Below are 144,179 nucleotides of genomic sequence, written 5' to 3'. Positions count from 1 at the left end.
AGTGAATGTAAATGTTTAATTTGTTTACACATTATTACGTATTCCAGTTTTGGGGTTTAAATGCTGTTTACCTTCTGTACCAGAACTAAACTGTCTGCATCAGTGTTCCCTGCTAAAATCTGTTTTGGATGTGAATCCACCCTGTAATTTTATTTTATTTTTTTTTCATTATTTCAAGCCCAAACTGACCTATACCCAACGGTTAGATCCTGTCGAGTTCACTAGCATGGGCTGATGGTGCTCTGGTTTCCTTGCAAGGCTTCTTAACTAGCTTAACCAGCAAGACTTCTTTAGTAAACCAACTTCAGAAGAACCATGCTGGTCGTCAGGTTGTGCTACAGAGCAGCATGGATATGTTGACCATGAAAATTGCCCTAATTTACTCACCCTCATGTTGTTCCACACCCATATGCTGTTTTATTTATGCCAGAGAATTTTAAAACCCTAACCACATCAGTGAATCTCAAAAAGGGCAAAATGCACCATTAAACCACTGTAAGACTCATATTTCTTTTAAAGTCATATTACAGCTTTGAGAAGAACAGGTGGAAATATATAAAAATAAAAAAAAATCAGAAAAGCTCTCCTTTCTGCAGCTCTCAGATAAAATGTCACCAAAAATGAGGCATGATTTTCCATTTGCGCACAAAAAGTATTCTTGTAGCTTCCGAAAATTACAGATGAACCACTCATGTCAAATGGGCTATTTTACCAATGTCTTTGCTTCCTTTTGGGGCTTTAACATGTCAGTTGCATTGCTGTCTATACAGGGTCAGAAAGCTCTCGGATTTCATCAAAAATATCTTAATTTGTGTTCCAAACCTGAACAAAGGTCTTATGGGTTTGGAACAACACGAGGGAGAATTTAAATTTTTGGGTGAACTATCCCTTTAAATGTCCTTCATACTATCGTCGCATTTCCACTGAATTTACCTGGAACAATTGTACCAGGAAACATTTTAACATATAGATAAATTGAATACAGACCAAAGATTACCTGTTAGATTTACCAAAACAAATGATATTTTGTTTAACCACTAAAGATACATCAGAGCCAGTGGCACACATCAGAAGGTCTAGCCGAGGTGAGGCTGCTTCTCGGCGGATACATAAGCACTGAGTTCCCACTGATCATGTGGAGCTCACCGTCTCCGAATTCGGTGAAACACATTTTTATATAGGCGATTTCTTTATAAATAAATCGCACATTTCTGTTTTAAACAACTACATTCTTGCCTGAAATACTTTTAAAATTACATTTCATAACACAATAACAGTAATATTTTGAAAATGATCCGAATAAATGCTGCGTGAAATCAACCAATCAGGATGTTTAACGCCCAAGTCCCGCCCCCGAAAGTTCCAGAACTTTGAAAAAGTACTACCTCGCCAGCAGAGACTTTCTGAGGGGCATTTTTTTTTACCCAGAATTTTATTTCGATCCTGATTCCTGCAGTGGAAACACTCAAGAGTACCAGCCTAGTCCCTAGTTCCTGGGAAAAATTCCAGTGGTGGAAACGTGGCTTAAGAGAAAATGGTTCTTTTAAGAACTGTCCACTGAAAAGTTCTTTGTTGAACCAGAAATGGTTCTTCTATGGCATTACTGTGAAACCCCTTATTTAGAATCTTCATCTTTAAGAGTGTATGGAACAACACAGTGGGTAAATAATGAAAGATTTATTATATTTGACTGAACTACTCCTAGCCTTACTAGATCCTTCATTATCTGTGGTATTGGTTTTCCAGGAGGATGCCAGTGGAGGACTACTCGAACCAGAACTGGGCCAACCAGAGGGACCCCGTCCATTACCCCAACCCCATCTACGAGACCCATCAAGACAACTATCCTCCACGATCTGCCCGGTTGCCTGTGCCTAGACCCGCGGAGGTCACAGGAGGTTACTATCCCTCATCTCAAGCTCAACAGAGGGGTCCCGTGAGGCAGGACGTCCCTCCCCCATCAAACCCTGGTGCCAGAGCACCACCGCGATACGAAACGCTGAACCAGGGGAACTATCGGACGGCCAGTCCTGATCGCTACGGCCCATACGGAGATGAACAATACCAAGATCCCCGGCAGAAAAAGTCAATGATCGGAGCCGTCTAGACGAGGAGGAAGTAGGTTGGTGCTGGTTATGTAATTGTGTCCATTTACAAGAACAATCTAATTAGTTTTCCTAGACTTATGTGAAGAAAAAGCATTTGACACAGCCATCGATTACTCCAAATTGAAGTTACGTTTTTTTTTTCTAAAGTGATTTGTTTCGGATATCCCCCATTTTTCCTCTTAATTAGCATCAGTTCTGAACATCAAGTCGATTTTACACAAGCGTCCGTTAGGTTTAAAAGTTACAGCTTACAGAAGCACATAGAGTTTGTATGTATGTACGTATGTTTAGCATGTATTTAATTCACTATACCACACAAATGTGTTTAATATGATGATCTGCTGTGGATAGTATGGCCGTTTCTTCCCCTCATGAGTATGCATTCATTTTTTTGAGGATGTGATTGATAGTCTCTTATTACCCTAAAACATCTCTGATGTTCTCAGAACGCTGTTGGGTGCCTTCTTTTTTTTTTGTTTTTTTTTTTCTCAGTGAATCAATCCTAAAGTGTGTTTTCATGCTATGTTTTGAGGGTAATATTCTATTTCAACTACCTCCCTCCATGATTGATTTTAGTAAAGTCCCAAAAACACCAAAACGGACGAGGTTACACAAGAAGCTGATCCGATATCACCATCTCAAACTGTTTTGACTTTTGATGTCACATTTCTTTTTTACATTAGGTTGAGGTTTTTACATTCCTTGTATTTGTTTGCCCTTTCAGCCTTTTTATGGTAGTTGTGCGATGGTAAATTCTGCCTCGTAGGTGCAAACGCTGTATACACAGGGCTCGTGTAGTGAACAATCATTGTTGTTGGATCACTGCTTTAAAAACAATACTTCCTGATATCCTTAAAATGATCCGTTTATTGTAGATAGGAGATATATTGCCAGTCAAAACAGGATCTTACAAGAACCAATAAACAATGAACTTTGGGTTGAGTTTTTTTGCACATCTAAGGGCTGAATGAAGTGGTTTACAGGAAAATGGCTGGATAGATACTGAGAATACATGAAGTTTTGTGTGTTTTACTTTTAAGATTTGACCTTTTACACACATGCTACTCTATCAACTTTTAAATGGTGTGTATGAAAAATCAGTTGCTGTTATCTTGTGTTTGTCTCGTCTTTGAAAAGTTGATTTTAATTTCTGTATTTTTATACCACATTTTTCATCCAATGTTTATGGAAAATCTACTATCTTTGTGTTTATTTTGCTTGGATTTTGTTTTTATATTTCATATTTAATATTTTTACGTTTGTTTTCTTTATTAGCAGCTGTGTTTTTTGTCAATTTATTTTAAAACTTAACAATAGAGACAAGAAACTGTGTAATTTTCTTTATTTTGCCATTTTTGATTGTTTATTTGTTTTTGGTTTTTGCTATTATATATTTTTATGAAAATCAAAATGCTGATCGGCATAATTTGTGAAAATCAAATTACATGGATGACTATTATTTTGTTGTTGTTGTTTTGATACCTTATTCTTTTTTTTCTTTTCTTTTTTAAAGTTAGGCAAATGTTGTATGTAATAACCAAAAATTAATAGGCCTGCATTTTGGAGTGAATAAAATGTTAATGAAATTAATTCTTATTAACTAAGACACTTTGGTACCTTTTTTATTTGAAGTGAAACTGTAAGTTTTTGTGTAAATAAAGTGGTGTGTTGGTTCAGACTGATGATGACTTGAGTCATGTGAAGCTGTTCATTGTGTCTTATACAGTCTTATAGCTTCATATTCATAATGATGACTGAGAGAACATACTTATCTAACATTACTGATAATTACTCCTGATGATTAGTGCTAATTCATCCTCTACCACTGAATCTACAGAGGGCTGTGCTGAAGTTATTAGGGCCTAATGGACCTATTTGTGGAATCTTGCTGATTAGGAAATTTGCCATTAAAGTGTTTGCATATGTCTGGACAGAATTTCAGTTTAATTAACCCGTGGATGACAAGAGCGAGAGATGTTAGGTGGGGATAAATGAATTGTGAGAGCACTGTCGAACAAAAGGTTGATCAAATTTGAAAAGAGAGATAATAACTCTGTGATGATGTCAGTTTAATCTTCATTATTTAGGAGAGGACCACCAGCCACGGATATCAATGAACGTTGAGCGTTTTCTTGCTCCAACTGCATTTACCTGCTCTTCAAAATTTTGATCTCCAAAATAAAATGTTTTTTGTTTTGCTATGTATATTGTGTGTATATACACACACATGTTAATTTATATTAATTTAATTGATATTATATACAAATATTTTAAATATATAAACATAAAATCTTTTTTTAAATATACATGCATGTGTGTGTAGATAGATAGACAGATAAATAGATACACAGATACACATTGTTTTAGTTCTTTTTATTATTTTGTATTGTATCTCATTGAAGGTAAATCTCATTGATATTTAGTTACATATGATTATAGTTCAAATATTATTTAGATGTTTTGTAGATTTTCTGTTCATTTTAAATGTAATGTTTTTATTTATTTATTTATTTATTTTATTTGTGTGTGTGTGTGTGTGTGTGTGTGTGTGTGTGTGTCTTCACATATAAACTTTAGTTATTTTAGTACTTAATAACTACATAAAAATCTAAAATATAATCACAATATACAATATGTAGACTGTTAAAAAATTCATTTTAATATTAAATAATTATTATTTAATTGTTTTTGGTGTGTATAATGTACGATTGTAGCTTATGAACCCTTTATTCAAGTTATTCAGTACATTAAAGTGTTGAATATGATGCCGAGTCTATTATTTTTTCGAATACAACAAATGAATTGAATATACTAATGATGATGTGCCATTCCCTACAGGAATATGGTAATGGCCTCAAAGCTCCCGATGACCTCACTGTGAAAATGAAATGCACATTTCATCCCTCTGTCATCTTGTCCTTCACAGTCATCACTCGTTTATTTCAATTATGTCCCCTCCTTTCATTGGCAAGTCTCGTACCCGAGCTAATCTTGCCAGTTGAGTGGATTTTGCTCATTTCATTATACTGCCATTATAAGAGACTCCAGTGAGACGTTATCAGCAGAGCCTCAGAAGAGAGTGTTTGGAAGAGGAAAGCACTGACCTGCCCTTCACCTGAAAGTGCCTTCAGTTACGACTGCATCATGTAATTGCTAAGAGCACACCTGTTTTATAGCGAAAAAACAAAGACATCTGGCCTGCTTTAGTTTTGACCCATAAATCCTGTAGTTTTCTCCATTCCTTCTGCAATTCTGCCATTGTCCAAGTACTGTTCAATCATGAGTATCATACAGTATAAACAGGCTCAAATGAGTAACTGTCCTTGCATCCTTTTCCCACAGACACACAGAATTCACTGGAATTTTCCTGCAGATTCATACAGTAGGTTCAACACGTACATATATAAGTGTATAAATTGTATTTTTTTGTAACTGGCCAAGCAGAAAATATATGAAGACTGTGTGTACATACAGCACTCAACGTTTGAAGTGGATCAAAACAGTTAGACAAGAACGCATTTAGATTTTCGCACAACTTTGATGAAAGATTATAGTATAGTTAAAAATTATAAGTCTTATAAATATAGTTATAATGGAACTGCAAATATATGAATTACAATTATATATATATATATATATATATATATATATATATATAGATAGATAGATAGATAGATAGATAGATAGATAGATATATATAGATGTAAACGTGAGTATATAATTTTGATCATTGGTGATGAAGAAGCTGTAGTTCACATTATGAATGAACACGTGTTCATGAAGAAGCATGGTGTGGGATCAGAAGTAAAGTCAGTACTCCTTTAGCATGACATGAAGCTTCATTTCGATCTATATTACTCCATACACACACACACACAGCTAATGACCTTCCTCAGCTGACCGGCTGGCATGGGCCGCTCAAGGGTGATGCCAGGTGTTTTGGTTGACAGAGAAGCGCAGGCTGCTCGTGCCCCACATTTCATCCGCAGTATCGGGTTCCTGCATCATGATAAAAGGAACGCTCCTATTAGCTTAGTGCTAAGAGCCGCGGCCGACAGCCAAGAGATGTGTATCTAAGACTCACTGTATTGGCACTGGGCTTGGGAATGCTGTTCTGCTATTTTTCCTTGCACAAGAAGTACCATGGTAATATCAGTTGCTTTCGACATGGTACTGTGGTAATATCATGATATTCTAAGTTCATTCAGTGCCGTGATACATCTCAGATTACCCAAAGCTAACATGCTACTAATATGTTGTTTGGACATTTACTGTCCAAAGCTGTAGGACCATGATATTACTGTTTTGGATATCGTTCTGTGGCAATACCATTTTTTTATTATCAATATGTACCCTGATATTTTTTAAGGTATAATTTCAGTACTATGGGATATGAATGTGGTAATCATTCAGTTGCATGGTATTACCATTTACCCAAAATTACCATGGTGCTAACATGGTTTTTGGACATGTACAATGGTAATACTGTGATATTATTAGAAGTAGTTGGTTTGAAGTACTATGGAAATATCATGGTATTGTCATCGGATACCATAACTGTACCATGGTACCGCCACAGCTAATCTTGTAGGGTAAATTTAAGTACAATAATTAAATAAAAAATAAAATAATAAGTACTTTTGCAATCGCTGTTCCTGTAGCTCAAGTGGTAGAGCATTGCGGTAGCAAGCGCAAGGTTGGGTGTTCGAAGTCGCTTTGGATAAAAGTGTTTAGTAAATGCATACATAAATTCCAATTTTAAGGTTAAAATATTTATTTAACAAGTACCATTGTACTACCATGTTTTTTTGGATACGTTACCATTACATAATTTATTTTCAGTATGTACCATCATGATATTCTCTGAAGTATAGTGTGCTATGATTTCAATAGCATTTTTATATGTGACTGTGTTAGTCATTCAGTACCATACCAGTACCATGTGTTATAACTAAGTCATTGTGTTAGGGCCCGTGCACCGTGGTGCCAGGACCCTCTTGGAATTACTCTATTTATTATTGTTATTTATTATTTTACTGGTTTAAACATGATCTTTGTGCTTTTTTCCAAATTGAATGACCTATACATTTCCATAAGCCTAACAAAACGAAAGCTAAATGAATTGACATTACAATATCACCCTTATATTGTACAGTGCCGGGGTAGAGCTTTGATAAAAATGGCACAAATTCAAATTAGAAACTGAAAATGTCCTGGGTAAGAGATTGATGATCACTGCCCAGACTCATATAACATTGTTAGCAGTCTAAATTATGCTAACTTCATCAGTTGATATATTTCTGCAGACTCGCTCAGGATGGATAACCACCCAACAACAACCAGTTCAGAAAATATTGATTAATGTGGGCACTGAACTTGCAGCTTTTTCTTCTGACTCATTCGGTGGATAACCAGGAATGGACATTTCTGAAAATGAAGCGATACAGGCTTGTGTGTGTGTGTGTGCCTTCAATTAAATCATAGTTCTTGGACAAGACCTCTGCAGCCCCTCATGAATCACACTGATGGATCTCTCTCTCTCTCTCTCTCTCTCTCTCGCTCTGTGTTTTTGCATTCCAGAATTATCCGTCGCCGCATATACAGTTACTGTAGAAACCGACACGCTGATCCAATGAGAGATTCCAGCTGGAGAATTCCAAACGGCCTGGTACCGAGTCAAAGCACTGCCGGGAATGGAGCACCAAAGCTGCACAGCCGCAGATGACCGAAGAATTCGTTAACAGCTGAGAAATGTCTCTTTCTCGTTAAGACGTGCAATTACTGTCTAATTGGGACTGGCAGAGCGTAAATAAACTCTGAGGTCACACTTGCTACTGTGATCTTGACCGATTTCACAAGTTTGATTTCACGTTGCGCGCTCGTTTTCTTCTCCAGCTGGCAGACGATTGGCCGGTCAGGAGTGGAATTGTGTGATTTCAGGGCTCATTTCCCAAACAATTCCTGAAAGAGACTTTAAAAACAGCCTGAAACACTTCCTGTAACAAAACGCCAGCCTTTGCTAACAGATACGGGCTGTATCGGGCGAATCATTTCATGTTTGAAAGCTCTGGTGACTGTCTCAGATGGTTCTCATCAAGGTCCAGCCAGGTGAAATAAAAATGAATACTAAACAAAATAGTCTTTTTTCCCAGGAGAAAAATCTGAGAACCAGGAGACATAAAGAAACTTTCAAGATTCAATACAAGCTTAATAAGATGTATCTTAATAATAAGAAGATCTGTGTCACTTCTAATGATATCAAGCCAACATGTTTTCTGCCGGCCTCTTTTCCTTTTCCCGCTAACTATGCTAAGCATTATTGCATCATGTCTGAAAAATGTAAGATGCAGTTTTGTAATTTTGTCTCTGGTTTTATAAACTTCAGGACGGCTCTATTGGAAACCCTTGCTGTCCATGGTATTCTCAAAAGTCTTCTCCAACACGAAAACTCAAAGGTGTCTATCCTCCTTCAATCGTTTTTTTTTTCCCCAGTGCAGCTTTCACATCTGTATATTTGTATAGGAAATATAATATAAGTCTGCCTTTGGTTGTAAGATTGATGTCTTTACTCTTCCAGATTTGCTGCATGCTTAGCATTGCATTACGTCCTAATGATATTCAATGCTTTATTTCAGGTGCACATAGTCACCAGTTTTGGTCAATCATAGATCCTAAGAAGCATAACTCCTTAACACATTTAATTTCCTCTCTGTTGATGGTTATGGTAATTGTTCCAATTCCAGCTGTAGACATGATTTTACTCTTTATGATGGTCAGGTGAAGTCCCACCTTTCACTTTCCCTATGAATTGTTTTTAGAAGTTGTTTAGGAACATCCTCGGTTGCTGCTAACAAATGATGCAACCATCATTAGCATAACGATTTATACAATCATTTATTGATATTTCTGCCTCCAATCTTCACTCCTTTCTCAGAATCTTCCAGACATGAATTCCTCATGATCACTTCAGCATAAAGATTAAAAAGAAAGGGGGAGAGAATACACCCTTGCCTCACACCCCTTTGCATTCTGAAACTGAACAACAGCTTCTTGATCTGTGTAAAGTGATTTTATAAACCGTGCTTAATCATAATTCATGCAAGTTAAGTTTGATCGAAACAGTGTTTTGGAGACAGAACCTAGTGAAGATCAAGTCGATTCTGATATGCTTGCACAGGTTATCATGACAATGAAAGAACGCGTCTGGATGTGACTCTGCAAGGTTAGTAAGTGTTTATTTTTATTTTATATCTCACTTCTCTCATGCTGTAATTTATAATGTTAATGCCTGGTGCCGATTCTTACCAAAAAAAAAAAAAAAAAAAACATTCATCTTATTGATCATTCATCTGCCATTTTTTTTTATTTTTAAGGTAAAGTGAGTGCAAGAAAAACGCAGATGATTATTCTTCAAATTCATGTAAATGCAATTCATTATAGCTTACAAATGAACATGTTTCAAGCTAAATTATTCTATTTTGCATTCCATAGATCATACAGACATAACAAGCTTGAGTGATATTCCTCCTTCTCCTTCACACACGCTCACTGACCCCGATCAACCGCGAACCTCGTGACCACCAACTGCTTGCCCTTCTCACTCACTCCTCTCTTCCTGCACAAACTTTCCATCCCTCTCTCATTCCTCTGGTTTGGGTTACCACCTCGCTGGGCTCTGCCTGGCATGACATACTGTATTCTGAGTCCCACCCGTGTGGATCCTTTTCAGCTTTTTCCACAGTCATCATCCATTCCAAGTGTGAAATAGCCGATTTTTCCTTTTAACTGACTTGTGTACGTACATAAGTATTTAGTCCTGATGTTTTACACTTCAGCACAATTCTTTACTTTCATGATGTGTGTTCCTGGTTTCATTGCGAACAATGTATTGGTGTTTCAATAAGTTTATCTGAAACATCTTTACATTTTCATTGGACAGCCTGTTGGAAAATGTTGACCAATGGCCATTATTATGCTTTTTTATTTTTTATTTTTGTTAGCAACTCACTCCACATCCATGTTACACCCATGTTTAAAAATGCAATCAGTTCTGTAGTCCTACTTCTGGTTTAGTTTTCTCTTTAAAGATAGATCTTTTATTTAGATAGTTGTGACATTATGGGAAGAAATAAGAAATAAGTAAATATAATTAGAAATTAAACCCAGCAGTTTTATCAACAGTACTAGAGAAAGTAATTTAGATTTGTCCTTTAGTTTGGAAAACAAGGAAAAATTGTGTGTACAGTGATGCATGTAAAAAATGTTAATTAATTACATTTGAAAGGTGCATGCAACATGCAGCTTGAATTCTTGTTTAAGCCCTTATATTAATTCTACCATAAAATAATGTTGTATAAATCCCTTTTTAGTCGTACAAATACTGTTTTAGAAATAACTTCTGATATTGTAAATAATATGAGTTTTTGCATTTCAAAAAAATAGGTTCATTAAGATTTTTAAACTTTTTAAAGTCTCTTTGGCTCACCAAGGCTGCATGTCTTTGATTGAAAATACAGTAAAACAGCAATATTATCAAATAATATCATTTAAAATAGCTGCGTTCCATTTTAATATATTTTAAACTGTAATTTATTTCTGTGATGCAAAGCTGTATTTCCAGCATTATTACTCAAGTCTTCAGTGTCACATGATGCTTCGGAAATCATTCTTATACGATGGTTTTCTGCTCAAGAAACATTTATTTTTATTATTATTATTATTAATGATGAAAACAGAATTTTTGATGAAAGAAAGAATAGCATGTACAGTCACTTATGATCAATTTAATGCATCCGTGCTGAATACATTTATTAACTAAAAAAAAATAAAAATGGTAGTTACTGGCTTTATATGGTCATGAGAGGAGTTAAAAGATTGGACAACCCTGCTGGTTATGCTTTATAATCTGTTTTTGTGTATTTAAGTATTTTTCCTATGCAATATCTTGCACTTTGGACTTTAATTCTAAGTACATTACTGTAATCTCAATTTTAGTTGATTTCTTTTTTTTTTTTTTTTTTTTTTTTTTATTATTAAGCAATTGTATTGTTGAGCATTGAATTCAATGATTCCATTAAATTTAATGGAAATTAAATTAATAATTCCACAACATTAACATATTTAGCCTGAAAAAATAAGAGCTAGTGCTAAGCTTTTGACATTAAGTAATATTTTTCACTCTTTTGATACCTTGCAAGTGTTGTAAATAATGATTGTGAATATTACACCACGATCTGTCTCACTGAAATACAGCCAACAAGGCTGAAGGAAGTGTGAAGGACAAGGTAACAGCAGAGAGCTATGGTTTCGTTCAGAGCAACAACTGATAACACTGTTGACATGAGAAAACAGAGGCCCACACCACACTTGATTTTGTTCCTCACACACACACACACACACACACACACACCTCTCGCTGCGAGTGCCACCGCTGCTCTGTGCTTAACCTGCACGCTCTGCCAGGGTCACGCCAAATCAACTGTGCCGGGATCCGTTGGTTTTTAACAGGTCAGGGCTCATTGGTGCTGGTCTGTGAGCGCTGGGAATACAGTGAAGGATGATATATGTCTTCTTACAGCAACACACACACACACACACGTTCTCATTGGATCTCAGTCGAGGAGGGGCGAACATGTAAGCAGGACTGGTTGCACACTCTCACTTAGACTAAATAGGTCTGTAGTGCACTTGTGTGTGCGGTGGTGGGATGTGTGTGGAGGCGGTCAAAGGTGGATCTCTGGTCACTGAACCACATCTCAAATCTTCACCAGGGGAACCTCGGGTCATAAATCACACAATATGCTGACAGAAATAAAAAAAATAAAAAGACACTTCAATATATTTGGCACAATGGCTATATTTTTGATGCAAAAGTTGTGACAAGCACACAGCAAAAATATAAAACCTAAATTAACATGAAAACAGCTAAAAAATAAATAAATAAAACACATAATATTTGAATCATCTACTATCTATTAGGATAAATGCTTTACAAATTATAGTGCACAGAAAATAGTATGACATAACTGTTGATTTGTGAAATTAGCATGCATGCATATATCACCCACTAACAAACTTTATTAAAATTTCTGTATTAACAATATAAAATAAAACGTTTCTGATTTGTGCATTCCTCATTTATAATGTACCGGTATATAAAATATTTGGGGAAGTTGTATTAGTGTATAACCATGCATGTGTTTTGGGTTAACATTGCAAACCCTAGCTACTGCAGCAAAGTACCTAACTGTACTGCAAGTATGAGTTTGTGAATTGTGTTTTATTAAGCTTACAGTGCTGAATGTGACTCTGAGACATACTGATAGAAGCCTCAGAATCTGTCTCTGACAAAGAAGAGCTGTTCTTATGTGTGTCTGATGACTCAATAAAACGTGATGCTAGCTCAGCAATCTCAATTTAGCATCTCTGAGCAGGGTCAAGTTAAAGTAAGCTAGCCTTATTGCTAATTTTGTTCTGAGGAAAGGTGCTAATGCTCTGACCTGAATGCTATATGAGATTTAGTTGCCTGAATCAGCAAGATCTCCAACAAGGGCCTTCATCATCTCGTTCAGTATATATCAAGCTTTGATAGGTATACAGATAGACGGATGTATTTTATTTTAATATTTCATGTAATACTGAAAAAAAAAAACATTATATGAATTTTTATTTAATTTTTTTTACATAGTATTTTTTATGTAATAATAATAATAATAATAATACAGTTATTATAGTATTAACAAATGTGTAATTACATTTTTATTTGTAATATTTTTGGTTTGTCATATCATTGGTTATTAGTTTGTTTATTGATTGTTTTATGGTAATTGATTTTTACCATATTTTATTATGTTTTACTGTTTATTATATTATTTATTATACATTTGATTTATTAAAAACAAACTTGTGGATCATGTGAATGAATGAATGAATGAATTAATTACCCTCTTATTTTGTTTGATTAACAATTAATTCCATATTGAATTTGTTACTACTACTACTACTACTACTACTACTATAATAATAATAATTGTATTTTTAATCATAATGATATGTATTTCAATCATTCCAGTCCAATGTGTGTGTGCACTGGTGCAGTGTTGGGGGGATTTTGATGCAGTTGATCTGTATTAAGACCTTGTTTCAGAGCCCATACTGTCGTGACATTTCAACATGAGAGTCACGTCTCTCTCTCTTCTCTCTCTCTCTCTCTTCTCTCTCTCTCTTCTCTCTCTCTCTCTCTCTCTCTCTCTCTCTCTCTCTCTCTCTCTGGTAGTCTTATTGCGGTTCACCTGTTCATTACATGTCAACAGAAAGTGACAGTCTTCCTCAAGCCACAGGTATTTCTCAACATTCTCTCTCTCCTTTCTCTTTGACTAGTCTTCTGTCGCTGTGCTCTGTAGACATGCTTTTGATATAGTCTAAGTCTAAAGCCTCTACTCACGTACATAATGTGCACTACTGTGCCGATTTCAAGTCTTAAAAATCAATGTGAAATCAAATTATTTTTCATCATGCACAGCCATCTTATAAACTATTCATCAGTGCATATTAATGTTAAAAGGTTTGTCTTTATAATTCTTCATCAATGGATCAAGTTGAAAATGAGCTGAATTGCTATTCAGGCAGTGCTTTAGCAAACTTGCCTTCAGTGTGTTTGGTAACACTTTTCAGTATCCAAATTAATTCCCAATTGAGAAAACCAAGTTATATTCTACAGCTCATTTTCCAGTATACTTTTCCTCTCAGAAATCTGTCACATTGCAAAAGAAAAGTCTGATTTATAGATCACTTTTCCAAAAATAAATGAAAAATCGGGATGCAAGTCTTGTGTATAAAAACAAAGCGTATAGTCTTTACACATGTTGGACTACTGAGCAGAGTTAACTTTCAAAGGACTGCAGTCCAGCAAAGCAAAACACACACACACACACACACACACACGAGTCTCCTAATGGCCAGTTTGGCAGTGCGTGTCTCCGCAATTATTTGCCTGGCTTTTACCCAACTCCACACACACTCACTCTCATGGTTTCACTCACCCACAGACACAGATAAAAAAAAAAACAGACACAGCATGTAAAATACAGACACAGGAGCGCCTTAACGAAGGGTGCAACATCTTTATTAAAAGTCGCTTGTAGATTGCGTTACGTTGAGTGAGTAACTGTGTGCTGACCTGAAGTGCGACACAGACAAGAAAACATTTGAGATCAGACCCCTAAAAGAGCGTCTCTCACAGGCTGCACGAACACACACACACACAAAAGCAATCTCCAAATGGATCTTAAATGATGCCCAGTATCTTTTCTTTTTATACCATCCCACATCCAAATGCACACACACACACACATAAGTGATAAATAGAGCCCATTAATGCTCACAAGCTTTGGATTTAGATGGATAGCAGGCCGTGTGCTCGCAGTAGCACTTTAAAATAAGCTGAGCTTCTGTATTATAAGACAAAGGACATCGTGCTTAAATAAAGATCCTGTGAGGAAGCGAGAGAGAGAGATTGTAGGAAAGTGAAGGCAAAGAAAGAATCTTATAAGAGACAAAAAGGCTGCATCGAACAATAGCTTCCTGTAATATCGAAATGAACTCATCATTTTGTAGCCATTGTCAAAGTAATTGCTTGTTATTGTGGGATTATTGGGTCATAATGAGTCGGGCATATACTAAGTAAAGGTTTATGGAACTCAATTTGTGGCACGTTTGAAGCATTAGCAATGTAGTTAGCAAACACAGCGCATGCGGCCATGTCTATTATTGTGTTAATGTGATTGGCAGAAGAATAAAGTGAGAGCAAACTTATTTTTAAATGATTTTTAATTGGTTTAAAATATGATTGGTTTAAATTGGTTTTTAATCTGTTTAAAATAATGATATCATAAATGCTTATTTTAGCATGTCTAACGTCCATAAAACTATTATTGTAGAAGAAAATGTTATTTATCTGAGCTTTCTGTTTCATTTGCATGTTGACGTTTTTCCTCGGCTATGTTTAATAAAAAAAAAAATCTCAAAATGAGCTAAAACAGGATAGATCTAATACTGATCGCATTAACTGGTCTTGGATGACAATTAGATGGGAAAGGCTCAGGTTTGTGTTTAGATTTATGACTTTTGATTACACACTTTGAAGAAGAAACTGAGATGTGATATGATTGGCATCTATCAGGAGAAATGTCTGAGAAGCGAAACCGTTCACATATTTGAAACAGCCTATTTATGATTTTGTGTTGAATATATGCAATGTAAAAATATCCCATCCGTGTAGCCATTAGCAAGCAGATGGGGTAAATGAAATATTCAGTTGTGTTTGTGTTTACATGCTTGTATTTATAACTGCATGGGTAGTTTTCCACACAGCAGACATGTGCACAAATAAAAATTGATTTGCATGTTATGTTGTCACAAAGGCTATTTGTGTACATTAGAACTCCCCTCATTATCTGAGACAAAACATGAGCACAGACTCGACTCATTTCCATAGCAACTCCAATCAGCAGTGCACACGCTTACAAGCCCCTCCTTAAAACCCCTCATTTAACCCCTGCAATTCCACACACACAAACTCAGATTTACAGATGCTTTTTATATTTCCAGAACGCTCTCCCAGCATTTTATATTCATGGCCATAAAATGACATAAAACCCTCACATCAACTTCATCAGTACTGACTGACTTTTGATTGATTTTCCATGCACAACTTACCACTTCAGTAACAATGTGCTATGTGTTTTGGTTGTTAGTTTGTTTTTTTAATCCTTTTCATCAGCCATCAGATAATGTTTTTTTAAAGCGGGTAGGTGTAATTGCTTAGAAAAGCAATCGCACACCTGTCCTCAACATGGCAAGCAAATGAATGAACAGTTGCACATGCATTCAATTCATGAGTTACATGCCAATGTTTAATAGCTTCTCAGCACTTGAGGTTTGTTGGAATTTCTTACTAGCAATAGTAAACATAACTAATATGCTTTTTTAAACAATGCATCTTCAGAAAAACTAAACAGATAGGGATTTACAGTATTTAACAGATTGATCTTAGTACCAATTCTTATTCTATTTGAACAGTTATCTGTATTTGTGATCTATGTGTGTTCTCTTTATCCTTTAGAATTAGCCGTGAATTCTCTTAACACCCATTGTTAACACCTCCTTGAGAAACCCTTCCCTGATAACGGCAGCCAATGAGAGTGTGTTCATGAGTGTTTGGATGGCTCAGCAAACGGCTCTGGCTGACAGGAGGAGTGACGACTTCCTGTGACGGAGATGGATAGAGAGCTGAAGGAGAACTCCAACATTTCCAGAGGTCCACGTTGTTTGGTGCTGAGGAATGGCAGAATGTTCTGGTTGAAGAGCAGTTTTTAAAAGGTGCATGGAATAGTAAAACATATCTTTCTTTTCTGTGCTATCCCAAATTAACCCCTCAAAAGTTTGGGGTCTGTAAAATGTATTTTCATCTATCAAGGATGCATGACATTGATCAAAAGCTACAGTAAAGATTTGTACACCGTTGCAAACAATTTCTGTTTATTCATCAAAGGATATTAAACAAGTATCACAATTTCAACAAAACTATTAAGCAGCAAAACTGTTTTTAACATTGAAAATAATGAGAAATATTTTTGAGCAGCGAATCAGCATATTAGAATGATTTCTGACTGAAGTAATGATGCTGGAAATTCAGCTTTGCCATATAAATAACATTTTTATATTCACATACATTTACAAGCATTTTACTCCAAGTGAACATTAAAAAAAGACAAAACCTGCTTCTGAAGTTACAGATGATGAGCATTTTACACTGTAAAGCGTACTACATTGCAACAGTGTATTCACAATGTTAGCAATGTCCCATGATGCATCTGAGAAGCGTATTGTTTTGATCATAATGCCCTTCATATGGGGTCAGTCATGGTGTTTGTTTTCTGCCCTCAGCTTCAGCGTGAGCACAGCTTTACCTTCACATCTTATATAATCAGCTGGCGTCTGATGAGAATGCTGTCATGTCACCAGCAAAAAGCACGTCCATCATCTCATCTCCAGCCAATAGCCTGAGGAGAGGTGGGTCACGGGGCGCTGTGATTGGCTGAGAGGTCTCTGGTCTGCCTTCAGGCTAGAAGTATGTCTGTCTGAGCCTGTCCAGCTGCTCAAATTTGTCTGTATGTTCATATCTGTGTGAAGAACAAAGAAACATTTACACCACAACAAAAGCATTGCTTTTTCTACCAGTTTTTCTACCAGTGTAGTATTACCAGTATAGTATTATCATTTTAGTAACATGTTATTTTAGGAAATGCCTTGGGATACCGTATAAATATAATTTTTACATATTGAAAAAAAAAAAATTCAATATCATTGTATTGCTACATAATATTTGTGGTATGGACATATTACCAGGTCCAAAAGAACATTGTATTACCAGGGTACCGATTTATTGTTATTTATTTATTTATTTTTGACAACTGGTCTGCAGATCCAATTTGCTCTAAAACTAAGTAATTATAATTGAGAAATGAAGTATAATGTCATCTCTGGCACTTTCTCTGGCTGCTGGCAGTCAACAGCCATTACTAAATGAATCTACTAATGAATCTTTTATCATCCTCTTAAGGTAAACTGTCTACTTTAATTATTGTCTTCATACTCTTTCCACAAATGGTCAGAGTGCTTCTATATACACTCAAGGGCCCGTGTGATATCTACTATGCTAGGCTCTCTTCCAAACCCCAGTAAGCTGCCTCTCTTATCTGCATTAACCACTAACATGCTAACATAAAATCTTATACACTTAAAAAAAATATTTAAGCAATTACAAAGAAACAGCAAGTAACGTCAAAATAAAAGAATTTTAAAGTAGAAAAAAAAATCCTTTTCTTATAAAACATTCTTCAATAAGCCTTGTTTTATTTACAACTTAAATGCGCACACACACGTGTCTACTGTGTATATTTATTATGTTTATATCTTCTTTCTTTATTGCCATATCTCCATGCAACCATTGCGCTTCAACATGGGCTCTCTCTCATGAGTCAACACTAAAGGCCACTTGTTTCTATCTTGCACAATTCTCATTAGAACTTGTGGTCCAACATCATATCCCACCAGCACTGATGACATCCACTTTGTTCTTGGGTGTCCTCTTTTTGCGGTACCTCATACTCATCCATTTAATGCAATGTTGGCTATCCTATTTTTATCCATATGAAGAACATGATCAATTCTATTTGATTAAGAGCATTTCTGATGTCATTGTTTCTCATCTTATCTATGATGCAAACTCCAAGTATTTTTCTAAGTGCTGCCATCTCAAATACAAGTAGTTGTTTATTTTCAGCAGTCCTAAGTGTCCATGCTTTGCAACCATACAAGGCAATCGGGAGTATGAGGGATCTGTACAATCTCATTTTGGTCTCATTCTTGATGTTTTTGTTTTTCCAGATGTTGTTCAGATCACTCATCACTTTCAAGGCCATGGCTGTTCTTATTCTGATGTCTGTAGAGCAGTCACAGTCTGTCGTTCCAGAGTACTTGAATCTTTCCACGTGTTGCAGTTCCTTCCCTCTGAGCAACATTCCTTCCTTTATTAAATTTTTCACTGTTTGCTCCCATTTTCTAATTTGCAGCATCCACTCAGTTTTGTGGTCACTTATCTCTTGCCTACGCTTTTAGCTTACCTGACTGACTCTGTCCAAAAGGACCTGAACATGTTTAAGTACTTGTGTCAAGAGAACAATATCATGGGCAAAACAGAAGTTGTTAATAATTCTGCCATTTACACATGCTATATTGCTCTCGCATTAATGTGCTCCAGATAGATGTTGAAAGGATCTGGAGACAACATTTTTCTGTACTCTACTATCAATCTGAGTGAGAAAATCTGTTTGATAGTGTCTTTAACTGGTTTGAAATTGGCTTGTTCCTCTGGCTTCTGCTATTCATTGTTCTTTTTCATCCGGCTTCTGGTTATTTCAGAACTTACTTACTTGAGTTGCAAATGAGGCTAATTGTACAGTGGTTTTCACATTTAGTTGTAACCCCTTTTTGGGGGATGTTGACCACAAGGTCCATAACAAAGGAAACTCACCAGTGACCCAAATTTTATTGTAAATCTTGGGCATAATATGGACTATGGCTTCACTGACACTTTTGCTTAGCTCGCCTTCAATACCCCATCAATACCAGAAGCTTTCCTCAGTTTGATTTTGGAGATGGCTGTTCTAATTTCAATCTCAAGGATGTCTGGTTTAAGCACATATCTCTTGCAATTTGGCCAGAGTTGCTCCAGAACATCCTCATCTGCCTCGATAGGTGCATTTTAAAGACCACTGACATATTCATACCATCTATTAAGTACATCAGTATCCTTGGAGAGCAAGTTGCCATCTTTGTTTCTGATGTTACCGCATCTTTCATTTATTTTAACTCCTTTCTTAAGAATTTTGACCCTTTTTGAAAAGATTGCGCACATCGTTCTTTCGTCTTGCGTTTTATGCTTTGCAATATTGTTTGCTGAACCAGTCATCATGGCATTTCACAACCTTGTTCAGCTGAGAGTATCGTTGTTTTAAAATCATGTCATCTGGGCAGTTGTTATTTTTATTTTTTACCCACATCTCAACATTCATCATCCAGCGCAAGGACTTCATCGGTGATCCACAGAGCTTTTTTCTAAAGCCAATTACCTCTTCAGCTGTTTTTATCGGGCCATTGATAATGTGGAGTGCATCATCCAAGCTGAATTCTTCTATTGTGTTGCCAAGCACCTCAAAATGGCTTTTGAGCTAGGTCTCATAGAGCTCTATGACTTTCAGTATTGCACAGTCTTTCAGTGCTCAGCTTCCTGGTGTGTGTCCTCTTTATAACCTTAAATTTGCCCATTACTAGATTATAGTAATTGAACATGTTTGGTACTATTGCACTTGGAAAGCTGTGTGCATTGCTGGGGAAGATTTTCCATCTCTGATCAATCATAATGTAATCGAGTAATCGAGTAATCTGTTGTATGCTGTAACCTGGCGAACTCCAAGTCCATATCTGTGATGGATTGTGTCTGAACCAGGTGTTCACAATGCACAGCTTGTTGAACCTACAAAACTGTAGAAGTCGCTCACCTGTATTATTCATTGATCCATATCCAAAGTGCCTTAAAACACCTTTCCATACAGCATTGTCCATGTCGACCTGTGCACTGAAGTCTCCCCTCAAGATCTTAATGTCCCCTCTTGGTACATTATCGATGGTGTGTTGTAACATCTTATAAAAATCGTCCACAGTGTTGTTACTATGGCTCGTAGTTGGTGCATATGCTTGGATAATAGTGATGCTATAACCCTGACCAGTGAATCTCGCACTGATTAGCCTTGAAGACACCGGGTTCCAAGCGATTAGACTCATGGGTGCCTTCTTTGAAAGTAGACTTTTCTTCACCTGAACACAAGCGCTTGTGTCCAATGTGTTCTACAGTGCCTTGTTTAGTTCTACATACCTCAGAAAGCCCAATGACATCCCATCTAAAGCACTTGTTAAGTTGGTCGACAAGTAATTCAAGACCTTCTTCCTGCCAAAGTGTCCTTATATTCCATGTGCCGATTGACACCAAATGTTTGGCATCAATTAGCCTTAGCAAGTCTTTGTTCCTTCCTTGTAACCAATTTTTTGAAGTAGGTCCCATGGTTGCCCTAGACCTCTGACAGGGCGCTTGTTTGTCCATGGACCACCCAGCTGTCATTTTTCTTTATTTAGTCATCTACTCATGGTTGTTTCTTGTGGGTTATTTCACGAGGCGGTTCTACACTCCTCTCCTCGCTAGCTAGTTCTCTAGCCTTGGTAACACTGTTGATCTCATTGTTAGGTTCATACGCTGTTTTAGCTTTTATCTATCAAGGGTATTACATACCCTAGAATTCAAAGGTACAGCACATCCTAAACCTTAAAACTGGGTGCAGGGCAGACAAGTAGTTGCAAAGGTAAACAATGAGTCCGCACACCAGAAAATGCTCCTTAGCAATTTTAATGATTGCTCACCATGTGTAACGTTTCGGGTCCAAGCCCTTCATCACACTTGTCTGATGAAGGGCTTGGACCCGAAACGTTACACGTGGTGAGCAATCATTAAAATTGCTAAGGAGCATTTTCTGGTGTGCGGACTCATTATTACCATACCCTACTCACAACTAGTGAGCTAGATTAAAGCTAGCACTGGTCACTTGCCATTCAGGATTTGGCACATCTCTTTGACTCTTCGTGGCGCTCACGACATCATGAGGTGGATAATTATATTCTAAATATAAATATTATTTAATATAAATGTATAAATAAATATATTAATACATCTTATTTAAACACTATAAGAGGGATAATTAATATTTGAATTAGCTTATATTTATATATTTTCATATTCTTTTCATTTTAACTTTAAGTTTTAGTAATTGTGTGCTAAAGTCATTTTATTATTTTGTTTTAAATTTCCATTTAAGATTTTTTTTTGTTATTGTAGACTTACTCCATTTCAGTTCTCATTTTATTTAAGTTTTAAAGTTTGTTTTCATGTAATATTTTAAAAAAATTATTTCAGTTTTCAGTTTACTAATACAGTTTTAGTTTGATTTAACAATAACAACACTGACATGTAAATATTATTTATGTGAAGGAAATCTACTAGTAGAGTCTAATGCTAGCATGTTCTTAAGACAGCGAATCAATAGTTAATATATATTCAGTGAATAGTGCTAATATATTTTTTATTATTACAAAGTTTGAATATCCACCATACTGAATGAATGTTTTATCCAGTTCATTTGCATTTATGACAAGAAAATATTTAGCTTTGGTTGACATTATCTGAACATTGCATGATTGTTTAACGTATATTTTCAGTCTTTCCCCACAGAATTAATTTGAGTACATATAATAATTGATGAAGAAAGACTTCTGATGAGCCTCTGTTTACTGAAATAGAATTTGTTTAATAAGTGATGACTTTTACAACATCAACACTTGTTATTTTCCTGTTTATTATCAAGAAGCTGCTTTGAAACAATCTGTGCTGTATAAAGTGCTGTTCGGAAATGTGACTTGACTTGAAATATTGCAAATACAACTTTGTTCCTCATCTCTGCAGCACATGATGAACTTTTAAATTGTCCAGCTCCATGTGAGGCTGAATGTCTGATCATGAAGATGTCATTGCTAATTAGACGGCATTGTAATGTTTTCCCACTGTGTAAAAAATAAGGTGTGATCTAAACTCAAGTGAGCGAGTATGTGTGGTGCACTGTAAGGGTGGTTCTCCAGCAGGATAGGTAGATTAAAGGATACATGCATAAATTACAGTGTGATGGAAGAACAGTGGGTGGGCTGGGACGCTCTGAAATGAACTGTGCATATTTTTAGAGGAAAGACAGGCTTCAGTCGACGCTCCACTGTGTCTCGCCACTTGTGGAAGACAAATTATCGTTCACTGTTCGTAAACTATCTTAGAGGAGTTCTCATGAATAATAAACCATGCTGTTATTAATGGCAGTGCAGGGGCGTATTTTCTGCTTCTTCATGCTTGTGTGTGTCATGGACGTTTAGACGTCATAGTCTTATCTCTTTGTGTACTAAAATACCTCAGAAGGAGATTTATAGGGGTGAGTGTGTTCACAAATGAGCACTGTAACATTTAGCGCTATGATTTTCTCCATTTATATTTGTTTGAGTTGCCCATCTCTGTTATAAAGTCTTTGGGATATAATATGTAATATAAACAGTTGAGACAGGTTTATTCAAGATCTGAATCCTGACATTTAAGTCTATAGTCCAGCAGAGAGAGAGAGAGAGAGAGAGAGAGTGATGGTTGGAGTTGTGTGTTTTTTGCTGCTAAACTCTAATAAAGATTACAGACTCTATTATTTGTATTCTTAATGTGACAGCACCAATGCCAACCAGGCCTTTAGCACACATCTGTTCCTCATCACTTTTCAATTATCCCCGTGAAAGTGACCCAGTCCTGACGCTGTCGCCCCATCACGTTCTCAGTTTGTGCCATTCGAATAAAAAGCAAACCTGAACTAAGTCTGTTTTCTTACTTCTCCATTCCTTATTGATTGATTAACATTCTCAGCACACTGTTGTTTGGTGACACTCAATGAAAACTCCATTGAAATCCATGAAGCTGAAATGTCACATTTGTTGTGGAAGCCACAAAAAAAAAAAAAAAATGACCATTTCATGTACCATTGTACATTGAAAAACCTTGCTCTTTTCTGAACCTTAAAAAGCAGAATGAAAGCATAAAATAGGATTTAATGCTGCCGTCTAGTGAGACTATTTAGCAAAAATCAAGGTTGTTTCTAAATGAACTCTTTTGTTGCATGCAAAATATTATCTGTGTATCATCCTGTAGAATCAGAGGTGAAATCGCTTAAATATCTCAGCTGTTTCCACTTAAAAATCATTAAAATTGAATAGAGAGCAAATACTGACTTTTCTCAGATGCCTCCTAAATTACTTCTCATATAAAGATCGTATTTTTTTTTCCTTTAGAGTTGAACTGTGCTCAGATTTGCCAAGATTCTAAGTTTGGAATCACAAGTCAGCAATGTAAATGAATTCAATCATTTCTAATCTAATAGTCATTCCAAACCAGTCTATGCTATCAACGTTGGTCTGTGTCAACAATTATTTTAAGTATTATTTTCCAAGATCAAATGATTTAACGTTACCCACATTAGTCTGCATTATGTCTATACTCTTACTTTGTGTCAGCAACTGTCTCACTTGGTGTCTATTTTAATTTTCCACATGAATTTTAGAAGAAAGTTAAAGGGGTCATGATGCTTTTTTAAAGATCATTATGTTTATTTGGTGTAACCGAATATGTTGGCATTTTTTAATGTTCAAAAAACACATTCTTTTTCAAATAATGTACATTATTGTTGGTTCTTTATCCCCCGCGTCTTCCAAACATTTTTTTGAAGTCCCTCCTTCCAACAAGTGCAGTCTCCTCCGATTGGCCAGCTGACCCAGTGCATTGTGATTGGCTGAACACCACAAGCACTCGTTGAAAATGTAATGCCCTTTCCATTATCTCGAGCCTCTTCTTTCAAAACAAATGTAAAGACAGTTAATAATGTCCTTAGTTTTACCATCTGTTCAAGCTGAAAGAGGAACAGAGTCATGTGACAGACACAGTGATGATGCTTTTATGTGTTTGCAGTACACAAGTCACAGACGGTTAAGACAGCTGACTCCACTGTGTGACCATTCTCTCTCTCTCTCTCTCTCTCTCTCTCTCTCTCTCTCTCTCTCTCTCTCACTCACACACACACACATGTGCGATGTGCAAAACTCAGCATTTGAACATTTAATAGCAAATGCTTAACCTAATATGAAAACATACTTACAGTAGCTGATTCAGAAGCACCAGATTGTTGTAGCAAAGTCAGAATTATCTCCTCTCCTAGGTTCACGAAAAAGGTCATCCATAAAATGCGTTGCTGTTCTTTTTTAAGTAATCTTAAAGATTCCTAAATGCATCTACTTTCGGAGGGACAAATAAAGTGCTTTTGCTTTCTCCTAGATACACACAGCATCTCGCTGACATGACTGCTTCAACACTAACTGTGTTACTGAAACCACGGCTTCTTTCTTTGTGTGAACATTTGGGCAGCATTACGGAAATATGTCCACATAGTGATGTAGACATGTGGGGGAGTGTTTGAATGAGCCATTTTAGGGGGGCGTGGCAGAGTCTTAACTTTGATAAAGAATATCTCTCTGGATTTGAGACTTTAGTCTTTGTAACTTCACAGATCTTCTTTATGCACCAAGAGCTTGTTACACTCCAAAGAGAAAGGAAAAATTGAAATTGCATCATATGACCCCTTTAATGAAATTTTAAAAGTAATGCCTTTAATGAAACACAAGTGATCTCCATTACGTCTCAAAATAGAAAAGACAAAGCTATGAGAATCAAATGTTTTTTTAATGATGGCATCTCCGCTTGTTTGACGCATGTTTTCCACATTCCATGCATGGATGAGGAAATGCGATGTGTATTACTGTAGCAGAGGGCGGTACGAATGGATATTTAATGTGGACCTCTTATGAAGTAGCTATGACTCATATGCTTATGTAAATACTGAAGTTCCTCTGAGTCTCTGCAATGCCACACATTGAGTGTACGTGTGTTTATGCAGTTGTGCAACACAAGGGAAGGAAGTGCACAAAGAACCACCGGGAAAATGAAGGATCTTATTCACTGAATCAAACGTACTTTCATGTGAACTGAATCACACAGGATGCATCTTACCTTCTATCTTGGCTATTTTCAAGCAGTTTTTTTTTTGTCCATATGTGTCAGATCAATGTCTTGGACTGTTGTGTTAACAGATTTTTTCTTACAAATTCAAGGAGGTCTTGAAGTTGAAAACAGCCCCTTCTCAAGTCTCAAACTTCATTTAAAACAAAGAGGGACTTTTTGGGAATGTCTTTTGTTTTTTGTTTTTTTTGAGGCCACTGACAGCAGGCTTATGGAGTGAAACAGGATGTGACCTCATAGTCTTTGAAGCCCTGTCATTGCTCCTGTGTAGAGAAGGGTGTTGAGTGAGACAGACCTGGTGGCCAATTGTACACACGGTTCTCTGTTCCTCACACACACACACACACACACACTGGAAAAAATTATATTGTGGTCAAGTAAATATAGCAGAAAGTACTTTCACTGAACAGGTTACTTCAAGTATGTCAAAGAAATCCTACACATTTGTAGTCAATTCAAGCATGAAGAAATGCTCATGTTTATGTTTCCTCATGAATCGATTCAAAATAACTTTGTAAAATATGCAGTTTTTACACACTAAATAAAATTAAATAATATTTAGTTAACTTGCTAGTGGACTTAGAGAAAAGACAGCATGCATTCAGTCCTTAAAAGTACCATGTGACTGAGTTTATATTTATGTTATGTATTAAATGTTTCAGATCTGCAAGTTACTCTGTCAACATAAATGCTTTGAGATGCATTTATTTATTAAGAAGACTTTATTTAATGTCACAAACTAAAGTTTACATATATTTTTATATCATTGAAATTCTCTCATGAGAAAATTCAAGCCTCTTATATAAATGTCTTGTCCATTTTTTTTTTCTTTCTTGCACTACAGACTTTCATCCAATTAGTTTGAGCATTTCCACACTTCAAGAGTCTTTCTTGCTTAATATATATTATAAATGGCATCTGTGGGATTGGCTCTTCATCATACTGTATGTCACATGGGAATACCTGAACTGATTATTAGAATGTTTTTATTGTCGTCATTTTAGATTTTTAGCACCCTAACCTTGTCTGCTTAAAGTGAACTCAAATTTGCATAAATGAATAAAAAAAAGTCTAGCTAAAAAATAAATTGGTTAAATGTTATACATGTTGCTGCGTGCTGCATGAAAATCTGTCCTTCCACTTGCCTACTGTAAATTCCTGGTGTGAAGGCCTTCCCAAAAGCAGTTCTCTGTGAAGTATTTTCGGCATGGCATAGCTCTGCTGTCTCATTAAAAAACCTCTGTGTCTGTAGTTAGAGCTTTTGATTGTAGAGCAGCTTGGCTTGGGTGGGGTGGTTCTGTTCTGTGGCCGCCAGTCCAGAAACATGTGACATTTTGGCCTTTAGATATACGGCTCTCATTTAGTCTGTGTCAATGGGCTGAGAAACACACCTTAAATCCTTAAACCGTGTGGTCTGCACAAAAGACATGCATGTTGTGGCTTTAGTGTGGAACATAAAGGCACTGAATACTTCTTACGAATATTGAATACTCTTCTTTTAAAATGTATACAATATTAGTCAATGATTTATGTTTCAAATTTTATGCTATACTGTTCTTACATGATCTCATCATGTTGCATGTGAGTGGGGTTCAGTAATCATCTTTGAAATTAACTTGCATGTATAATTCAGCTTGAAATCTTAACTTTTGGCTCAAATAATCAGTCATAAAGATCACCACTGTAATTCATTTTGGTTTAGTTGTCAAACTGCATTCTACACTACAGTTCAAATTAAATTATTGTTATTTAAAGAAATTAATACTTTTATTCAGCAAAGAATGCATTGAATTCATCGAAAGTGACAATTAAGACATTTATAATGTTACAAAAGATTTACAAAATGACAAATCAGCATATGATTTCTTAAGGACACTGAAGACTGGAGTAATGCTGCTGAAAATTCAGCTGCGCATCACAGGAATAAAATACATTTTAAAATATATTCAAATGGAAAATAGTTGTTATAGGTTGTAATAATATTTCACAATATTACTGTTTTTATTGTGTTTTGTTTTTAAATAAGTGCAGCCTTGGTGAGCGGAAGAGAAAGAATAAATAAAATCTTACCGAACCCAAATTTGTATTTGACATGCAAAATAATATCAATAATAATAATAAAATAGTAAAAATTACATCTTATATTATTTACGATACCATTAAGTCCATCGTAAAACAGTATTTCCATGATTAAAAGAGATTTAAATCTCATATAACACATTCTTTTATAGAATAATTAATATAAAGGTTTAACAAAAATCCAAGCTACATGTTGCATGTACCTTTTAGAATGTATTAACATGCATTTTAAATGCATTACTGTACACACATTTTTTTTTTTTTTTGGTATGCATAAAAGACTTACAACCATTAAAAAGTCTTAATAATTGGAAACTTTTCTGGTAATACTCTGATAATACTCTTATTATCTGCAAAAATAATAAGAGTCATATGTAATATGCTCTTGTGAACATATAGGCATTATGCAAGAGTAATGTCTGAGAAAAACTAAATCTTCAATGTATTTTTCAACAGTCTAAACAGATGAGATTTTTTGAAATAAGAAACCGTGAAATATTAGTTCACCAGGAAGGAATGGCTATGCACCAGACATTAATCTAGTCCAACTGCTGTGAAGGTCGACAGTTTTGGCTATGCTCCTGCTCTGCCCTTGACGACCCGTGTTGTTCAGGTCCTCTGGTCAGGTCTGTCCCCCTGCAGGTCAAATCACGCAATGACTTGAGACTTCTGAGCTATGGCAAAACATGAAATAAACATTGCCAAACGTTGCCTCATGTAATTGTGCATTGCACACCTTGCCTCATATCACGATGACCATTAGGATGCATGTGGGCAAGAATATGAACTTTGCATTTGTATTGCGTGCAAGCCACCCTCCTAGAAATGTGAACTTGAATTTGTATGATTTATAATGGTTTCATCATATCATGTGATATCTTGAAAGTTAATTGCATTTTCAGGCTGTGTATTATTGCTAGAGAGGATGGCCAGTCAAAATCCAAAAATAACATGCACTGTAGCTGTGTGTGTGTGTGTGCGTGTGTGTGTGTGTGGGCCTGAGTTCCTGGCAATTGATGAGGTACACAAGTGTGTGAGAGAGAATGAGAGAGAGAAAGAGCATGCTGATGTTTTATTCACAAATGAATCATTTTTTTTGAAACGGTTATACATTTTAATATAACACGACTCTTAGAAAAAATATTGACACAGTTTGTCTTGTTTTAAAACATAGTGAAAATCACACGAATATGTAAAACTTCTGATTGGTCGGTTGCTGCATTCGGCAGATGATGATAAAGTTAATCTACAATTCCACTTGAGAAATTATCTAACCGACTAATAATTTTTGAACTAGGCTACTTCATTGAAAGCTAAAATTAATCAGTCTCTCAGAGCTGAGAACGCGAGAGAAATAGTTAATATTAAAACTATTTTACGGCTTTTACGGTTTATATGTATTTTGCTACTAAAATAGCCTACTACTAATCATATGCCTAAGCGTTAACTGATTCTATGGATCTTTTCGTTGAAACCAATTTAGCACAAGAAACTGGAATTATTCACAATCGTACATTTCTTTAAACGAATCAATTAACGACTCGTTTGAATGCAACTTCTGATAACTTTTTAGCCATGACCTCTTCAATGAAAGCGTAGACTTATATGAACTGAATCGCTAAAATGAATCTGCCTCTAATCTTTAGAACAAGAAAGAAGTCTGGGTGCGAGTGAACCTTTGTGATAACTTTTGAACGATAGCCGATTCTATGGATTCGTTCATTGAACGAACCGATTCGCTGAAATGAACCGGACTTCTCAACGCTCAGACAGAGAGAGAGAGAGATGGAGAGCGAGAGAGAGAGAGAGAAAGGGGGAGAGAGAGATGTTCTCTAATCAGTGACCGAGGGGAGGCGGGCCAAGAAAGCTCAGTGTAATGCGATAGCTGCGCCGCTGAGAAATGCTATTACACACATACTGACTCTCTCTCTCTCTCTCTCTCTCTCTCTCTCACACACACACACACACTCGCGCTCTCCAGCACATCCACACGCGCTGTCACTTCTCTGCGCGAGCACAGCAGTGCGCAACAACACGCTTCTGTGCGCAACGCAATTCCACTCCTGACTGGCAGTTTGGACAAAACTTGCTGCCTCCCGAGTTGACTGAATGACTTTCGCGAGCAAGACGATATCAGAACATTTAAACCAGGAGGGCAGCGTGATTTAAGCGGACGATTAAGAGAGAAACCCCCGCAGAAACCTCTATCAAACCAACGGACAGCAATAAGGCAATGGAGCGCAATAGCGCACGCAAACCCGTGACAGTTGAAGACTTCTAATTTAGTATTATTTGAGGAAAACGCGGCTGTTTTGTGACAAAGCATGACTTTATGAGTACATGAAATAGATCATGCACAGTTTGCGTTTGCTGTGCGCAATTGGCTCAACAGAACTGCATTTGAATGTGAAATTCTGAGCACTGTTAAGGCAAAAAGGCTTGTTTTTCTTTGCTTTTCTCACTCTGTTTTATCGGCGTTTGTTCCTTGAAGAAGATCACTAGTTGAATACAGGTCACTTCTTCAAGAAAGCGCATTTTTGGAAAGATGGATTTCTGGATATCTCAACAAGGGATTGCATTTATTTTTTGCTTCGTTCTGAAAGTCGGCGCAACAGAAAGTAAGTTCTTCTTCTTTTTTTATTTTTCTTTAGCTTTCATAAGGGTATCTGTGTGTCTAAATTCCCATCCAGTGAGGCTATCCGCAAATGGCAAACAGATTTCTCTTCTGGCGAAGCGAAGCGACGTGCGTTTCTGCTGTCCAGGCAAACCATGCTGGGAAAAGGAGAGCTTCTGGTTTTATTTAGTGGAGAAAAAGAGCAGATTCATATCTAATAAGGGGCAGCCACACAACTCTCCACACAAGTCTTCACAGTCTTACATTCTTAGAATAAGTGCTTTGCCGAGACATTGATTTATTTTATTTTTATTAGAAAGATAGCTTCATGTCTAAAGAGGAGACATTCTGACTTAGGAATCTGAGCAACTTTAGATTTCCAGACTAAACTGGAGAGTAATATATGTCTTGTGTGATAAAAAGTAGCCAAATAAAACTTAAAGGTTCCGATTTCAAAGGTAAAGGTTTTAAAGCCTAATCGGATAACTTCTTAAGAGAAAAGTCTTATTCAGTGTAACCCTTCCAGAAAATATCACTTTGAGAGTATAACGAACATGATTTTGGGGTCTAAGCAGAGTTCATCTTACTTGTGCTTCTTGTGATATCGTGGCACAGTTATATAGTATTAGATGAAACTGAGTGATTATGATATTCATGTAACATATTTTAAGTAGCCTAGTCCGAGGTAGGCGACAACATAATATGCAGAACGATAGATATTGATGGATTTAAAGTAGGCAACCGTGTCAGTAATGTTCAGTTATAGTGTCAAATATGAAAACGCTACTCACCACTGTAAGGACGAGAAAACAGAGTTTAAGCGCGAGCGGGCTTCAGAGCGCGCGCATAGCTTTTATATTGCATTAGTGTTAATTGCGACGTGTTTCGCCCATTTCTCCCGGAATAACAAAACAATGGTTCATTAGGAGCTTTCAAAAAGCAGAAGTGATAAGGCTGCAGCAACACAATGTCGTCCAAGTTTCCACAAGAGATTGTTTTCACAGATATGGTCAACAATACATCGTTAATTTGGACTTCATCAGCTACTAAGAGATAATAAGCGTAGTTACTGAGCTATTGTGATAATATACATAATATTAATGTTTTTGTGCAATTTAGTCGTCTCGAACTAGTCTTCTCAAATAACATACATTTATTTAGAGTACTACAGCATCACCTGCAGTTTTAGACCAACAGGTTAAAAAGAAACAAAAACAAAACAAACAAACAAAAACAAAACAAAAAACTGATGAAGCAGCTAGAATTAGTGGTGAAAGGTCTTCAAATAATGGAAAGCTGCAGCTGTGAATGAATGAACCCTACTTGCTTATGGATGACATTGACTTGATTTAGGCTCTGTGCCATTGTTGCATTATTGCTCTTGACAGATAGGCTACAAACTTTCATCATTGTAGCAGCTGGCTTAGGGGTACTGTGGCATTACAAATGATATCACTTATTAGGAATATCCACTTTAAAGTGGCAAGACTAAAGCAGGTTTAAAAAGTAGGGCTTGCACTGTGTGAAGTTCAGAGCTCAGCAGTTGAATACAGATGGAATTTTACAATGTTGTTTATTCTCTGTGATCATTAGCAACGCCTGCAATTACATTTTGATAATTGTTTTCATATTTTCTCAGGGGGTAATTTGTGTAAACAGTTTTGATTTGCAAGCCCATATCTTGTTGCAGACAATTATTCCATTATTTTAAGGTTGGGTGTTGAAAAACCCATTTGGACCGCAGCCTAAAACCATACACATGCAGCGCTCTCGTAGGTACTTCTGTAACGCCCCCCTCCCAGAGCAGCTTCGACTGCAACAAGCGCAACACAATGCACTGAATTATGGACAACAAAGACACAGCATCTCTTGTGTGAGGTCCATGCCTTTAGGGGCCTTTCTCAGTTTTTTTGTTTTGTCCTGGCCAAAAAGTGACACGTTGACCCACATTGAATGATATCAGACTGTCCATGTGTTAACAGTGTCATTGCAGTGGCATATTTTCTTTTATTCTCAAAAGCACTATTTTCACCTGCCTCTCTATTCGTGCCTATTTACATTTTGTTAAACACTGCACCCATATCTGAAACCTCCTTAACGAATCCTTCCAGGGGTGCTTACAAGATATTTAACTTAGATTTTTCTCCTGTTTTAGAAGTTGTACTGATGCATTTTGGCCTGTTTGCAATTACATTTTTACTGGGTATTTTAAGTTTAAGGAACCTGTAACTCATTTAGAGGTAGAAATTTATTAAATTTCATCTTTCTTTTGGAAAACAAAGTTACAGAGAGCATATTAAACTGCACTTTGCTGTTTTTGCGTGGTATTTGTACATGCAAAACATGCTTCCATTATGCTAGGATGTAATGAGTGATTGCAAGGGATCGCTACAGTATGTAGTTTCAGAGGTGTTCTAGGTGGTATATAGTGTGTTTTTATGCTTTTGCTAGGATATTTTTGGTGGTAACTTACCGACTTCCCTTATTTTTGGTCCTTCTATTGGATGTGTTTGCCTATTTTATCATCTAGCATCTGTCATCTGATTTTAGGATTTGTTTAAAACACTAGTATGAAGTTTGTGTTGTAGTTTTAGTTATTATGGTAATTGCACATGTTAGCTGCTTTTCTTTATCTATAAGACAACTTTTTTTGTGTCCACTTTAGCATGACACACCTGATTACATTATAAAGAGACACATATAAATACTTCATGTGAACAAACAAAGCACTTAGTTCTCCCCAGCGTTCCTGCAAATAGACAGAAAGACGCTCACATGTATCTTCTTTTCATCTACAACACCCTGAGTGGTTGTGTATGCTGTTTCATCCTATTTTTCTGGGTTTCGTGAATAGGAGAGATACTAATCTATGCAGAAGCTTGCAGTCTCAGCTCCGAAAAGAAGGTCAGAAATTTGCATTTGGGGCCAGGAAACCACGACCGGATCAATCCCTGTGGAGACAGTGGGTGCTGAGAACTCCCTGGATTGCTTGAATTGAGGAGGAATTAAAAACATTGCATAAATAATTGAAACGGCCCCTCCTAGTCAGTGTCATTTTGAGCTTTTAGTGGAGCAGGAGTGTGGGTGCGAGAGGGAAGACAGACAACGTGACACATTGATGTTTGTAAATTAGGGCACCGCAGAAGTTTCAGTGAGCGACAACTGTAAAATGCATGATGCACGATCAGATGTACACTGGGAATTGGTGACTGAAGTGCATTATATAATCTCTCAAATCTGATTGGATGAACTGCGTTTTTGAGTTTTTGGAAAATAGCTGATGCATGGACACCTGTGAACATAGAGCATTTGAATTCCATGCTAATAAATCATTTGTTCTTTATGTCTTAGAAACAACCTTAAGTTGGTTTAATAAATGTGATTACTATTAATGCATGACGTCTTGTACCATTTTTATACCACTTAGTTGTGACCCAGTTGATAATGTTGTGATTTATAATGCTCTAACAGTGCTGTTTGTGAAGTTTGGTAGCCCTTCTATAAAGAAATTTAAAGGCGTAGAACCCTTCCCAAAAAGCAAAACTAAGACATTTCAGTCATGGAAATAAATCCAATGTTTTTTTAAAGGGATAATTCAACTTAAAATTCTGAAAATTTGCTCAACCTCATGTTTTAACAAACCTGTATGGAAAAAATGATTTGTGCACCATAGTTCATGTCTCCTGAAGCTTTGTAAGAGGAATAAAATGAAATTAATTTCATATGGACGACTAGTGAACTCTTTTGGTGAGTGCTTAGTTTGTAGTGAGGCTCGTGAGAAAGAGAGAATGAGAAAGAGTGAGTGAGTGAGAAAGCTTTGGTAAGGATGAATGGATCGGTGCTGATTTCCACACCGCGGGTGACAGCACTTTTTAATTAAGGTGCGAATGGAAGGATGAAGAGAGAAACAGAGAGAAAAAGAGCGGGTGAGAGTGATGGAGATATATCATGGTCTCTCTACATGGATGCAACTTATCGCCACAGTGACAGCTCAGCACAGCGATGATTCCATTAATAGAAATTAATACCAGCAGAGGGGAACACAGAACATCTGGGTGCACACTCAAAACATACACACACAGAGTGACTCGTTTTTTAGAGGGCTGTGCATTTTAGATCCCCTTTTGTTTTTTGACATTTTGACTCGTTTAGTCTTTAAATTCAACTACCATAACCTAAGGTTATTATGGGATAAGACAAAAACATTAAAATATGTCATTATTTCCTCACCTTTTATGTTGTTCTAAACATGTTAGACTTTCAGAGAGAAATATGAGTCTTTGTTTGCTGCCAATCTTTCCCTCCGGTGATCCGTAACCACTGCAACCGGATCACTGAGTCCAACCTGGGAGGTAAACCGGTCTGATCTGTGAACAATTCTTTATAGACTGGTTTTGTAAACTAGATTAATTGAAAAGATCTGATTTAAAAGAATGATTTATTTGCTAGCTGGACATGGCTACTTGTGCGAAGAGCCAGGGATGTGCAGTATGAACTAAATATGAATTTAGCTACCAAATCTTTTGAGAGAATTGGTTGATTTGGTTCACACAGACTCACGGAACCAGTGATCCACTCACAGCTCGATGACATTCAGTCTGTTCCTCACAGAAAAGATGAGGAACACATATGGACCATGTTTATGCAGCTTTCATGGAGGTTTATGGTCATATTTGTTTTTCATCTTTCTCATTTCAAAAAAAGAAAAATGTGAATTTGAAATTACATAAGGGTCAGTAAATATTTTATTCTGGGATGAACAAGCCATTTAAAGTTACACAAACATTATTTTTATTCTTTGTTCATTCCAGCAACCAGGTCTGAAATCTCTTCTCGAGGCTGTCTGTAGCCGCTCTCCCCTTCTGTCTCTCTACATGAAAGGACAGATCTGTCTAAAAAAGTGCAAAGCTCGCAAAATCCCCCCTCATGGATTTATCCTCAAGACCCTCTTCCCTGAAAACACACAATAGAGCGATAGACACAGCCAGAGAATACATGCACACAGAATGAAAATGCTAGAATGATTGCTATCTTTCTGTCCTTTTGTGTTCCTGTAATATATTGGGTAATAATACCAAGATGAGGTGAGGAAGTCATGGGAGGAGGGCTGCAAGGGAACTTTCATGCACAAAATAAGAGGTGAAAATAGGGAAGAAGGAAATACATTTTTTTAGGACTTTTGTTTTGCAATTTGACATTATTTTCATGATGAGTGTAAAAATACTCAATGTAATGCAAAAAATAAAAATAAAAAATGCTTTTTTTTAATGGTTTTCGCTGTGCTAGCTTAATTTAGACAGATGGACACATGCATAAAAAGATAGATAGATAGATAGATAGATAGATAGATAGATAGATAGATAGATAGATAGTGTATACATATATACAGTATTACATACTCATTGTGTGTCACTCACATTTTACTGGCTAGCTTTTCCTCTTCAGAGGATGTAGTTGGCAAGATTTGGTTGTTGACTGAAATGCCACCTCGTTTTAAGTGTACCTTTTAAAAAGACATAATAGCAGTGGAAATGTTACCACTTGAAAGAAACCCCAACCATCTTTATACCTTTTATTCCGGCTCTTATGACTGGCACGGATGGGAGTCTTGGCTCCAGGCGATACACAACTCCTCGTCTCAAGATTTTCCACCACACCGATGCATAGCGCTGAAGATCTTTAACGTGGTTTTAGGATGCCCTGCAGCTTGCTTTTGAAGGGCAATTTCACAAGTTTTCAGAAAATTCTGGAGTTGTGCATTTGGGTTTGAAACTCTTTGTGTCTCATTTTTGTTTTGATTCTCCCTGGCTGCATTGCTATTCCTGTATTGCTTAAATATAAGAGACTCCATCTGTTCTTATAGGGGTTATGATCGTATAAACTCGTCCAATGTTAGAAATATGCCCGCTGGTATAGATTCTGCTATACATTAGGAGCATATCGGATAAGGGCAAAGTAGTCATGAAGTTTGTTCTGTCAGAAAGAGGAGCGTTTTTCCTAACACTAGCTAGACAGCCGTGTTTATCTATGCATTTGCAGAAGCCAACATCAGACCCAGAACTGTCAGTCAAACCACCCTCTTCTTCTCTGAACCTGCACTATTCCCAGTTTCCCTTTCCGACATGTGCTGTGATGTATCCTGCTAAACATAAGCGTGTTAGCCAGTTCCACTCACCTTTTGTGGAGGTTTACATTTTTATCATACAGAAAATGTCATCTTCAGGCTTGCTTCTCATGAGGTTGATGACAGTAATCATGTGTACCCATGCTCTCAATGTCTGATTCATTCCTTTCATGTAGTACCTTTTTAACTCAGTAACCTTTTAAAATGAATATGCTTCTGTTTTATAAAATATGCACAGGTCAAGCTCAGACACTTCAGCTTTATTCAGTTTAATGCGATTATTTAGTTGCACAAAATGGCCAGGACTGAATTGAAGAGCTAAAGTTAGTCACTGCTAAATGAGGGAGTGATCGATAGATTACCTGAGGATGGCATAAAGCTTATTTTGATATATATCTTTGAATGTTGTTTAAAACAGGATGAAAGTTTAAGAGTTTAATGTTTAGTTGCTATTTCTTGCTACTTCCTAAGGGATTATGTCATTCCGGAAATGGTGTTTGTTAGTTAAGGGTTTTTACAAAAGACTGACAGGAAATAAAGTGCATCAAGGACATGGGGAAAAACCTATAAAATGATGACCAGTTCAAACAATATCTCCAACAAACATGCTGAATATTTAAGGGATAGTTCACTCAAAAATGAAAATTCACCCTAATGTCATTCCAAACACATAAGACATTAGTTCATCTTCGAAACACAAATTAAGATATTTTTCATGAAATCTGAGAGCTTTCTGGGCCTGCATTGACAGCAATGCAACTGACACATTCAAGGCCCAGAAAGGCAGTAAGGATATTGTTAAAATAGTTCATGTGATATTAGTGGTTTAACTGTAATTTTCTAAAGCAACAAGAATATGTTTTGTGCACAAAGAAAACAAAAATAAAGACTTGATTCAACAATTTCTTCTCTTCAAATGTATACTCGAAGCTTCATAAAATTACAATTAAACACACTCATTGCTGTCTATAGAGGGTCAGGAAGCTCTCCGATTTCATAAATACTATCTTAATTTGTCTTCTGAAGATGAAAAAAGGTTTTTGAATGACACGAGGGTGAGGAATTAATGACATAATTTAATTTCTTTCCCTTTAATACATTTAAATTCATTATATTTCATTCTTAATGAACTGATTTTCAATAAATATAATTGTGATGATAGTTCTGATAAAAGAAAACAAAAGTATTTGATTTCCATTTATGCAATTTATGATTTAAATATTCTGTGAAGGTGACATGAAAATGTGCTGCATAGCAGGAACGACCCATCTGTTAATTCCTCAATTGTCGTTTGACTGGTATGCGGTTAAAAACCCCTCACTGCACGGTTGTCATGGTGAAAGACTAGAAAGTATTTCTGTCTCCTAATCTTAGCTCCATTTAGAATAATAATGACCAGAGTGATATCCTCTATGTGTGAGGGCGGCATGAAAAAGTGCTGTTGCGCATGTTAGCATGAACGCTAGCATGTGGAAGGAATGTTTGGTGAAGATAACAGAGAAACCACATTGGGTGAGGTGGTAGAAGAAAGGCTTTGTTATGCTGGATCCCATTGCAGCTCTGGGGGTGACCTTTAGCACCTCCAGAGAAGAGACCTTCGTGTCACTTCCTGTCTCAGAGTTAGCTGTGGTGGATTATTTTATCTTGTAGAGAGCATCGGAAATATTTTGAATGCTTCCAGACTTCTACATTAACATTGTGGGATAACTTAAAAGAACATAAGGTAATTGAAAATGTGGGCGTCATGTCACAGAATTGTCAAATTAAAAGCTTTATTATTCACTGTAGAAATACAGTATCCAGACAGCAATGCCATTAGGGAAATGCTATTTTAGCTTTAAGTCAGCATTCCCAACCATTTTCCCCAAGCAACTTCTATAATGAGGTGTATTTTCAAGAGGCCTCTGTGACATCATTCAACATGCACCAATTACTTGCAGACACTTGTATTATGAACACAATAGGGCTTATGTTTATTTAATGATGGTTTTTAGCTTCATATAGCATTGCTTTTGTCCCTTGTGTGTTTAGACAACTTGATAAGTATTCCTGGTAGCCATGAAGTGCTCGCTCAGGGATTTGGGTAACACTTTAGAATAAGGTTCCATTAGTTAATGTTAGTTAACTACTTTCGTTAACATGAACTAAGCAAGAACAATCCTTCTAAAGCATTTATAAGTCTTAGTTCATGTTAATTTCAACATTTACTAATGCATTATTTAAATCAAAAGTTGTGCTTGTTAACATTAGTTAATGCACTGTGAATTACCATGAACTAACAATGAATAAGTGTATTTTCATTAACTAACATTAACGAAGATGAATAAATACAGTAATAAATTTATTATTCATTGTTTGTTCATGTTAATTAATACATTAACTAACATTAACTAATGGAACCTTATTCTAAAGTGTTACCGGGATTTGGTTGCTCTTGAGATTTATGTATTTAATTCAACACCGCACTGCTTGACCAAATTAACATTAATTATGTGGCTAATAACTAACTTATCTAGCACTCTACCTCATCTCACTTTCTTTCTATTTGTCTATCTCCCTTTTGTTTTAGTTGAGGCATGCGGAGGCCAGCTGGATGCCAGTAATGCTGGTTATATCACATCTCCAGGATACCCTCTTGAATACCCACCTCATCAGAGCTGCCAGTGGGTAATCAGCGCACCCGAACCCTCTCAGCGCATCGTGCTAAACTTCAACCCCCACTTTGAGCTGGAACGACTGGATTGCAGGTGAGAAGAAAGTCTGGAATAAAGGAAATTAGCTGGATAAAGGGGGAAATTAAGTACTAGTCCTATGGAATGATAAGCATGTGCGTGCAATTAATTTACCTCCATTGAAGCATTTACAAACCCTTCCTTGTGTGTGGAATTGTTGATGAGGCGAAAGTGGAAGATAAGGGAAAAGAGGGTGTGAAAGAGGAAGACGTCGAATACACATAATTTATCGGATGAGAGAGAAAGATGTGAGTCAGGGGGAAGGGGTAGAGAGGATGTGTGAGAAAGAGATAGTGGTATGGAAGATTTGGGAGAAAAAGCAACCCCAGAGATGTGGAACTATGTGAAGAGAGGAATAACGTTGAGGGTGAAGTTAAGAGAGATATAATAGGGTTTAGAGCGAGCCTAAAGGGCTTACGCAGGGATGCAGTGCAGCTGTCACTGGGAAAGGGGGTCGTCTAGAAAGCTTTTTGTGGAACTCTTTCCCCTCAGCTGTAAAATTAATTACGTTCATCCATAGGCTCCCACTTCTCAGAGTCTGACTTAAATTACAATGACCAGTAGATCGGTTCTACCAGTGTGACTGATTATTTTACCTTATAGAACAGGGATTGGCAACTCCGGTACTGGAGGGCCACTATCCTGAAAAGCTTAGCTCCATTTATAATCAAACGTCAGTTCTCCAAGACCAAAGATGCCCTTGTCTCATATAGCAATGAGACTTGGGATATCCTAAAACAAGTGTGTCAAGACCTGCTCCTGGCGGGTCACTATCCTGCAAAGTTGAGATCCAGTTCTAATCAATCAAACTTGAACTAGTTAATCAAGACTAGAAACTTATAGAAAAGTGTGTTGGGGCAAGTTGGAGCTAAACTCTACAAGACCTTGGCCATTCAGGAGCAGGATAAGACATCCTTGGCCTAGAAGGTAATTGTTTAAGACTCTTCTAACATTTGTACAGATGGCAAAAGATGTTCTGTTCGTCAACAAATTATCAAAGGGAATAACAGGTTTTGAATTTTTAATGGGGTGTAGACCTCTAAAGGAGAATTAACACTTTTTAATAGGAGCAGCGACTGATAGCAATAAAACAAAGTTGAGTAGAGTGTGCAATGTGGTGATCTATTCCCCAAAGTCATGAAAAACCTGTACAAGGTGTACAATGTTAAAGGGATAATTCACACAAAAATTTATATTTTGTTATCATTTTCTCACCAAATCTGTATGACTTTCTTTCTTCCGGGGGAATCAAAAGGAGAATACTCACCCACATGTTTGAAAAGACATGAGAATTAAAATAATCATGACTGAATTTTCCATTAAGACTCTCTCGGCGAATGACAAATGTTCTTGTACTTTGGATGCATTAGTCAAAATTACTGTCTGGGTTTTTACTGTCTGAAATTACTATCTGTCATCCTCGGGGCTGTATTGTCCCTGCTGGTGTGAAATTGATGCTGTTTTTAAGCACTTTTTTTATGAGTGGTTTAAACCCGCTGTGGCTTCCCCACGGGCTGCCCATGTGCATGACAGAAACAGGGAAGGGTGTGTCTCAGTTACATCTGTTGGATTCCCCTAAAAAACAACCAGCTATGAATATATGGGTATCATTTAAATTAGGCCATGTGTCAAGTCCTCATATGTTTATGTAAAAGAGCAAGATATTCGCTTCTTTCTGATTTGTGGTACATTTGGAGGTTTTATCCAAACAGTCTAGGAAGAGACATTGGGAGAAAGTGGTAGAGATAAAGAGAAGGGCAGACACCAAAAATACACACCTCAGTGGCTGATGTCTTTTGCTGATACAGCTCAGGTTAATGCCCCTCTCTCCCCAAATGAACATTCTGGATTTGCTGTGTACAAATGTTCCAGCTCTTTTCCTGCTTGGGTGGCTTCATCAGGTTGGACAGCTCTGGCTGTATTTGTTGTTCAGATTAGGATTCCTAAATGAGATAGAGTGTACAGAGGTTTCAGAAAGATATTACCTTGAAAGACATTCCCAATTGGACTCCAAAACAGGCTAAAATGTCAGGTCTCTCAGTTCAGGGGAAAATGTAAAGGTGGTTGCTTGAGAGTGTGTGAATGAATAGTTAGTTACATAAACCAGGGGTGTCCAGTCCTGTGCTTGGAGGGCTACTTTTCTGCAGAGTTTAGTTCCAACACACCTACCTGGAAGTCTCCTTGATTAGTTAGCTTAGGTTTGTTTAATTAGGGTTGGCGCTAAGGTGCCTCTCCAGGAGTAGGAATGGACAGCCTTGCAGTACAACAGAATGACAGCGACAGAACATAAAACACATAATAAAAGAATAAAAAATACAAATAAGTAGATAGTGAATGACAATATACAAAGGACAATTGTAGGCAGGTATATTACAAAATGCAGTTATGTATGTACATATATATTATGTGCAAAATTTAAGTGTATACTAAGTATGTGTGTTAGATAAATAAAGTGTGTATATAAATATAAAGTGTAGTGTGTTCGCCGTTATTATCAGCTGTTCATAAGATGGATTGCCTGAGGGAAGAAACTGGTCCTGTGTCTGGTCGTTCTAGTGCTCAGTGCTCTGTAGCGTCGACCAGATGGCAACAGTTCAAAGAGGGAGTGTGCTGGGTTCCAAAGTGATTTTGACAGCCCTTTTTCTCACTCTGGATAAGTACAGTTCTTGAATAGATGGGAGAGTTGAACCGATGATTCGCTCAGCAGTCCGGACTACCCTCTGTAGTCTTCTGAGGTCAGATTTAGAAGCTGAGCTGAACCAGACAGTTACTGAAGTGCAGAGGATGGATTCGATGATGGTGGAGTAGAACTGTTGATACGACACTCAACAGTACAGCTACTTGTCTACCTTTCAGCAATTTAATCACTGTCAGTGAGGTTGCCCCTTTATACCTTAGTAGTCTGGTGTAATGAAAATGATCAGGTGTGCTCAGGAATATGTTTGCAACTTGCAAGTGTCTGAAACAAAGCTCTTGAAACAGATTCAAAGATTCAGTGCCAAGAAAGTCCCAAACTTTGGTGCATAAAGTACATAATTCCTTGGAAGTCTCATTGTAATGGTCTGGTTTCCTGACAAACTGATATAAAGCTGTGCATCTTGCCATAGTGGATATTGAGTAAAACCAGCCCATCAGATTAGAGATTGCCATTTTGGGAAAGCTCTCTTTTTTGTTTGCTGTGTGCACCACAAAATATCCAAAACAATGGGCAATAATTGTACCTTTAGATGCACAGCTTTTCACTGGGGCAATACTTATCTATGCATAAAGGGTGCATATCAGTATCTTAGAGTAGTATAATATGAACCCTTGAGGTACTATTATGAACATTAGGGGTAAATGGGTACAATGATGTCCTTCTATGGGTTCTTTCCCAGTGACAAGCTGTTGTCCTTCTAAAGGTACAATTTCTCATTGTCCATCTGAGGCTGATATTCAACATCACCAGGGAATTAATGTTGCTGTTTATATGCCGTCAGTTCAGTAGTGGGCTGAAATTGAGCTGTAAGGGCTTTTGTAGTTGTGGCTTGCAAGATTATGATACCAGAAAACACACACTGTCCATTTACCACACTCATACTTAACCCTCATTACTCTGTCTCAGTCTGAATAAGGGAAAGGAAAGTGGAAAGAAATGTGTGATGACAAATTGCAAGAGGTGTCAGATGCTTTACACTACTGTGCTTCATAAACTGGTATCTTTCTAATGGTCCACTTCAAGCATCCGTCTCCTCCATCTGTATTTTGCTATATATACAATGAGTCATCGTCAGCACATTTAAGCGAGGTATGATTGAAAGGCCTGGCTCCGACTTTTAGATGGCAAACACTTACACACACTAGCAAGCACATTTAAATTCACCTTGTGCTTATGAGTGCTGGCTCGTAGTCTCTGTTACTCAGAGGAACTGCCTTGGTTTCGCTTAGCTTGCACAATTTACTCTAGACAAGGTCAAAGCAGCTTCTTGTGCCCTAAACCATACTAACTAATGTGCATCTAAAAAGCATCTTGTGGCTCCCATGATGTAGTTAGGATACTGTAGGTGTGGTATCAGTGACATTATTCAAGAGGCACTTTCAGCAGGGAATTTTTATTCCAGGAGCAAACCCATATGGCTTTTACCTGGAGGGCTGTGAGTAGATAGATCTGAGATAGCTGCAATAAAAATGGCAAATGAAATATCTGGCCATATCTTTAATGTGGTACTCTTCTCCTTTGAGATGAAAGAAGAAGGGCGGAGAGGTGAGAAGTGATCTCTATCTTATGTACACACTATCTATCTATCTATCTATCTGTCTATCTGTCTGTCTGTCTGTCTGTCTGTCTGTCTGTCTGTCTGTCTGTCTGTCTATCCATGTGAAAAATTGGTTTTATTTCATTCTTTCCTATTTTCACCTCTTATTTTGTGCTGAAAATGACCATCCACCCACCCGTCTTTCTTATATGAAGTAATTTTTTTTCAGTCCATTCCTTCAGGTCTCCACCCAGTTTGCCTCATTGTCATTCTCCAAATAGATCCCCATTATTTTCTCACCCTAACACATTATGCAAACAGCAAGTTCCTTCTGAATGCTAAATACTGAGTTCATGTAATGCATGCAGAGGAGGAAGTAAATTGTTGTAGAAGGATCTAAATGTTGTACTGCAGTGGAAGAGCTTAAGTTGAAACCCGATCTGATTGAGAATCACCTCTCAGACATAAAATACTGACAGAGAGACAGTTGTTTGGGCTGAGGAGGAAATCTAGAAGAATTACTGGTAAGACTGAGATAGATGTGTGTGATGAAATCTGCATCACTCAAGGGAGTCTGCGCTCTACTCAAGTGATGAAAGTTCTCACATTTACTATGCAGTGCTATCTGCAGATGTTGAGGTGCTAAGCTATTGAGCAGCATCAGCGTTTCTAAACTGCGAGCATGATATCACCCTATTTCCACTTTTCCTCAGGGAAGGGGATCAATGTATGTCCTTTGCCCTTAACGTAGAATCAATGCACCCACCACGTTCAGAAGAGTGAGGTCATGGTCAAGAAGGTCACAGAGCAGTGGAGCAAAAGCCACTGGGGTCATGTGCACAAAATGAGCATCACATAAATAAAAATACCACACTTACAATGAACAGTTGTAATGGCTATTCTTAGATCAGTAATTGCTCAATGAACATTCTAAATTGTTTCCAGCTCCTATGGTTATTATTGGAAGTTGTTGTACAAGTCCTATGCAAAGCTTTTGACTGCATATCAGTTCAGTTCAAGCCACAGATTAGTTTTCGAAATGCAGCTGTATGTTCGTCAGGATTAATGGTAAGTACAGAAATTATTCCTTTGTCCACTAACTGGCCAAAGTTAATCAATTTTCTGGATATCAAAGGTATATATGTATACATTAAAGTTAGCAAAGACTTGTCTTAGTAGCTTGATGATTTCATAATTATTCAAATAGGTCAGCAATGTTTTTTTTTAGGACACAGCAGTTTCATTGATGTTTTTAGGGCATTGGAAATATATCAGCAACCCCAGAGTGTATCAAGATATTGATAGCTCAAAAAAAAAAGAAAAAATGCAATCAATCTGGAGCAGTATAAAGTGACACATTTGGGAATTCAAAGATTTAAAGAAGTCTCTCTTTACCCCGAGAAGCCAATTTCCCCCCAAAAAAAGTTTTAATATCCTTAATGGAAAAAAAGGGCCTAATGCATTCTGATAAAGCCTAAGGCTTTCAATGGCAACATAATGGGAATTGGGAGACGTCACATTTTGATGGGAACTTACTGAGTCTCAGAAGGACAGAACATTTTATTTTCCTAAAGGTGTGAGTTTTGGAAAAAAATGTCACAAATGTTGCTTTAAAGCCAGTTTTAGTGTTGTTTATGAAAGCCTCAGGCTCTTGCGGTCTACCCCAGTCATCTGTAAATGTCAGTGCTGTATCGGACAGCCATGCTATTTGTTTCCCGACCGGATTGAAGATGGCAACCCTCCCTCCCCCTTGGGAACCCTCCCCAGCATCTATTTAATATTTCACAGGCACTTATAGCTTATTAGGCTGCCCCCCCGGGGGCCGAGCGTGCGGCTTTCCATACAGACTCCATGCAGACTCGCAGCATTATTTAATTTCAATTTTAGTGTCTTGGCCGGTTGATGAGCCATCCTGGAGCACGTCCTGCGGCTGCTGGCCTAAAAGCATGACAGAATTCAAATGAGCGGCCATTGTGTTATTCGATATTGAAAAAGCCAATGTGATTGTGTGTCAGACAAAATTATATTCTGAAAAAGCCATTGAGCTGAGTTTAAGAAAAATAGAGCCTCAGACATAGGATAATAAAGATATGCTATGCTGACTATAATAGCTGTTTGGTTCCAGCTAAGTTTTGTTGCAGGGAATCAGCAAAGAAGCTACACTTTGGTCAGATGTGAAATGGCTTGTTGAAATCAGTTTCAGTTCCTGTACTCAGGTGTTTCATAAGCCCCTTTCACACTGCCATTCCGCCAAATACAGGGGTAAAGTGTTCCGGCAAGTGTTCCCGGGTCGCTAAATTTTGCACTTTCACACTGCCAGTGATTACCCGGGATATGTGCGTGCTTTCACACACAACCCGTAAAGATCCCTTGACGACACGTGACATCAGGGCATGATGTGTAATGTACGAGTCGACAACGCTAGGCACGTTATACTTTCACTGAAGCAAGCAAACGATCTCTGCGTCAGCGCGGAAAGTGAGGAACTAACTGATCTCTGCTTCATTACAATTTGCACATATTTTTTAGTCGCGAACGTTGATCTTCCTTCAAATCAGCAGGTAAAAGAGTCGCGCGATAACACACGTCATCACTTCGACGCGGAATTAGATTTGGCTTTTGTTCACACAGCGCTCGTCCCGGGTTGAATCTGGCAATGTTACTAAAAAAAAATCAAATAAATTTTAATTATACACAAATTAAATATTTAAAAAAAGTCAATTTATAAAGAATTTTATCAGTAGCATCATTCAGTGATTACATAATATGGCAGTACCATAGTACAGTACTTTAAAATATATATCATGGTATCGATAATTACCCCTTGTATATCGCACCAGGCTACCATTAGTTATTTTTAAGGTGCTATAAGGTGCATAGAAGAACACATTATTATAGCAGTTTCCACAATGCCTGATATTAATATTTTCATGCATCCACTGTAATTTACAATATGTCCATATGGGCTCCTGAGCCAAATATAAGATTCAGCAGTGATTTGTAGCAAGCCAGAGGGTCTTAAGTGCTGAAGTGCTGTTTATTGTGCAGGTAGTCAGTTTCAGACGGTTCAGAGATTAATAGTGTCCAGGCTTATGTTATGCCCAGTGTCACTACAGCACATCTCTTTTCATTAGAACCAAGAAACAAACATGCTGTATTACTGTATATGCACAAACAAACATGGTTAGTAGCATCCGTACCCCTGTGTATCTGTCTGTCAGCGCCTCTCTCCAGACAAACTGCTCTTTAGGGCAGCAAGTGACACCTCGGGGGACTGTGTAGGCCCGAATAAAATGCTTGAAAAACACCGTAGGTGTGAAAAGCAATTAGCAGTGAAGAGGCTGGAGGGGAGAGGAGACGGAAAGTGAGATCGGAGAGGAAGACAAGTCTGAACATGAGACAGGGACACGGGGCCTTTGCCCTCCTTATGTCAAGCCTCTCTTCCCCGCTCACACTTACAAACATACCGCTGTCTGGGGAGTTTTCATCACCGCCTGTAGCACCTGAATAACCACTGAATCGTGCATAATTAGCATGTATAATCGCAGCTCTATTGCACCGCGGTAAACAATTTGAGCTTAACGCCTATAAAATGATGTTATATTGCTGTGATAATGAGAAAAGGCTTCTTGCGTGCAGTCACAAGTGCTGTGAAATTGATACAAGTACTTTTTTTCAGGTAAATAAGTGATCCGGGCATTTCTGATGATCAATGGGCATCCTGGTTTGTTTCCACTTTCAAACACATCACGAAATGCTCATATAGAGCCAAGTGGAGGCGTCTAGAGACGGTCAATATCCACATTTGACACACTCACTTGTCACTGCTAATCCAGGAGCCAAGAGCCCCTACAAAATCAATTACAACCTAATTACACTTGCACACAGTTTACAAGCCTTCATCCCAGCTTTTCTAGTGTTTGAGGTGAGATGGACACAGAAAGAAAGTGAATGAGTGTTTGTGTGTATGTGGTTTTACCTATAACTTTAAGAATAAAACTGTCCCTGAATATATTGAATACATTTTGAATACCATGATGATTTTGATTAAGCCACTAAGTTAGGCATTTCCCCCCCAAATAATGTCTATGATTGAAAATTCTGTAGAAGAAGTTCAATTCATTGATGCAAATCAGTTCAGTTCAGTTTCAATTAATTTAAAACCACTGAATGTAAATATTTCAGTACAAATACAGCATGTTGCTTCTAATGCTGGTGGATATAAATAGTCAATATAAATATAAATAGTGAAATATTCTTTCTTGTGTTCATTCACTAAAAAAATGTGGAAAAAATTAAAAATCATCCCCCTCAAATTTCAAAAACCTTTTCATAATATTTATATGACTAATATCATCAAATGTCTGAAAATATTGAGATGGCATTTTCATAAAAATTCTCTTAGTCAGGGAGTTTTCTCTAAATGAAAAGTATTTGTTTAATGTAAAATTAAATACGGTAATTAATTTTCCTAATAATATAGAATTTGTTTTATAGTAATATTTGTATTAATAATAATTTCGAAATCCTGAAAATGATTGATATCAGATATCAGATTTTTTTTTACTGTTTTGCCTAGGGCCTAGGGTTGTTCTCAAAGTTGAAATGATTCATTAGAAGTCTTATGCATTAGAAGGATTTGAAAGTTTGGATATGAAAGTTTGTTTGTGAATGTCTGTGTAGTCTAAATATACACCTCTGTACCTGAAGTCTCCAAGTGTGCGGTCGGTCAGGGGGGTCCAGAGCAATGCAGAGTCAGAGACACCTGCCTCTTTATGTCATTCTGAGGGGCCCGGGGCCGTGTCAGGTTTTCACATACACGCTCCCTGACTGACGTGGAGCCAGCAGTTATGCGACTCAACCAGTGATAATTTAGAGTCAGCTGGGAAGGAAAAGTTAAAAAAGGCAAAACATCATGTCTTCATTCAATTCTGGTTAGTAGGGAAAGTGCAGATACATTCATTGACATCAATGTGTTCATGAGTTTCTGTACGATTTTTTGGAGACTGTAAAAGTTCTGATGTTTCATTATAGATTTTTCAGATCAGTGTTTTGGTTTTTGGCTACTTTAAAGAACAAGAACAGTGATGGATTTCTAAAGAATAAGAGAATCACAAGTAACATTTTGAAGTTTAATTCATTTACTGAATCATTTCATTCAGGGGTTTCAATGAACTTAATTCACAGATTTTTTTATATGGTGACAGACAGCTGACAGAAACAACAATTTTTATTCTTTGATGCACTGAAGGGCATCTTTTGCCACTTAAATTGTCTGTCTTTTCATAGATTACACACTTTACACAACAATAAAAAAAAAAAAAATACAATTAATAATAAATAAATAAATAAATAAATAAATAAATAAATAAATAAATAAATAAATAAATAAATAAATTAAAATAAAATAAAATACGTTTATGGCCTATATATAAGTCCCAGTGCAATTTTATGTTTAATATGCTATAAAACCACTGTATCCATTTTTGTTTGATTAGTGTCAAATTATGTGTTGGTTATTATTTTGAATAATATATTAACATAATAATTTAAATATTTGTTCCCAGTATTACTAATAATATTTATTAATAATGTTAATTATTATCATTGCCATTGCACATTTTTACTCCTAAACAAAGTCATTCCTTACAGTCCAGTTAAAAAAATGCTTTGTGAATCAGTTTAACTGAATCATTTAATAGAATTGCTTCAAAAGAATCATTTAATGAATCTAGCTGGCATTAGGCTATGAAACATCTTCTGAAATGATATTCATATTTATTTTTAAGAGTTTAACACTAAGTTAAAACTAAATTATGAACATTTTGACTTATTTGCCTCCTACATTGTAGTTATTAAGTTTTAAAGGCACATCTTTTCATTTTGTCAGTACAGAGAAGTCTGGTCGGCATGTTGTGCTCCAGGGCTGTTAGGTTGGAAATGATGGCGTATGTTTACAGGGATCTTGTTCTTGTTTAGGGGTTAAATAGGGCAAGCATTCCTGAGGTGTGAGAAGAAGTCTGACTCATGCCTCTCTATGGCCAGATTTATAATAAGGAAGCACTCATGCAGACAACCGGCTGGATTTTTGAGAGTCTTTTGCCTCATTTAGACATTGTGTGTGAAGTGTTTTGGCAAAAGAGGGCAACCCACATTAAGGGATTATTTTTGCCGGACAGGTGGTCATTGTCTCAGCTCCTTCAGTCTGTCTCTGAAGTGACATGAAAAAATGTGTGTATGTTGTGATAAGGCAGCAGTCCACTGAGGGTCAAAGGTCACCCCAGCTCAAATTAGAGCAACTCCTAGCAATTCCTTCACAGTTACTCATTGCTGCAGAAGATAATGCATTGCATTTCCTTGCATTCTTAATGTCTGTCCTTCCCAGAGGATATTTTTTATTGCTCAAAGGTTTCTCTTTTATTGCTTGGGAGACTTAATGGAGACCTTAGTTATGTTTAAATATTGGCTTTATCTGGTGTAAATAATTTAGGAGAAGTATCTATGTATCTTATTTAATTTAATTTAATTTTAGCTTATTTTATTAGTTTAACTAATGAAATAATGTCTTTTTAACTATCTGAAAAAAATATATATTTTTAAGTATTTTATTTTATGTAATGTTTATTTTATTTTTTAATGGTCTCATATGTATTTTTTTTAAATGTAGATTTTAGTTTTATGTATAATAATCCTGTTGCAGACTTTGGCTTTTTTGGCCAAAGAAGTATGCCCAAAAAAAAATGAATCCAAAAATAGCTTTTATGCATGTACTGTTTTTTTGCTTCTAGGTATGACTTCATAGAGATCCGAGATGGGAATTCTGAGTCCGCGGACCTGCTGGGAAGGCACTGCAGTAACATTGCTCCTCCTGCCATAATTTCCTCGGGTCCCGTCATCCACATCAAGTTTGTGTCTGATTACGCGCACCAGGGTGCCGGCTTCTCCCTGCGATACGAGATCTACAAGACTGGTGAGTGAGCTCAATCCTGCTGCTGCCATGTGGTTAAGGAAACAGATCATTTTTTTCCAAGGAAAATTTTAGTTCCTGACAATGAAAAGCTCAAGCATTCCAATCCTGTCCTCAAGTCCTTTCACATGTGCTCAGGCGTTCTCATACCACGTCAAGATGGGATACTATTATACGTAGATTGCGTCTATTATAATTACCGCGTCACAATGCACCTTTACTTGACAGAAAAAACATTTTAATTTTAATTGCACTACTCAGCAACACAAGGCACTTTTCCCATTCCACATTTAGCAATTACTAATTTGATATATATATTGCAGCCTTATGTTAAACTATTTTAAATGACTTTTTCCCCATCATCAATCTACACTCCATACATCATAATGACAAAGCAAAAACAGAACTGTCACATCTTTGTACATTTATTAAAAATAAAAAACTGAAATCAGTATATTGCATAAGTATTCATACCCTTAGCTCATTACTTAGCTGAAGCATCTTAACAGCCTCAAGTCTATTTGAGGTAGGATGTGACATGCTTCACATCAGCATTGGCCAATTATTTGCCATTCTTCGCCTCTCCTCGTCACCTCTTCAAGCTCTGTCAGGTTGGATGGGGGCAGATGCACATTTTCAGGTTCATCCAGAAATATTTGACTGGGTTCAAGCTCAGGCTGTGGCTGTGGCTTGGCCACTCAAGGACATCCACAGAGTTGTCTATAAGCCACTCTTGATGTGTGTTTAGGGTCATGGTCCTGTTGGAAGGAAACCTTTTGCTGATGTTTTTCATTAAGGCTCTTGATATTTTGATACATTGAGCTTTTCTTCTACACTGACAAGTCCCTCAGTCCCTGCTGCTGTAAAACAGCCCGACAGCATGAGGCTGCTTCCAGCACATGAGGTCTTCACTGAGGAGAAGATTGAGTCTGGCCACACTGACATATAGCCCAGATCAGTGGAGTGTTGCAGTGATGTTTTTATCCTTCTGTAGGGTTTTCCCATCTGCATATATTATCATGGAGCTCAGCTACAGTGACCATCAGCTCCTTGCTCACCAGTCTAGACAAGGCCCTTCTCCATCGGTTGCTCAGTTTGGCCAGGAGGCCAGCTCCAGGAAGAGTCCTGGTTGTTTCAGACATCTTCCATTATAGAATATGAAGGTTACATGATTCTGTAAACCTTCAATGAAGCAGATTTTTTTTTTTCTGAAGTCTTCCCTAAATGTGTGGTTTGACACAAACGTGTTTCTGAGCACTACAGTCAGTAATTTTGACCTCAGAGCTTGGTTTTTGCTCTGATATGCATTTTCAGCTGTTAGACCTTTTATTAAGATGTGTGCCTTTCCAAATCATTCAACTGAATTGAATTTGCCATAGGTTAACTTCACTTGAAGTGTAGTGACATCTGCAAGCAATGTGAATGCTCCTGAGCTAAATTCCAGCTGTCCCAGATAAGGGTTTGAATACTTATGCAATGGAATTATGGTGTATGTAGTGTAGAATGATGTTGGGGGAAAAGTAATTTTAAGCAATTTAACAGAAGGCAACAACATAAAATGTGGAAAAAATTAAGGGGTATGAATATTTTAGCTAGGCACTATATATATATATAAATTCTTTTTATACAAATATATAATTTTTTTATTTTATTATTTTTTATTTATTATTTTAGTACTTCTGAAGTTTGGCAATAACTTTACAGCTCATTTGAGAACATTCTATGGTGACATGCTGCTTTTTGACGGTTTCGGTGTCAGTTGTGTTTGGTCTCGATGTCTTGTGAGGGTCCTGCTGACAAAATTTCTGCAAATGTTAGGATTCTGCATTTAAAAAAACAAATGAATCCTGTTTATCCTTTCAACAAGGCAATATTTCTAAGGAAACGCCTGGCACGATTTTTATTTTTTTTGTCTCTCCAGATGTGGAGACAAGCAACACATTTTCTTTCGTTACTCAGTGGTCGGGGTGTTTATGTGTGAGCTCTCACTCGGCCTCAACCTTTGATTGATGGTTGATTGGACCAGGCTGGTTTTTGAGGGTCACGAGTGGCTCAGGTTGATTTTGGAGGCGCTCTTGTTACGCTGTAAATCTCATTAGCAGAACGACCTCCTGCGACCTTTAACTCGTGGTTCCAGAAGGTCGCGGCTCCTCCGTCCTGCTGCAAGGCCAGCAGACATGCTGATTCTTAAATGTTCCCTCAAAGTTTCCGAAACACTCCCAGACCAATTAAACATCAAGGGAGAGAAGAAAAGAAAATAAACACCTCTGAGTTTAGAGGAAAGGCGAGGAAGGGGCGACGCTGAACTCTTTTTATCCCTCCGCCAGCATGCCAGGAATGCCCTCTTAATTGGACTCTGATCTCTCGTCCTTGGGGAATTAGAGTTTGGAGTGCATTGGCAACTTGTTCTTGGACTTTGGAGACATTTGGAGCCATCTGTTGGGATTTTACTGTACTAGCTAAGTAAATACTTGCAAAGCATCAGAAAACTATTTTGATATGTTTGAAAATGCTAGGTCCATTTGTCCATGCTAAAGTTGTGCTGTGCGGTTGATAGATAGTTGCTAATGTGTTTTGGGTAGTTGCTAGCATGACCGTAGCCAAAGTTTAAAAAAGAGTGAGGTCTGGGGTGGGGTTAGGAATTGTGCACTGTAAAAGAGCCATGTAGATGTTTGTAATTGTGAAAGATGTTTTCTCTGTTTTGGATGAGGGATGATGATTGTTAAATCATACCATATTTAGTGCATCAACATCTGTTAATAGGCTACTTTACTATAGGTTGGGGTGGATCATTTCATCAGTTGTTTATTATTCATGCGACAACACATATCACTGTGATAGTTTTCATTAATATTCAATGCTAAAATATAGAAGATAACTTTGTCTAGTGCTCTTGTTTTTAGCACAATGAAATTTTAACTAAGCTTACTGTGCTGAATGAAATAGCATAGACTTATTCATATTTAATTCATTCTGTAACCTACTTGTTCTAGATCTGTGTACTTATATTAAAAGCTTCAGTTTTTGGTAGCGTTCATACCATTTCTGACAGATAATACTATGATTAGTGTTTGCTTTAACGAATGTGGTATCCTGTCTGTGTTTTTTTTTTTATTTTATTACAGTCAGTTTAAGTACTGGTGATGGAGTGTTGCCAGATGTTGCTTTGAAAGCAAAAAAAACAAAAACAGTAATAAGTTCAAATTTTTTGTAAAAAAGCTAAGATAAATATATTGCTAAACCTAAATTGCAACCTCCCACTTTATTAACTTTCTGAAGGGTCCAGTTAAGCAGAAAATACTATTTCAAAGAGGCTTATTATAGCTGGATCTGGGAGAGAGTTTCTTCCCATCTCGCAGTGATAATTTTCATACCATGGATGCCAAACATTATTGCAAACTTTCTAAACTGAATTAAACATGCAGACACTCATATGATTAGTTATGAACAGTACATTAGCAAATGGCATGTTTAAACATTAAATATAATCTTATAATAATTTTGAAACAAATATATTATTATTGCTATTGATAATAATAATAATAGTAGTAGTAGTAGTAGTAATAATAATAATAATAATAATAATAATAATAAATATAAAATGTTAAAAATAAGCAAACTAAAATACAAAAAATTATTTGTTTTTACAAATAAATGAATAAAAAATACATTTTAATTGAGGTATTATTATTATTATTATTATTATTATTATTATTATTATTATTATTATAACTGCATAATTACATTTAATTTAATATATATTGAATTTTAAAATAAATATAATATTAAATTTTAATTCAATTTTTTGGGTGGTTTATAGGTATATTTTACAGACTTGAGTCAAAAGAGGCCATCCTTAATTCTCTCTGATATTGTGGTCTGTAGATATGGCTCAGGTCCCTCCCTTATACAAGTCTATGGGATTAGACATAGCTAAGTATAATCAGTGGTAATAGTGATATTTGTCTTGGCTAACACCATTAACTAGCACTACAGCATTCCTTCAAGAACATTGCACTAGCCTCATACTCGTGGGAGTGCAGCGATTAATGTTGTTTTGCAACAGCGATGATTAGCTTGGTAACATAAGCGCCGTGGCTTCATCGTGGCTGATGGGAAAAACAGCAGAGTTATTCCATCTCTAGGCCTTCACCTCACCTCAGTAATTGCTGAAATCATCACCATTGCCCCCAGGTACTGTTACCACAGATACAGTTGCTAACTCTAGTAGTATGACTCACGTGATAAGCCCACAATCTCATTTTACACTAACCAGAGACAGCCCAAGAACATCTTTTAATAAAGGCATGATATGCTTTTTCTCTTTTGGGATGTTAATATAGCCATGTGTGGGTGCAGCAGAGATGGAGTGGAGAGCAGAGATATCTGACTTTTAAATGCTTTTCTGATCACTTGTCGTTGGGGATGTGCCATTTTTGTGCTTAATGCTGCCTTCTAGTCATGTTGGAATAATCAATATATTTAATAAATGTATAATGTAATTGAATAATGCATTTTTTTTGCATTTTGTTTATTATATAGACTTATATGCAGACTTTATATAAATAAAATATAAATACACATTTTTTAAATTAAATATTATAATTTTTTATTAATTAAATAGTAAATAAAATATTGAATTAAAATATATATATATATATATATATATATATATATATATATATATATATATATATATATATATATATATATATATATATATATATATATTTATTATATGTATATTTATACTTCAGTGTACATTTTATATTATTATATAAGTATTATGGCATTTAATATGATCATAACTTTTGATCAGTACCGATGACCACCTAGTTTTATTTATTTATTGCACAATTTTATGCATTTTTTTTGTACCTTCACACAATTCTCGGCTAGAGCTCAAGAATGATAAAATACACAAATAAAGCATTTAATACACACCTAATGCACATTCTTTGATATCTTATTGGTCTAGTGCTAAAAAGCTTCCTGTTTTTGTCAAAGGAGTAAAATATGAAATCAATTGTCAATGTTCTTTTCGACCATAATCACTTGAGCGCACATAATGTCATAATTATAATTTTCAAATTCATTAGGAACATCCCAGGAGGAGATGAAGACAGCATTAGTCTTTGTGCGTGCGATCCTCAGGTTTTTCAGACGCTTCTCTCCAAAGACAAATGACTGAATGATGTCTTTTCCTATGCCACAGAATAATGGTTGTTTATTTTTTTAAATTCCAGGTTTTGAGGCAAAGTAGTTCAGAAAGTCTGTCTCTACAGGATTTGAAAGTTATAAAGACTAACAAAAATGAGGGTGGGGGGGAAAGCCGCTCATCTTTAAGGGATCTGTTGTTTACACCAACTGCTCCAATCACTAGAATTGTGGGAAAGTGTTAGCGTGGGTGAGTCTTTATGCGTTTATATCTGTTTATATGGAGAGGCGTCACAGAGATAATGATCTCTGGTGAACACTTTCCTCCGATGCATGTTCTGTTATCTAACACTGGGAGAGAGAACAAGCTCTCATTCATGTTGATGCAGAAATCCCACACTGGTCTCTGGCTGACCCTTGGGTGGCATGCTATCACACTGTTAGACAATCTCTTAGGGCCATTATGACTTACTAACGCTCCTAGATGTAGTTTTTTTGGACTTTTACAGCTTTTTTGGCTTAGAGCAACAACATGTTCGAAACCTTCAAAGTTGAACAGTGCTGACAAGACACCTTCAAAAAGTTTACAATTTGCAGCTCCAAGTGGATTAGTTCATGCTTTACTTGGTCTTGAACAGAATCTCCACAGACACCTGCAGAATCTGCATTCTTAAAATTTCAGCACATTGTTTGTTCGTTCTATATATATATATATATATATATATATATATATATATATATATATATATATATATATATATATATATATATATATATATTAGGGGTGTAACGGTTCACAAAATTCACGGTTCGGTTCGATACGATACACTGATGTCACGGTTCGGTTCGGTTCGATACGTTTTAGATACAGCAAAATGTAAAAACATCTCAACTTTTCAGAATGCCGCAAGCGCACCGCGGGTCATGTGACAAGAACTAACCAATCAGCTTCATCCTTTCCCGTAACAACGTTGAGAGCTCAGCCAAGATGAAGGATCAGCTGATCATAGTTGTATATGGATTGCAATTTTGAAATAAATTTAGTAGCAGAGCTACTGCAAGCGATTTTTAGAGCTGCAAATCCATTTATCCTTCGCTGAAATTTCCGCGTCTCATGGAGAGAGCACGTCATTGTTGCTTAGCAAAGACAGACGCCTCATGAGCGCTTCTGCCCAAGCGCTTTGGAAAGGAGGAGAAAGACGCGCTTAGCGTTTTCCATGCGTTTTTAGGCACGATATGTGAACGGCCCCTAAGGCGCTCGCTCACTCAGCACGCGCTGAAGGCTCGTTGCAAAATGTCGAATGCCTTTAACAGACCAGAAATATAAGATCCTAAAATAACCAACAGGTCTGGTGTTTGGGTTGGATTCCCTGTAAGCTATAGTTTCTAAATGCTGCAGGGATAGTTTGCTGCGTGCATGTTTCTCCTTTTTTTCGTCTTTTCCCAGATAGTACTGACGCATATATCCCCGCTGGTGTTTTTTTTTATTTTTTTTTATTCCCACTGCAGATGCGACATACCGTTGTTTTTTTATCCACCACTCTCTTGCCATCACCATTATAGCTTAAAGGGAATCCAAAGTGCACCCAAACACCAGACCTGTTGGTTATTGGGGGATCTTCTCATTTCTAGTCTGTTAAACGCATTGGCTATTTTGCAACGAGCCTTCAGCGTGTACTGAGTGAGCGAGCGCCTGCTGAGTAGCCTAACATAAACATATAAGATGGTGTTTTTTTCTTCTTCGGGAGTGTCAGGGGCGTTGCCTGTTACGTTGTTTGGGTTATTGGGCTACCTTGTTGAACGCATATCATTATATTTCTCTCTCTCTCTTTTTTTTTTTTTCAAATATAATTAATTACTCCAACGAACCGTTCGGTATACATAATGCGTACCGCGTACCGAACCGAAAGCGTCGTACCGAACGGTTCAATACGAATACGCGTATCGTTACACCCCTAATATATATATATATATATATATATATATAGTATTATTTGCTAATGCTCTGGGTTACACACTTCAATATATACATTTTTATTAATTTTTTTGCAGAATAGGAATGAGTAAAATGAGTTTTGAGGGTGTTGAAAGAACTGGAAATCAGGTGGGAATATAATATTTGGAATAAGCCTCTGTGATGTTCCAGACACATCGATACGAATGGATTTCCTGCTTCGTTTGATAATAGAAACCAAAATATGACTTTTTTTCTTCTGAGGAACACAGAGGATATTTTGAAAAGTATTTAAATATTCCAAATGTCCATTTAATGAGAGTCAGTGTGGTCTAAAATTACACTGAACCACATAGACTTTTACGGTATAGACAATAATACAATGTTGTAACTTATAAGTAAAACTAAAAACAAAGAATATATATAAAAAAATAGTTATTTAAAAAAGCTGAAATAAAATAAAATATATTCAATGATAAACCTAAACTTTAAAAACTTACACAATAATGCTGAATCTTATCAATTTTAATTGGACAGACAAATAAATAAATAAATAAATAAATAAAGAGAGAAAGAAAGAAAGAAAGAAAGAAAGAAAGAAAGAAAGAAAGAAAGAAAGAAAGTAAATAAAGCCAAAAAAAGAATATATATTTTTATTAAAAATAAATGTATATGAAATAAAATGCTAATTAAATATTTAATTTGAATGTATACTAAAATTTGATCAATAAATAAATGTACTAAAATAAATAAGGTTAAAGCACTAAAATTACAAACTACAATGGAAATTTAAATGAATTAAAATTAATACAAAATTAATACAAAAATTTGTGAAAATCCTGGTGAAGAAATAAAGTCATTCAGGTTTCAAACAACTTGAGAGAGTTTAAGATAACAGTTTTCATTTTTAAGTGAACTATCCCTTTAAGAGCTCATGCATTCATCTCAAGTATGAGTCTTGCTTCAAAGTTGTTTTAACCTCTGACCTTTTATCTCCCATGGTTGTGTATGACCTCACGAGTCTGTCAAGACCCATTGCTTCCCTTAACCCCGTTCATCTTCTCCCCAGCCCTTATGCCGCCCCGTTTCTCTGCCCCAGTTTAGTCACGCCAGACTGTTACCCCCAGTGGCATGTGCAACACAACAACCCCTCCTGCCCCGGTCACATGACTGTTACACTGTTGCCACGGTTACTGCGGAAGACTTCCCGCCGAGCAGCCTTCAGGCCCACTGCTGCTGACGCCTTCTGAGTGCACACTTGAAGGAAAGCGCTAGCAGAAGCGATTAGGTCCATAGGTCTCTGTCGGTCTGGGTTACATCAGTGCCGCCCCCACCTGTGGTGGAGCAGCGGTCTGGAGGCTATCCTGCTCGGCCAGTGGAATTTACTGCCACTTTAACAGTTGCTTTAAATCAGGTGCCGTCTGTCTCGCTGTCTCGATTTCTCTTCTTCTATAAAACGGCCCATTTAAAGCCTTCAGCTCTAACTACCTCTTCTTAAAGCAACCAAACCCATAGGAGAAAAATAGCTTTCCTCTAGATAGCATTGAAGTGAAATGGATGGAAGAGCAAAAGGACAGATGTCGTTTTAGATTTTCCTCCAAAGCAAAATGATTTCAGTCAAAATTGAGCAACAAATTTACTTAGCTGTCGACCCAGGAGAAAACAAACAGATCAATAACTTTACCTTGGATGACTTTGTATCTCACAATTTCAACTTTTAATCGAATTATGAATTCTTATGTGACAATTTGGACTTTTATTTACATTTTTATTAACTAATTTGTGTTTATTACCTTTTTTATATATAATTTTTGTAAAAACATGTTATAATTCCACTTCAAGCATGTAATTCTTCACAATGCATACGGACTATCTAGTGTATACACTACAATTCAAAAGTGTGTGGTCAGCAATATAGAATATATATATATATATATATATATATATATATATATATATACCCACACATATATATGGATTATACTTCTGTTTAGTAATGATGCATTAAATTGATCAAAACTGACAGTAAAGTTTCCTAATGGTACAAAAAATTCTGGAAAAAAGTACTGACACAAAACTTCTGAATAGTACTTTATTATAATAATTATATATTTGTTCATTAAATGGTATATAGTGTCAAATGCCTATACTGAACTGGTGGCAGCTGTAAAACTCAAGTGCTGTTCTCAATTCTTCTTCCGTCTCTTACGCAGATCCCAAAAGCAGATTTGAAATTTAAACTAGCTTAATAAGAGTCCCTGTGCAGTGCTTTTTTAATTGTAAGCACAGATAATCTATTAAAAAAGCCATTTAATCTTACAAAACTCCACAGCAGACCATAATAAACCATAATCAATCATCCAGGAAGATGTTCCATTTGTTATTTGTTAAAAAATCACTGCCATTTACTCTGCATAGAGGAATGGCAATTTTCCATTTATACGTTCAATTTAACGGTTAGATGCATGTTAGTTTTACTGTGAATTGAAGTCCTGGGATGAATGAAAGACATAAAGCAGCGCCATCAGAGTTTCACTGACATCAAGGTGATCTCGAGTGACTGGTGAAAGCGTGTGAATAATGCGGTGAGTGAACACAGACTTTGTCATCCCGCGAGAGGTCAGTGGAACGAGCGACAGAAGGGGGAAATCCCCTCGCACGTTTGAGCACGAGGCTCACGCCACTCCAGATTCTGCCCAGCAACTAACCCTTTCACTGCCACGCCTCCTCCATTACTGTACGGTCAACTGCAGTGACAGGCAGACACTGTACCACAGCGGGAGGCATGTCCCGGGGAGGAGGAGAAGGAAGAGGCTTTTTTTGGTGTGTTCAGAAGCATGAACTAATAAGCAGTAAGAGTGGCCGCTCATGCATGCATGCTCCCTGTGACTTTACACACACACACAATGCACTCATGCAGTGTAGTATGCATGGCAGGCTTGTGTGTGCGGGGCAGCCGGCCAAGTGGAGGAACAGAAGCAGACTTTGACAGGATGACCCACTGCTAGAGGAGACTAAGGACCACTATATAAAGAACTTATTTAGAACAAACACCATGGTATCTTCTGTCTCTTCTGCCATGTAACGAAAAATAAATAATTACTGTGAAGTTCAAAATATTGATTTAAAACTATAATAGCAAAGATAGCTAAATCTAGGCCAACCAAAATATACCAAAGTATTCTAGAGTCAAATGTGAGGCCATCCATCTGAGAGCTAAAGCTTGGCCAAGATTGGGTTATGAAACAGGACAATGATCCCAAGCATACCAGCAAATCAGATCGGCTGAAAAAGAAAAGAATCAAGGTGTTGCAGAAGCCAAGTTAAAGTCCAGATCACATCCTGACTGAAATGCTGTGGCAAGAGCTGTGCATAAACAAATGCCTACAAACCTCAATAAACTGAGCAACGTAGTAAAGAAGAGTTGGCCAAAAATCCTTCAGAATAATGTGAGACACTGATAAAGTCATGTTATTGCTGCTTATCACTGATACATCCTATAAATACATCCTTAATTTTGCAATGTACACATATATATGAAAATATGAAATCATAGTCATAGGTAAAAGTACATTTAATTCAAAACAAATTTAGACAGATCAGTCAGAAAACTTACTTTAAACTTATATATTAGGCTACTTATATATGGCTCATATATTACAAAAATGATTAAGATTAGCCATTAAATACAGGTTGTTTTTAACAGTGGTGGTTGTGAAGGAAATATGAGGCAGATGATTTGGGTCAAATCCTCAGTAAATATATTACATATTTTATAAATGTTTAGTAATTTAGGAAAATGTATTTGGCTCATCTTACCCCCTTCTCTACTATGTTGTTCTTTTTATAATTTGCATTGAATTTTCTGCAAATGATTCAGAATTCTCTTGTTATAGGTGTTGTCTTTGTGTAATATGGTGTTGTGGTGTAACCGTCCTCCACACGAGCCGGAGCAGTGATATTTACATCACTGTGTGTGGGAGAGCGAAGGTAGCGTTTGAAAAGCAGGAAGGCTTGTGTGCATTTGTATGTGTGCTAGGCTGCACCTCATCTCATTTGTGCCTTCTTTCCTCCTGCTTGTGTGGCTTCCTGGGGTTTTTGTCTGTGTTCAAGTGAGCATGTGTATCCAACACATACATTTACCGCGGTACCAACTGTCACTCACATGTGTGTTGAGTGTCACAAACACACTAGAACCTGCTGTTCATTTGGCCTGGAGTTGCACAGGGCCGATGCTCCTCATTAGGCACGTCGAGACACTGACCTCTTGACAGCCTCCACAAGTACCTATAAGGCCTGTCTCTTCTTTTTATAGAATTCTGGGTAATTTGCTGCCCTCCTCACAGGCTGTTTACCACAAGGAACACTGCAGTGGAGGAAATAGCATCAGTTAGATGGCGTCACTGGTGCGGGAAACAAACAGGAGAGACCATGAGTAATTTGCACATGATTTTACTGAGAAGAATCTGATTGTAGTTGCTGTGATAGGCACTGGAGCCCGTCTCAGAGCTTCTTAAAGGAACAGTTCACTAATAGATGACAATTCTGTCATCATTTACTCACAAAATGATGTCATCCTCATGTAATTCCAAACCTGTAGGACGTTGTCCTCTCTCAACACCACAAAGGGACATGTTAGGCTGGAGGATCATGCTGTTCTTTTCCATATAATGATGACAGGCCACTGAGCTTCGAAATACCCAACACATAATTACATTTACATTTTTAATTTTTAAAATAATTTTACATTTATTTATTTGATAATTATTACATATACATACATATGTGTGTGTGTGTGTGTATATATGTATGTATATATACACAGAATATATATATACACATAATATATATTTATTTATAACATATATATATATATATATATATATATATATATATATATATATATATATATATATATATATATATATATTGAGTGTGTATATATTTATATAATATTTATTATTACAATACAGATATTATTATACTTATATTATTATAATTACTGATATTTGTATATTTATATATAAATATAAACACATATTCATTCATTAATTCAATCATTTAATAATTTATCTATATCTACATGTATTTACTTATTTTGAATTTTTTTAAAGAATGTTTATTTTATTTATTTGATAAATATTAAATATGTATATATAAAAATCAAGTATATGTATTATTAAAACATGTTAAAAGTGCTGATAAAGAATTTGTATATTAATTTATAAATTAATAAAATGAATATTCAAATGTATAGTTCATAATAATGTATAATGTTCAATACAATAATATAGAAATATTATATATTTTTTATATAAATATGTATTATATACTATTTAAATATATGTTGTATAATATCATTTGATTGTAGCATAATATTGTTTTTCTATGATTAATTGAAAAGCAACATGTAAATAAATATATGATTAATTTAAATGTATAAATAATGTATTTGTAAATTTATGTATATATAAAATAAAAATAAAAACATGTATTTATTTATTTATCATTATATTTGACCCTGGACCACAAAACCAGTCTTAAGGGTCAAATAAGCTGAATAAATAAGCTTTTCATCAGTGTATGGTTTATTAGGACAATATTAGGATATAACAATATTTGGCTAAGATACAACTATTTGAAAATCTGGAATCTGAGGGTGCAAAATAAATAAATTAATTAATTAAAATTGAGAAAATCACCTTTAAATTTGTCCAAAATGAAGTCCCTAGCAATGCATATTATTAATCAAAAATTAGGTTTTGATATAATCATGGTAAGAAATTTTCAAAATATCTTCATGGAACATGATCTTTACTTAATATCCGAATGATTTTTGGCATAAAAGAAAAATCTTTTTTTTTTTTTGACCCATACAATGTTATTTGGCTATTGCTACAAACATACCCCAGTGACTTAAGAATGCCTTTGTGATCCAGGGTCACACATTATTTTAAAAGTAAAAACTACCACTTGAAAAATTTTGCCAGGAGGCAAATATTGCCCATATAAAAAAAGAGTCAGTTCTGACCCTAATGTCATGAAACATCATACTAAGTGGCCATTTCTATCAAATTCTAATCCCTAAGTTTGGCTCTGGTTCCTCCTTAATCTTTTATCCAGTTACACTGTTAGCACCGTTTGATTCTTGAGAGCAAGGCATGATGGGCCACACGTTTGCCCAAGGTGAGCGCCGTGTGTATTCTGTATACTTTACAAACTGCGTCCATCTTTTGCCACCCACTTAGTCTTGTATGTTTGGTTTAATCTCTCTTTGTCTCTCTCCACCTCATATTCACGCTTGTTTTCTCTGCGTCTCGTTTAGACAGCGTGCCGAACGGTGGCATCGCGAGCAGGGGAGTGGAGAGGTTCAACAGCAGTTTGAAATGTGAATTAGAGGGAGAGGGGTGTGCGAGAGCTCTCCGAGGCCAGGAATCAGTAACCACGCTTTCATTTTATGACATTCTTTCGCTCGAGTGTGTCTGGTAAACACATGCACAGAATACAGCACCGCAGCACACCGCTGAACAAGAGCAGCCACGTTCACCAGAAAATCTCAAAAGGTTTACGAGTGCTTGAAGAATTGCTTACTTTGGAAAATGTGTCTTTTTGATGAAAACACACACGTTTACAACAAATGTGACCCTGGACCACACTAGCATGTGGTCTTAACTAGCATGGATATATTTGTAGCAAAAGCCAAAAATACATTGCATGGGTCAAAATGATAGATTTTTCTTTCATGCCAGAAATCATTAGGATATTAAGTAAAAATCATTTTCCATTAATATATTTAGCAAATTTCCTACTGTAAATATATCAAAACTTAATTTTAGATTCATAATATGTATTGCTAAGGACTTCATTTAGACATTTTTAGATTTTTTTGCACCCCCAGATTCCAGATATTCAAATAACCGTATCTCGGCCAAATATTGTCCTAATCTAACAAACCATACATTCATGGAAAGCTTATTTATTCAGAATTGAGACTTATGACTCAATTTATTCATTGCTATTAACTCTTTCCCCATCGTTGACGAGTTATCTCATCATTTAGAAGACAACTCTTCCCCGCCAAAGACAAATTTTTATGGCTTTGGGGCGCTATTACACATCTTCTGAAAGAGTACAAAACCTCCCAAACAAAAACACATGTGAACAGGATGAAGAAAAGAGCAATCTCTCATGTAAACAGATGCATATTAAAAATAATGTGATCATCAGCAATAGACAGCATATAAATAAAAACTGCATGATATTATGGAGTAAACTGTTGATCCAAGAAGTGGTATATGTCTGTGCAAGCTTTGGAGGTGTTGATGGAAGCAATTTATTGGATGTATACCTTGATAATCACACTGAATATTACCCAGATGTGATTTTCTCACCTTTTTGCTTAGAACTATACATTTTTATGAAAGCTACCTATATTCAAGTGTTGATAAAAAAGAATGCTACAATGCTAGAATAAAACAGAAGTAGAGGTAGAATAGAGGCTCAGATTTTTATTTTGCTGCATTGCATATTCAAATATTCATAGGCTATAGCAAAATATACTGGAGGCCATCAAATTTGAGTGAAAATCATCAAAATCGTTGGCAGTGGCTGGCAACCTTTTTCAAAAATGCTGGCTATCAATCAATATATAAAAAATTTATTTATATTGAAAATATACAGAATATATATATATATATTACATTTTCTGAAGAAAAAAATGGGTCTGTCTTCCCAACCAAATCTTACCTCTTTACTCTAAGCTCCGCTAATTAATTACAGTGTGCTATTTTAATCCACGTTTCTCTTTTGTGTTTCTGTTTGTTCTGCAGGAGCCGAACACTGTTTCCGAAATTTCAGCGCTCCAACCGGAGTGATTGAGTCTCCTGGTTTCCCTGACAAGTACCCTCATAACTTGGAGTGCTCCTTCATCATCATCTCTCCTCCTCAGACAGAGGTCACACTCACCTTCCAGACCTTTGACCTGGAAAATGACCCTTTGCTGATGGGGGAAGGAGAATGCAAGTATGACTGGCTGGATGTTTGGGACGGCCTGCCACAAGGTTAGTGCTTGTATTTTAGTCATATGCTCTATACATACACAAACCCATGTTTTTTTTTGTTTGTTTTTTTAATAAATGAGTACTTGTATTCTGTAAGGGTGCATTTAATAGATCTAAAGTGACAGTAATGTTACAAAATATTTACATTTTGAATAAATGCAGTTCTTTTGAACATTCTATTCAGCAGTGTATCCTGAATAGAAGTTGTCTAGAAAATGATTGAACAGCACAACTGTTTTCAATATTGATAACAATAATAGGAAACTGGCATGTTAGAATGATTTCTGAAAGATCATGTGACACTGAAGTGTATAATTGTGCAAAAAAATTCAGCTTTGCATCACAGGAATTTTAAATTGTCATTTTAAATTGTATAAATATTTCAAAATATTACAGTTATTATTGTATTTTTGATCAACCAAATGCAGCCTTGGTAAGCATAAGACCATAAGAAATCTTCATTTAAAAATGTGTCTGTGATTTCTTACCTTTTTCCCTCATACCTTTTAGCAAGTCGCACAAATAGTGTGTTGAAGATACAGTGTTCATAGAATTGTGAACATCTCAACCATTTGCACAGTAAGCCAAATTTCTTGGCTTCCCATCTTGCATGCTATCAATCTGGGATCAAACTCAGCTCTTGTTGTGCTGACATCTAGGGATCACATGAGCAAAGGAGAGGGACAGTAAATCAGGGATAAGTAGGAGAGAAATCAGAGGAATACTGTGAGGAAAGCTCGTAATCCACGGAGCCGAGGGAATTTGAGGCACGCGATGCCTCAGCAGATCCACTTCACACTGAGAAACCGCTTTTAGCCTCTCTAACTGATCTCAGATCAGCTCATTTCCCTCCTTTCTTGTGTTCAGTGGGACCTCTGATCGGACGATACTGTGGGACGAAGATCCCTCCAGAGATCCAGTCTTCCACAGGCCTTCTGTCGCTGTCCTTCCACACTGACATGGCTGTGGCTAAAGATGGTTTCTCTGCCCGCTATAACATGACTCGCAAGGAAATTAGTGACAGTAAGTATCGTTTTTGTAGGAAAAGTGTATAATTTCCTGATCACGTCAGTTGTCTATCCCAGCAATTAAAAAGTAAACACTATGATGCAAAACATTATTTAGTTGTTTCTGTCCCATACAATCCTAAGTTAGCTACATTAGACCAATGGTTTGTGTTTGGAGGCGGGACTGTCTTGTTTAGTGGACCAATGATAGACAGGGGAGTGTTCAAAGGGAGTGTACATACATTAATAAGAAAAAATAGTACATGTATTTAGTTTGAATTAATATCTCTTTCTCTCTTATTAGCATTTCACTGTAGCAATGCATTTGGAATGGAGTCTGGTAAGATCTCTGATGATCAGATTTCGGCGTCCAGCTCATTTTATGATGGTCGCTGGCAGCCGCGTCAGGCACGTCTGAACAACGAGGACAACGCTTGGACGCCTTCTGAGGACAGCAGCAAGGAATACATACAGGTGAGCCAATCACACTCTAGAACGTATCGGTGCATTTGACATTCCTAATTTTTTTGCTAAATTAAATGTTTAATTTGTTAGGTGATGGAAGTCTCATTTGTTTAATTGGCATCATTCATAAAATATTGCAAGCACAAATTTGTATAATCGGTTCAGTTTTACATAATTTGCTGCATCAATTTGAATGATTTTATTGAGGCATACTTCAATGTCAGAACGCAATACTGTAAAGGATTTTTTTTTTTTTTTTATAATTTACCCAGACCAATCAAAAGTTAAGATGTCTAGGTAAGACATTTTTGAAAGTATCATGTGATGCATTTATCTGATCAAAAATACTGTAAAAAAAATAACAATGTTATTACAATTTAAATGAACTGTTGTCTGTTGTTAATGTATTTTAAAATGTAATTCATTAATGTGATGCGCAGCTGTATTTTCAGCATCATTGCTCCAGTCTTCAGTGTCACATGATCTTTCAGAAATCAGTCTAATGTGCTGATCTGCTGCTCGAAAACATTAACAACAATGTTGAAAACAGTTGTGCTTTTTAATATTTTTGTGGAAACAGTAATATATTTTTTTCTTAACAGCAATTATTTGAAAAATAATATTTTGTAATATTATAATACATTATAAATACTTGTGACCAACTAAATGCATCCTTGCCAAATACAAATATCCATTTTAAAATAATAATAAAAAATAATAAATAACTTATAATAAATAACTTTATAAATAAATAAATCCGACCTGCCCCAAACTGTAGCGTGGATTCATCTAGAAATATTCAATTTTATGAATGAAAAATGGGTTGCATTTGTTGACTATTCTGTCCCTCACAACCTCATTTGCGTCACATTAAAAAAGCCATTTACCTTGTCCTTGATTTGTTCCCTTTAATCCACTGGGATTCTCAATCTCTCTCTCACACACGTGTGGTATATTCCTACACACCACTACATTTCCAGAACCTTCTACACCCTCAATAGAGCTCTCCGTCTTGCACATCAGCATACGCCCCTCAGCTTGAGCTGCGTTTGTTGTGTTGGTGCAGACCGATGATGCACGGAAGGTTGCTGTGATGCTAACTGCTCGATGATGGATGAGGATGGGCTAGAGAAAACCGTAGTTAGCAACCTTCTCCAGTGCTATTGATTTCAGAGTTCATAGCATCTCTCCACACACCCCTCACCTGCATCCAAACGGGTAGCATTCCTTCTTATTTTTGAAAGATGAGCATGTGTAGAGAGGTCAGAGAGTTTTAATTAGACCAGTGATGCATCATTTTGTTGCATCTACTTTCATTGCCAAATTACTTGAATGTACTGTGTCAAACTTGAATTTTTTATAAAAAATAAATAAAATGGCATACAGTATCACTCAAAAAAAAAAAAAAAAAAAAAAAAAAGACTGGTAGTGTATATAATACCACAGTTTTCTATAAAAATGTTTAAAATAGATGTATTATCTGCAAAGGAACTGTTCATTACTCATATCAGAAATCCTCATTGATCGGCTGTCAAAAGAAGCTAAGTTGGTTCCCTGTTTCCCACTTTCATCAATCACTCTCCTTTCCCAGGTGGATCTTCACTTCCTCAAGGTACTGACTGGGATCGCTACCCAAGGAGCCATTTCCAAGGAGACCCATAAGTCTTACTACGTCACCACCTTCAAACTGGAAGTCAGCACTAATGGAGAGGACTGGATGATCTATCGGCACGGCAAAAACCATAAGGTAAGGACCATGCAATCCGTTTCTGTTCAGTATGTGTTTACAACTGACAAAGAATACACAACTACAAAAAAAAAAAAAAGAATCCATTTGTGAGAACAGCAGAGACTGGATTTACAAAAATCAAGACATTTTTAAGAACATTTTAGAATTATTATTATTATTATTATTTAAATATTATTTTACTTGAACATTTTTCTATGTTTAGAATTTCACTTAAATATTTTAAGAACCACTTAATTATATTCTTAGGAAAAAGTATTTATTTGCTTACTCATGATGTTTCCCTGTTCTCATTCAATGCCCTGGTAAATCTTTAAGTATATGGAAGGCCATTTCCACTACTGAATAAAAAATTTAAATAGGTTATTGCCACTTTTTATCTCACATTTCTGACTTTTTTTGCATGATCTAAACTCACAATTGTGAGTCATAAAGTCAGAATTGCAAGATAAAAGCTCTCAATTCTGACTTTTTTTTTCATAATTCAGACTTTTTTCTCTGTACTGCTTGATATGAACTCACATTTGTGAGTTATAAAGGCAGAATCCACATTTCTGAATTTTTTTCTAACAATTCTGATTTTTTTTCACAGAATTGCTAATTAAATCTAGCATTCCTGACTTTATAACACGTATAAGGATTAAAAAAAAATATATTATTATTATTTTTTTTTTGGTGGGAGGGGGACTATAATGTTCTCAGAATTGTGAGTTATAGATCACATTTCTGACAAAAATATCATTCTAATTATAAAAAAAATTGAGCTACAAAATAAAAATGTACATGTGATCATTTGCCAAGAAATTAACATTTCTAAGAAGTCATTCTGGGGATACAATATTTTTCCTATTTTTCTTTTCTTTTCTTTAGTAATGATAATAAATAGATAAATGATGTAACATTTTAGAAAGTTAATGTATTGTGAATCCAGCCAGGTCACATACTAATAAAACCTTATTTTGCCACCACACCTTTCAAAAACTATCATTAGACATTTGTTTTCACTAAAAATGTGTGCTTAAATAGGTTATTCTAATGAAATCAGAAGGTAGGTATTCCATTTGAGCACAAATCTATTTAATTTATTCTGAACAGAGAAAGTGACATGGGAACAGGTTGAGAGATGGTTATCTGGAGGCGGAGAACAATGAGGCCCTTTTTGCAGCCTTATCTCTCTGGCCGTTTCTAACGCCTGCGAGCTACCTGCCGTAAACACACCTGTGTGACCGGTCACACCTGGATCAGCGTGGGATATGCTGATACCTGTTCATACGTTGCTGGAATTCAGCGATCTGACCCATTCAAAGACTGTGTGTCAAATCATTTCCCCTTTTTAAATAAGTTGAGACTGATTCTAATAAATCTAATATGAACTTAGTTTTGAGGAAGGCAGGATTTTTTTCAAATTCAGTCACAGAGCTTTGAACCACCCTCAGTACTTCATCAAAAAAATATTTAAGAAGGATATACAGCGTTCGAGTTGTGAAGATGAATGCGGCAAAGTCAAATTATGATGAGGACACAACTAAGCAAACCCGACAGAAACGCTTTTGTTGGGCTAGCATTAGCATGGCTAGTAATTAAAGCATCAATCAACCACCGTTGCTTTATTTACCCCGCCTGCCCAGTGACATTCTTATCTCTGTTTTAGTTTCGACGTTGTCCGTCGCTTGAAACATCGTCTTTCTCATTTTGTGACAACTAATCCCACTCTAACCGTGCTGGCCACAGTTTAATCAGAGCCTCGGAAAGATGCTTATATTTAACTCTACGTTGCACCAAGGGATGCCGTGTAATAAAAGTGCTAGGATTAACCTTTTGGTTGTCTTTTTAGTGGATCTGCTTTTGATTAAAAGATTAGTCTCCTGTTTCGGAATAAGTCGCACGTGAAAGTAATATTGACCTGTAGACATGACCGGGCTTAACGCTCCGGATGTAGACAAATCCTGGTCTCAAACCACTTTTATTATAGAGTCTGGGATGTAAATTGTTCTTTGACAATTTTAAATCCTTAGAATATTGAATCGTTATTATTGTTAATAATTTTGAACGCATAGGGAAAGATCAATTTAATGACATAATGACAGGTGGTAAAGTATATGCTTTTTAGCAGTTTTTTTAATTTTATTATTAATTTATTTCTTTGCATTTTGACCAATAATTAATTTGACATAATGAAAAATGATCATATATATATATATATATATATATATTATACAGTATACAGGTATATATTTTACTAATGCAAAAACTAAAATACAGTCAATGCTGAAGATAGGTAGATAGCAAAATATATATATATAAAAATTCTAATTGAAATTGTTGGTGATTTTACTGTATTTATTTATTGACTTATTGATTTCTACAGTCCCTTCCTGCTATCTATTCATAAAGGAATCACTTTATGATTAACTAAATGATTAGATGTCAATGATTAATTACCGTTGTCAAAGTTTCTTCTGTGGAGTGATATATGGACACTTTCACCATGACGGCTGTTTATTTTTGGGTGTGTTGTTGGATTTGGGTTTGTATAAGCAGAGTGAGCTGTTAACTCTTTCATAAACACACACACACACACACACACACACACACACACACATATATTCGTCTTTACATTCTTGTGCTTGCCAGTCACAGAACAAGGAACAATTGTAACCTTATTCTGAGGAACAAAGTGCTTTAAAATATCACAGTATTCACTTTGTTGTTTAATTTTACACATACAGTGAACACATTGCAAATACATCATGAATATTTGATACCACTCAGCATTACTGCATACACATATATACAGTATATGTAGCACAAAAATGTCCTACAAGTGTGAAAAAATGCACAATAGCATGTTTATTATTACAATTCCTATAAATCCCTTGTGGACAGCAAGTAATGAATCTGTCACACACTCACTTGATACATGATGAATATAGTATATAAAGCCATTTAGCCTTTGTGTTTGCTGCCCTTGACAGAAAAGTGACGATTGGGAGAGGAAAACAAGAAAGACTGAAAGAAATTGGAATTAAGGGAGTGTTTTGTCATTTTTTCCCCCATTGAGAGAACGCTTACTGGAGGGGAGCAGGTATTGTTGAGTAGTGAACACTTCAGTGTTCATTCGCTGTCTCCTTCACACACATTGTCTGTTTTCCTTCTCTTCAAGACGTTGCTTAAGGCTGGTGAGCCACCAACCGGAACCAGCTTCAGCTGTCAACATCTCCATCTAGAGATGAGTGAGGGAAAACAGGTGGACAAAGAAAAGAACATATTTAATTTGAGGAAAGACAGCTGAAAAGAATGACTTTATGAATTCATCCTGACGATTTCCCATTTTGGTTTTTCCTGATTAGTGCTGGTTTAGCTGGATTTCCAGCATATTGTTTCTGTTGTACATTATTTGACATTAAATGTATCGTTATTTCTATTTATTGATTTCATTAAATGTATTTAATTATGTGGACTGAGGAGTATATTTTTTCAAAGGGCTTAAAGTAGTATACAATAGTATAAGCATATTATTTATATATATATATATATATATATATATATATATATATATATATATATATATATATATATATATATATATATATATATGTATATATATATATGTATATATATAGTTTTTTTTTTTTTTTTTTTTACAAAACATATGTTATTAATTATATGAAAAAATAAATAGAAAAAAGATCTGCACACTGTTTCGCTCCCTTTATTCAAAAAGTAAAAAATAGCAACGTTTCGGTCAAAGACAAGGCAAACACTATTAATTAGATGAAGACATTTTTATACAATTATTTAAATGATCAGGTACATGTAAATAATAGAGGTTATAGGCATTGAAGAAAAAAGAAATAGAAAGTTGATGAATTTTAATAAACAGTATTATAGGTTTTATTATTTTATGATTTTTTTTATGTCATAATAATTCTAATGTACATTTTATATATTTACTCTGAAAACTTTCTCTCCCGTTCAGATATCTAGCCTTTAAAAGAAGAGTCATGGTTTAACCAACGTTGGGGAAAAGACTCATTTACTATTGTCTTAACTTAGTTTCTCTGCTCATGTCTTTTGGTAGACATGCTCTTTCACGACTTTCATCAATACTTAAACACCTCGAGACCTTTTGTCCCCTAGCAGTCTGGATAGGATGTCTGTTCTGACCGACCCAGGGGTGGAGACGGACCCACGCAGGGTTTCACCTCCTAGAGTTATAGGGACAGTGGAAAGGGTCTTTATAATTTCATGATCTATCACTCGTAGAAACACAACATGGCAGGTTTAATTATTTAGTTACCTTAGCTAGTGCTCTACTTCCGCTGGATGGGCGGGACCATCCCATCGTGGGTCGCCCCGCCGCCAACTCTCTTGTTGTCAGGCAGATTTTGCTCTTGTTTACGACACTGACTCGAATAGCTTAAAGATTAAACAGCTTATAGCTCTATAGGCTATTCAAATTTTTTTGTCATTTCGATATGAAACGGGTCTTTAGGCTATACAAAGGCATTAGTACTCATCATTCAGTGCACAAAATTGCACAGTCTTTTCACAGCAAAATAGCAACTGATTGATTGTACAGGAAAAGGTCATTATTCAAGATGACTTGGTCAGACATCACGGGTTGCTCAGACCTCTTTATAATCTAAATTAACCTTTGAACTGTGTAACTAGGCTCATTGACAGGGGTCAAAGATCACCGTTGAACTACTGATGGAATCTTTGATCTCTGCAGGTGAAGAAAACCTTAATGCATTAACCATAAGCAATTCGACCTCTGACCTTCCTTGACTGCTCTTAAACTGTACCATATTTATTTTCCTTGTGTTTGATCTACACCTAGTTCTTGTGTGATTAGTAGTTTTTAGTAGATGCCATTTGATGTAGAAAGAACAAGGCTTGTAAGAATGGAAATACAGTTCATTATGTCAGTCTTTATTGAGGTTAGATCTTTAGATATTTAAATTTTACAACCCATTTCTTTCTTTTTGTTTTGTTGAACTACATTGTTTCAATAAAATAAAGATACCTAACTACATAAAAATAAGTGCTTCATTCATTCCTGAAAAATATTTGACACAGAAATTTACATACAAATGGTTTTACGTATAATTATTTTGTAATTATTAAAGAGTAATTGAAATGTAATGTTAAATGCATTTTCTATGTTTTTTTTTTGTTTTTTGTTTTTTTTACAAATTCTATAGACAGAAATGAAACAAATAATGTAAAAAAAATATATATTTTATTTATTTTCAGGCAGATGTGTTATGTAAATGTAATTATAAGTTTACAAACCATTACCAATTAAATTTCACATGCAAATGCACAGATGTTACAAATTATTAACAAAAATTTACGTAAACATTATTTTATGAATGATTTTCAAATACAAATAATTTACTCTAAAATATGTTTCTAAAAACAATGTTGCATATATTTATGCGGGATTGAACTGTGATTGTACAAAGTTGTGAATAAAACATTTAATTTTAAATTTAATTGGTTTATTTAAAATAAAATGAAAATACTATTTTTGTTGAGGATTTTTTTACCCCAAAATTCCATGTTTCGTTATTATTATTTATTTATTTATTTATTTATGTATTTATTTATTTTAAATAATTTTTGTAATCTATTAGCAAATTATTTCTGAGTTAAAATAGTTTAAAACTAAATCCTACACCAGTTTTTGTTTTGGCGCGGTTACATAGAAATGAATGAGTCGCACTGAATGGACTCTTCTTGCATCCCGCTCAGCCTCGGGTTGATTCTTGTCAAATTAAATATGCCATTTACTCTGATGTGGGACCAGTCCATCTTTCTCATATTTATCTGGTAATTCTGATATTTTCTTCTCATGCTTTTCCAGTCTTGTTGATTGGTCTGTGTCATCATCTCTCAGACCCTGTTCTCCTCCTCACTGTCTCTTTCGTTTAACCTCGGTCTTCTCGTCCATCGTTACCCGTGAACTCTGCGGAGCTGCCTCAATGTTTTGCCACAGAGCTGGATGGCTGACTGCGTCCTACTGCAGCGTCTAGAAAGGGGTCATCCGTCTAGTCAACTGTCTGTCTGTCTGGCTTCAGCAGCGACAACACATTCGAGATCAGCATTTTAAAAAAAGGGTTTGAGAAAACCTTCCCCCACCACTCCACCCTTCCGTCACTGCATCATTGAAGCATTATGAGTGTGGTCCTTTGTGAGTGTGCCGAATTCCCCGACTGGGAATACACACACACATACACACTCACACAGAGTTGATAGAGCATTTGTAGCCTTGAGCGTATAGCACAGAAAGGGATTCTTCCATATGGATTGCTCTGCCCAGAGCCTGTAACTCTCAATGGGACGTGACTTGTGGCCACTGGATAGAGAATATGAGGCGAACAATGGGGATGAATGAGGTTTAGGCCTTGAGGATAAAAGGAATGGGGGGAAATTTAACGGTGGTGAAAATGAGTTCAATAGACTCTTTGTTTGTCTTCGTCTAATCCACTACTTTTCTGGTGCCACTTGACTTAATCAGCTCGTTTCACTGCCTCACTGGTGTCGGTCATAGTCGCAGCTTTGTAAGTAAGCCAGGATACTTGTGTGTATAGTGTGTTCACTTTTGAAAGTCTTTACAGCCCATCTTGGCCTCTGTTACACTTGATCTCAGGTGAGGAATGTTTTCGGTTGGCTAAGACACATCCAGCATTCAACCACCCACATGGATGGAAGAACTCGGATGTTTGTGTGTGTGTGTGTGTGAGGGAGGTCATGTGTTTTCAAACCGTCATAAATTACAATCTCCTGTGCATTTGTTTTTAAGCCCTACGTCAGTAGGTGGCGACCAATGTCTACCTTTATAAATGACTAGTTAAATCATTTACAGCAAATCATTCATGAACAAAGCACATTTGCATCATTGAATCATTCATTCAACCGATTCAAAGTGACTGTTCTTCAAATGCACTCGTGTAGTTAGTTCAATTGACTGTTGTTAGTAACGAAACAAGTGATTCTTTATGAGTGAGTCGTTGAATAATTAATTGAACTGTTTTCTTTAAAACCATCATTAATTCATGAAGAAAACAGGTGACTGGTCTTAAAATGTCTTAAAAAGTCACTAGCTTCATGAATCCAGATAGCTTCATGAAGTCATTGAGTCATTTATTCAACCAATTGATCCTGGAGCACTGATTCATTCAGAACTTAACTAAGTGCCGAATAACTCAATATTAACTTCTTGTTTATTGGACTGTTGTATAAATCCTTACTTTCATTAGCTTTAGAAATTTTTACTACTTCTTCTTTTTGAGCTTTGATAGCTCATATCTTTTTGTAATACCATTATGTGACTTAAACCTAGAGCTTACTAACTGCATGTCTTGTGGTTTCCTTATTTTGAGTGTACATTGGTTTACATTTCTGTTATCTGTCAATCAATTGTTTCTACATGGGAACTTCCTCTCTTATCTTTAGAGGTTTTTCACTGGTGTTCAGTTTAATCTACCCCTTATCACACTTTACAGAGAACTGTAGGATCTCTTGTTGTTCTGAGTTATGTGGATAAGAGTGTTTTATCAATGAAGTTTTATACTGTTCCAACCTTTAATTTGTAACATGTTTTAAGGAATGTCTTTGGGGAAAAAAGAAAACAGCAAAGAGAAAATTACATTTTCCGAAGTAGGGTGACTCTATGCAACTTACAGTTGTTAAGACATTGATAGAGTGTTCTACCTGATGGATAGGTTTAGGTTATGGTCTTGTTTGAACGATGAATTAGCAAGCATCATCAGTATGCTTCAACCATGCTAATAGATCATTCCCACTGTACATATCAAACTAAGATGTCCTTCAGCTGAATACCTCTTAAAACTGGAGGAATAATATTTATTTTCATTTGTCCCGACTATCTTGCATGCAAGAAAACAAAAATCTAAATAGGAGTATCATGAAGGGTTTGGAACAGTCCACTCCTTCAGAACAGTGATAGTTTTGTTGATGCTTTGCAGCAAGTGTAATCAGTGTTGTGTTTTCTCTATGTTGCAGACTTTTCATGCCAACACTGACCCATCTGAGGTGGTTTTGAATCGTATTCCCCAGCCCGTTCTGGCCCGGTTTGTTCGTATTCGACCACAGCTCTGGAATAACGGCATTGCACTGCGCTTTGAGCTTTATGGCTGCCAAATTACAGGTGAGTGTTTATAGTTGCATGTTTTTTTTCATCTTAACATACAGTGTATATTTATGAGGTTTTTATATAGCTTTTGTCTGTTTAAAAAAAATACCAAAATATATTCCCCTCTGTGGAAGATCTGGAATCTATGTTTGTTCACATTCATGCATTTTTTTTATGTATTTTTATTTATGTGTTTTTTGGACCCATTTTTTGGGGGACCTTTAGATGAAACCCTTTAAATAAAAACAAGAATATGGAGCATCATAAAACCATCAGTTTTTTTTCAGAGAACTGTATTAAGTTTACTGTGAGACACTTTGGGTAACAGTGTCTGATACATGATCATTTCATCATTTGAAGGCTGAAGTAAATGTGTACTTATCTCTCATTCTCTTTTCTCTCAGATGCTCCTTGTTCGGAGCTCCAGGGAATGCTGTCCGGGCTCCTCCCTGATTCCCAGATCTCAGCCTCCTCGGTGAGGGACCTTCACTGGGCTCCTGGAGCAGCACGTCTGGTGGCCAGCAGATCAGGTTGGTTTCCTGGCCCTGCCCAGCCTATAGCTGGAGAAGAATGGCTCCAAGTGGACCTCGGGACACCCAAGACAGTGCGCGGAGTGATAACCCAAGGAGCACGGAGCGGGGAAGGAGGAACCAGCTCGGAGAACCGGGCTTTCGTTCGGAAGTACCGTCTAGCACACAGCCTGAATGGGAAAGACTGGAACTTTGTAATGGATAGCAAGACTAGCATGCCCAAGGTATTTATTTTGGCCAAATCATAGTATAAATATATGCAGAATGGTTATTTTATAAACATACACTACCATTCAAATTGGGGTAAACTGTATTTGGTATGAAACTGTAAAACTATATTTGGGGTGAACCAAGTCTATTAGATGGTAATCCAAACTGATCAATCATCTAGACCAGCTTGGATCAGTGAATCATCATAAACGATCAGCTAAAACCATTTTTTTAGGATATTCCAGTAGGGAATCAAACCATTTGGAACTCAATTGAATTGTCAATTACCAACTAAACATGCTATTCTGATTATTTTACTAGCAGGTTAACCACACCTGTGACACCTGCGAGACCGTGTGAGACAGTGTGTGTAAAATATCCTTTCGTTCTGTAGCTTTTTGAGGGGAACACACACTATGACACCCCAGAGCTGAGGCGTTTTGAGGAACTGGCCGCACAGTTTATCCGCATCTATCCAGAGCGCTGGTCTCCGGCAGGGATCGGAATGAGAATGGAAGTCCTGGGCTGCAACCTGCCAGGTAGGACACGGCTCTCAAATACGCCACTATCGTGAAATCATAAGCAAAATGACTCGGTGATGATTGGGCAGTTCCAGGTGTAGGGTGAAATTTATTCTCCGTCTCTACAACTGACACCGAGCAGCTGCCCAGAAACGCACCGTCAGCTGAAAGCTATTGCAGCTTGTACAATGTTTTATTTTTTTCATTTCTGGTGAGGAGAAGTAAAAGAGAATGGATAGAAGAGAAAATAGAAACATGGAAACAGGGTTTGTCTGTAAGCGAATTGGATAGGTGAAAACAACCATTAAAAATTGGTGGAAGCTGGATGAATTTTGTAAGGCTGTAGTGTGACGCCTCAGTTGTGTGTGTGCTGCATACACCATTGTTCAAATGTTAGGGGTCAGTAAGATTGTAGAACATATTTAAGACAGTAATATTGTGAAGTATTATTACAATTTAAAATATCTGTTTTCTACTTGAATATATTTTTTAAATGTAATTTATTCCTGTGATGCAAAGCTGAATTTTCAGCATCATTACTACATTTTTTCTATCTGACTTACTAGAGCATCAACCTGGATGAATACATTCCCATGCCTACAATATAAACATGAAAGCCACACTTACACTACTATAATCCGAAGGCGACCCTCTGTGCCAATTATCCTCTCTGTTGTATAATTTATCATAGAGCTGCTGGAGATACATCTGATTGAGTGTGTGTGTGTGTATGCAAATGTACAGTATGCTCCAGTTTTATGTGCGAAAACCAAATGCTCTAAGTTTTAGAGACCTTCAACATGTATCATGTATGTTTATATATATATATATATATATATATATATATATATATATATATATATATATATATATATATATATATATATATATATATATACTGTATACACACATACACATTTTTTATTGTGAGGAATGGAAATTCATTCAGTTCAGGCCTAATTCTTCTTCTTCTTTTTTTTTTTTTTTATATGATGGTGAATAAATGAATACAGAAATGCCATTTTGGTGAACTATCCCTTTAAGAAGCACAACCTCTCTCTCGATTCCATTCTTTTGTTTGAACTTCCTCTCTTTCCCACCAGTTGTTTTCAGGGAGTGTTCTTGCTGTGTAAATGTTTTTCTTTTGGTCCTGTTCTTCTCACTTCTCCTCGTCCTTCTGTTTCTCATCAGAGAGACCATATTTCACTTTTTCCCATGTTCTCTCTCCCACACACACAAACTCACATGTTATACATGTTCATCCCACGGAACAGCTGTTGTTGTGTATGCAAACATATACCTGCCCACACTGTGTTACTTACTTTGTTCTTGGTTTAATCTCCCAGTGACTTCTTGTGTTCTGAGTGGTTGATTGATTATAAAAAAATTTAAAGTTACATTTAAATGTAGTTCTTTTGTTTGTCAAAATATAATAGTCAACATTTGAAGTGGATCAAAAAAGTTCATCAAAGTTGTCTCAAGACGAGAACGCCATTTGGTTTTATGACAACTTTGATGAAAGGTTTTGATCCAAATGTTGACTAGTGTATTATCAGATCATTAATCAATCTTTTTTTTTTTTTTTTTTTTATCTCAGCCATGTCATCATATGAGCATATTTTCAGTTCCTCTGATTTTAAATGCTTTGATCATTATGAAGTGATCAAATGTATATATTATATAGTACATTGCATGAATCTGAAGTGAATTATGGGGCCCCAAAGGCAGCTATTTATTTTCCCGGCATGCACTATTGCTCTCTGCTGCCTTGCCAAGCTGTGATTGGCAGGCTGAAATATGCAGGAAAGCTTTATGCATAATTGAGGCTCTGTTATTTATTTATATATCTATTTTTTATTATTGATTTATTATTTTTTGCTGAATCAGGGTCTTTGGAGAACGGCGTGACAGCTTTCCTGTAGAAAGAGTGAGAATATGATGAAAGCAGAAATGACAGGACAAGAGTAGAGGAAGAGAGAAGGGAATGATATGGATATGAGCTGAGAAAGGGGAAGCTGAATGCAATGGATGGAAGACAGATTACAGCTATCAATAATATGCTTTCATTTCTTTGCCTTACTTCCCATTACTTCCAGCACACTCAGACATGCACACAGACACAGACACACACACACACAAACACACTGGAGGCAGTGATCTTCCCGCTAGTCTTAATCACATTAAGGCAACTGCAGCCTGCGGTGAGGTGTACGGTTACACGTATTCTTTAAAGAGACGGATAACATACACAGCCATTTTGAAACAGCAATAACCTTCACACTGGGAAAAGACTATAAAAATAGGGCCCAATGTACTGTTAATATGAAGGATATTTCTGTATTGATTTTTCACAGGTGTTTAATCCATATTTTGAATTACACATTGAATTGTGTTGTGTTGAGTTCAAAAACAAATCACCATAATTTAGAGGATGATGTCTTTGCAGAAAATTACATGCACCTGTTTTTTTTGTTTTTTTTAAAGATGTTTTTCTTCCTGTGTTTAAAAACTTAATGACTGAAATTTGAGAATATGTTTGTAGGCTACTAAATTTAAAAGTTAATGCACAGAAATCATTTGCTATCATACTTACACACACACAAATACAGAAGCACACACACAAAATAAAATTCTGTCATATAATTAAAAAAAAATGAAACATATTGAAAATTATTTTTGTTAATTTAAATAAAGTTGAAATAAAGTAATAGTTGCAAATCTTAAACACACATACAGAATATATTTAGAAAATATTTAAATGTATATATTTATATATTTATATTATTCTTAAATTTTATATTATACATAAATATATATATATATATATATATATAAATAAATATATATATATATATATATATATATATATATATATATATATATATATATATATATATATATAATAAATAAACACAGTACCCACACATATTATGTAACTTTTATTTTGGATGTGATTAATCATTATTGATTGTTTGATAGCACTTGTGTGTGTGTGTGTGTGTGTGTGTGTGTGTATATATATATATATATATATATATATATATATATATATATATATATATATATATATATATAATACAAAAACAACACTGCCATTCACATCACACTTTTGCAGTGAAACCTTCATGCAAAGCGTTTGTTGAGAAGGATGCATAATTATTTCTACCTTTTAGAACAGCCTTGGAGTGTAAAAGTAGAAGAACAGCGGTTTGTGACAACGTTCCCTATATTTGTCTTGTCTGTTGTGCTGACACAACTGTCACATCTCTGAAAGGTCAAAATCATTACACCGTGACACACAGCGACCTTTAAACACTGACAGAGCATCTTCACGGCGTGGAGAGTGTTTGCACACGTGTGTACACATGCACTAGCGTAGTCCCACACAGGTGATGATATTTATCTGTCATCCCTGCACTAATTGAATCAGAAGACAAAGAAAAACAAATGGACAGAGACTGCAGGTGTGGAGGCATATGAAAGAATGATGGAGGGAAAGAGGATGGCGTAGAGAGGGAGGCAGTTAGCGATAGGGCAGAGGAAGTGGTATTAACTGGCTAATTGCTTCAGAAAAGGCCATGGCATTACAGTGACAAATATCACCAGCTGTGGCTCACCTTTTATGAATTCAAAATATTAATGTATGCACCGATTCGCTTCCTTTGCAGAAACTACTGTGAGTGACCGTTCGGTTTGTGTGCTAGATGTACTTCTCCACTTATTTAAGTCTACAAGCTTTCACTTGATTCTGTTTGTTTTTAAGGTAATTTAAAAGATTGCTAAACTATTATTTCACCAGGTGGAAATCTGAATATTTTCTTGTGCAAGAAAGAAAAATCACAACTCTCTTAAACGTCATTGCACAGAATAATAAAAATAATCTTTGCACTTTTTAAAAGAAAAACAAAAAACCTAAATTGCTGTTGTTGTTGTTGTTGTTTTTTTTCTTTTTGACATATAATGGATTGAAGGTCCTGTATATTAGTATGCATGTATGTATAAATGTGTAGTGTTCATTCAACACCCCATGGCTTGTCTGGGTTTTCTCCCTAAAGCATTACCATCCATCAGTCTGATGTCATCATTTAAGACGGATGCAAAAACCTGCAGGCGATACGGGGACAAAATTATAGTTTTGCACAGGATTGCATACTGTGCACATAGTTTATGTTCGCCTCTGCGCTGGCATAAATTCAGAGATTGGAGCTTTATGATTTAATTTATGAGTATCTGACTCATGGCTGGCTGCATAATTAAAATGAAAGGAATCTCATTTGAAATGGAAAGAAAAAGAGATTTGTTTGAATGGAATTGCATTCTTGTCTGGGTTAAGATAAGATTGTTAATTATGTGTTTCCTCTGCAGAAACCTCCACACCAGCTGTAGAGACATCCAAACCAACTCAAGCCTCCTCTGTAGAAACCAGCACAATGCAGAAACCCAGTCCAGGTTGGTTTAGATCTAAGCACAGAATATATGCATCATTTATATTTATTTATTTATTTTACAATACATGATTTAAGCCTGAGTAGGTTTCAGAAACAAATCAGCCACATTTGGGTTGTTGTTGCATGCATATGTGAAATGGAAACTAATCAATCTACCAATTATGCATTGTATTGTATTTTCACAAGGGAAACTTTACTTAAGTAAAGTGCTTGTTAATGCATGGAGCAATATAATATTTCAAAACTACATAAATATGTGCATGTGACCTGTAAGCACTTTATACCACCTTTTTGGTCAATAAATATCTCTTTAACATAAGTTACACTCACTATCAGCATTTTCCGTGGCTTTTTGGCAGAATTGTTGAGATATTTTATATTTTTGCACATTGATGCAGCTGAAGTCAAAGGTCAAAACTCAGTTTAGTTTAAAGTGCCGTTAGCCGTCCAATGTTTTGCCAGTGTTGATGAATATTAATGCGAATGTATTGATGTACTCTCTCTGTCAGTTACCAGCGCTGCCCTGCCGTCTCACAAAGGACTGTGTGATTTTGAGCAAGGTTTGTGTGGTTGGACCCTTGACCCCGATTCTGACCTCAGCTGGGCGCTACACAGCTCCAGCAAAAGCACCGCCTTGGGTCAGAGTCAAGATCTTTCCATGGGCTCAAACAGTGAGTATCACACACACACACACACACACATGCACATTCACATTCATATAGAGGTCGTCATGCCTGTAGACTCCAGTCTGTGTTCATGCTTGGAAACACAAAGCCTTTACAAAAACAATCTCTCACACACATTATATTATATTATATTATATTATATTACAGTTTTTTTCAGTCGCTAACAAGCATTTGTCCAAGCAGTTGTCAAATTTTCAAAACTCTAAACACAATTAGCACAGCATCTGTCTATTGTGGCCATACCATTCACACATTTCATGTCGTTTTCACACAATATGGGGTCATTAAATACATTTCCACAATGCTTACATTTTCTGAACAGACAAGCTATACCTCCCAACAAAATTATGGATCGTTTTTGTAGTATTTACAAATGTTAACACACAACATCACACAATAGCAAAAACAATGTTCAAAACCTTAGATACAGTATAAAAACCTCTGCTTCTGCAATGATATCAGTTCAAAAACAATATATCTTAGCTGATTTATGCTGTGTAAATTGGGCCAACCACAACTGATTCCAATCTGGCTTAGACTCAATGGCAGGGGTTATTTTTTTCTATTACATTGACACTTATACAATAAAAGGAGGACTTTGAAGAGTGATGTTTTTGGAAACAGAAAAAGACAAACACTGTAATGTATGGACGAGGAAGAGTAAGAGCAAGGGGCGCAGTGAGAGGAGCAGGCCCAGTGAGAGGAGCAGGAGCAGTGAGAGGAGCAGGAGCAGTGAGAGATGCAGGAGCAGTGAGAGATGCAGGAGCAGTGAGAGATGCAGTGAGAGGTGCAGGAGCAGTGAGAGATGCAGTGAGAGGAGCAGGAGCAGTGAGTGGAGCAGGAGCAGTGAGAGGAGCTGTGAGAGGAGCAGGAGCAGTGAGTGGAGCAGTGAGAGGAGCAGGAGCAGTGAGTGGAGCAGGAGCAGTGAGAGGTGCAGTGAGAGGAGCAGGAGCAGTGAGAGGAGCAGGAGCAGTGAGAGGAGCAGTGAGAGGAGCAGGAGCAGTGAGTGGAGCAGTGAGAGGAGCAGGAGCAGTGAGAGGAGCTGTGAGAGGAGCAGGAGCAGTGAGTGGAGCAGTGAGAGGAGCAGGAGCAGTGAGTGGAGCAGGAGCAGTGAGAGGTGCAGTGAGAGGAGCAGGAGCAGTGAGAGGAGCAGGAGCAGTGAGAGGAGCAGTGAGAGGAGCAGGAGCAGTGAGTGGAGCAGTGAGAGGAGCAGGAGCAGTGAGAGGTGCAGTGAGAGGAGCAGGAGCAGTGAGAGGAGCAGGAGCAGTGAGAGGAGCATTGAGAGGAGCAGGAGCAGTGAGAGGAGCAGGAGCAGTGAGTGGAGCAGTGAGAGGAGCAGGAGCAGTGAGTGGAGCAGGAGCAGTGAGAGGTGCAGTGAGAGGAGCAGGAGCAGTGAGAGGAGCAGGAGCAGTGAGAGGAGCAGGAGCAGTGAGTGGAGCAGTGAGAGGAGCAGGAGCAGTGAGAGGTGCAGTGAGAGGAGCAGGAGCAGTGAGAGGAGCATTGAGAGGAGCAGGAGCAGTGAGAGGAGCAGGAGAAGTGAGAGATGAAGTGAGAGGAGCAGGAGCAGTGAGAGATTGAGAGATGCAGGAGCAGTGAGAGGAGCAGTGAGAGATACAGTGAGAGGTGGAGGGGCAGTGAGAGGAGCAGTGAGAGGAGCAGGAGCAGTGAGAGGTGCAGTGAGAGGTGCAGGAGCAGTGAGAGATGCAGTGAGAGGTGCAGGAGCAGTGAGAGATGCAGTGAGAGGAGCAGGAGCAGTGAGTGGAGCAGGAGCAGTGAGAGGAGCTGTGAGAGGAGCAGGAGCAGTGAGTGGAGCAGTGAGAGATGCAGAAGCAGTGAGAGGAGCAGGAGAAGTGAGAGATGAAGTGAGAGGAGCAGGAGCAGTGAGAGATTGAGAGATGCAGGAGCAGTGAGAGGAGCAGTGAGAGATACAGTGAGAGGTGGAGGGGCAGTGAGAGGAGCAGTGAGAGGAGCAGGAGCAGTGAGAGGTGCAGTGAGAGGTGCAGGAGCAGTGAGAGGAGCAGGAGCAGTGAGAGGTGCAGTGAGAGGTGCAGGAGCAGTGAGAGATGCAGTGAGAGGTGCAGGAGCAGTGAGAGGAGCAGTGAGAGGAGCAGGAGCAGTGAGAGGAGCAGGAGAAGTGAGAGATGAAGTGAGAGGAGCAGGAGCAGTGAGAGATTGAGAGATGCAGGAGCAGTGAGAGGAGCAGTGAGAGATACAGTGAGAGGTGGAGGGGCAGTGAGAGATGCAGTGAGAGGAGCAGGAGCAGTGAGAGATTGAGAGATGCAGGAGCAGTGAGAGGAGCAGTGAGAGATACAGTGAGAGGAGCAGGAGCAGTGAGAGGTTGTTTTTATTTTACCCCCCCCCTCCTTTTTTATCTGGGCTTTTTGCTGTTGTTGTTTTTTTGTTCGGAATGCTCTTATATGTTTCATGGATATTTTGTTCACTGTAAGCAATACTGTCAAACCTTTTCTGTATTATCACACTGTGTTTCTACTGTACCTCCTGCAGTAAACAGTAAAGGAAAAAAAAAATAGCTTTTTACTGGAATGCTTTTGAATGTGAACATTACTGTACATTTGGACATACAGTTCCTAACCAAGAAATTTAGTGTAAAACAGTGAATTGCATGTTTTGCATGCAAATACCTGCAAAACTGAGACTAAAAAGTCTATGCAGTTTTTGTAATGTCAACAATAGCCAGTATTTTGAAACCTGGTGTACTTTGATTGACTGCATGTACCTTTTGAGGTGAAAACAAGTGTTATTCTTTGACAGAATAATTTAATTTTGAGTCAGATTTCCAGTGTTTTGGTAAAGTTGGTGTGTGCAGAGAAAGATGTGTTCTATTTTGAAAAGAAGATTTAGTATATATTTAACAAAATGTGTTTTTGAGAAGAAAATTATCCATTTGGCCAATTGTGTTTTGTAGGTGTTAGTCTGTGTTAAGAGTTTAGAAAAAGTATCTGAAGTATGGTTAAGTGCTTGTTAGCGATTGAAAAAAACTGTATATTATATTATATTATATTATATTATATTATATTATATTATATTATATTATATTATATTATATTATATTATATTATATTATATTATATTATATTATATATAGGAATAAACACAGTTTAATTCATCCTTTTTTTTTTTGTTTGTATTGTTATTTCTATATAATATAGCATTATTTTAAAATATGGCATTTTTTACGCCAAAATTCAACTAGCTTTTCCATAAAAGATCATGTTGGCAAAGTTTTGGGAGTGAACTTCTTGACTTGCACCAAACCGGTAATAACCAGCATAAACCAGCCGGGACCACATAGAAACTGATGCCAGTTTAAACCCAGCAGGGTATCTTGTGCCCTGTTCTTCATGTAATATGACTTAATTCTAACTCCAAATCAGTTTCCCATAATCATTTTAACACCTCACCCAGATGAGAAGCAGCTTGACTGTTTCCAGAACAGACTTTTAGTTTTCTAACTTCGGTACATGTTCGCGTAAACTCCTGTGACCTCATTCCCTCTATACACGGCTCTGCTTTCCACATGTCAGCCACTGGCATGAGATCTAGAAGAGGAAAACAGGATGAATGCTCGGCATGCTTTCTCTCCTCCTTTCTCTCTCCCGAAAACACTGTCACACTCCCTCTATTTCTATCCCATGACACATCCCAATTAGAAGCGCACACCAAGAACAAAGCATGGCAGTGAAGAAAGAAATAACAATCATTATTTGATTGAAAGCTGGGAGTCTGTGGGCTGCAGATTACTACCTATTTATCAATATGAAAACAAGAATTACTTTCCTAGTACACTTTCTGGTGAATGACTGGGAAAGAAAGAAGCGATGTCATGCAAAACTTTACTTTTAATATCGCATCAGCCTCCCTTGTAGTTTTCGAGTTTGGCTTAAATACACATCTTACATTTTTTTTTTCTTCATTGATATTTAGTTTTATTCTGAAATACATCAGACTATGAAAGTAGAATAGGTTACCATTTCACATGACACTCGTGGGCATGTGTTGCAGTCATTTCACCAAATTTAAGAGTCAAGTGTTGACATGGTAAAATCATTGTAACGCTTGGTCTCGACTGACAATATTGCTTTAATTAAAAGGCAGCAACAGCAATATGACTGGGATTGTTCAATAAATAATTACATTAATTATTTACAATAAACACAATTAATAATTCTTTGGCGTGGTAATATCGCTGTAGGCTGTGTAATTTTGCCCAGCATTAATATAGAATTCAATTGATGTGAGGTCGCTGCCACTGGTTTGAATATTTTGGCTGTTTTACAGCAGTTTCAAATTCGGCTCATTCTGTCAGATTTTAGAGCTATACTGTAGATTTAAAAAAAAAATTAACAAAAAAACCAACAATATTTATTTGAGAAATCTTTCTGTATCATTACTAAAACCTTCACTGTCACCTTTGGACAATGCATTCTTGCTGAATACAAGTATAACTTTTATTTAAAAAAAAAAAAAAAAAATGTTTACTGACCCCAAACTTTTAACAGTAGTCATTACATATATGGGTTGTAGATGGTGCTATGCAATATTGTTTAAGGATTTATAACCATTTAAAAGTGTAAAAAGTATTGCAATTTCCTAGGACTCTTTTCTGGAAGTTCAAAAAATCTGTTCAGACTTCAGAGGTGCAGATTCTTGTGGAAAACGGCATTTCCCTCCATGTATTCCAGTCCTACACCTGCCTTCCAGGCGGAATTTTGCATAGACTTCCATGTACTTAAAGCCTCTTTCAAGAGATCATTATTCGTTTCCCCTTATAAATATAGTTCTTGCGATCAAAAGGGGGATTTTTTTTTTCACATAAATTAAAGATATTCGCTCCCCACCCCTTCACATCTCCTCATATATGCATTCCCAGTGAAGTTAAGGGGATTGTTATCCTAAACCTATTTTAAATTCATTGCCTTGGAATATTTTAAATGCTCTCTCTGAAAGACTTAACAAGCCATGCCGACAGCTGCAAGGTGTTATAGGCGCTTTCTGACAGTTCTCAAAATGTTTAAGACTCCAATAGGTCACATGACTCCTCCTTGTCCAATCGGATGGCTCAGAGAAATGCCGGGCCGCCACCACATGAGCTTTTTTCAAGATCCTTTTGACCTTGAAATGTCTGGAAAGATTATTCACAAATATATAGAGAGATAAAAGAGTGCGCACCTGTCTCTCCACTCTTTCTTCACTGTGGGGGTCATGCCGTGTTCCCACTTAAAGCTCTTTCACTCTTAGCTTAGCAAACAGACACCTGCCGTCACCTAAAGTGCCTAGTGAGCTACCATCGCTCACGAACGACACTATTACTAATGACAAAGTGCTTGACTTTTCCCACAATGACACACTTGACTTTTCTATGTAATCACACAGCATGGCGTTTAGATGGGCGGGACAAGAGAAACGGGTTGCTTGGAAACACAGTTTGGATTGGGGAAGTGATCACTGGCTGTTTGATTATTCAGGACCCACGGTGACACAAACCAGAATGTTAAAATGTCATGTGCTGAATGGCACTTTTTGTCCAGCAGGGAATAAACAAGATTGCATGCGAAAAACCAAAAGGCTGCAACATTTTCATCTGTGGCTCTGTGTGATATGCCTTGCTGTGTTTGTTCTCTCACAGGTTTGGGAAACTACCTGTACATCGAGGCCAGTCCTGAGACGCAAGGCCAGAAAGCCCGGCTGTTCAGTCCCAGTGTGGATCCTGACACCGGACCTCTCTGTCTGATGTTCTCCTATCAGCTGGAGGATCAGGGAACCCTGAGGGTCCTGCTGCAGAACAAACACCAAGAGGAAACCCTGCTCTGGTCCCTCCGTGGAGACCAGGAGCCCATCTGGAAAGAAGGGCGGACCATCATACCTCAGTCTCCTAATGAATTTCAGGTAAGCAGATTAGACAAGATATACAGTAAAATGGGATTATATAAAAAATGTATGGTAATTGTTGGTAAATAGTGTTGATAAACCTAAAAATACCATTTGCCTGGTTTTCATTATAGATTTGCGCAAAACTTGTGCCATACTTAATAATGGCAATTAAAAACTACTGCGAAATGGATTAATTTCCATTAACTGATGTTATGTGACTAAAACATAACTTTTTTTCTCATGCAACAAGTCATAGTGACGGATATTGGTAGGTTTACGTATTTCGCACCCAATTAAAGTCAGTAATATTAACTTTTATTAACTGGATGTTGCTGTTGAAATTTTCTTCACCAGGCTTTTGTAACTAGTTTTACCAGCGTGACTACCATGTTCAACTAACATTTTCCTTGAAGATCATGTCGCTGGTCTAGTTTCTAGTTTTATTTCTTATTTTTTCTCTTTTTTTGTTGTAAGCAAAATAACTTAACTTGAGATCACAAGAAAAAATATGTTTTGGTCTTGAGAAACCAAAATAAACTGTAATAGTGGTGTTAAAAATGTGAGATTAATCGGGTCAATCTCATACATTTCATCCCAAATTCACATGACATTTTTTTTTTAATATTTTTATTCAAATATACACAACATTTTTGTCTATTGTAAAGTATTTTTATTAATTGTTGCACTACTTTTGTAATTGTTGATATTAACAACAACAATAAAAATAATGATAACGGTTTTTTTGTACTTTAAAAAGTTTAAAGTGAGATTCTAATGAGAATTATGAAATTATAATGGAATTTCAAACAATAAAAATAAGAGATAATGTTTTGCTACCAAAATCATTATGGCCCCAAAATAGGCTTCATTTTATTTATGCACAAATTCATTTCTTTTGACTGTGAGGTAAAATGTGACAGAAATATATCAGTGAACAACACTTTAGAAACACCAAAGCATAATATTTACTTGAATCTATTGACAGCCCAAATGATTACTCATTTGAATCATCATTGTTTACTTGACTTTCTGTCAGAAATCACGGTGACATGTTCTCATATTTCATCACACAGGTGGTAATCGAAGGATTTTTTGAGGGTACCAAAGGCCATATCTGGATTGATAACATCCACATGAGTGTAAACACACCACTGGAGGAGTGTACTCGTAAGTGTGCACGTTTCATCTTTTTCTTCCATCATTAGGTTTGTCATTTTGTTGTCCTTAATAGCAACAATAAAAAAATATATAAAAAGTAAATTTGCATTATCTCGACCAGATGTTTCTCCCTGCCACGCTCTTTCTGGTTTCCTGTGAAGTTCATTTTTATCTCTTCATTACAGACGACCATATTCCAGTTCCACCACTCCACCATAATTCATTGAAAATCTCACTCCATAAACCTCTCTATTTACAGTGATCAAACCTTAGCCATCATAGCCACTATCTCAAAGAGCTTCTCAAACATGAAAGGAGGACACACACAAAAAAATACTGCGGCTCGTTGTTTGCCATCAAATGCAAAATGTAGAATCAAATCTAGGCCACAAATGCCCCTGGGCCCGGATGCTAATCTATGTTTCATTATTTCCTTTGCGCTTCTCCTTCCATGTTTGTAAACAGAGATTTTTAACGGAATTAGCTGATAGCCCGAGCTTTTTGAAGATGGATCTCGCACAGAAGCTTTGTGGTTTATGTTCTTAAAGACATCAGAATGTGACCATTTGCTCGCCGCTACTACGATTCCCAGTCCACAACTGGAAACCCTGATTTAGTCATTTTTGGCTTGCAGCATCGCCACTTGGCTCGCTCCGAAGATACGGGAATTGGTGGTTCATTTCGAATCCAAAAATTGGAAGCCTCCTGAGCTCGTGTTCCACCATGCGCGTGCTGTGATTCTTCCCAAAGCATGCTGGGAGAGTTCATGTCGACCCGTGCAGTTCCCGCCAAAAAGAGATCCCCGAAACGCTGACCCCCAAGATAGTTTCTCGTCTTTTTCTAATTGTTTAAGAATTCAAGCAATATTCTCTGTCCCTCCATGTTTGCTCCCCCCAAAAAAACCTTCACAATATGAAAACATCTTGAAAACGGGCTTCTGTGCCAACAAACTGGGAATCAAAATGCCTTATCTGAACACTGAATGGGGGTCCAGATAATATAGATAATTTAGGTGAAGGAAAAATGCTTTTAAGTAATTGCATTTGGAAACAGCACCTGGGTGAATCTCAAAACCTGTTAAGAACATGGTCATCAAGATTTTTTGCATTGTTACATTATTTTCATGACCATTAAGCACCTCATGCAATATTTATACAAATAAAATTAATTAGCAATAGAAGGACCATTTAAAATGATTCAGTGAAAGTAAAAGTGATACATACTTTGATACATTCCTGTATTAATTAGTAAAAAAAAAAAGGTATCTGTATCTGTGTTTGTACAGTATCCGTTCTTAGTAACTATACAGTTTATATGTTTTAATTGGAAAAACAACAAGGTACTAGATTTGTTTGTATTATAATAAATTAATACTAATAATATTAATAATATATATATTCATGGTCCTGTTTTCTTTTAATTGAAGGGTTAAATATTTCAGAAACCATCTTTAGATTGATTTCCTTTGTGTTCTCTGATGTAGGTTATTCAAATACATATATATACATACATATATATATATATATATATATATATATATATATATATATATATATATATATATATATTTTTTTTTTTTTTTTTTTTTTTTTTTTTATTATTCATTGCATGTTTTCAGAGTCATCAGCATCTGCTACAGTAATGCATGGATGTACTCCACTGTTAACCTCACATTGCAGATTAACATTTTGCTCTGTTTGTCTTTCTCGCTTTCTCTGCCTCTCCCCATTTTTCTCTTCCTCATCTAGAGCCTTTTGCCGCGTTCCCTCCAGATATGTCTGGTGAGTTTAAACTCTCTGCCTCGAGTGTGAATGTTTGCACTTCCTGCTCTCTGCCCTGCTCAGCAGTTATTGTTTACAGCGATGATCTAGGGTTCGTTTTACTTCCTAGCATGTGGTATTTATGCAGTGAGTTGAGGAGCCTGGGGTTAGGTCGGTTATTTGAGGTGACCAATCCGTTTTTTTACATATTTAAGGTCCCAGTTGGGAAAGATGCTCAAACATGGGCTGTCAGCTGGCTGCTGAACCCATGAGGCTGATCTGCCACAATGTGACACAATTTGGCATTCAAGGAATAGTTCCTCTGGAATACCAAGAAAATTCACCTTCATGTCACTTAAAAATTGTATGACTTTTTTCTTGCATGAAATATTCCAGTCATTATTCGCTGAACATCATCCTTTCTGTCATATCTCTCAAATCTATTTGAGGTTGTGTCAATATTGTATCGTTTGATGTCATTTGCTATTCGTAGCAGTCCAAACCAGATGGGTATCCTGTCAGTCTATTTTAGAGGCATCTTCTCCATTCAGCCATGCTAACACTTGTGCATTCCTATGGAGAGCCTTGGACATGTTTTAGGTTTAACCATTTGATCAGACTTTAGTTTGTGGACCAATTCCCACTTTTAACTATTACCTACAGCTACGGCCTCAGTAAACTCCTATTTTTCTGCTTATTAATAGTTAGTAAGGTAGTTGTTTAAGTTTAAGTATAGGGTAAGATTAAGGGATCTAAAATGCTGTTTACAGTATAAGGCATTAGTATGTGCTTTATAAGTACTAATAAACAGCCAATATGCTAGTAATGTACATGCTAATATGCAACTAGTTAATAGTGACAACCGGTCCCTAAACTAAAGTGTTACCAAAGAAACTGAAACTATATTCATCGTCTATAGAAACTCTCGGAAATGTATATAATGTATCTAAATCTGTCTGCTAAAGGAACTCCTTTGTGACTCATTGGATGGCAAATAATGCAAAAAAATAAATAAAAAAAAATAAAGGAAAATAGTTCATAGGTTCATATGTAAAGGCATGTCTGTTTTATTGGCGTCATTTAAACTCCAAAACACACATTTTATTTTTATGAATAGCTGATCCTGTGCTCTGCCTGATCCTCCAAAAATGTTATTTTAGATAAAACATGGACAGCTATAAATTAATTCTTTGTTGAGCTGTTGAAGAAAAGCCTGTATGCTTCTAGAATGCATTCATTTAAAAAAATTGGTACCTGGTCCAGAAAGAAATGTAATCATCATCTAATGATTTTTTCATCATTAATGATGATCTTTAATCACAAACGACTACAAAAGGCATGGGGATTGTGAGAAAAGTGTAGGATCCCTTGAAACCCCAGTATTTGTCAGTGTGTATGGACACATAGACATGGACTGCAGTCCAACACAGGACACCAAAGCAGTATGATGTTTATATATATATACAGACATCCCAACCTGCAAAAAGTCATTTCAGGGAGGTATCCCGAAGAGTTTGTTGTTTTCATGTAGCCTTGGCAACTAGCCTGAATAATATGCAGATGAAATTAAACTTGTCAACTCACCTCAACATGCCTTTTGCAATCATATAACCCGCCATGGGCAATGGTTGAGCAAGACTGTCATTATGTTTTACATCTATAAGACAGGGGTACACTTTCGTGTAGTCTGCCGTAAAATGTGTCTTATACTTTTTTTTTCTTTTTTTTTTGTGGCACTTTCCCTCTGCCATGGTGCTCCTGTTTCTAGATAGACATAACTGATTAATTTTGTTCGGGAGAAGAGATAAAAGCCCGCACACACTGACAATTGATTGGTTGATTTGCAGAAACAGGCCAATCAGGATGCTCTCTGTCTGACATGCGCTTCGCAAACACGCACATTAGCATACACACGCAAGGTCTCTCGCTCCCTCTCCCTCTCTGCCGTGCGCGCGCTACACGGTTTGAAACACAGTATCTGTTTCGCATGCGCGCTTTTGCTCGCTCAGTCTAGATTCCGGGAGATTTTAACTAATTTGCGGGTCTCAGGGAGCCGCTTTCAATATGCGGGAGACTCCCGGAACTTCCGGGAGACTTGGGATGTCTGTGTGTGTGTGTGTGTGTATATATATATATATATATATATATATATATATATATATATATATATATATATATATATATATATATATATATATATATATATATATATATATATATATATATATATATATATATATATTTAACTTTAACTTAACTTAAGTTGTTATTTATTTGTCATATTATATAACTATATTATATTATTATATATCTTTCTAAATGTATTAATTTATGTATTCATTTTAGTGCTGTCAAACAATTAATTGCGATATAAATTTTTTTTACATATAAATTTAACAGATTATTATATATAAATATATTTAATATAGATAATATATATAAATATATTTAATATATATATAATATATATATATAATATATATATATAATATATATAAATATATTTTAATATATTTAATATATTAATCTGTTTATTGCAATTATTATTATTTTTTTTTTATTATTTTTTTTTTAACTTGGATTCTTGCATTGGCAGGAATACCCAAACAAGCTACCGGCATATTAGCACCTCCACTTTCTTTTGTGAAAAGAGTGTCAATAAAAGACACAGGCAGAGCCAAGTCACTCTCCTTAATGAGTGGCTCAGTCATGCTCCGTAGCTGAATATAGCATAACAAGATGTCTGCCTGTGCCGGGTTCTGCTCAGATGGCAGCATTGCATCAGAGACTCAGGGTATGTCTCCTTGGAGTCTCTGGAGAACTGTTTTTTGGTGTCATTCTTTTCTCGAATGTTCGCTTCTCACATGGTGCTTACTAATCTGTGAGATAGACAAAGCAGGGCTGACAAAAACCTCTGCTTCCACTTGTTGTGTAATCATAATAGTTGTTACTATTTTGGCTGTTTTCGTCGAGGTGTAGGGTTATTTGGCAATCCATTTCTTTGTTTTTATTTTCAGTGTTTCAGAAATTGCTCAAAGCTGTATCAATTTAAAGTCATCATGCGGCGCTTCACCTTGGCTTTCTAGAGCAGCTGAACTCATCTGGTAGTGCTGTGGTTGGTGTGAAAATTAGCCTATCACAAGCCTGGTTTAATGGTTGAAATTTATCTGAGAAACTGAATGTATGCATATTTAGCCATAAATCTATAATGACTTGCATCTGTACTTTAGTTGTATATACTGATGTTATGTTTTATTTCATTTATATTGTATTTACTTTTTTAACTTAACTTAAGTTGTTATTTATTTGTCATATTATATAACTATATTATATTATTATATATCTTTCTAAATGTATTAATTTATGTATTCATTTTAGTGCTGTCAAACAATTAATTGCGATTAATCGCATCCAAAATAAAAACTAATTGTTTAAATAATATATGTGCATATTTATTATGTGTATATAAAGACACACATACAGCATAAATTTTGAAAATATTTAGATGTATTCACATGTTTGTATTTATATTCATATAAATTATATCATATATATCCCCCTTTCATGTAAAGTGCTTTGTAATATAAATTACATATAAATTTAACAGATTATTATTATATTATATATAAACATATTTAATATAGATAATATATATATAAATAAATGTTATATATATATATATATATATATATATATATATATATATATATATATATATATATATATATATATATATATATATATATATATATATATATATATATATATATACACATATACATGCATGTGTGTGTGTATTTATATATCCATAATAAACATACACAGTACACATCATCAGATTTCCACATAGTCACATTGGGTCTCTCTAAATCTCAGTTGTGATCCTATTCTGATATAGTGGTGCATCAAGATGTATTTGACGAAGTTGGCGATGCCCAACCCTATTAAAAACTCAGATATCTGTCAGCATTCTGCAAGAACCAGAAGACTGAACCGAGGGAGAACAGAATGCATGTGCCTCTGCTTGGCAAAACAGCCTTTTGTTTTGAATGCAGCCCCAATGTACCCCTAAGACATAACGGTTTGGAGAACTACCAGCACTTGTAGTCTTGTATCCACCTGCCCTTTGATTAGTCCTGGAGAGAGACTTGTCCCAAAATACAGCATGCTAAACAAAATACAGTTTGATTCATAGTATGGCATTCCCACTCCCCAGGACTAGAGTGGGGCAGTCTTTATTTGCAACATGCTTGCAGTCTGACTCAGGTGCCTATTTGAAAGCATGTTACATAACAGCACTGCATTCACTCCAATTGTTTCAATGTACATGCCTCTATGCAAACCGAACATAGATCCTAAACAACTATTCTGCTACTGGAAAGCGGTTATGTCATGGCGATTTCGAACAGTGAAACATGGAGCATGAAGCTTATGCCAAAACAGTCAATACAGCATCTTTCATGGCATTAGTGTGTTTGCTTTTGAACCTAGCAGTAGTGTGGCGTCTTTCACAGTTTGTATATCTCTCCACCAGGGGGAGCCCTACCAGGCAAGAGTGAGCCAACAATAGATACGCTGTCAGTACCACCCGTTTTGCCCAACTGGTATTACGTAATGGCTGGTGGAGGAGCCATCTTGTTCCTGCTCATTGTCATTGTCATGGCCATTAGCTGTCGCCATCTTACGGCCAGGAGGAACCAACCCACAATGGCCTACTACAGCCCCCACAATGCACATTATCCGAACGGCGGCCTGCACAGGGCTGGGGTGACGCCCAAGTTGACTGTATGGGTTGAGAAGGGTGATGGGAATTCCTACTGGTGACCACCTGGACTAAAGGTTTAGAGGTTTACCTGCAAATGCTGACTTCCTAAAGGAAGTCCTTGACAAATGCAGATCTCAGACTGAAGAGTTGGAGGAGAAACTCAAAGAACGCTCTCAGATGCTTGGATTCGAATGCATCCAGATGAATCCAACACTTTGATTTCTGTGTTCTGTTCTGTTCTGTTCTTTTCTTTCTTGGATAGTGACGACCCTGTCTTACTAGCGTGCTCAGCTTGTTTACGACATCTAGCCAGCTCGTATTTATCTGGAGGGAACTTCTCCAAGAGCAAATCTGTATCTGGCCTCTTGATGAACGCCTAGCCAAGAGAACGTGTTATCCAATGACCTCAATCACTGATCCTGGACTGACTTTGATCCAATGTGCTGTACTTATGTTAAATCAATGCGACTGGACAAGGTCAGAACATCGGTGACTTCAGAGCTGTTGTGGTCATGCCACAATGTTTGCACTTTGACTAGTCCCTGAGATTGATTACGAGTACTTTACCTGATTAGAGCAGAACATGGGAACAGACCTTTGGTGGAAGAGAGAATATGAAGCTTTCAGATGCATTTAAGCATATGGGCGAGGCTCCATTACTGAGAATGTGCTTCTTAGCACTTTTTGAATACAAAGCAAGCATGATTTAATTAGTAATAAGGGAAGGTGAAGTATTGCTTAAAAGGTTTCTGCATGTAAACAACTTAAGTCTGATAAATGGAGAGTCCACCTAAGATGATATAAACATATGGTGTCATAATGAACACTGCCTTTAAAGTCAACATGAAATCAAAATTGAGTCTTATTGTGAACAGTTAATCAATGCATTGTCATTACAAAGAGAAAAATGCTTGTGTAATGAGTTTATTTTTTTTACTTATGTAACTTAGATCATACCAATTACTGGTTAATGTTATTGGCAACAACTGTTTTAGGCTGCAGTTGTATGTAACACAGCCTTTCTTAAAACCTTGCCAATATTTACCGCGGTAAATTAATGCCAGATAAAAATAAAAAAGCCTCACTGAAAATAGCAGGAAGAATGTGCAAACTCACTTTTAGACTCTGTCCTTGTATGAAACGCCATATTTTCACCATTCAATCAATTCTCACAGAATAAGTCCCATCTAAAAGTTGTTCATTATGGAACTAAAATGCACTGCAAATGTTCTTTCATGTTGACTTTAAACATTTTATTAGGCATGGTTTTATATCAATGATGTGCTCAACTTAAAATGAAGGGATGGCGGCATCAGTGAGATAAGAGAATTATGTGAAAGAGGGATTCAGCAAGGGAGTCTTCATGTTTTGTGTTTGTTTCTGTGTTCTCTGTGGCAGTATCTAGGTTATTCCTTTCTATCTTGCATTTCTCACATTCGTTTCCCAAAGATCCCCTAAAACTGTGTTGGCGTGTGTTATTCTGAGCGAACGTTTGCTGGTGCGGAGGCTCCAAAAACAAGTCCCATAAACAAAGACAGCTGTTTCCTTTCTCCGTCTCCACGCTATGAAGAAGCACTGAGCGCTGGGGTGGGAGAGAACTTGCGCAGATATCAACACCTGGTAGCAATTTTGGTTCATTGAAGCATCGTGAAGCTTCAGGAGTGATTAGCATTGAATGCTGTCCAAGATTGCCATATGCTTTTTCATAGCCATGTTGAATCATTTACTGAATTGAGTTGTCATTGAGTTTTATAGGTTATATTAATCAGTTCTGTATTAGGACAGGGGAGTGTCACGAACATACTGTGACAGTACCATTTGATTATTATATAGTATTGCAGTGCTACTCCAAGGTATTACCTTAGTACACAAGTCCAAAGGGGTAACCGTTTTAAAGGAATAGGTCTCCCCAAAATGAAAACTTAATGCAATGTTATTTATTATGACTTCCTTTCTTCTAAGACAAAAGGAAATGTTTTAAAGAATTTTCATTATGCAACTCTATGTAAGTGAAAAGGATTTCACCATATATCATTTTGTATGGAACCACAGGATATATTTATGTGAGCAAAAATAAAGCCATTATTTGCTCAAAACTAATTTGCATTGGTGTTTAATCAAGTACGGTGGCAAATTTGACATTAGTGATGTTCAATGATAGCCCATGTTCAACCCCTTTCGTGTTTTCATTTTATAGAAAAAGTTTAAACATTTCCTTTTGTCTTTCACATATGAAAGAAAGGTATGCAGGTTTGGAACGACTTGAGTAAATGATTACCGAATTATCATTTTCATGTGAACTATGCCTTTAAGAATATTCTGCAGATCTAGAAAAAGCATTTCAAAGGTCTTCATGTCGATATAAGAAGTATAGAGCTGTTCAAAATGGAAATAAAAGGATAAAGACCCTTGGCTCCTGCGGGGCTTTTTAATGCCATTTCCTGCTGTGAGGTGGTAAGAGATGTTTTGGCACCGTCATGCAATGTGCTTTTAAAGCAGCCACTTTATCTCTCTTTTCTTTCCTAAACCGTGTCCCCCTTTCTTTCTTCACTCTTAATATTTTTTAATTAGTTAATGGACCAGATACCATTTATTAAAGCTGCTAAAGGCGTTCAGTCTCCCGCCCCGTGTCTCTCGTCGACTCGGGAAACCACATTAATGAGTGCGAGTGCTCTCTCTCGAGAACACCGTCAACACGTCACCCAGCGAGGTGTGATGCCAAACAGCCATTCTTCTCGGGCTCTTAAATGCATCGCGTATCCTGAACCGAGAATACTTCTAATAAAGCAAAACAGTCTATTTTTCAAAGAGCGGAGGATTGAGGTTGATGTTCACACCCCTGCCGATGTCTGCTCGGATCCGAATGGCTCATGCTAACTGTACTTTTGGACACGGCATCTCAGGGGTTGTCGAACAATCGACATCATTCTCCTCGGTGGTGGGGAGTTGGGTAGAATAGATCGCTCACAATGGATCCAGTCAGGCTACCGCCTTCACATCCTTGGTGTGCGAGCTCTCACATTGATTTCTTTGCTTTTAGACACATTGTGCTCTGACTTGGACATTTTTGGAACAAAGCGACCTGATCCATAAAGCCATCTGAAAATTATGGGCCTTTTATTACACCGCAAAGCTTACTTAGGCGGTGGTGATGCTTCTGTACCAGACTATGAATTTAATCATAATAATGAGGATGATGATGATAATGCACTTTGCTTTATTAAAAAGTACCTTCTAACTGTGGTCAGCCTATACCTCAACTTTGAAATGAGTAAATTGTTTAAAATGCGAATGTGAACAGAATATTTTTTTGCTTGATGAATTTGTGTCTTGAAAACCTGCTTTTAAAATGTGACAATAAAATCTTATTTTTTTAATCCTCACTTCTTTTTATATCTATTTATATCAGAGCAGTAACAATAGACGTTGGCCTATTTTTGCTGCTATATTTGTGTGTTCCCTTAATGTTTAAATGCTGGTGTGCTTCAATTAGTAATTATGTAGGTCACATGATGTTATTCTCTGTACCCTGTAATTATGTTACATATCTTGTGACCCTTTAATAATTTTATTACTTAGCCTCATGTCTCAAAATATACTTATTTAGATCTCTGTCAATCCAAGGCCCGATACTTTACGCAAGCACATGTATGCAAACACTTTGAGTGACACAGACTCTGTTTTACAGGTTATTGTATAATATTAGGTATTAGTGTAAATTAGCAAGTTTTCTGAAGTTAGATACTGTGTATTGTTGATGTGTTTAGAGCTAGTTATCTGAATAATCAAATGTTATGATGTGAAGATGACTTTAATGCCCTATTGTGTACTGAAGTTTGTTAATAATGCAAATTTTTATTCATTAATACATATATGATTGTGAATATGCACTTATTGGCCACAAAACACTTTATTTTGTGTCATATTATATATTTCAATACAATGTTTACATTTCTGTCCACAGTTAAAAAACCAGCGGTTGGAAATGGGCGTATCTCGAATGAGAAGGACCACATAAATGCAGGTTAGTTCACAGAGCATCTGTGCATATGTTTGTAAGGGTTGAGATGACATCCTACAGTTTGTTTGTGTGGGTATGTACATGTTTGTTCATACTCGCATCGCCCTCACCCTTCATTTCTGCAGAAAAAAACCCATCTGCAGTTATCAGACTTTCCGCCCCTTCCCTTTCCGCTATCACACAGTTGGAATCCATCTAACTCATAAAGATGTCTTTGTTTTGGCTCTTAAATAAATAAATAAAAAAGACAAGGACGAGTTAATTACCCACCCGAAATCTGTTCATCCTTATAGACTGTCAACCCCCCTCCGTCTGTCTTCTTTTCACTTTCCCTGACTTCCTTTATCGATGTCTTCCATCTTTTTCTCATTTTCCCCCTACTCTAATACAATGTAATGAAGTCTGTTTAGCTTACACTCTACACAAGCTGTCAATCACCTCAGAAGCCATTTGTTGGAACTAAAAGGGCAAAAGCTTTAACAAAATGCAACAGATATCAGTCAAAGTGCAAAAGCAGCTCAGCTGGTGCGAGTTTTGGCATCAGCTCGCTGTCAAAAGCAGCCTAATTAAGCCTAAAGCAAGCGCTAGCAAGGCACAGGGTGCCACAAAAGAGTTTACGGCTTAGTTTTGTCAGCTGAAAACAACCATGCCGACAGAATTCTCACACAGACCAAGCCATTAGTTAGGATCTTCCTCCATAGGATACTGTGTGGGAAAACAAACACAAAAACTTCTGTTTAGCCTTCAAAGGCTGTAGTGTTGAACAAAATATTCTTAGGAAAACAAGTCATATAAGTACAGTAATTGCACATTATACCATGGTATTATTTTAAGTACTTTGAAGTACCATGGTATTTACTTCAAAATACTTCAAAGAATACATTGTAAATATGTTAATGGTAAAACATGTTAATCATTGTCCTTTTTCAATTACATATTCTACTATTGAATATTGAATATGTGACATACTGTGGTATTCTTGAAAGTACCTTGGTTTAAGAAAACAAAATGTGGTACATGAATTTAAGTATCATGGTACGTATATCTCAAAGTACCATGATATTACCTTATGATGCTGTCACTCTACCACGGTATCAACACAGTACTTTTTGTAACTATACCAGCTGATACAATCACTATATATTTTGTGGGAGATTACATTCTTTTAAAGAATACCATGGTCTTAACACAAAAATCATGGTAGTACCATGGTACTTTTTCACTTAGTTTGACCTGGTAGTCCTTTTATTTTTGGACATGTGCCATGTCAGTGCAATAGTACTCTTCTAAAACGCCAAAGTACCTCAAAGAATACCATGTTAGTACTTTGTCACTTAAAGAAATGTTTGCCATGTTAGTACCATGGTTTTATTGAAAACTAGCATGGTTAACCATTTAAAACCATGGGGTAGCTGAATTTCGATATCATGGTTTAAAATAGTACCGTCTGATGCTTCACTGTAACATGGTACTACCACAGTAATTTTTTTGAAGGCTACCATTTAATACCATCAATATATTTGGTGGGAGATCAGACTCCTTTAAATACAACCATGACATTACCATTGTATTAAGTCCAAAAGCAAAAGTTTATGTACATGAGATTGTAAAGAACGTTCTTTTTATGTGCCCTCCCATCCTCTTGTTGTTGTAGGTTTCCAGTTTCCAGAGTGGAGCACAGCCGAAACGCCATCTGAGCCTCCAGTGACACATGTGGTTGATAAGGACAACACTTGGCTGTATTCTCTGGACCCCATTCTCCTGACCATCATCGTCATGAGTTCTCTGGGCGTTCTTCTAGGTGCTGTGTGCGCTGGCCTCCTTCTTTACTGCACCTGCTCATACGGCGGCTTGACGTCACGCTCGTCCACTACTTTGGAGAACTACAACTTCGAGCTGTATGATGGGATTAAGCACAAAGTAAAGCTTAACCAACAGCGCTGCTGCTCCGAGGCTTGAGGAGAACAGATGGGGAGATATCAAGTATCCTAAAATGACCTCAAAGTAACCCGATTTGACTCTTTGAAGAGACGAGCCTCATCTCTTAGTATTCCTGGAATGCATGTCCATCTCAGCTGGAGAGCTCCTAGACTTAACTTCTCCTGGAGCTTATTTTCCAAGCAGTTGTGCTTATTTAGCTCTAATGCTGCTGCCAAGGACTTCCTCGTCTTTCACTGGATTACATCAAAAGTGGAGAGTTTGGAGCTGCAAGGATTGAAACCCTTTCCAGGGCCCAGCCTCAAAATAAATGTCGATACATATCAATGTTCTCCTATTCCAAAAAGATGAGAGTATATCAGTTTAGATTTCTAAGAGGTCTAGTTTTTAAAGTGGGAGATCTATGGCTGGACTTTAGAGCTACAAAGGTCTGCCCACCATCATTCCCAAAAGTACATTTGTGGCCTACGATGTGGTGCATTGTTTGTAAAGGCTTTGGTGGGTTTAATGTTGCTTTATTGTTTTTCCCTCGCAGAGAAGTTCAGTAGCCCAGGGTGATTATACGTCATTATTATTGTGTGTTTACAACCCATTGCTTTCAGCCAACCATTTTGTTTCTCTTGTCACTCTGACAGTTTGGAAATGGAAAAGTAAGACAGATTGAGGGTTCTTAGATTTAGTTTTCGGCAAAGTGTGTTTTGTGGATTGTGTTTTGAAAAAAAAAGGCACCACACTTGTTTAAAACAACTGAGGATTTTGTCAGTGCAACCTATGGATTGCTGTAACTGGGAGACAGGACTGACAAGCTCATGTGCTTTGAGCTAGCAAACAGGCATTAAATAATGTGAAACAAGGGTTGAAAGTCTGACAGATATACTGAAGGATGGGTTTGAAATACAATTTCTCTTATTTTTACTCTGGGCATTAAATAATGCTACAGTTATTAACTCAGAGAGATTCAGGTCCACTTCTTGTATTTAAAGAAAAAAAGACTAAATCTAGTGGTGCAATATATCTTGGCTCTTGGGTCAAACAGATATTTTTCACCTCAAAATTAATGTTTAAAGGGTCTGTAAGAGGTAAAATAGTTTAGATTTGGATCAATTTGAAGTGAAAAAAAAGTGTAAGCAAAAATATTTAATATATTTTCTTGAAATCCTTATTGAGATGCCTAGATAAGTGTTCCAAAACCTGTCAGCGGTGACCAACATTAATTCAACTTAAAACATAAATGAAAATAAAAAACATTTTGCTGTTCTTTTAGGTTATGTGAAAACATTATAGGACCTAACACAGAGGCTTGAGGAACACCAATGCTTTCAAATGTACATCATACAGCAGTTCTTTCCTCTGTTTCATTCCAAATCGATATTTTCCTCTCTTTTACAAAATTTTATGTTTCCATGCTTAGGCTTTATGTTAACAGGAGACAGGTTTGGTTGTAAATCTGCTCCCCTGTGGTTTTCAAAGACTAGAAAAGGGTTGAAGACAGATGCCGTAAATCTTTACCTACTTGCTCAGATGTGATTTCTTACCCTCGTACGTGCTCAAAAACGCATCCTTGGAGTTGGTGGAAATAAATACACCCAAAGCACACTACATCTCTGCAGAATAAGACACACAATGAGAGTCTGGGATCTTTTTTTTTTTGAGTTTTGAGGCACTAACAGGTGAGCCTAGATGTTTCTACTGAACCCTGCTTGATCCATACACGTACTTCTTATCTTCTTGAAGACTCTTGCTACTGGACCCCTGGACTTTTGCAAGTGCCTTGGAGCTACTCTGTTCCAGCCTCTGCTCTGGACCTGAAAAAAAGACTGCTTTGGAGCATTCGTCTGTCTTAAACACTCAAAATACTTGAGAATCACAACACTGGGTATAATTCCAGTCTCTCTTTGGACACTTTGTACAGAAAATGTGCTTTTTATGATGATGATTATTGTTATTATGATTATTTAATAAAGGATTGTTAACATATTGGGTTGATATGGCGTTGAACATTTCAAGGTGGATCCATGAGGAACATCAGTTTGATGTTTTACGAGTCTAGAGTTTTGAAGTTACAAGAGCAAGGGCTTATGGGATTGATAAATGAGTAGAATACTTATTGCTCAACATGCTCACACACATGCAACTAATATTACAAATACCAGACCAGTACATAACCTCCACTGACAACAAAAGGAGTCCATCAATAGAACCTTTGACTCTACTAAATATCAACACATTCAGTCATAAAACACATACAAACTTACTCTCGCTTTCTCTTTCCAGCTATGTCTGCTACAGTTTCTCTCATCTCCCCATGGGCTCCCATTAGCGCGGACCTTCAGTCGCCTTCATTTAGGGGCTCACAACATCAAAGCTTTGAAGTGCCTTACTGTTCCACCCCCTAAAGTTCCCTTCATCCCTCCACCTCATACAACCACCCAGTTGCATCCATTTAACTATTTCTCTACCTTAGCTTCCTTTCTGCTTCATAGTGTGCCTGCCTTTGCCTTTACCACTCTGGATGTTTCACTGACTAATGATGGGAACAGTGAAATACAGTCTATTAAGGTCAATCAAATCAGCTTCGCTCAAGATCCCAAGAATACTAGTAGTATTGGAATTGTGTGGGTTTTGCTAAATGTGTGTCAAATTGAGGTAATCTACAGTATGTTGTTGTAGTCCCTTAAAAAATATTATATAATTCTCTTATAATTAATTACACTAAATTAAATGGACTGCCGCATAGAAATGTAGGACACAGAAACTTCCAAGAAAAAAGGGTCACCCATATGGACATCATCAGACTCTGGACACGGACTATAAACTGCAAATACTGTAGTCAAACTTTGATCATGATCTAGATCTAGAGGAATATTATTTACCATTCCCACGCTTCATATTGCTCCAGAGATCAAAATTTTGACTAGCACATCAGTCATTTCAAATGTAGAGTCCCTAAAAGCCATTTTGAAGAAATACATCAGTGGTTTTGTAGACTGGAATAACATGATTTCCAAATATTTTAAAATGTTCTATTGGCTGATTCTTGATTAATGAAGTTCTGTCTTTAAACTCAATACAAGGCATCTGGATGTGTGGCTTTGATCGGCAAACTGGACTGAGTGATGGTGAACCAGGAAATTGCTCCAAGGAGCCCGGCCGTCGGGCTCTGCTTTTCCACCCAAATTATTCTAAACTTTTGTTTCGTAAATGTTTTCCCTCCCTGTCAGATTGAAATCTAATTCTCCACTGGGGCCCTGCTAGCGAAGATCAGAGAGCTTTCCCTCTTTCTCAGTAAGCCGGACTTTCCATCAAAGTTCAGCCTTGCATGCTTGAAGCTTGTAGGTGATCAGCTTTTGAAGGGGGCGCACTAAGAAATACAAAGAGTGCACAGCCAATTCATCTCCAGAGAACTTGACAAATGATGGAGAACTAGAGGCACGCAACTGTACTCCTCCATTCCCCGCTGGTTATTGAGACTAATGTCAGTTTCTGATGTAAAGGATTTGGTGCATCTGAACGACTCCATTGAGGGAGGGCTTTCATGTTGCAAATTATTCATTTGCTTTAACGATTTTAGCAGATGCTGTTTCTTAGCAAGGTCAATGCACGACATCCTCAGTCTGGTTGGTTTCACATCAGAACAGATGCAGAAACATTTAAGACCAAGAGTTCATGGTTTCTATCTTTAAAAACAGCATATTGTGCCACTGAGTGTCAGTAACAACACGACATGCTCTACTGGTAATATTCATGCCAGCATTACTTCCTCTGCTCTGTCCTTGTACATCCACAGATGAAATTATTTCCAAGCACCGGAGGTCAGAGGAAATATTTTTAAAAATGTTTCAGTGACCCTTAGTAACTCTCAGTGGAAGCAGTGAGTGGAAAAACCTCGATATGATTTTGCCAAATCAAACATGATCTGCTAATCCTGCAAAAACAATTATGAATAAATACTTAATTGCAATTATGAATACATATAAATAATGAATGATAAATATATTATACAGTACTTCCTATGCATATTTCTGATTATTATTATTATTATTATTATTATTATTATATTATTTTTATTTTTATATGTTTATATAATTTTATTATGAGTTTGACATTGCTCCTTTTATGTCATCTGTACTGAAATATTTTACTGTTTCTCTGTTGCATTTTAAATTCTTGCTTATTAAGAATGTTCCAAATTAGTTACGGTTCTGGTACAGTTAGGATGCTGTCTAAGTAGTCATAAGTCAAAAAGACATCTCTGGGTTTTGGAACAGAACAAAATAAGGTTGATCTAAGAACTTGAAAAATCATGGTCACTGATTAGGGGATAAGACAAGAATGTAACTCTATAAAGCATGAATCAGCATCTTTATTTATCAGATGAAAGTTTACATCGTCTGTCTAATAGTACAAATTAATTTCCCACATGTATACCTTTCCCTATCTCAGGCTCTGTTTGGGCCTTTGGCTCACTCAGCAGGGGCGTAGCAGCCATTTTAAAAGTGGGGGGGACAGCTGTATGGTGATTTGACCCAAAGCTTATGTTCATAATAAATTCTAAATAGAATACCAATTGGCATTTTACTTTTTCAAATTTGGGAACACGACATGATAGCTTACAGGAACCTATTTTTGTTAAATCATACTCGAAATTTAAAAATACTGCAGGACTTTGAGACCAATGGGAGACCATCTATAATTTTTTTTTTTTTTTTTTTATGAAATAAAGATATTTTATGATATTTACAATATTTCAGTTGCACTACATTTGAACAATAACTTCTTTTTTTTAAACAGTTGGACAAAAACAGGTGTTAAATGAGTATACAGATTACATCTACAGTAATTTTATACAACATACATTTTATGAAAAATATGAGACAGATAATCTGTGAATAAATCAAGCTCCTCTGGCTCCTCCCAGTGTCCTATTGCCATTTGCAGAAATACATCGCTCCCGGTAAAAATCAACCAATCAGAGCTGCGGTCCGTAACTTTGTTTGTGTTCAGAATGTAGAAAAATTTATATAATAAGCGAGTACAACATGAATCTATTTTCCAAACCGTGTTTTTGGCTTGTCCTGAATCACTAGGGTGCACCTATAATAAGTGTTTATATTCGGACTATTTTAGATTGCTTCGGGGATACCGCGGCGGAGTAACCCAGATACAAATCTCACCTGTTCACATTCTGAAGAGGTTGAGCAACTGCTCCCTCTCTCTGCCAGTGACGTCACAGCCTGCCTTTCCTACAGACTAGTTAGGACATAAAGTAACAGTTATGAATTAAAAGAATAAAATTTGATAAAGTATTTTAAGATATTCGTTGCAAAACAAATATGATTTATTGTGAAATGATAATTTTACTCCGCGAGCAGCACGTAGACAAACAAAAGACAGCAGAAACCAATAATATTGTTACGTCTTATTTAGCAGACGCTTTTATCCAAAGTGACAATTAGGAGAGCATTTAACACACTGAATCCGGCGCGACGTGACGAGGTCCATACGGGTTCAATAGGTTAAATCATAACATGAAAACTTTATCGCGCGATTCGTGTCATCGCGACATACTGTAACATACTTACAGTGTGTGTTTGAAAAAAGGATGTAATCGTCCTTTACTTTTTTTCCGGGGTGCATTTGATCCCAGACGGCCTAATAGCAAAGTGAACAAACGAACGAACGAAAATTCAGAAGAGCAACAAGAGATTTGAAGCTCATAGCAGACGCGCCCAGGAGATGATTCGCTCTGTGATTGGCTGAATGTTACTTCACTCAAATCTAAGTAACAAATCAGAGAACACTACAGGAAATATTCACGCTGGATCCAAAAAAAAAAAAAAAAAAAAAAAAAAAAAAAAAATTAGCAGGGGTCAGAATCACCTGTTTCTAAAAGTGCGGGGGACGTGTCCCCCCCGTCCCCCCCGGTTGCTACGCCCCTGTGTGGGACGTCCTCCCAGAGCAGCAGCCCTCCTCTCCCCTTGGCCAGCAGTTGAAAGCTCTTATCTGGGTCATTCGGAGGGAAGAGGGGATCTCTGTTTCCACTGGAGCTGGTGACAGCAGCAGTCACTGCTTCAGACCTCCCGCTCTCCTGCATCTTCATTACACACTCTAGAAGTAAATAAACAGAGGAACTGACTTAGAAAATCAGGTAGTCAATGGAAACTAAATGATGTAAAAACGATTTTTATCAACATTTTATTGTGGAAATAAAAAATCTTGGGAAAGGAAGTTCAAATGTACCAAAACAAGGCACTATTGTTGTGGTGTGTTCCTTCCTGCAGTATTATGTGATAATCATCTTTTCTGAAATGAAAATAAGAACAGGAAAATGCATTTATAAAAGTGTTTTGTAAATACCATCTTTCTGCCAGCTCTATTCCTCTGGCAAAGCATTTCAATCATAGCTGTAAATGGAATAGACAGTAATGTGCAATAGTTAAAAGTAAAAAATCATACTGTGCTTTACTATGTCAGTTCCAATACATTTCTGATTTTAGCTGCTCTGCAGGCTCAAAGTAATATATTATAACTGACGTAAAAAGAATTGCATGAAAATGTAGTGTTTATGTGAGTTGTGCTTGTATTACAGCTCTGAACGATGTGTGGCTCAAGGCACTCAGGAGACTCAGGAGTTAATGTTCTGCCCAGCTGTTTGAACGTCTATTCACCTTAACCAGACCACAATTAAAGTCACTCAAAAACATTTATAAACTCTCATTCAAATGATTGGAAATAATATTTGTTTACTTTTTAGTTATCCAAAATATGAATATATATGGTGCAGTTACATCATCCACCAGCAGGCAGTAACTAGATGTAGCCAACACTTAGACCAGTGGTTCCCAATATTGGTCCTGGAGGCATTCCAACATTGCACATTTTGCATGTCTCCTTAATCAAAAACACCTTATCCAGGTCATCAGCTCATTATTAGAGACTCCAAGACCTGAAAAGGGTGTGTCAGAATCTTCAATGTTGGGGTACCTCCAGGACCAGGATTGGGAACCTCTGACTTAGGCACTACTATTAGAGAGGATTAGGGCCAAGCAATGATAAAAAAAAGAAAGAAAAAGAAAATAAAACATCTCAAGATTAAAGTCCTTACATTTCGATAAAAAATGCGTAAAATTTCAAGAAAAAAGTCAAGATAAAATGTTGAGGTTAAAATCATTAAATTTAGAGAATAAATTGGTTATGTTCTCAACATTTTATCTCCACATTTTTTTCTCACAATTTTACAATGTCATAATTTTATACATTTAATCTCAACATTTTACCTTCAATTTTCTTTTCTCTAAATTTAATGAGATTTTAATCTCGAGATGGTTTTATTTTATTTTTTTTACTTTATTGCTTGGCCCTTATCCTCTTCTGTACACTTCAATCCAGCAGGGGCCACAAAACCCGAAGCAACTATCAATTAAAAGTAAAAGAAAAAAGAAGAAGGAGAAGAAGAAGATTGTGCTTAAATGGATACTCCACCCCAAAATTAAACATTTTGTCATTAATCACCATGTTGTTCCACACCTGTAATAGCTTAGTTCGTCTTCGGAACACAATTTAAGATATTTTGGATGAAAACTGGGAGGCTTGTGACTGTCCCATATCTGCCAAATAAGTTACACTGTCAAGGTCCAGAAAAGTATGAAAAGCATCATCAGAATATTCCATGATCTGCCATCAGTGGATCAACCGTAATGTTATGAAGCAACGAAAATACTTTTTGTATGTGAATAAAACAAAAATAACTTAATTCAACTATTTGTCTCCTCTGTGTCTCTCCACATCACCATAGAGCCATTTTGGAGAATATGAGCTGAACGAAGGCAGCTTACACTCTTCTGTGTCAGCCGCGCCACAAGGATAAGTCTTCTACATTCATATTCTCCAAAATGGAGACAAACTGTTGAATAAAAATGGAGACAAACTGTTGAATAAAAATGGAGACAAACTGTTGAATAAAGTTAGATGAGGACAAACAAAGCTTTTATGGGTTTGGAATGACATGGGTGTAAGTGATTAATGACAAAATCTTAATTTTGGGGTGGAGTATCTCTTTATAAACAACATTTGTGAAAAATAAGCACAAGGATTATATGGGCTACATTTATAGTGATATTTTGTTGTTTTTAGTCATTTTGGAGATTGTCAGTCCCAGGTCATTAGCCTACAATGAAGCCTACGGAAGAAGGACCGTGGTTTTGCGAAATATCTTATTTGGTGGTCATACGGATTTGATTCACACAGGTGAGTAAATTATAAGAGATTTTCATTTTGTATGAATTGTTACTTTCTTGTCCATTAGGTCCTTAATACAATATGCATTCAATTGAACAAATAACCTATGTTAGCAAATAATTTTGAGAGAGGGACTTTCCTGCTTACCTGAACACACACAAATGTTGCAAGACAGAAACAATCAATTACAGAGAGCATTCACTCACTTCTGACAGTGCATTTAAACATAGCTACATTTCCCAAGAGTAGCCAATGATAAGAAAGCACTGGTGGTTTTGGGAACAGCAGCCCAGAACAATGCAGAAAAAACATGTTTGCACATATGACTTTATGCATGCAACAGCATATTACTGGCAGTCCCTTATGACAATAAATCATGGTTTTTCTAAAGTGACCATATTGTAACTATAGTTTTAACCATGGAAATCTACAAATACCATAATAAACATATTTTAACCATAGCACATAAGGCTGTTTTGGATTTGCTTAACATTAGCCTATATTTGACTATTGACTTGACTATAACTCTAAAATGTGGGAAATAGTGTTAGTAAAGAAGCTTTTGACTGGCAGTGTATGTTTGTAAAGTAAAGAAAGTTGGAGATCCATCATCATGTGGACTGAATGAAAATGCAGGTAGTGAAAACCGCGGGCTCTGCAGATTGTGTATTGAAGTGTGGGAAGTTGTGAGATGGAAATCTCCAGATGAGCTCAGGGAGATTTGAATTTTCAGAGTCTGCCTGCTGCCATCAAGATAAAGGCTTTTGTTAAGTAACAAAAAATCTTTCCACAGCAAAACAAGACAGATAAAGACACCATATATCTACTGAATGAGGGACATCTACAAATGAACAACAACAAAAAGAGGGAAATAGTCAGAAAAGCTGTCATGCTTCACAGGACAAAAGCTAGTAGCTAATAATAAAATATGCAATGGAAGACAAGTTTTCATATTCACCAATGTGGTAAAATTAAAACTCTGGTCTCCCTAAAAACCTTATCTTTCAGAAGATAAGCAAACCACACATATGCAATTGCTTTCTGCACATCCCACACACACACACCCTGAGCCAGGAATACACACAACGGCCATCTCCAACAATAAACAGCACAAACCGCTACACAAATATTCTCAATATCCGCTCTTTATTTGGGGAAAGGCGTTGTCATGTGTCATATGTTGGATCCCACCGGGACTCAAACAAACATTTGCTAAAAAAAAAATTGGGATGATAAACATCCTCTTGCTCTCCTTCTCATATAGCCTATAAATTAAATTTCAAAGAGCACCAAGAGGAATATTTTAGTGCCCAGACGTTGCATATTCACAATTTGTGAATTATATATATATTTCATTTAAAAGTTTCATCTTTGTCTCTAATATTTTTTTTTAAATGTGTTAGATAACTGTTCTAACTATTTATTATTATAATAATGATTTGCTTGCTAATTTTTAGTAGACATATATAAAATATTTAGTCACTTTTATTTGTATTAAAAATAAGTGTTATTTATTAAATGTATTAAAATATATTTTAATTATATTACAATCTAATGTTTAAGTTACTTATATACAATAGTAATATATAATACTTAATATTTATTTTATTAGTAATATATTGTTTTAAAATTACATTTGTTTTTATATTTAGACTTTTATTTTGAAAATAAGCAATTACTTTCATCTGGGTAATCGCAAAAGCATAATATAATGCCCAAAACCCATTTAACTTTTATAATGTAGCATGTAAAATACAAATTAACTTGGAACAATTAATTATTCACTATAAGATGTACTAAGAAAGCAACAGGCTTAAATTTGATTGGACTTACACTGACAATCTCCATTTGCTTTCCCTATAGTCTTATAGAGAAATAGATGTAATATCATACAGATCTAATTTGTCTCTCTTCCGGGTGGCTCCACGGCTTGCTACAGTCAGCCGTACGGACGCGAGCCCCGCCATTATATCAGCTGCTAACAAGGATCTTGCGGAATCAAACCGAATAAGCGGGTGGCTGATCATAGACCCCATCATCTGACAAAGTGGCGAGCCAAAAGTATCTTCGGGAGAACATGACAGAAAGCAGAATGTTTCAGGGTGGCAGAAACACGCCTCAGATCTGGTTAAAGCAGTCTTGGTGGCAGTTGTCATGGAAACAGATGTGGGCGGCAGGGCCGTCACAGTCCCATTAGTCGAGGTGATGAGTGTATGGCACGTGGGCAGCACCGAAGTGTTGCACTGCAATAATAAGGCATCATATACTGTATGATATGCTATATTAGCATTTCAGAAAGGTTCCGTGCAAGACCTAGATGCGTTTGCACTTGTTGTCTGATACATCGATTGGAAAAAAGAGGGATGATATTCGGAAAGAAAAAATTAATTGAATAAATATGAATTGTAATGTAGGAGGCTGGAATAACTGAAAGGTGGAAGGAGCAATAAAAACAAAAGCAGAAGGAACAATGGAGAAAAACCTTCACTTGTTTATCCTAAACAGCAATGAGATCCAATTGAGTGCAAATGGAGATGGAATTATTATTATTATTTATTTATTTTTTCATTAAATTGATTAATTAATACATTTTTAGTTATTAAAAGTTGGAAATCAAAAGTCATTTTAATATTATCTCCAACATTTCACTTAAAGTTCTCATGAAAATATCTGAGCTATGCTGTCCACATTAACTTTAGAATTCTATTAATATTTGAAATAAATAATATTCAAGTTTGAGGTCAGTAAGATTTTATTTGGAATGAAATTAATATTTTTTTCTTTCAGCAAATATGACTTTACACCGTTGCACAAGATTTTATATTCAAATTAATTTTCTATTTACTTAAGAATTATGAAAAAAAATAAGTATCGTGGTTTACACAAAAATATTAAGCAGCTGTTTTAAACATTGATACTAATATAATAAGAAATGTTTGTTTCTTGAACAGCAAATCATCATATTAGAATGAATCCTGAAGGATCATGTGACATGAAGACTGGAGGAATGATGCTGAAAATACAGCTTAACCATCACAGAAATAAATTAAAATAACTGTTAGAAATTCATTTCTAAATGAATTTGATAAAAAATAAATTTTATAATTCATTTTAATAGAAAACAGTTATTTTAAATTATAATAACATTTCACAAAATGACTATATATTTGATCAAATGAATGCAGTGTATGTGAACATAAGAGGCTTCTTTTAAAAACATTTTAAAATCGTACTGATCCCAAACTTTTGAACAGTACTGTAAATAATTAGATTTGTACATTTCTATGTGTACTTTTGCTGTACGTCAGTGATTTTCATATTTGTGTCCGTTTCCCAAAAAAAAAAAAAAAAAAAAAATGTGGGAGTGACATCTGAGACCACACCATAAAAACATAACTTAAGATCTCCATTAAGTCTCCTGAGATATAAAAGAGTAACTTCTGAGCAATAATACATTCCTCCGGGGGTGATTTGAAGAGGATGGTCTCATATGAGGTAATAAAGAGGTTTAGTTACAGAGGATCCCAAAATCACATTCTTATGATCAGTAGATGCATCATGACAAATGGTGTGTACTGAATGTTTTGACGTTGACTAATGAATACGTCTTAATGTTGCACATTTACGTACTGCACAAACCTGACCGACAGCAAATAAACACTGCAGCCATAAAAAACAAACCAATGCTTTCTACAGCCCTCGAACGATCAGTGAAGTAAAACAACTCGAGCCCAGCTGTGCGTCTATCTCGAGACGTCAAGTCTGACTTCTATTTTCACCACTCCAGACGTCCTTTTCACAGATCTGGCTGGAGCCCAGTAGGAGATCATATTACCTTCATGTCACAGCACACAGCTATGATGGATGGCCGTTGTTGGTACTGTAACGCTCATGCACATTATTCACCAGCATTGCTGCTCCAAACAGAGATTGTCTTTCTCAAATGGGCCACCACAGAGCAGGAATGATCTAGAGGTCTCTGAGAGGGAATGTTTTCTCATGATGGCCCAATGGCATGACTTGTTTTGGGAGTTCGAGTTCATGACGGTTCAATAGTTGCGGGTAAAGGTTGAAAGTCTGCTTCATGAGATCACAGGTTCCCAGGCTTTTTTTTTTTTTGTCAGCTGAAACTCTATGATATAATGATTTACTTGAAGAATCTGTTGAGACTGCAACTAGTTAAGTTATATTTTTGTTTAATACATAGAATGTTTATAATTTTATTTATTTTACATATATATATATATATATATATATATATATATATATATATATATATATATATTTGTAAATATATTTTTTGCATTTAGTTTTGATTTTATTTACTTTTTTTCTTTAATATTTTTTAATCTTGTTGCATTAACTACATTTTAAATGTTTTTATTCTTTATTAATATATATATATATATATATATATATATATTTTTTTTTTTTTTTTTTTTTTTTTTTTTGGTATTTCAAAATGTAACAATTTCTTAATGTTTACATTTATTATATACAGTATTAGGGCTATGCAGTCTTTTTTTTATTTTATTTTTTTATGTATCAGTAGAGGATAAAGCAGCCGTCCTAGACATTATAATTTTAGAGATGCACCAATATAAAAATTATGTCTGAAACTGATAATTATTTTAATGTCACGGCCAATAACTGACAAATGACCAGTTCCCAAATTCTGTAATGCAGTGCTCAATACATATAATGATTGGTATAATAATAATTTATATTTTTTATTTATATATTATTAATATATTATAAAAATATTTTAATAAGTTATTATTTAGATTTTTGACATTTTCTTTTGTCTTTAAAAATTCTATGTTTTTGTATTTAATATTCTGATTGTTAAATAAGTAATTGTCGAGTTTTAAATGTCAAATATAATGTAAATAATTTCTTACTATTTAATTGAATTGTATTTCTCTCACAATCTCACAAACCACCACAACTTTGCTTTTAAACCCAATTTACATTCTTTCTTTTTTTTCCACTTTACAGCATACAGTAATGAATTTGTTTTTTTGTAATGACATCCCACTACACTAACCATAATAAGTTTGATTGCAGCATATGCTGTGCATATTATTCATTTTTCCCCTACTAAATTGGATTTTAACTATTTATATGCAAAATAAAAAGTGAAAAACACTGACAAAATGTGACAACAAAACAATAGCATACTAAAAAATACATACTGTTTCACATATAGGGAGTATATATAGGCTACCGTACAGTATTCAGAACACTGTGTACTAGTATTTCATTCAGAACTGAAAAAAAAAAAATATATATATATATATATATATAAATTAAACATAATAGGTGTTGACCCCTAACCTTCGGTTGAAATTAAGAGAGGAATACACACTTGATTACTCTGGGAATATGACAAACAGGGCATATCTCTGTTTTCTTTGTCATGTAGTTAGTCAGTAATAAATAGAGGAGGGTTTCAGGTCTTAGTGTGTGCAGGAGAAGCTTGCCACAAGGGAGATCTTATCCCTCATTTCTCTTATATATTTAACTTCTATCTGTGGTTGCTGAAGTTGGCAGCAGTTTATTCAGGCTTGCAAACATCTTCAATGATATCTGTGTATATACTGCCATCAGCTGGCCAAATAGAGCTCTGCAATCAATCTTACACATCACAGGAAATCATGAAAAACACCAATGTAATGTTTCATGATATTTCTATTATTTTTATTGCATTAGGCAGTCAAATATCAAACCAGGTGGTTTTTGTTAGACAGTACTTATTTGAGCACATGGTCCATTTTAATATAGTGGTTTAAAATCATCACATTTGCACTCAAGATCCATAAGACAGTCACAGTTGTCCACAGTCTGACTAACCGCTGCACTTTTGAAATTCTTATCATGGATGTAGTTTATGATGGACATCGCTCCCTGATACGCTTCTTCACATGAGGGCTGGATTTGATTCTCGGGTAGAATGAAGTGGTACTTCTCTTTATCTCGTAACTCTAACCCAAAGGAGTATGGGATCCCTATGAATCTTGCAAAATCACGTGAAGAGCCAGAAGATGCATCTGCAAAGAATGTTTCAAAATGATTAAATGACATTCATTTGATAAAAAAAAAAAAAAAAATGCATTATTTCATACAGAAACACCTGGAGTTGCTAAACATCTGAATGGCAGGCTTTGTTGTAATTATACCAGTTAAACTGAATATTATAAACATCATTAGGGCGGTGCTTATTTTTTGTTTATCTATTCCTGAAAAATACACCCGAGGTTTTAGACTTTATCATTTTAGAAATGCATTGCTAATTAAAATACTGTCCGATACGAATGTAAAATCTGATCAAATAAATGTAAATACAAGACTAAAAAAACTAACTTCGGACATTGGACATTACTTTTGAGATTTGCTAAAATGTTAAAGTTTTTCATAATTAACTTTAATTGAGCCATAGATACCTGTAAATTAAAATATGTCTAATATTGCTGATAACTGACATGTAACTGTATTGACTGTGTTTTTGGCAGTTTGAGGAAAAATTCAGTTTTAGCTGAAGGAAAGAATTTGGGAGTTTTACAAAGGTGAAGAAAATGCAGTCACAAGTTTTGAGTTGGAACAAAACTGAAGCGTAAGTCAACTTGAGAACATCCCCTTCTTAAATGAGACTGCCTTTTAAATGTGTGTGATGTCGCTCACTGCATCTTCAATATATATATTGTGCATCCCTATAATAATGCACAGTATTGCATGAGTGAAGTGATTTAAAATCAGGAGTTTATTTAAACAATTTGGCTCTTTGTGTGATTTAAAAATGGCAGTCCACTGCATTTTTCTAGACCTGATTGTCTTCAGGTCATGAGAGTGTATTGGTTTAAAGTACTCACACAGTACATCAGGTGTGTTTTTTTCAAAGTGTTTTTTTTTTTTTTTTTTGTATTATTATTATTTTTTTTTACTTTAGCTGGCTGCAATGACAACGGTTTTTACTTTATTAATTTTAATTTGATAGAATGAATGGGAGCATCAGTAAATGGACAGCACTCTCATCTGCACTTGTGAGGGGGCTTCAGGGGTCAAGTGTAAATCCAAACCTGCAGGTGAGCGTTTTTATCATTCAGATCTTTTTATTCTGAGCTTCTGAGATTATGTTTAAGTTAACATTTATGATTTACTTTGAGGGCACAATAATGAGCAATTTTGTTGTTTGGTCAGTGTTTTCTCGTGCTGTACATTTGTCTTTGCAAACATTTTGCAAACTAATGGCTACTCCTGTAAATCTGTATAAATAGGCTAGTCAAGTTTTGCAAGCAGTTACAGAGCATATTTTTTTTTAACAATTTTAAAATTGCACTGAATCATAAATTCCTTTGAAATGTTATGCACATTCTTTATGAATGTATGTATTCATTTATTTAAAAGCCCTGTCATGTGTTTGTTGCTTGATTGAGTTATCTCCCAAATGAGTATACAAGTTTAGATGTTTTTAATATTCGAAACACCCCAGTGCCATTATTAAAGTTGTCCTCTCCTTGATTTATGCAGATGGACAGTCCTTTGTTTACGGTGGCAACTCCGGTGGGCAGCCATGTGTGTTCCCATTTGTTTTTAGTGGGAACACCCACTACTCTTGCATCTCTGAGGGCCGAACAGATGGGCAGTTATGGTGTAGTGCTACATCTGACTATGATAGTGACGGCTTGTACTCATTCTGTACCCGAAAGAACCGTAATTGCATCTCAGAGCCTCTTTCTTTATAAATCCTGAAGACTTTGAATTAAATCAGCAAACTACATAGTTTTTGTTGGTTTCGACCAGCTTAGTCACACTATATGGTCTTCTTGGTAAAACTGGTTGACCAAGTGGGCAAAGCCTTGGTTGAAACCAGCATACAATAGAATTTCAGTAGGGTGCAGATTAATGTGATGATTCAAGATTTCACTTTTGGTTTGTCTGATTGTTCCTTTTTTTGGTCTTTCAGAGCTTGTGACGACTCGTGGAGGAAACTCTAATGGTGCTCTGTGCCAGTTTCCCTTCAAGTATAATGGACGCAACTACACAGACTGCACATCTGACGGCCGCCGTGACAGCATGAAGTGGTGTGGTACCACTACTGACTATGATTCAGATCGGAAATACGGATTCTGTCCCATGGCTGGTGAGCATGTTTAATTGTTTTCGGTCAGTTTTTCTTCTTGTAGAAATTACAGAGTTGTATTAAGCAGTTCCCCTACAGTAGTACTGGCATTGTTCACTACAATATGAAGTTATAGGGCCTTTCGCATTGCCAGAACCTTTTCATAGTACAAGAACTAATTTTGGAACTACCCACTTTTGACATTTTCGCACTGCTGGAACTAGATACGATTTTAGTACTGGACTGCCTTTTTCGATAACGAAATTAGCCTACTCCGGAGCAGGGTCTAACCAGCACAACTGGTACTACTCGTGACATAAGTAAAGACTGATTGGCCAGAAGTGTTTGAAAATGCCCTCACCCACCATGATTTAAAACACAGTGTAACGTACTGTAAACATTGTTTCAACTTATTTCTTAAGTATGGGGAGCAGCGATAAATGTACGGACGGTGAAGTGGAGGCCCTTGTAGCAAATGTTGCACTGCCAGTTGTCATTGGAGATTCTTAGTCCTCCTCTCTGTTCTTTCAATCGCTTTACGTATACGTTGACATTCCATGTCCATTATTGTGAAACCCGCGAGACACAACAAAAACACAGCTCCGATCACAGCATCCTCCATCCTCCTGCTGTTAACATTGTTCTTCTTTGTTAACTTTCAGCATACGTCACATCCTAGTACACACTGTCTGTGCGAATGCAACCCTTTAAATGGTACTAGGAAATAGTTTGCGCTAAATTGTCCCAGTTATTTTGTACTGTACATTTAGTTCTGGAACTAAAGCGGTGCGAAAGGCCCTCATTTCCTCAAAGGATAGTAGAAGAAATAGTTCCTGACAGTGGAGATACATTAATAATTGTGCTGTCAAGTGATTAATTGCGATCAATGCATCCAAAATAAAACCTTTAGTTTACATAATATATGTGTGTGTGTACTGTGTATATTTATTATGTATATATAAATACACACACACACACACACACACACACACATGCTTTTATATATTTAAGAAAAATGTTACATTTCTACATTTAAAATATATTTTTTATAATATCAAGTATATGAATAAAAATATATACTTGGAAATACATGGAAATATTTTTAAAATACATACTTTATGTGTGTGCACTGTAAAAACTGAAAGATTTCAGCACATTTTTGCATAAAAGTCACTTTTATACAGTCACAATATAGTTTTCATGTACTCACTTTGTCACTATGCATTGTTATATGTTTAAATTATTGGTTCTTTTTAATACATTCAGCTGAAGTCACGTTTTATAGACATTAATAGCTATATTGGCCTTAACTGGTCATTTATGTGCCCAGATCATGACACTTAGTGGCCTGCAAATGAGTTCTCGAGATGTATTTAAAAGCTATTAAGGGAGCTGGAGTTTTTAAGGCCACATAATGGGGTACTGATTTGTGGCTCCACTGACTGGATCTATGGGGTCTGTTCTAGTCAGGGTTTTAATCCTGGCTCTGGTCCAGACCAGACAAAGTTCCTGGCTGAGTACCAGGGAGAATGAGATCAGAATGAACATGGATCATTATGTGCATTCAGAATAGATGTGTTTGTTGTAAGTATTTGGATGGAGTTTATGCAATCATAAATTCCCTTTCTTTTTTAATGAAAGAAAGGCTTACTTTGACTTTGTTTACAAAAAAAAAAAAACATTTAATCTTTTTCTTTAGACCAGTGCCAGGACCAAGAGACCAAGGTTTTTTATCAGATTGGCGAGACATTGAACAAGGTCATCCAAAGCATCCCTTATAGATGTTCCTGCTATGGTAACGGCATTGGAGAACTGTCCTGTGAGCCTCTGCAGTCTACCGGTAAGAGATCTCACTACTTAAAGCTGCAGTCGGTTACTTTTGACGCTCTAGCGGTAAATAAACAGAACTGCTTGTGTCTTGCGGAAGAACATTGTAGCCGGAACTACTTCTCTCTGTTTATGTCTATGAAGAATCACAAAGGTACTGGGTTACTCCGCCGCGGTATCCCCGAAGCAATCTAAAATAGTCTGAATATAAAAAAATATTATAGGTGCACCCTAGTGATTCAGGAAAAGCTAAAAACATTGTTTTTGGAAAATGGATTCATGGTGTGCTCGCTTATTATATAAATTTTTCTACATTTTGAACACAAACAAAGCTACGGACCGCAGCTCTGATTGGTTGTTTCTTAACGGGATCGATGTATTCCTGCAAATGGCAATAGGACCACTGGATGAGGATGAGGAGTGGGCGCTTCAGCAAGGTATTCCTCTCACACACTTAAGAGACTCCACTCCTCTTTTTGCCCTTGATGGCAGCTCCCTACCTAGAGTACAGAAGGAGACTATTCCATTGACTCTTACCATTTCCGGTGTTACGGTTTAACTGGTTACCGTGTTATCTGGTGACCAACTTCCTGTTTAGGTCTCCGCTGCAGATGTGCTGGAACGACGGCAGCAGATTCGCCGATTCTGAAAGCACAAACTGACGTGATATTAAGTGCCTAATAAACGCAGACTTGCTCATTGCATGATTTTGATATTCTTGCAGAGATAACAAGTTATAGGTATGATCGCCCGTAGCGGCTGAAGTAAGTAGGATAACCAAAAAAATAAAATAAAATAAATCTGTGTTGGCACGGGTTTCGAACACGCGCTAAAAGAAAACGCGCCGCGAGACGACACTCACGAACCACCGAGCCATCGATCTTTACGTAAGCAGCTCCAGATCTCTGGATTCAACACAGGACTCTCGGCGTCACATCGTGAAACGGGCTGAATCAAGGAACTGTGACCGTGTTAACTTGTGACCTCTGTTTGCAAGCCAAAATCCAATTTTACTGTTGCTATAAGTTAACATTTCCAGCCAAAGCGCTTCTAATGCTGCTAAATGATTTGATACGATCTGAAAATTACTCATCGTCAAAAATTACGAATCCCATTAATGTAAACATGCATAACAACAGCCCAACGTTTAAGTAGCTTAGTTCCATTGGTTCATTGGCAAAACACATTCTTACAGTGGCAGGCTGCCCACATACACTTCTTATTTTACAACATAAAAAAAGATATATATCACCTGTCATCTATCCAAGACAACATTTAAAGTGTTACTAAATAGCCACAACTTTTAAAGAGTGTCAAAAACACTAGTAAAAATCAGGATTTCGAAATGGATCCATATCTGTTGGGACATTGTTCCCATGCAACCTCTCAGCCACAATGTCAAAATATGTATATGACAAATTTCCAAAATCTTTCAATCAATGCTCCACAAGTTATTTTTCACCATCACAATCCCTTTTATTGTAAGATACAATGGATTTATAGGTACAAGGAATTTATCTTGGTGTACTAGACATTTGTCAAAAATACAAAGAAAACAAAATGAATCAAAGAAATGTTAATGCTCAAATCAATCATGCTACAAAAGACAGTGTACACAGAAGTGGTTCATTTCACTGGTTCATAATCACTAAGCTCATTGGTTTGACGATGCCATCACTAAATCAATGAACTGACTTTAGCTGAAAAATGACTGTTGTTCTCCATTTTCCTGTTGACTCTGTAAAGCTGCTTTGACACAATCAGTATTGTATAAAGCACTATATAAACAAAGGTAAAAAACAAATTCATATAACACTTCTAGAGGACTTTTCACTGCTTTACCACACACATACTTAAACACAAGCAGGACAAATCAAATCTTCCTCAATAGGAGGCTGACCAACACAGTTCCAGTGAAACCATAGGTCACATGTGATATTAATCTGTGAAGAATGCATGTTGCACTTTAAAGACAATGTGCCTGTGTTAACTTGTTTATCATCTATTTTGTTTAATAAAGATTATGTGAAATATTATCTATTATATTATCTAAATGCTGCTGAAAAACCTGAATAAAAACATCACAGAACATTTTCACGAGCTTTAATGGTTGTAACGGAAATGGCCATTCGGGTTCAATCAAAACTTTGATGGTCTTTGCATGTAAGTCTTTAATGATAATTATATGTAGTCAATTGTGCTTTGTGTCTAGTTGATTTCAATTCAGATGCATACAATCACAACCACTCAAACAGAAAAATATGTTGCAAAGTTATTTAAACAAAGTAAATTACACTTTACAGCAAAGTAGTGCAACCTATTATTATTAAATATTGTTCCTCAAAGTGAAATGATGCTTTCTGTACATCTAGTTTTGCAGTTCATAGCCAAGAAGTGTATGTGGGCAGCCTGCCACTGTAAGAATGTGTTTTGCCAATGAACCAATGGAACTAAGCTACTTAAACGTTGGGCTGTTGTTATGCATGTTTACATTAATGGGATTCGTAATTTTTGACGATGAGTAATTTTCAGATCGTATCAAATCATTTAGCAGCATTAGAAGCGCTTTGGCTGGAAATGTTAACTTATAGCAACAGTAAAATTGGATTTTGGCTTGCAAACAGAGGTCACAAGTTAACACGGTCACAGTTCCTTGATTCAGCCCGTTTCACGATGTGACGCCGAGAGTCCTGTGTTGAATCCAGAGATCTGGAGCTGCTTACGTAAAGATCGATGGCTCGGTGGTTCGTGAGTGTCGTCTCGCGGCGCGTTTTCTTTTAGCGCATGTTCGAAACCCGTGCCAACACAGATTTATTTTATTTTATTTTTTTGGTTATCCTACTTACTTCAGCCGCTACGGGCGATCATACCTATAACTTGTTATCTCTGCAAGAATATCAAAATCATGCAATGAGCAAGTCTGCGTTTATTAGGCACTTAATATCACGTCAGTTTGTGCTTTCAGAATCGGCGAATCTGCTGCCGTCGTTCCAGCACATCTGCAGCGGAGACCTAAACAGGAAGTTGGTCACCAGATAACACGGTAACCAGTTAAACCGTAACACCGGTAACCACAGAGAGACAATATTCTTTTTTATTTTTCATTCTCCTTCCAACCGGTTGTTCTGGGCCATTCTTGGCTTAAGCTCCGTAACCCTCACATTGATTGGGCTAAGGGATATATCTTGTCTTGGAAAGTGTCATGTCATGTTGAGTGTTTAGTCTCTGCTGTTTCCCCTGTGTCTTCTGTTTCTGTGTTGCAGGAGGAGGCAGGAGATTTGTCTGGTGTACCAGAGATTTCTTTTACCCCTCACCGCCCGTACGATTGCGGTATCAATCTTCGCCCGGGAACCACGCCCCCACAGGGAAGGCTCATTAGAGAATTATTTGTCCGAATCCCTTAGAGCCAGCACCATCGTTCCATCCCCTTCCCCGGCCGGCGCTGGGTTTTTTTTGTCAAGAAGAAGGATGGCTTTCTGCGCACCTGCATTGATAATCAGGGGCTGAATGACATCAACATTAAGAATCGCTATCCCTTACCACTGATGTCCTCGGCCTTCGAAGTCCTACAGGGGGGAAGGGTTTTTACCAAACTCGACCTCCGTAACGCTTATCATCTCGTGCATATCAAAGAGGGGGGCTAATGGAAGACCGCTTTTAACACACCCCTGGGACACTTTGAATACAGGATTCTTTCTTTCGGATTGGTTAACACCCCCGCCGTCTTTCAGTCTCTTATCAATAACATTCTTTGGGATATGCTCAACTTATTCGTCTTTGTCTATCTTGATGACATATTGGTTTTCTCGCCGTCTCTCCAGATTCATGTTCAACACGTTCGCCGCATCCTCCAACGGTTGCTTGAGAATCGTCTTTTTGTCAAGGCAGAGAAATGCTTGTTTCATGTGCCATCGGTTACGTTTCTGGGCTTGGTCAACTCCGCTGAGGGGATCAGTATAGACCCAGCTAAGGTCCAGGCAGTGGCCGACTGGCTCATTCCGTTACAATGCTTTCTTGGCTTTGCTAATTTTTATCGTCGCTTTATACGCAACTTTAGCCAGGCGGCCACCCCGCTTACTGCCTTAACCTCTGTTAAGTCCAGTTTCAAGTGGTCAGGGTCTGCTCAAGTGGCATTTCATCGTCTTAAGACTCTATTTACTACCGCGCCCATTCTTATCAATCCGGATAGCATGAGAAAGTTTATCGTCACGGTTGATGCCTCCGAGGTGGGGGTGGGAGCCGTTCTTTCATAATTATGATGTCGTAATCGTGAACTGCTCGCCATCTGCCTTGCATTAGGCGAGTGGCCACAGTTGTTAGAGAGGGGTCTGCAATTCAACCTCACAGTTTTGGAGAGAGTTCTGCCGTCTTATTGGGGCCACCGCCAGCCTCTCTTCGGGTTTTCACCCTCAGACTAATGGTCAGGCAGAACGAGCCAATCAAATTGTAGCCCGCATTCTCCGCAGTCTAGCTTAATATGAAGAATGGCAGAATATGCTCATAACTCTCTTCCATCTTCTGCCTCAGGCCTCTCACCCTTTCAGTGTTGCCTGGGTTACCAACCCCCTCTATTTTCGTCTCAAGAGACCGATACTAACTGCCCATCCGTTCATACGTTTATCAGTCGTTGCAAACGAACCTGGAGGAGGGTAAGATCTGTCCTTTGTCGCTCGAGAAAGCGCATGAGCGTCGTGGCCAATAGATCTCGTGTCAAGAGCCCTTTCTAAATTTTTGGTCAGAGAGTGTGGCTTTCCACTACCAATACTCCGCTCCATTCTGAGTCGCGCAAACTAGCACCCCGTTTTATCGGACCTTTCCGCATAGTCAAGATCATTATGTTGCCCTGTTGCCGTCAAACTATATATACCACCTAATCTTCGTCGCATTCACCCTGTATTTCACGTTTCTTGCATAAAGCCAGTTAACTGCTCATCCCCTCGTTCGTCTTTCTCCGCCGTTCGGATTGAGGGTTCTCCTGTCTACACTGTCCGAAGCCACTTTCGCATTTGAGTCCTCTCACCCCATCACAGGCCGGGTGTGATTTTTAACACCGCAGCCCTGCAATCATCATTCCAGACTATTTAACACCCCTCACTTGACAAAATGGGGTAATTTTGCTCCATTTTAAGACATGGCCATACAGCAGATTCAACTGTCTTATCCAAACTTTTTTTTTTTTTATACGAAACAGACTGTTTTCAAAGACTTTTCTCCTTTCTTTGATTTCCTTTCCGGGCTTATCACCCATTATTTTTCATATGCTCTATTAAATACAGTTGCATAAAACATGCCCTATACAATATGAAACTATTTAATCAGTTAACAATCATTAATGTTTATTCTCCTCCTCAAAAGCTCCTGTTCGGGTCATCATCACAGAAGCTGGAAATCAGCCAAATTCCCATCAAGTTCAATGGAACGCTCCCTCGTCTGCCCACATTACACAATATATCCTCAAGTGGAGAGTTGTAAGTATTTGTGTTTTGCAGTCTCACATTATGAGGATTTTCAGAGCTGAATTTTTATGGAGATAGTTTTTGTGACAATTTATGTTCATAGAGTACAAAAGCATCGACTGTATTCCTGGAACGAGACACATTTTGTCCCTTCATTGAATGTTTGTGTAACTCTGACTGCAAGGGATGATCGCCTATGCTAAAAGCACAGGATGAGATTTCATCATACACAAACAAGCTACTGTCCTTGAACTTAAAAACACACATTTACTCTTCAGTCTGATGACAATGAAACATTGACTTCATTGGAAAGTTGCAAAATTGTGCATTTAACTAAAAGAAAGAGGTAGGTACTGTAGGTCATTTTTAAGTGCAATTTGTCTGAAGCTCTGTTTGCACAATATTTTATTTTTACAAGCCAATGTACATTCAAAAATATCTCTGGAATGTACTTTCAATTTACTTGATTCTGAATTTCAAGAGACTTTTAAGATATTGGCCTTTATCAAAATAACCGCTCTTTGTTACTCTGCAAGCTATTTCAAAGCCATAAATAAAGCAGAATTGTTTAAGTGAAGGTCAGGTTTAAAGATTTAAAGGTGTTAAAGTTGAAGGCCTTGTACGTAAATGTTGAATAAATGTAATTTAGCATAAGTTTGTGCAATGCTGTAAATATATTTACCTTTCTTTCTTTTTTTTAATGTTCCATTAAACCTGCTGAGATACAAAGAGTGTAAACTGAAATTCTCAGTTCCACCCGAGTCCAGTCCATGTGTATGTACGGGGAAACTGATGAATATTCATGTATGTTTTGCCCCCCGAAACCAAAAACCTCGGAAACCAAGGATCTTGTAACACCGACTTTACTGACAAGATGCGCATGACAATCAAATGCAATTAATTGCATTGCCCTAATTTATTGTTTCCATTCCCTGATTACAGGAAGATCCAGTTTATAACAGCTCAGTGTGTTAGACCAGATTTATGACAAATACACCGTTATCAGTTGAGTTGGTTTCTCTGTGAGAGCTGCTTCATAAGTCACTATCAGGCTGTACTAGGTTCATTGTCAGGTTCACCATGACTGGATAACAAACAAACATGAAGGGCTCCGTAATATCTGTTTTGGTGGTCTTGGTTGTGCTGGACAGGTAAAATTTCAGGGTTATGACATTGTCTTGATGGAGGTTGAATTAGGACAGAACTAAGCATTACGTTTTTTTTTTTGTTTAGTTTTTTTGGAAAGCTGAGATAATTATAGCTTAGCATTCATGAAAAAAGAGTGAAGAGTGAAACTTATTTTATTAAATAGGATATCTGACATTGGGACATAAGATCAGTCTTTTTAACCATTACATCCAAGAGATTTTTTCCTCATTTGATTCAGTTAAGTGTTTTAATTCCACACAGATTGGCTAGTGGACTGGAACACAGATCGTATGACTATACAAAGTACCACCCCATGGATGAGGTGAGGTTCCTCTTCAGGAACTCGAGCTGCGTCAATGCGCTTTGGGGAACACGCCCAGCGTGCGCGACTCTGAATATCGTGTGAAATCAGTCCAATGGAAGAGCGTGAAAGCGACCAGGAAGCTATAAAAGCACGTGCCACGCAGCTGGCGTCAGCTTCGCGTCTTTCAGCAAGCGCTCTTTGTGTGAATGTCAAACTGTTTGTCTTGTGAGTCTTATTTACTGTTGTCTGTCCAGTTAGAGCTCCTAGACATGCCAAAAAGCAAGGCGAAACTTAAACATTCTGATGGCGATTCCAAATCGCATTATAAGTTGTGTGTTCCTCCCTGCCCGAGATATATAAAGGGTGGGGATACAAACAGCCTGTGCGTGGTTTGCCTGGGTTTGAAGCACGCTGAGTCGGCTCTCGAGGGGGCCGACTGCCCGCAAAGTGAGCGTATGTCGGTGCGGCTGCTTCATTCCCAGAGGGCCCTCTTCGAGGAGGGGCCCTTCGCCAGCGTTCCCCGTGGTGATGGTCCCGCTTATGCTGAGGCAGAATGGCGGCTGCACTCGTGGGGTTTGCAAGTGGATCTGGTGGAAGGAATGGAGACGGGCCAGTCCCTATCTCCTTCCACTTCTGCCAGATCCGGCACCCAATCCCTAGAGTCAGAAGCACGCTCAGCTGTTCCTTCCACTCAGGGAGAGGGATCGACGCTCCGCCTCTCTTCCTCCGAGGAGGTTGACGTGGAGTCGATCGACAGGGATTTGCCACCCGACTCGCCGCAGTATGAGGAGCTCTTGGAGGTGGTTACTCGCGCGGTGGCCAAATTAAGCATTGATTGGCCAGCAGAGAAACAGCTGAACCGCAGAGAAGCAAGCTTGACGAATGCTTCCTGCGCGCGAATCAGCCACCTCCCAGCCGGGGCCTGCCATTTTTTCCCGACCTGCACGAAGAGATCGGCAGGTCGTGGAAACGTCCATTTCCGGCCCGACTCTACATCCCCTCATCAGACTACTATGGAAATGTAGTGGGGATGGGAGAGCAGGGTTATAGAGCGATGCCCCGGGTGGAACAGACGCTCATGAGCTATCTGTCCCCTGGCACGGCATTGTCTCTAAAGGCCCAGGCATTGCCCTCAAAGCCACTCAGAACAACATCGGCTTTGGTGGGCAAAGGGTATGGGGCTGCAGGTCAGGCTGGTGCGTGTCTGCACACCATGGCGGTGTTACAGGCGTACCAAGCCGACCTGCTTAAGGAGCTAGATGAGGGAGAGGAGATCAAGTCCCACGATATTTCGGCGCTGAGAAGGACCGCTGATCTCTCCCTCCGCGCCACCAAGGAGACCGCTCGAGCGATTGGGTGGTCCATGGCAGCTATGGTGGCCGTGGAGAGGCACTTATGGTTGACCCTGTCTGACATGAAAGAGCGGGACGGGGTCTGCCTCATGGACGCCCCGATTCAGCTGACTGGCCTGCTCGGCGACGCAGTCAATTCTGTCGTCGACAGGTTTCAGGAGGCCCGCAAACAAGCGGCGCATTCCATAAGTTCCTCCATTGTCGCTTCCCTGGGGCATCTGCCCCAGCCGCACCCTAGCTCCTCGTACATCGAGGCCCAAAAACAGCTCTCGGCCGAGGACTTATAAGCACAAACAAGATCTCAGGGCAGTTATCGAAGCTAAGAAGTCCTCGGCCAGAAACCCTGACGCCAAAAGCCCAGGGTTTCAGAGGGCAGCCTCTGCTGGGGTAGAGTTGTACACACCACAGTACACAGTGCCCGTCTCGCCTCAGCACCCTCTGGGGGTCGGTACTCGAAGCTGACGCCAGCTGCGTGGCACATGCTTTTATAGCTTCCTGGTCGCTTACGTCACCCCGCCGGTGACGTCACACTCTTCCATTGGACTGATTTCACACGATATTCAGAGTCGCGCACGCTTGGCACGTTCCCCAAAGCGCATTGACGATGCGACAAAGCGTCTCGTTCCCTCGAGGAACTAGGGTTACATACGTAACCTAGAGACGTTATCCTGTACTAGCAATTCATATTGATTGATTGATTCTTTTATTGACCTGGTAAATCTTTCCAAACAGATCTCCACTTGGATGAATCAGATGGAAAGGGAAAATCCAGACGTTGTGTCCAGCATGGTATATGGACAAACTTATGAGAAGAGGAACATTACATTACTAAAGGTACTACCTGTTTAGTGCAATACTTGTTATCAACATATAAGTCTAAGTTGTTTTAACTTAAATTATAATTCTGAAATGTAGATTACTAAAAGTCCTGTGGTGGTACCATGTGGCAGTTATAATAATTCAAGATAATAATTCAAGAAATTCATTCCATGATATTAGCAACTTGTTTGTTTGTTTGCATCTGATATGCAGATTGGCTTCAAAAACACCACACCCAAGAAAGCTGTTTGGATGGACTGTGGGATTCATGCCAGGGAATGGATCGCTCCAGCTTTCTGCCAGTATTTTGTTAAAGAGGTGAGACCTAATTGCATCAAACTTAATATGATGTAGATAGTCATGACGACATACACCTGAAGTGTTACTCCTAGAAATATCACATCCATTTTATTACAAGAGAGGCCAGTGTTTTTAATGTACTGCATATGTCTGTAAATGCAATGCCACTCATGTTTTTATTTTTATTTTTTTATATTAGATTTATTTTTTGCTCTGCTATTTTGAATATATACTGTATGCACAGAGCTCACAAATACTGATACTGCTATTATAATGAATGTAAAACTTCTATTGTAGCTTGTTGATCCATATTTTATGCCAATTCAATTTGATAATAATGTTTTTTGTTTTATAGGCGTTTATGTTTCTTTAAATATAAAATGTTATGTTTAATCTGAATTAAATGAATTTAATCTAAAATGAACTGAACTGTGTGTTATGCTGGGAAAGATCCTGGGCTCCTACAAAACTGACTCGAATGTGAACACGTTGTTTAAAAACCTGGACTTCTATATCACCCCAGTGCTAAACATTGATGGATATATTTATTCCTGGAGGGATAACACAGTGAGTTTCATTCCTTTTAAGTATTCTATGTAACATACTGTACATTTGATAAAGGTAAAATATATTTGCACATTTTATATGTCAACATATGTCATATGTTTTAAAGACTCGACTGTGGAGGAAGTCCAGAACAGCAGGGACTGAAAACTGTAGATGTTTTGGCACTGATCTTAATCGCAACTTTCCTGCTTACTGGGGCAGTAAGTTAAATTTTTCTTTTCATTAGAGAGCAATTTCATTGTTAGTTTCTCAATTTCAGCACATTCACGGGTAAAGTATGTGTAGTTCAGCTTTGTTATAAAGTTTGCAAAGGCTTACAGTATTTTCTTAAAGGCTTACAATTTTTTGCCATAAACATAAATGAATTAAAAATGGTTGAATGGGGGTTAAATAATTGTAACGTAGCTGTATTACATAAATAAACAAGTAAATAATCCTGCAACGCAGATGTATTACATTTATCAATATTTCTACCTTTTATATGTTTCTAAACCATTATAGACGCATAATACAATATAATATGTAAATAAATTCAAATGTAATATATATATATATATATATATATATATATATATATATATATATATATATATATATATATATATATATATATATATATATATATATATTATAAGGGTTATAAGCATGACTTAACAGATGCCTTAAAGCAACACTTTTTAACTTTTTCTGTATTCAAAATATAAAAAATTTATATGAGCAAGTACATCATGAATTCATCTTCCAAACCATCTTTTTGTCTTATCCCTAATCACTACGGTACACTTATAATAAGTGCTTAAATTCAGACTATTGTAGCCTGTTAGGGTCGTCACCGCTGCAGAGTAACGAATACCTGCGTGAATCGCCAAAGACGTAAACTTAGAGAAATAGCTTCGTTTAGAATGTTCTTCTTGCACTTCAGTCCATAGATTGCAGGTGTGTTTAAAGGGTTAGTTCATCCAATAATCAAAATTATGTCATTAATAACTCACCCTCATGTCGTTCCAAACCCGTGAGACCTCCGTTTATCTTTCGGAACACAGTTTAAGATATTTTAGATTTAGTCCGAGAGCTCTCAGTCCCTACATTGAAGCTGTGTGTACGGTACACTGTCCAGAAAGGTAAGAAAAACATCATCAAAGTAGTCCCTGTGACATCAGAGGATCAGTTAGGATTTTTTGAAGCGTTGTAAATACATTTTGGTCCAAAAATAGCAAAAACTACGACTTTATTCAGCATTGTCTTCTCTTCCGGGTCTGTTGTGAGATTTCAAAATACTGGAGTTTAGTGATATCCGGTTCGCGAACGAATCATTCGATGTAACCAGATCTTCTTGAACCAGTTCACCAAATGGAACTGAATCGTTTTAAATGGTTCACGTCTCCAATAAGCATTAATCCACAAGTGACTTAAGCACTTTTTTAATGTGGCTGGCACTCCCTCTGAGTTCAAACAAACCAATATCCCGGAGTAATTCATTTACTCAAACAGTACACTGACTGAACTGCTATGAAGAGAGAACTGAAGATGAATACCGACCCGAGCCAGATAATGAACACAAGATTATGGGTGAGTTATTAATGACATAATTTTTATTATTAGGTGAACTAACCCTTTAAGCTGGCAGGGATGTTGCAGTAGCAAGCAAATAAAAAACTAGAAGGATAACCCAGACAAAACTCATATTCACATTTCCTGTGTTTCTGCAGAGTCAAGCATGATATACTGTAGCAGTTGTCAAGCGCAGACATGCAATCAAAGCTAAAGGAGCTAATAAAAGGTCCATCTGTTTTCGTTCACTAGTGGTGGGGATCTCCAGGAACTGCTGTTCTGATGTCTATAATGGACCCACTGCTGTGTCTGAGCCAGAGACCAAAGCTGTCACTGACTTTTTAGGAGCACATCAAAATGAAATGCTCTGTTACCTCACCATCCACTCGCCCAGTCAGATGATCCTCGTCCCCTATGGAGTCCCCAACATCTCAGCACCCAATTATGATGAACTGGTAAGAATAAGAGCAAATTCTTTGGGATGGGTTAGGATTGGAAGCTTTCAAACATACTGTCAGTTTTGAATGAAATCTGCACATCTGTCTGTGTTTTCAGATGGAAGTCGGTCTTGCTGCAGCCAAAGCCATCTCAGCAGTGCACGGAAAGAGCTACAAAGTGGGCACTCCACCTGATGTACTGTGTGAGTACTTTAAACCATTGTACACACTCATGACCTGAAGACAATCGTGGACTGCACGTGGGATGCACAATATATATATTGAAGATACAGTGAGCAACATCACACACATTTAAAAGGTGGTCTCATTTAAGAAGGGGATGTTCACAAGTTGACTTACGATTTAGTTCCACCTCAAAATTTGTTTTTTTTTAGTTTTGAATTTACATTTATTTGATCAGATTTTACATTCATATCGGACAGTATTTTAATTAGCAATGCATTTCTAAAATTATAAAGTCTAAAACCTCTGGTGTATTTTTCAGAGACAGATAAATAAAAAATAAGCTCCGCCCTAATGATGTTTATAATATTCAGTTTAACTGGTATAATTACAACAAAGCCCCCCATTCAGATGTTTCTTTTATATATAAAATGAATGACATTTAATCATTTTGAAACATTCTTTGCAGATGCAACTTCTGGCTCTTCACGTGATTTTGCAAGATTCATAGGGATCCCATACTCCTTTGGGTTAGAGTTACGAGATAAAGAGAAGTACCACTTCATTCTACCCCAGAATCAAATCCAGCCCTCATGTGAAGAAGCGTATCAGGGAGCGATGTCCATCATAAACTACATCCATGATAAGAATTTCAAAAGTGCAGCGGTTAGTCAGACTGTGGACAACTGTGACTGTCTTATGGATCTTGAGTGCAAATGTGATGATTTTAAACCACTATATTAAAATGGACCATGTGCTCAAATAAGTACTGTCTAACAAAAACCACCTGGTTTGATATTTCACTGTCTAATGCAATAAAATTATAGAAATATCATGAAACATTATATTGGTGTTTTTCAGGATTTTCTGTGATGTGTAAGATTGATTGCAGAGCTCTATTTGGCCAGCTGATGGCAGTATATACACAGATATCATTGAAGATGTTTGCAAGCCTGTATAAACTGCTGTCAACATCAGCAACCACAGATGTGATTATAACAATTATGGTATATTAAGTAAAGAACAAGGGACACTGCTTGTGGGAAAGGTCAACCCGTCATCAACAGCAAAGAAAGTTAAACATATAAGAGAAATGAGGGATAAGATCTCCCTTGTGGCAAGCTTCTCCTGTACACACTAAGACCTGAAACCCTCCTCTATTTATTACTGACTAATTGCATGACAAAGAAAACAGAGATATGCCCTGTTCTTCATATAAACAATTCCCAGAGTAATCAAGAGTGTATACCTCTCTTCATTTCAACCGAAGGTTAGGGGTCAACACTTATGTTTGGTTTATATACATCTGTATATATATATATGCAGGTGCTGGTCATATAATTAGAATATCATCAAAAAGTTGCTTTCTTTCACTAATTCCATTCAAAAAGTGAAACCTGTATATTATATTAATTCATTACACACAGACTGATATATATACAGTACAGACCAAAAGTTTGGACACACCTTCTCATTCAAAGAGTTTTCTTTATTTTCATGACTATGAAAATTGTAGAGTCACACTGAAGGCATCAATGGCTATTTGACCAAGAAGGAGAGTGATGGGGTGCTGCGCCAGGTGACCTGGCCTCCACAGTCACCGGACCTGAACCCAATCGAGATGGTTTAGGGGTGAGCTGGACCGCAGACAGAAGGCAAAAGGGCCAACAAGTGCTAAGCATCTCTCAGGGAACTCCTTCAAGACTGTTGGAAGAACATTTCAGGTGACTACCTCTTGAAGTTCATCAAGAGAATGCCAAGAGTATGCAAAGCAGTAATCAAAGCAAAAGGTGGCTACTCTGAAGAACCTACAATATGACATATTTTCAGTTGTTTTACACTTTTGTTATGTATATAATTCTATATATAATTCCACATGTGTTAATTCATAGTTTTGATGCCTTCAGTGTGAATCAACAATTTTCATAGTCATGAAAATAAAGAAAATTATTTGAATGAGAAAGTGTGTCCAAACTTTTGGTCTGTACTGTATATCTTTTTTCATTTTGATGATTATAACTGACAACTAAGGAAAATCCAAGATTCAGGATCTCAGAAAATTAGGATATTACTTAAAACCGATACAAAGAAAGGATTTTTAGAAATCTTGGCCAACTGAAAAGTATGAACATGAAAAGTAAGAGCATGTACAGCACTCAATACTTAGTTGGGGCTCCTTTTGCCCGAATTACTGCAGCAATGCGGTGTGGCATGGAGTCGATCAGTCCATGGCGCTGCTCAGGTGTTATGAGAGCCCAGGTTGTTCTGATAGTGGCCTTCAGCTGCAGTCCACTCTTTGTGAATTTCCCCCACATTTTTGAGTTGGTTTTGTTTAAAAATCCTCTCCAGGGTGCGGTTATCCTTATTGCTTGTACACTTTTTTTCTTCCACATCTTCCGGTCCTTCGCCTCTCTATCGATGTGCTTGGACACAGAGCTCTGTGAACAGCCAGTCTCTTTTGCAATGACCTTTTGTGTCTTGCCCTCCTTGTGCAAGGTGTCAATGGTCGTCTTTTGGACAACTGTCAAGTCAACAGTCTTCCCCATGATTGTGTAGCCTACAGAACTAGACTGAGAGACCATTTAAAGGCTTAGAGTTAATTAGCTGATTAGAGTTTGGCACCAGGTTCAATATTGAACCTTTTCACAATATTCAAATTTTCTGAGATAGTGAATTTGGGATTTTCCTTAATTGTCAATTGTGATATAATTGTTATAATCATCAAAATTAAAATAAATAAAGATTTTAAATATATCAGTCTGTGTGTAATGGGGTGTGTAAGAAAATATCTATATACGTGAGTATCGCAAAATTGTTGATATTGTATCACTTCTCAAAATCGTAATATCAATATAATTTTTTTTAATCATATAATATTCATGGCAATTGTTTCGTTTCAAGCTTATTTCCCGACCGCTAGATGGCAGTCTTCATCTCTGAACAAATATTGAGTAACAGGAAATACTAGCAATAGATCACGCCACTAATGTTAGTGTTAATGTAGTTTGCTGCTAGTAATGGGTGAAAGATTTGTCCTAGTTCATGTATCGGTGTACCAAGCTGAAGTGTGCCTCCATTTAGGCTTGTGTGGTACCATCCTATGGCGTTCGAATGAGGTCATTAATATAACATTGTTATGGCGCACACACCATGCCAAAATGTAATGATCGAACGACTGATTGACCGATCGAACGTCAAACCAAACGTCTATCCGAACGTCTTGAGCTTTGAGTGTCTTACTCTGCGGGTGACCCACGTGACAGTCAGACGTGACATTAGCGTCTTGAAATGAACTGTTTTTTAACCTGTGCTTACCTGCTGTACTTGGTTCAAGCAACTATCCTCAGTGAAGTCCTTGCTATGTGCTCTGGGAACTTTAACTGCCTCCCAAGGTCCGCATGCAACTTCCAATCATGGGCCGTTGCTAACAGTCCAGTTGAGGCCTTACATTCTCCCCGAGGTTTCTCCCCTGCCCTAACAAAGGAGATGTTGTGTCTCACTGGGACTTGATGTTTAGACTCCCGGTTTGCGGTGCAGATGGTATCCGCTACTACCTTCAGCACCTGGTTATGGCGCCACGTGTACCTCCCCTCTCCTAGTGCTTTAGGGCAGCAACTCAGGATGTGCTCCAGGGAACCATGAGCTGGGCACAGAGATCATGTTGGTGTTTCTGCTAGGCCCCAGGTGTAAAGGATAGATGGACCTGGGAGGACATCATACACCAACTGAATCAGGAACTTAAGGCTTGTGGGTTCATCAAGATCTTCCTGACAGCTGCATGATTCCAATTGGCCCAGGCTTCTTGTTGGCGCATTGCCACAGTCCTACTTAGGTGCTCCTCCTCCACCTCAGCACAAATCTCTCCCTGCACCATCTGGCGTCTCTCTCGTTCTTGGGCTTTGTCGTAGTGTGGTCTTGTGCGACTGCCTAGACCAGCTCTTCCCACTGCCACAGAGCCAACTAAGACACTATCTCTCTGTCTCACCTCTGCCTGGTCGACTGCCTCTTGCACTCACCATTTCCTCCCAGTTCTGACCATGATGCCAGCGGAAGAGATTCTGGTGTCAGCCAAGTCTCTGTACAGCAACACCTCCCTGGCTCTGGTGACTTTGAACTCCTCGGTCAGGCCAGTAAAAGGCATCTGCAACTTGTGGTTGTGCCCATACAGAGCAATGCTGCTCAGGTTCTTCGGCAGACCCAGCCATCTACACAGGTATCAGCTGATATCACGCTCAAAGCCCTCCACGTGTGATACTGGGACTTCGTAAATCAGTAGTGGTCACAGGAGTCTTGGCAGGATACCATGCTGGTATATCCATGCTGGTATATCCATGCTTTGAACTTCCTCAGAAGACCGGACTTGTCCACCACTGATAGCCAGGTCTTCAGCTCCATGTGGACTGCCTCCACCGCTGCCTTGTCCTTCCACATCATTCTTGCCCATGCCGTAATCCTTTCCAGACCGCGGAGGAGCCACCTGCACCCTGTCACTGATGTTGATGTGACAGTCAGATCATCCATGTAGGCTCGGATTGGCGGTTGGCGAATTCCGGATCTGGATAGGGGGCCCCTGCATTCCACCTCAGCAGCCTTGACCAGCATGCTCATCGCTAGGGCAAACAATACCACTGATATGGTGCAGCCTGTGATAATGCCCTTCTCTAAGCGGTGCCCCGCAGATGTTACTGTTCCAGAGGTGAATCTCAGGCTGAAACTACTGTAGTAGTCCCTTATGAGTTCTGTGATCTTCTCAGGAATGTGGTGTATCGCCAGAGCTATTGTCACCACTAGGTCTAGCCAGAGGACTGCTAGGTCTCCTCTATTTTCTCTCACCTCCCGAACCAACTGGGTGATCATCCTGTGTGTTCCAAACAGCCTGGCATGCCTGGGACTCCGCCCTTCTGCACCGAGGTGTCAATGTAGGAATTCCTCATGAGATACTCAGATAACCTGTTGGCAAGAATCTTGAACATTTTTTTGCCTTCCACACTGAGCAGAGAGATGGTGCGGAACTGCGTGATGTCACTCGCGTTCTTCTCCTTTGGCCTCCAAACACCCTCTGCGTGATGCCATTGTTGGGCCACCTTCCCCCTCTGCCATACTACCCTGATGAGTCTCCACAGCCTCTCCAAGAGTCTTGAGCAATACTTATAGACTTTATATGGCACTCCACCTGGGCCCGGAGCTGCGCTGGTACGTGCAGTTCGTACGATGTCCCTGACCTCTGCCAAGGTTGGCTCCTTGATGTTAAACTGGAAAGTTGTGGTGGTGTGAGTAACTCTCTGCAGGTGGGAAGATTCTCTTCTCTCCTGCTGTCGCTGTATTTATTACTGAGGTGCTGAATGATCTCCTTCTATGGGCATTGCAGGGTCCAACTCCGCTTCTGCCCCAGTAACTTCTTAGTAAAGCCTTAGTTTGCAATGAAAAGGCCATTCGCTTTCAAGCTCTCTCTCTGTCTCTCCTCCTGTGCTTCTCAGCCCACCGTAGAGAGATGAGTTTCTGCCTCAGGATGTCCCTGAGCTCTGGCAGAGCTGGCTTTTCCTCCTCGCTCGCCCTCTTATACTGACGGTTTAGGACCTTCAGCTCTTTCCTGAGCTGGGAGATCTTGGTGCATAAAACATGCATAAAAATAAATGCATAATAACAAACAAATAACTATAATTAATAAAAGTGAATAAAACATAAGCATGCATGATCTTTTATTTTCAAGGACTAAAGGGAAATATGACTGAATCTTAATAAAATGTATAATTTCTTATCATTTAGGCCTAATCAGCTAAATATGTAAATTCTTTAAACAGACCAAACTTTCTCATTAAGGTTTGTTTATTTTCATATCTTTCATATACAATCATGAGTCTGAACCAAATTATTGATCATTTGCATAAAACAATATGTAACATGTTCCTACACGTGCTTACGTGTTGTTACCGTGTTCCTATGGCGAAAATACTCTCCAGCCTTTGTTGAAGAGTTCACAGAAATGTTATCAATGATTTCCTCAGAGTTTGATTGTTTTGCTGTTGCAGGGGATTTTAATATTCACATAGATAATGCAGAAAACAAAACTACAAAATAAATGATAATGGTTCTAAACACTTTTGACTTGACTCAGCATGTGCATGGACCCACACACAAAGGTGGACACACGCTAGACTTAATCATCAGTAGGGGTCTAAACATTTCATTCACTGTTATTAAGGACGTTGCACTATCTGATCACTTCTGTATTTTCTTTGATATTTTGATGTCTGCTACAACTGAATCTAGATCGGTTTCTGTCAGAAGGAGATGCATTAACGAGAACACAAGTGTACTATTTATGGAGGCTATATCTTTAACACCAAGCATTTCTGCAGACTCTGTTGATATTCTCCTTGATTCCTTTAACTCAAAAGTTAAGAATGTTATTTATGATATTGCTATAATAATAGTCAGTAAGAAAACAAACAGAGAAATCTGTTATGAAATAACAGGAGAGAAAATACTGTCAAGTTCAACAGTATGATGAATAAATATTAATGGTAACACTTTACAATAACATGGCATTTGTTAACATTAATGTATTAACGAACATGAATGAACAATGAACAATACATTTATTACACAATTTAAATAATTAATAAAAATCAAGTAATTCAATGTTCATGTTCATTGTACATTAATGTTTACAAACACAACTTGTGATTTTAACAATGCATTAGTAAATGCTGAAATTAACATGAACTAAGATTAGTAAATGCTGTGGAAATATTGTTCATTATTGTTTGTTATTTATATATGTCAGGGGCGTAGCCATCTTTTCAGAAGTGAGGGGGACAGAAATATATATATATATATATATATATATATATATATATATATATATATATATATATATATATATATATATATATATATATATATATATATATATATATATAAAACATTACAATAGAACATTTCTGTAATCTATAGCCTACCAGTCAACAATTTTTGAACAGTAGGATTTGTAATGTTTTTAAAGAAGTATCCGCATGTATGTCCTTTGTAACATTATACAGTATATCATTAAAAATAAAAAAGTTTTTTTTTTTTTTTTTGGAAAATAAATTATAGAAATTAATATTTTTATTTAGCAAGCTTTAAAATCTCAAATTACATTTTGAAATATATTCGGATAGAAAACTGTTATTTTAAATAGTCTAGTAAAAATATTTGAGTTTACTGTTTTGATGTACTTTGGATCAAATAAATGCAGGCTTAGTGAACAGAAGAGACTTGACTGGTGGATACTATAGGCAACTTTAATTATTCTCTAATTTCTAGCTTTTAATTGGCTTAATAAATAACTGCTGGACAATAACAAATAATAATGATTTTTTTATATATATATTACAAACACGTATTTATCACATAATAACTGACTTACAGTTTGTATACTGTAATAAATCTATGTCAATTAGCACTCTTTTGTTCATATACTGTATTTATCACCTGCTGGAGATGAATTGAAAAACCATATATTGTCGCAATCGTATATATTAATGTCTTTGTGTTTCCATAAGTTTCAGTTCTTCTGTCAAAACAACTGTTTTCATACAGCAATAGCTGGACGCTGTTGCCCATATTAGGAGTTTCCTGTTATGACTTTCTGTCATAACAGGAAGCTCCGGCTTTGAGGATGACTGAAACACACACTGCAGGAGTGTTTAACGCTTCTGGGGTCCGAAGAAAATATCAGGTCATGCGCAGACTATCCTGTCTCTTTGAGTTTAAATCTTTATTTATTCACACCAGCTCTTGAAAACCTCTATGTGAACACATTTGACGGAAAAAGTGCGGGGGACGAATTTCCATGATATTAAAAGTGGGGGGGGGACACATCCACCGCGTAATCTACGCCCCTGATATATGTTAACTAATGTAATTAACTAATGTTAACTAATGTACCTTATTGAAGAATGACCACAGATGAGGCATTAAGTGCATGGCACTGTGACCAACTTAACATTTTACAGAGTTTAATGTAGCAATGTGGCCGCTCAGTTTTCAAGATCCGTTTTAATTATGTAACTGTTCATAGATTTGAACAAAGAAAGAAATGAAGTGTTACTACGCACAGGCCATATTGATTGCAAATACAAAAATAAGACGAGCAAAGAAAACGCGGTACTTATTAAAATAATCACCCTTTTAGGACTGTGCAAAAAATCGAATGCGATTTTCATGCGCATCTCATCAGTAAAGACGCTCCTGTAATTAGAAGTATATCTCCAGCACGTGCGTTCAGATCAGGGTTGCCAGGTTTTCCCAACAAATCCTGCCCAGTTGCTTCTTAAAACTAGTCAAAAACTATCCTAATCGCGTTTCCGAGAGGTTCCCCGATAAAAATTGCTTCCCAGGGATTAAAATATAATTTTTTTGGAAGGGTTGCCCTGGTAAAATTCGCATTTTAGGGGCTAAATATCACGTTATTGGTATTGGGGTTGCTTCAAACCACGAACATGAAAAACAATCACAGACTTGGCAACACTGATTCAGGTGGAGCGGCAGTTACTACAGTACACAGAGCCGTAGTCTACCGACAACTAACACAAAATCGCTTTCAAAATCGACAAAGAATCGCCTGCGATGTTAACATCGATTTTGTGTAGATTGTCAGTGAATTACGGCTCGGTGTAGCAAATGCCAACCGGTGTTGCCAAGTCTGTGGTTGTTTTTCATGTCCGCGGGTCAAAGCGACCCCAATACAAATAACTTGATATTTAGCCATTAAAATGCGAATTTTATCAAGGCAACCCTGCTGAAAAAAAACGTATATTTTAACCCCGGGAAGCAATTTTTTATCGGGGAACCTTCTGGAAGCTTCCCCAGAAGGGCGATTGGACTAGTTTTGGACTAGTTTTGAGAAGCAACTGGGCAGGATTTGTTGGGAAAACCTGGCAACCCTGATCTGAACTCACGTGCAGGGGATATACTTCTAATCACAGGAACGTCTTTACTGATGAGATGTGCATGAAAATCGCATTTGGTTTTCTGCACAGCCCTACACCCTTTACTTAAGTATATGAACACAGAAAACCACTGTTAATAGGTTATATAATATTTCCCAGTCTATGACTAGTAAAATAATAACAACTTACTCTGATGAACACAGCTCTCCTGAGAGTAGCTGCGAGTGCTGCGTCTTCTTCTTGTGTGACAGGTGTCAGAGTTAGGGCACGATACTGCCACCTGGGCACTCAACCAGGTACTGTTACCAAGTATTTACATGTGGTGTCATCATAAGAGAACTGTTCATTTTAAATATCACGGTTATCGTCAAAACCGGTATATCGCGACAGCCCTAGTTCAGACTATAAAAAGACAATGCAGAAAAGCAGAGTGGATGTGGTGGAAGACAAAACTTGAAATTCACTATAGCATCTATAAAGACAGCCTTCATGCTTTTAATGTGAAACTAGCCACAGCTATACAGAATTTCTTCTCAAACCTTATAAACGGTAACTTAAATAACACTCATACTCTTTTTGCCACTGTTGAGAGACTGACAAACCCCCCAAGTCAGATTCCCAGTGAAATGCTCTCAGACAGCAAATACAATGAGTTTGCTTCCTTCTTTTCTGAGAAGATCATCAATTTCAAGAAGGCGATTAGCACATCCTCAAGTAATGCAGAGGTCAAAAAGATATTATGTCTATTTTTGAAGCAATTGATAGCAAAATTCTGGAAGACATAGTGCAGCACCTAAAATCGTCAACCTGCTATCTTGACATACTTCCCACATCTTTTTTCAAAAGTGTGCTTAACTGCTTAGAAGTAGATCTTTTAGAAGTGGTGAACACCTCACTTCTTTCTAAGACATTTTCAAACTACTTAAAAACTGCAGTTGTTAAGCCCCTCCTGAAAAAGAGCAATCTTGATAACACTATTTTGAGCAATTTTAGACCAATATCTAATCTTCCTTTTATAGGCAAAATTACAGAAAAGGTAGTTTTTAATCAGCTGAACAAATACTTAAACTCAAATGGATACCTGGACAATTTTCAATCTGGTTTTCGACTGCATCACAGCACAGAGACAGCACTCATTAAGATAAGAAATGATTTTTGCTTAAATTGTGACTCTGGCAAAATATCGGTGCTGGTATTGCTAGATCTCAGTGCTGCGTTTGACACTGTCGATCATAACATACTACTAAAGAGACTGGAAAACTGGGTCGGGCTTTCTGGGATGGTACTCAAATGGTTCAGGTCATACTTAGAAGGGAGAGGCTATTATGTGAGTATAGGAGAGCATAAGTCTAAGTGGACGTCCATGACATGCGGAGTCCCACAAGGGTCAACTCTTGCACTGCTCTTGTTTAGCCTGTATATACTCCCACTAAGTCAAATAATGAGAAAGAACCAAATTGCCTATCACAGCTATGCTGATGATACCCAGATTTACCCAGCCTTTTCTCCAAATGACTACAGCCTCATTGACTCCCTTTGCCAATGCATTGATGAAATGAATAGTTGGACGTGCCAGAACTTTCTTCAGTTAAACAAGGAAAAAACTGAAGTCATTACATTTGGAAACAAAGATGAAGTGTTCAAGGTGAATGCATACCTTGACTCTAGGGGTCAAACAACTAAAAATCAAGTCAGGAATCTTGGTGTGATTCTGGAGACAGACCTTTCAGTAGTCATGTCAGAGCAATAACTAAATCTGCAAACTATCATTTAAAAAATATTGCAAGAATTAGACGTTTTGTGTCCAGCCAAGTCTTGGAGAAACATGTTAATGCCTTTATCACCAGCAGGGTGGACTATTGTAATGGACTCCTCACCGGCCTTCCCAAAAAGACCATTAGACAGCTGCAGCTCATCCAGAACGCTGCTGCCAGGATTCTGACTAGAACCAGAAAATCTGAGCATATCACACCAGTCATCAGGTCCTTACACTGGCTTCCAGTTACATTTAGGATTGATTTTAAAGTACCTTTACTAGTATATAAATCACTAAATGACCTAGGACCGAAATATATTTCAGATATGCTCACTGAATATAAACCTAATCTCAGATCACTAGGATCAAGTCAGTTAGAAATACCAAGGGTTCACACAAAACAAGGGGAGTCCGCCTTTAGTTACTATGCCGCCCGCAGTTGGAATCAGCTTCCAGAAGAGATCAGATGTGCTTAAACACTAGTCACATTTAAATCTAGACTCAAAACTCATCTGTTTAGCTGTGCATT

General features: G+C 37.1%; 3 protein-coding genes and 1 pseudogene across 6 annotated transcripts in view; 3 read left to right on the top strand and 1 right to left on the bottom strand.

Moving 5' to 3' along the window:
- The window catches only part of pard3ba (par-3 family cell polarity regulator beta a), a 143,978-nt gene extending 140,188 nt beyond the window's left edge, over positions 1 to 3,790 (top strand). For both annotated transcript variants that reach the window (XM_052545471.1, XM_052545470.1), the window contains one exon: positions 1,747 to 3,790. In XM_052545471.1, coding sequence (XP_052401431.1) covers positions 1,747 to 2,107 — 361 coding nt within the window. In that variant the 3' untranslated portion in view covers positions 2,108 to 3,790. The remainder of the gene's footprint in view (positions 1 to 1,746) is intronic.
- A 25,616-nt stretch (positions 3,791 to 29,406) lies between these two features.
- On the top strand, positions 29,407 to 104,633 carry nrp2a (neuropilin 2a). 3 transcript variants are annotated; one of them, XM_052545523.1, is made up of 17 exons: positions 29,407 to 30,119; positions 38,809 to 38,986; positions 49,995 to 50,176; positions 65,114 to 65,344; positions 66,212 to 66,367; positions 66,656 to 66,825; positions 68,408 to 68,563; positions 76,598 to 76,742; positions 77,132 to 77,481; positions 77,862 to 78,006; positions 82,354 to 82,437; positions 82,946 to 83,107; positions 88,770 to 89,029; positions 90,088 to 90,181; positions 91,921 to 91,953; positions 100,662 to 100,721; positions 102,373 to 104,633. In XM_052545523.1, the coding sequence occupies exons 1-17, from the start codon at positions 30,047 to 30,049 to the stop codon at positions 102,675 to 102,677; spliced, it is 2,784 nt and encodes a 927-aa protein (XP_052401483.1). In that variant the 5' UTR covers positions 29,407 to 30,046; the 3' UTR covers positions 102,678 to 104,633. The 3 variants fall into 3 exon arrangements, with proteins under 3 accessions (XP_052401483.1, XP_052401484.1, XP_052401485.1); XM_052545524.1 differs by lacking the exon at positions 91,921 to 91,953 and having other exon boundaries at positions 29,410 to 30,119; XM_052545525.1 differs by lacking the exons at positions 100,662 to 100,721; positions 102,373 to 104,633 and adding an exon at positions 96,467 to 100,080 and having other exon boundaries at positions 29,465 to 30,119.
- Positions 104,634 to 127,297: 22,664 nt separating this feature from the next.
- Positions 127,298 to 133,803, top strand: LOC127949684 (carboxypeptidase O). Its single transcript, XM_052547144.1, has 9 exons — positions 127,298 to 127,447; positions 127,707 to 127,767; positions 129,834 to 129,935; positions 130,134 to 130,238; positions 130,671 to 130,787; positions 130,894 to 130,987; positions 132,591 to 132,793; positions 132,894 to 132,978; positions 133,428 to 133,803. Exons 1-9 carry the CDS (start codon positions 127,398 to 127,400, stop codon positions 133,700 to 133,702), a joined length of 1,092 nt encoding a protein of 363 aa, XP_052403104.1. The 5' UTR covers positions 127,298 to 127,397; the 3' UTR covers positions 133,703 to 133,803.
- A 1,952-nt stretch (positions 133,804 to 135,755) lies between these two features.
- On the bottom strand, positions 135,756 to 138,583 carry LOC127948949 (uncharacterized; annotated as a pseudogene).
- Positions 138,584 to 144,179: the final 5,596 nt, after the last annotated feature.

This window comes from Carassius gibelio, chromosome B1 (assembly GCF_023724105.1).
Source record: "Carassius gibelio isolate Cgi1373 ecotype wild population from Czech Republic chromosome B1, carGib1.2-hapl.c, whole genome shotgun sequence".
Taxonomy (NCBI): Eukaryota; Metazoa; Chordata; class Actinopteri; order Cypriniformes; family Cyprinidae; genus Carassius; species Carassius gibelio.
The sequence above is the reverse complement of the archived record's forward strand: the minus strand, read 5'-3'. Positions and strand labels throughout refer to the sequence as shown.

Coding starts and splice junctions, on each gene's coding strand:
- LOC127949684 (XM_052547144.1), top strand. CDS start 127,398: ATGAAGGGCTCCGTAATATCTGTTTTGGTGGTCTTGGTTGTGCTGGAC. Junction 130,239..130,670: donor GCCAGTATTTTGTTAAAGAG/GTGAGACCTAAT, acceptor ATGCTGGGAAAG/ATCCTGGGCTCCTACAAAAC. Junction 132,979..133,427: donor CACTCCACCTGATGTACTGT/GTGAGTACTTTA, acceptor CATTCTTTGCAG/ATGCAACTTCTGGCTCTTCA.
- nrp2a (XM_052545523.1), top strand. CDS start 30,047: ATGGATTTCTGGATATCTCAACAAGGGATTGCATTTATTTTTTGCTTC. Junction 66,826..68,407: donor GCAGCAAGGAATACATACAG/GTGAGCCAATCA, acceptor CTCCTTTCCCAG/GTGGATCTTCACTTCCTCAA. Junction 78,007..82,353: donor CCTGGGCTGCAACCTGCCAG/GTAGGACACGGC, acceptor TTTCCTCTGCAG/AAACCTCCACACCAGCTGTA.